Source organism: Bos taurus, chromosome 9 (assembly GCF_002263795.3).
Source record: "Bos taurus isolate L1 Dominette 01449 registration number 42190680 breed Hereford chromosome 9, ARS-UCD2.0, whole genome shotgun sequence".
In the NCBI taxonomy this organism is placed as follows: Eukaryota; Metazoa; Chordata; class Mammalia; order Artiodactyla; family Bovidae; genus Bos; species Bos taurus.
The window spans coordinates 50779888-50924066 of record NC_037336.1 but is presented as its reverse complement, the minus strand read 5'-3'; the positions used below and the strand labels follow the sequence as shown (position 1 = coordinate 50924066).

Genomic DNA, 144179 nt, shown 5'->3' with positions numbered 1-144179 from the left:
CCAAAGACCTCCGCTCCTCGTTAGTCATGATGAATTCTCCGGCCCGTTCCACTTTGCTGTCTAGATTAAGATGCTCGGAGGCCCCAAAGTGCTCCCCTTGAGCGTTGATTTGGCTTCCCTCACAAACTCACGATCGCCGGCAACGCCAGCACTAAAGGCAACGACGGAGGGTCGGAGGGCGGAGGGTGAGAGGTGGGGACGCAATTCACTTTCCCTGTGGTTGTGTTTTTACCCCCCCCCCCACCCACCCACGCCACCCCCTTCCAGGGCAGCAACTTCTGATTCGTTTTGCAGTATTCGCGCGGTACACTCGAGCGTGCGTGGTTGCTCCGCTGCTACAGCACCGGCCTGCGCCGGATCCTCCTACCCTTGCTAGCAGGCTCCGAAAGCGGCGGCAGGCACCTGCTCCGGGTGGCTGCGGCGCTGACGGCGCGACGCGCTCGTGCTGGGTAGAACCGTACTGCCGGTGCAGGGTCCCGCAGTCTCGCTCCGGAGTTCTCTGCTGAAGGCTAAGCAGACAGCTTCGCCAGTGAGCGCCTGGAAGCTGAGTTAGACCACCCCACCCGCTGGCGTCCGCCGAAGTTTAGGATTCGGAAGATTCCCCTAGTACAGCCCATTTTCCTTCACTCGCTCTTCCTCTCTTTCGAAGCAGCTAACGGAAAAAGTTGCATCCAAAAGCTCAAGGAACACGGAAAGCGCTCACGCAGTCGAAGCCGCCCTTGGTGCCTCCCTGCCCCTTACCCAGAGGCCGAACACCCCCTTGACAGCGCTCCTTGTCACAAAGAGAAGGTCTACTCGAGTAGGATCCTAGTTTTCCCTAAATCCAAACCTGTGCGCGCCCCCAGTGTTTGAATGTGTCAGAGACTTTTAGAGTTTTGTTTTGTTTTCAGTCCAGACCGCTGCGCTGTTAGAACAGGCAACTCCTCCGCTCCTGAACAAGTAGTCTCTTACAAAACCGAGGCGCCGGTGGAGCCTGCCTTTAATGGGGTCCTCACTCCGAGGTGCTGGAAGACCATCCGGTCTGGAACCTAAAAGGAGGAGATCTGGCGCTAGCGGGGTGGGGAGAGGCGAATAAAAGCACCTTTGGGGAGGCAAAAGTGTCACACCTGGAGCAAGAAGCACATGGGCACTGAAATTCTAATAGTTGGGGAAAGGAGACTTCAACGTGTGTGTGTGTGAGGGGGGGTGTAGCCTGACTTCTGGCTCTAGGTATGAGACGTTGGGGTGTATGTGTGTATGTGTGTCCCAAGGTGAATAAAAGTCGGACTCCCCCTGGATTGTGGGGACTCAGCCTTTCTCTTCCTCTTTCTTCACTCCTTCTCCCGCCCTATTGGGAGGAGAAGGTGGACCGACACCCCGCCCCCCCACCGCCACCCAAGTCTTGCAAGTGGCTGTGGTCGACAGAGGGCCGGGGCGCCCCCGCCCCCCGCCACTTCTCCGCCCGGACCGCCAGGCGCGTCTGCTTGGGAGACAGATGGGGGGCGGGCCCATCCTAGAGGGTCGGAGGAGGCCGGGGGTGGGGGAGAAGGGGAGGTGAGAACTCCGAGAATCTGAATGGGGCCGGGGTGGAGGGGGGTGGGGATCAGAGAACAGCTAAAAGGACTCCGCGCCCGGGGTGGGGGGGGGGGAGCGGAGGAGGGGGCATCTCTGCGCCAATCAGTGGCGCCGGCCTGGGAGGTTGCTAGCGGTATCCACGTAAATCAAAGGGCGCGGAGCCAATGGGAGGGGGTGGAGGGGGCGGGGCCCAGGCGCGTGCCGCTGCGAGCTGGCGCTGCCAAGAGAGCGGGAGAGAGCTGGAGAGAGCAGGGAGAGGGGGGAGCGCTGAGCTAGTCGGAGAGTGAGCGAGAGCAAGGAGGGAGAGGAGGAGAAAGAGAGCGAGGGCGGGCGGGCGGGAGGCGGCGGCGGCGGCAGTAATAGCAGGAGCAGCCACAGAAGGCGTCGGAGCGGGCGTCGGAGCTGCCTGCTGGCTGGGAGAGAGAGAGAGGAGAGAGACGGAAAGCGAGCGAGGAGAGGAGCCCGAGGCGAAAAAGTAACTGTCAAATGCGCGGCTCCTTTAACCGGAGCGCTCAGTCCGGCTCCGAGAGTCATGGCGACCGCAGCGTCTAACCACTACAGCCTGCTCACCTCCAGCGCCTCCATCGTGCACACCGAGCCGCCGGGCGGCATGCAGCAGGGCGCGGGGGGCTACCGCGAGGCGCAGAGCCTGGTGCAGGGCGACTACGGCGCGCTGCAGAGCAACGGGCACCCGCTCAGCCACGCTCACCAGTGGATCACCGCGCTGTCCCACGGCGGCGGCGGCGGGGGCGGTGGCGGCGGCGGCGGGGGCGGGGGTGGCGGCGGGGGCGGCGGCGACGGCTCCCCCTGGTCCACCAGCCCCCTGGGCCAGCCGGACATCAAGCCCTCGGTGGTGGTACAGCAGGGGGGCCGAGGCGACGAGCTGCACGGGCCGGGTACCCTGCAGCAGCAGCAGCAGCAGCAACAACAACAGCAGCAGCAGCAGCAGCAACAGCAGCAGCAGCGGCCACCGCATCTGGTGCACCACGCCGCCAACCACCACCCGGGGCCCGGGGCATGGCGGAGCGCAGCGGCTGCGGCGCACCTTCCGCCCTCCATGGGAGCGTCCAACGGCGGCTTGCTCTACTCGCAGCCCAGCTTCACCGTGAACGGCATGCTGGGCGCCGGCGGGCAGCCGGCGGGGCTGCACCACCACGGCCTGCGGGACGCGCACGACGAACCGCACCACGCGGACCACCACCCGCACCCGCACTCGCACGCGCACCAGCAGCCACCGCCCCCGCCGCCCCCTCAGGGCCCGCCTGGCCACCCGGGCGCGCACCACGACCCGCACTCGGATGAGGACACGCCGACCTCGGATGACCTGGAGCAGTTTGCCAAGCAGTTCAAGCAGCGGCGGATCAAACTGGGATTTACCCAAGCGGACGTGGGGCTGGCGCTGGGCACCCTGTACGGCAACGTGTTCTCGCAGACCACCATCTGCAGGTTTGAGGCCCTGCAGCTGAGCTTCAAGAACATGTGCAAGCTGAAGCCTTTGTTGAACAAGTGGTTGGAGGAGGCGGACTCGTCCTCGGGCAGCCCCACGAGCATAGACAAGATCGCAGCGCAGGGGCGCAAGAGGAAAAAGCGGACCTCCATCGAGGTGAGCGTCAAGGGGGCTCTGGAGAGCCATTTCCTCAAATGCCCCAAGCCCTCGGCCCAGGAGATCACCTCCCTCGCGGACAGCTTACAGCTGGAGAAGGAGGTGGTGAGAGTTTGGTTTTGTAACAGGAGACAGAAAGAGAAAAGGATGACCCCTCCCGGAGGGACTCTGCCGGGCGCCGAGGATGTGTACGGGGGGAGTAGGGACACGCCACCACACCATGGGGTGCAGACACCCGTCCAGTGAACTCGAGCGGGAGGGGGAGGGGCAGAGCGCGGGGCTCCCCCTCCCCTTTGGTCCGCGGCCCTTTCCCGACCCCCTTGTTCCCTCTCTAACTTCTGATTGTTATTTTCTTTTTAATTATTATTTCCCCGTCCCTTAAAAAGAAAAAAAAATAATAATAAGGAAAACAACTAAGGCACTGGACTATCCTTTAAACGGTAGCAGGTGTAATGATGTTTTGACCTTTACAGACTAGTACCCAGGCAATGGAGTGGAGTGTCTCCTAGAGAGAGTGAGCAGAGTATGTGTGTGTGTGTGTGTGTGTGTGTGTGTGTGTGTGTGTGTGTGAGAGAGAGAGAGAGAGAGAGAGAGAAAGAGAAAGAGAGAGATGGCGAACACTGAGTTAAATACCTGGCAAAACTAAATAAATTACCAAAAAGAAAAAATTCCACCAAACCGTAGTAAATACAAAACACAGCTCCTGATGCTCGGTGTTGGCACATGCTGCTGTGTTTATTCAATGTGGATCCCCATCAGGAAAGAGGGAAAAATACACACGTTCTTTGATGTAGGCAAAACTTAACCACATAAATTTGCACTGCAGGAAAATTGAAGTTTACATGAACAAAGTCACGAGCATGTTTTTTCTTTCTCCCACCGTTAATTTTGAAATTGCCGGGTTGGGTTTGGTTTGATTTCTGGGAGAGAGTTGAAGCCAGCTTTTGGCCACTCTCCATTTCTAATGCTCTTGTGTTGCCCCTCCTTATTCCTACTGTTTGTGAACTTTGGTTACCTTCAGATCCCATCTCCTTACATTAGGATAACGTTTATTTGCTCCTTTTACCAAAGCAAACCCGATCGTCTTCATACAAAATAAACAATTCTCTGCTTTCAGGAAATGGGCATGTTCTACCCGCTTTATCCAAGGCAAGAATCCTGTTTGGAATACAAAAATGAAAGTGAAGCATTGGTTTCGGTGACCAGCCACAAAGTAAACTTCATTTTCAGGCAGTGTTTCTGGGGGAGGTTGTGGAGGGGAGAAAAAGCGAAATCGATAGTGAGTGACTGATTGCTTCATTTTATCAGGCGGGGCCCATTGTGAAAGAGCTCAGAGGAAATGCCGAGGTTAAATATATTTTCAGAGTTGTCCAACAGAAGGAAAGTGGCACCTTGAAAGGAACAAGGGAAATATATATCTTCAGACACCACCGCTCAGTTGTTTGCCTTCAGTTTTAATAACTTAATTATGAGGAATTATTTGTGCTGACAGCAGCAGTTAAACTTTGTTCCTCTAATAGCTTTTTTTTTTTTTAACATAAAATAATCTGGGAACTTAATGGTGTATGCATAGACTATGATTCTTAGCACACAAAATACCCACATGCCTACAGAGAATATCTCCACTCTAGGCTGACTTTTGTCTTCACTAGCTCATTTGTTTATCAAATCATATATAAGGTCCCACACCCTATTCGTATGTAATTTATTACAGAACATACCAGTTTGACTTGGACAGCTTTCCCCCCTCTTTTACTAAAGAAGCCAAATGAAGTATAGGAAAACAATGTTATTTTCAATCCTTCCTACTCTCCCTTTGTTAACAGTTTTAAGTGCGTTTTTTTTTTTTTTTTTTTTTTTTGACCTTATCTTGATGGAAAACGGTTGACTCCCTTAACAAAAGACTCTACTGAGAAGTTTAAGTGGGGGGAAAAAAAAAAAAAAACTTGTAACTTTACTGAAAATAAATACCATTAAACTGTGATCAGTTAAAATATTAAATAATAATCAGCACAAAAGGGCGCTAAAAGGGAAAATACTTTGTATTCACCTTAAAAGTTTGGGGCTTTTTTTCCTGGTTAGGTCTTAGACAAATTTTTATTTTAAAAAATTAAATTCTCACTACCAGAAAATGATGGTTCAGCATCAAATTAGCATTGCAATTAGTAGTTAAGGTTTTAGGAACTATGCTTTATATTGTCTTTTCAAACACCTGTGATTGTTTCATTTTCAGTGTTTTTGCAAGATAAATGATGGCTTATAAATGGGCATATTTATTTGCCTGTATTTCATTTCCCCCAGTGAAGGTCTCAAGGAGATGGGCATGGAGCTCCTTGGGGGTGCATCATGCCGCCTGTTCCTGAGGTGTGGGAACTGGCCTTTAGAGAAGCAATCCAGAGCAGGGCATAGAGCCAATGGTAAAGGGAGGAAATGAATTTTCAAATTCTTATTACCAAGTGGGTAAGGTCAGAAGCTGGAGTTCAGGGGATGTGTCTGTAGCCTCTAACTCTCATAGGTTTACTAAGATGAAAGTTACCACTGAACCTTACCACTATGTATATATGTTTAATATCTGTCTTTTGAAATGCAGAAATAGTTTAAATGTTTCTTTGTCTATTTTCTTTTTTTTAAATGCTACCCAGGGAAATATTTTCATATCATTTTTAAGTGGCCTGCCTCAATGTATATTTATTTCTTTTAAAGCAAAAAGGTTCTGGAAACTGTTTTTCTGTAGCTTTAAATGAGTAGGTAAGCAAAATCTATATGGGATGTAATTTTTTTTTGTTCAGTCTCTTTAAAAATACTTTGTTTTGGTACATTTGGTTGTGCTTGTGGGGAAAATAAAAACGCAGAGATCCTTATATATTTATGTTAAAGTAATATTTTATTATCTACATAAAACAGAAATGCACAATACCTTCGTAGTTTGTTCTAATTATTGAAATATCTTTATTTTATTTTAAAAATAGTGCCAAGTTTTAAGGGGGGAAAACCCTAGACCTTATACTGACTGAGTTGAGTTGTGTGTAAACACTTCCCTTCCTTTATACTTCATAAAGTTTTGGAATAAATTTTATGCATATACTGCCAGATTTCATGTTTATAACTTTCAGGAGCTTTTTTTTTTTTTTAAGAGCAATTACTCTTCTGGTTCACTTTTCTTTGCAAAAACTATCGGTCCCAAACCTTGCAGTTACTATGCCTGTAGCATTTCATTGAAATGGTCCCTGGGTTTGAGCTTCAATTTGTTTCCATTTCATGGTCTGACAAAGAGATATTTGTCCTCTGATATATCTGCAGTGTCCCTGCATCTTCCTTCTAGGTTAGCTTTACCTTATCTGATTGTGCTTTTTTGGAGAGCATCCATGAAACTAGGTGAACTTTGATCTTTACCCACATGTCCTCACATAATTTGGGACCTACAGAAGAGCAAGGCTTAGTTAAGAGAGTTATTCTTTTTCATGATTAACAAATATCTTTCAACAAAGAATGCTTCTGGCAATATGCACTACGTGTGTTTGCCAGGTGATTAGAGGTGGGTGCTATATGTTTTTCCTTTCAGGCTTACAGAAAAAAAATGGGATTTGCAATGGTTTATACGGTAGTGTCTATTTCTCATCAGCCAAGCAAACAGGATCTGAAACAGGAAATAAAAGAAAAAGAAAAGAACATATGAAAGAGACTCAAGATTGGGATGTGAATAACATTGTTTCAGATAGTCTTAGAGGGAACATCACACTTAACCAAAATCAGTTTTAAGGTTAGTGAGAAATACAAGCAGTGTTGCATTAGTTTACAAGTTTGCTGATGTATTTAAAACCCTCCTTGGAACAGTGGTTTAAGTATATATGCCCATTTGAAAGGTAGTTTCTGGGCTTATTACATCTGATCATCCTTTCTAACTCCTAGTCAATAATACCCAGGTCCCAAACAGATTCAGCCAAATGACCTTATCAATAGTCTGAAAGAGAAGTGACAGAAAGAAGAAGTATTTTGTGACCGCAGTCATGCTGATGGGTAAAATGTTTAAGCTGGCTATAGATTTGAGTTCTGGGTCAATATCCCCCTCCATTGTAGGCAGAAAACAAGCAGCATGTGCCCTCTGCAGGGCATTTGAGTGGACCTTGAGAAGGTGTTTTTTGTTCTTAGCCACAGGGGCTACTGACTGGAAACCGTCACGTGTTAAACGGACACGCCATGGTTTTGACCCACGCCTGCCATTCCGACTCTAGAACTACTCTGGCAGTTTTTGATGCCCTTTTGGGGAGTGTATGGCATGCTAAGATGAAAAACTCCGTCATTGCCACTGAGAGAAATCTGTGGGGCAGTCATCCCTAAAATGCTGACTAGCCATGACCAACCCTTTCGTTTTCCTAAAGACAATAACGCAGAATACAGCCATCCTGAAAGAGTTCCTGTGTTTCCTTTTAAAATTTATGGTGTAAGATGGGGAAGAAACAATCCTGTGGGAGAGTTATGTGATGGTCAGCTGGAGGGAATGGCCATAAATAATATTATGCTTGGCACTTCTAAACATTCTCGGTTCCCACGAAGTTACCTCCTTTATATTTCAGATGCAACAACAATAGCAATATTCTCCTTCCCCTCCAGCTCCTACTGGGGGAGCCACACTGGTTGGCAAAATTTTCTGGTGAAATGGCTTTAATAAAGGCACTCATCTTTCTATCATTTTATTTCTCCAAAAGCAACTAATAAAGAGATGCAACAGCAACAATGGGGGTGGGGGGGGGCGGTATGTGAACGCACTGGTACCTGCCCTTGTGTGTCTATATGCTGCATTCATTTGCCTTTTATTTGCCTTACTGTGGAAGCAGCGACTTGGATAGTGCTGGATTGCAGGGTGAGAGAAATGATCTTTTTATCACTGGTCTCTGTGATTTGTCTTTGTTGATTTTTCAATCAGTTTATAGAACTCAGTTCTAGATTCTATTAAATTCCTAGACAAGGTAAAGAATGAGGGAAAGAACGGAGCTTATACAGAAAAAAGGAAGAAGGATGGTGAAGGGAAGGTCAAAGGTATAAGTGTTTTTTGGGGTCTGCTTGTATATCTCAGTGAGGCAAAAGGGACGGTGTTTATTTAAAATGAAAAGAAAAAGATGCATCTTGAAGTACTATGGACAAATCTTGACAACATGACTAAATGGGACCTACAGCTAAATTTTAAACAAATGTTTTCCCTGTTCAGGGAAGTTTACTTTTTCAATGATGCATAGTCTCTTAACAGGGGGCAGATGGTGGTAGGAGAGAACCAGGGTTCCTGGTACCTATCACCACTTGATTCAGGATGGGAAATAATGCACAAGTGGCAGGGGCTTGCCACTTAACTAGCAAATTATGGAATAAACTTGCTCACCTTTGTAGAACTTAAGCCAGACTTATTTCAATGCCCCTTATGTAGATGTGAGTACAGAGGGCCAGAAAATGGCTTTTTAGTTTTCTTTAAGGCTTTGCTTGGTTATGAAGATAAAGAAAAATCAAAATATTTTCACATTGTTCTTGTATTTGGTGGGAAGCTAGGAAATATGTTTCCTCCCCCCCTTTTTTTTAAGAAAAAAAGTTAATTAACTTTATCATGTAGTACTTTCCCTTTACCATAATAACAACTCTGCTTGGCTTAGCTATTAGAGATTTTAAATACAATATCATGTCGCATCAAAACAACCCTGGCCTCTCTCATTGTTCCCAGAATTCTGGTTGTTGATAACATGAAGATGTATTACTTTTTTTAATGTCTTAAATGTTATTTAATACATCAGTAAAAGTGCATCTATATCTTAAACTTCATTTCTTCCACGTCTTTTCTGAGTTTTTATAGCTCTTTGTCTGGGATTGGGGTGGGGGGGACTTCCTTAGGCGCCTCGCGTATGAGGAGCCTGGGCTCTGGGGTGGTGTGTAGCTGGCAGCAAACAGCTCTCTGCTCTCAGAATGGGGAGCTGTCATCTAGAGAAAAGAAGAAAATAAATGCCCCACAAAGACTCACTTGTCACTGATTTCAGAAAGACAGGGGAGCACTTGGACCCCATCTGAGTAATATGGAGGGGATTTTGATTGTTATAAATTGTATACGATTAACTCTCAGTGTGCAGAACGACGGTGATAGGAAACCTCGCGGTGGAGTAAATTTGAATCTGCATCCATTTTGATTTGGAGCATGTATTTTTCCTCCCACCAGTGTTTCCTCTGGGTTTGTTGTTCAAAAAGAAAGAAAGAAAAAAGCCACGCACAACTAAATATGGCCAAAGTTCGGCAGCAGAGTGGGAAAAAAAAAGTTTCTTGCGGGCTTGTAAAATCAGCCATTGTGAATTACTGGGCTCTACTGTTTGGGCAAATCCTTGTGCAAAGTGTTGGGAGTCCTCCGTCCTGCTCTTAAGAAATCTCATTCCGTCCGAGGAATTTTGTGTTCCACAGCACTGGATTCTGGAGAGAATGATTTGACATTAACAACTTTGTGTTTATTTGTTTGCTCTCCTAACAATATTCCTTCCAAGTTGTTACAACGACTGAGCCAGGCGGACTAGTGTCCTGCGCGCGGGTCTCGGCTTGGCGCCCGGGAGACACGGCAGCCCGGCTGCGCGCCCCCTACCTCGGAGAGCCCAGCTTGGAAAGGTAGACCTGGTTTGCTCCCCTCATCCCCCTCCGGCTGGCCGGTTGGGGGACAGAAGGGAGAGGAGCCCCGCTTTCTCCCGATTCCAGCCCTGGCCTTCGCTGAGGGATGCAGAACTACCTCTAAGTGTTTTCGCCAGACATGGAGATTCTCTGAGGCTCCAGAGGCGGACGCCCCAACCCTTTAGGGGGAGGTTGAACAGCCCAGACCTTCTGGGCCATTCCAGCACACTCCTTGTCCAGGCAGATCCTGGGAGGCCGAGAGAGGGTAGACGACAGGCAGATCTGGTTATCTGGCGAGAGGAGATCTGATGGTCAGGAGAACGAGGGCAGATGCCCAGGGTGCGACCGCCGCCCCCGGGGAAGTTGTAGTCGCGCTGAGTTGGCGAGGTCTCTCCGGGGGCGCGCTTGGCCCGGGCATAGATGCCATGGGGGCACAGAGGTGACTAAGGGTCGAGGGTCCAGGGGCAGTGAATCTCCTAGCTTTCTGCCTGCGCAGCTTTTCCGTTTGTCTCTGCAAAGTTGGGCCCAGGACACGGTTTTCTGCTTGATAGAGGCAATCGTGGAAGAAGGAGCCCCAAGAGAAGAGGGCAGAGGAGGCAACTGCAAGAAAACTGGGGAGGGAAAAAGGATAAGCTGCCTGTGAAGTAGATAATTGGGCCTTTTCCTGTTTGTCGCTTTTGGGGGAGAAGGGGTGGGGAAACGGGGAGGGCCAAGGAATGGAGCAGGGGAGCCGAGAGCTGATAAGCGATCTTGTGTAGCGTGTTGAGCCCACAGCCGTCAAACTTGTGGCTGCCAGTTACCTCAGCTCCCAAACGCTGAAACTGGGAGAAAAACGAATCTCTAAACCCCCGGACATTGATCTCTCCCTGCTGGGCCTAAAGTCACTTTTAGATCTATACAGGAGGAAACTCGGTTCCCCAGAGAAGGGAACCTGGGAGCCCCTCTGGACACCCCATCATCCCAAGTTAGAGCTGAAGGCAGCGAGCGGGGAGGGGCCGCGCCACACCACCCGAGGCCCGAGATTCTCCTCTGGGGTCTGGGTACCCAATGCCCAGGCGGATGGTCCCTTGGTCCCCCAAGGCTCCTGGGAAGCGTCGCTTGGTGGAAGGAAATAATTCTTAAAACCCCTGTCGACGGGCGCAGGGAGTTCTACCAAGGCCTTTCGCCTCCGGAGGAGGGGAAGCCCAGCGGGACACTGGGGTTCCTGGGGCCTGAGGTGCGCGACTGGGCCCCAAGGCGGGAAGCCGGCCTAGGAGGGGTGGGAAGGCGGCCAGGACAGAGGCAGGGGCTCCGGCGGGCGCAGGTCCGTGCTGGCGCCTGGCCCGGCCTCCGCCCCGCGCGCGGGCCTCCTGCTCGCTCCCGCCGCGCCCGCCCGCGGCCACTCACCCGGCCCCGGGGCCGGTCCGGGCGGGGACGCACGCAAACAAGGATGCTTCTATTTACTCGCCTCTGCCTGTGGATTTCTAAGACATTCAGCAGGCACAATCATTAAACTAATTTGTATTTGATTGTTTGGGCGGACGGAGGGTAGTTTTATTGCGCTAAGCATTCAAGCAGGCACGCATCGCTGATTACCAGTATACATTAAATAAAGTTGTTTGTACACATTGTCTTACCACATATAGGCAGAGGCTTATTATTCTAATTACTCTAATTAGTGCATTGAAATGTTTTCTACTTGATTTGAGGAGACAGTGATTAGTTCTATTACTTCTTTTAACTCGTATTTTATGGAAAACTGTTGGTGCATGTTCAAATTACTTTATTTGCCCCTGGAATATAACGCTGACCCAAACGCAGTGAACTGCATGGCCCTTGCGGGGCCCCAACTTTGATGTGAGCCTCGGCTTGGAAGAGGCGTCTGTTATGTATTATTTCCCTCCCACCCGCGCGGCCGCGTCTCGTAGAGCTGGGTCCGCCGCCCCCACCCCATCCTGAGTCCCAGATGCGCGCCCCGCACTGACCAAGTCCGAGCAGACGCGGGTCCGAAACCTGCTCGGACGCCGCTTCGCTGGCCCGCTGCCTCTTTAGTTGCCCAGGTGCGATTACTTTTAAGAGACGTCCTGAAGCATATTTCCCGTGAATCTGTTTCTTGAGCTTTAATGTTACTATTAATTGATAAGATCAGCTCATCAAACATACTATTTCGATAGGGAATTGTAATTAAAACCTTAATCCTGTTTGAGACTTTTTTTCCCTTTAAATTCCTTTTTCTTATGGAAGGGGTGCAAAGTTCACTATAAAAAGTATTATAACAGGGAGATTAATTCGTTATCTAAATAACAATCTTTGCTATTGATCCAACGCACTTTCCGCCACCTTTTGTTGGTCAGGGAGGCCCTTAAAAAGAAGAATATGACAAAGCAGAAGATTCGGAGCGAGCCCCACAGACTCCGATCCACTTGGCCAAGCGAGGGGGGGTCCGCGGCCCTCCCCACTTAACTACAATCCGAGGACGCTCCCGAGGTGAGTCTTGGGTGGCTCCCGTGATGCCACTGGGAAAAGCCCAGCCGGAGCCCCAGGCCTGAGACCGGGGCCTCCTGCGTGCTCCTCTCCCCTGGCAGAAGGAGATCTGCTCAGTTTCTAGGTAAATATTCCACCGGCTCTGCTTTTACTGTTAATATTTAAACTCGGATTATCCCATCTCCAAATGCGCGTTCCTAACCTTTGCCGGTGGCGGGGATGTAATAAACCCTGGCGGGGCTGGGGCGTTCAGTCTACCCGGGTTGCGGCGGCAGCCTCCCGCCTCCTGCCCTCACCCCGCCCCCGCCGGCCCCCGCCCTGCGCCCCCAGCCGCCTGCAGCGATAGCCGCGCGGGAATGAAATCAGCGCCTCCCGACAGCTGACGGCTGAGCATCCCGGGCGCTCGGGGGCTGGGGTGGCCGCCCTTTATCACCGCCAAGGAGTCCTCGGGGGGCTGCAGATGGAGTTGGGCAACCCCGCGGCGTCCGGGAGGAGAAAGGGACCGGCTTCTCCGAGGCGGCAGCCCCCAAATGGGGGGTGGGGGGCTGGGAGGAGGAGAGGTTGGGCGGAGTAGCTGGTGTGATAGTGGAGAGAGGAGCCTCTCCAAATCTATAGCCCCTCCTCGCACGTCCCCTTTAAAAGTGGTCGTGGCCTCTGTTTGAGAAGAAACCCAAGAAGTCCTGAAGCGAAGGGGTGCGTCGCTGCTCCTTGGTCAGCTCAGTGGTCCGAGATCTTTTCTAAGAGCTTCCCCCAACTCACACCCTCCTTCCTTCCTTCCTTCTAACAAAGTCTTTTTGCCTCCACGCACAGACTTGTTATGTAACAAAGTCTCCCAGGCGAGTTTAACTGGAGAATAAAGGACACCCCAGCCCCACCCCTCCTTTCCCTTCCCTCCTTCCTCCCCGCTTTCTTCCCCCGGTGCATCTGTTCTCCAGGACGTCTGTCCTCGCACCCAAGAAGACCGCAGGCCTTAGCCGAGTAGAACTTTGGCGCCCCACAGTGGCACCGGCTCAGAATTACTTTGAATTTTACAGCCTCCTAAATCTATTCAAATGTTTTGTTGAAGATCCAATTCTCCTTCCCTATCCTCCTCCTTTGCCTCCTCTGTCTATATTCCTTCCCTGAGTTCCTTCTAACCAAACACTTGTGAAGGTGACTCTATGCATCTGACTTACTCAAAAGTTTCTAAACATCCAGTTCTAGAAAGTAAGTACTGATAGTTTGTATACCACTTAGTTCCTAAGTAGGGGTTTGAAAAACTATCTGCAAAGACCATACATTCAACACCAGAAAAATTCCCAAAGAAAGATAAAAGACCAGGTCCCCCAGTCCTTGGTTCCTGCATGTTTGGACTGGGGTGGGCAAGTCTTCAGTCTCTCACAGAAGCCCCAGATTTTCAGGGCCATCAAAGACCAGAAAGCCAGGCTAAACAAAATGGTTAACAGCAGGAGAAAGGGAGCCCAGTGAATGCTATTTCAATTCAGGTTTCACTTGTGATTTCTTCCTGTCTAGTAAGTTTGTTCAGTTTTAGGGTTCCAAAGAGAGTTTCCATATTTAACTTGAATAGAGACCCATCCATGAAAGAACTTTCCAGAATAGGGAAAACATCTCCTCCTCCCCGAAACACCTAACCAGAGATACCAGTTCAGCATTTGGAGCTGAACTTTGCTTCCTTCAGAGCCCACAGTATTAGTTCCTCTCTGACTGTGTAGGCATGTTCATCATGGATGGTGATTTTCCCCTCTGCCTTCTCCCAAGTAACATGACAAGAGGAAATCAAGGCCTGGCGGCACTGATGGAGCTGGAACTGGGCCTGCAGTCAGAACACCTGCATTTGTGCACCAGCTGTGCACTTCTGTATGAGCAGCCTGAGGGGAGTCAGTGGACACTTCTGAATCTCAGTTTCTTCCTGTGCAGAATGTGGTTAATACCACTTCTTTCTTTCCAACAGGATTTAAGTAAGGCTCAAATGAAAGAATGTCCATGAATGCGTGTAAAAGTGCAACCCTAATGGAAAGGGCTACTGTTGCCAACTCCAGTGGAGCCTCTGGCTGTGACCATCCAACAAGAAAAGTTTTTCACTTAAAAATAACGATGCAGTCTTATGTCTACCAGTGTGGGGAAAGAGAAATTCATGGCCATCTCAGTTGCATTATCCAGAAAAGGCATCACCAATTCTGGTTAGCTTAAAACTGGGCTGCCGCTGCACTCGATTTTTTGTATTTAGGATATTCAGGCTCTTCGTGTTCAGTCACTCAATCGTGTCTGACTCTCCATGGTCCCATGGACTGTAGCCTGCCAGGCTCCTCTGTCCATGAAATTTTACAGGCAAGAATACTGGAGTGGATTGCCACTTCCTACTCCAGGGGATCTTCCCCACCAAGGGATGGAACCCATGTCTCCTGCATTGGCAGGCGGATTCTTGATCACCAAGCCACAGACCGTCCCTGGTAGCTATAACCCTCAAGAGGACCTCTGGCACCACATATTAGTAACCACAATAATTTTAGCCGCACCCTGATGGCAGGCCTAGCCCAGGACGCCTGCAAACTACTCAGTATCTTTAACATCTTACAACCTCTTCACATTTATTGCGTCCTTTTCTGGGTGTCATTTATAGCAGCCCGCATTAGTCAGGAAGGGAATAGTGGGACGGTACACTTAAAGCCAATGGCACACACACAAAGTAGCAGCAGGAACAACAGCACTAACCACCAGCAGCTCATCCTGAATCGATGCAGGCCTCCCACCTGTAGAGAGGTCCAAAGCTTGAGGGCCACATCCAGTCACTAGGCTTGCAAATAAAGACAGTTTGCATCCATCAGGAGCTCTGCGACATTCCGGAGTTGCCCGGAGAGGCTGTGTCGGAAGCCGATCTCCCACTCCGCCGTTCAGGGGGGTCCCATCCGACTCAGAGAGTCCTGCCACCACCCTCAGGTCCCTTCCACCACCTTAGGGAGTAGCCCGGCCAGTCCCTCCCTGTGCCAGCGCCAGAAGGCCCCCGTGGGGCGCGCAGCCGGGTAGGGACAGAGGTTCCCGGTGACGCCGGGCCTCACCAGAGCTGGAATCCCAGGTGAGGGTCGCACCCTGGCAAAGCGGAGTCCGCGCGCCTGTCCCGGCTGGAGACCCGAAGGCGCGGGCTGGGCCCGGCGCCTTAAGTGCAGGCGGGGCGAGGTTCGCCCGAGGCCGCTCAGAGCTGCCCTCCCTCTTCTTGTTGGCAAAGTGGGGCGGACGGGGCTGGGCCAGGGCCAAGTTTTACAAACACTGTCTCCCCAGGAGTTCAAGTGGGGGAGGCAAGAGGCGATCGGTTGGCGGCCCGAGCCGCCACGCGGAAGGGAGCAGCGGGGGGCCCAGCATCCTGCAGCCGGGGACCGGGAGAAGCCGCCCAGCTCAGACGAGGTGGTGTTCCCGCCGGGAAATGACCTGCGCGACCCGCGATCCGCTCCCGGGGGACCCCAGCCGCGCTCCAAGGTCTGTAGCCTAGATGGTTTCCTTCTGAACGCTTGGGGAGCCCTGGGGCTTCCCCGGCCCCGCCGCGCCGGGATGCGGGCGGAGGGTCTGCGGAAGTTGCTGAAAACCCCAGGGGCAGCGCGCCTTGCGGGCGAGGAAGAGAAGAGAAGGCGGAACGGGGAAGTCTCCGGGCGGGAACCAAGGACTGCACACTAGATGAGCCGTCACTGTTTGCAAGAAAAACCAAAACACTAGCCCCAAGCCCGCAAGCCTTCTACCAAACGCATGGAGTCCTGAACCAATGTGTGGGCGCTGCTCCCTGAAACAAGGCGTTGCTTATGCCTGGACGTGAAAACACACGCATTTCCAAAAGAACACACCCACGTTTCACCGATTAGGATCCTTAGTTGGAGTAATCAAAGTTGGGAGGGAAAGGTAATTTAGCACTCTTTCTGTTAAAAAAAACAGAGTGCTTTGGCAGATAAAAAGAAAAAAATGGTCCCTCTAGGTAGGAGGAGATTGGCCCAAGGAGAGGAGCGGAAGCAGGAAAAGGAAGTAGCTGGTTTGGTCGCTGGGCCAGAGCACAGGAGGCACCCGGCTTGAGATGGCCGCTAAGGGAGCCTCCTATGGAGTTAATTAGAAGAGGGTCTTGAAGAAGTTTTAATTAGATTCGAAAGGCAATTAAGAGCCATTGTAGAGGGGTGATCGGATGACAGTCACGCTTCAAGAAGGAAGAGAGGCGGGGCAATGCATTGGGTAGGTTGGGGAGAACAGAAAGCAAGGAGGTGAGCTGGGGGGCCTGCCGGAGTCCTGACTCCAAGTAGTCGAAGAAGTCTGCAAGAGACAGCAGCTGGTGGAAAGGAGAGAGAGAATGGCCAGGCCATGATTACAGGTGAGGGGGATTAGATGGACAAGGATTGAGAAATAGAAGCGAGGGGAGTTGTAGAAAAACTTTAGTTTCAGATGTGCTAATTTCACTAGTTTCTTCTCTCGCTGTCTCTCTCTTACACACACACATACACACACACACACACACACACACACACACACATCATGCCATCAGGATAGGTTTCTCAGCAACATTTCCCAATTTATTGAACCTTTCTCTAAGGCAGACCCTAGTAAAATCAACCTAATTTCAATTAGGAAATTTTCATTAAGCACCTACCGTATGTGAGGCTCTTTCCTAAATGGTGTTTCTGTAACTGAGCTGAAGAGAATAGGAAGGAAGAGAAAAGTAACATATATCAGAGGCCACACGTTTTTCATACGTAGTAGGTGGGATCCACAAACTGAGAAACCTTTACAAAAGGACCTCAGCCAGGCTTCCTGTAACTTGCCAGAAGCCTCTGTGAGCCATATCACTTCTTTTTTTCATGTATCTTCTACCATGTATTTCCATCCAAATCTTTATTTGTTTCCAAGGGAGTTAAAGAAAGGAGTCTATTTTAAAGAAACTTGGACATACATTAAACTTTCCTTATTTAACATGTCAAGTCATCTATAGCTAGAGGGGTTAGATTTGAGCATAATATTTGTATACATTTAATACTACTTTCCAATTAAGGTACAGAAACCCCTTTCTCAGATTTCCTAGCTGTCAAAAGATAGGAATGGTATACTGGATGGCTTTTTGTTAGGAGAAACACAGGCAATTTGAGTAGAGGCCAGTGGAATACAAGTGTGTCAACATTCTCGTGATTATAGTATAAAGGAACTGAGACTGCCTGGCTTAAACACCAGAGCACAAACTGCCTTCCACATCATTCATTTCTCTTTCTCTTTTACATGCCACAGATAGTCAACCTACAGTGTTTTTTGTTTGTTTTTTTTGCCACACCGCGGCTTCTGGGATGGTCTTAGTTTCTAGACCAGGCATTGAACCCCGGGGCCACAGCAGTGAAAGTGCCAAATTCAAACCACTGCAGCACCAGGGAATTCCCTCCTGGCTCTATTTCCTGTTTAAAACTAAGCTGAAAAGAGGACCTTTTTTAATTTTTTTTTCCTTAGGAGCTTCCTAAGTGGTATTCAGAAAAGAACTTTTCACCTGAAAATGTTTGTTAGAAATTAATATTTGGAGGATATTGGAAGAAAAATGGGAAACTATTTTCTGCAATAGTTGTCTGAATAAGATGTAGTCCCAATATATCAAGAGAATTAAAGTTTTTGGAGTCCTTTCAAAAGCACTTTTTTCCAGGTGTAGACATACTACTACAAGCCTGGCCCATCCTGTGCAATATTTTATAAAATATACCACATAATAAACCTCAGGTACAACGAAGTAAACTGGCCAGGCTGTTGGCTCTGAGTTGGAAGATGTATATATGCAATGGAGTCTGTCTGCTTGTCATCACATAATTAATTTGAAAAGAAGACAAAAGGGTTTTATGAAATGATAGTGCATGGGGGCTGCCTTAGCAGCATAATCTGTATAGGGAGGCAACATTTTAGAAACCAATTGTAAAAATACTTCTGAAAGAGTTTCAGGTAGCATAGATCTGAATGCTGTCTTAATCAGATGATGACTATAAAGATAACATTCTTTTTATAATTTTGCAGTGTTTCATATAGAAAGGTCTAGGGAAAATATAACAAATACCTGCACACCTACTACCCCATTTAAGAAATAAAACAATATGTTATTCACCCCTCAGTTATAGCTCCTTAATGGCCTTCTCCTCTCTTCCCTACCAGAGGAACTGCCATCCTGAATATAGTTTTGCCACTTGAATTTTAAAATATTTTTCTAGATATTTTTACACACATAAGTTTATTTTTCATGTTTTAAAACCTTATGTAACTGATATAAAACTTTTGAATAAACCACACTTTATAAAAAATATATTAAATATCTCAAATGCAAAAGGCATCTTAGAAATGCTGCTACACTTTTCAGGCTTACATAATGTAAGATATTGGTTCAAAGGCCTGTTTGCTCTTCCAAACCAGTTATATTTTCAAAAATTGAAGTTCTACAAAACAGTAAGAGGCAGAATTAGTGATTACAGTATGTTTTGCCTTTTTCAATAAGAGCAAAACCTATATATATTACAAACTATCTGCTTAGTTGTATATATAAGCCAAAAAAACACAAAATAGACTAGTAGGTATGTGTTATTTTAAATAACTGTACGTTCTAATACTTGCCCCTTCAGAAACACTTTCCAATAAAAATTACTACTTTTCATTTGGAGTACTTTTATGAATACAACAGGAAGGATTCTGCTGTATGTGTCAAGAGTATTAGGAAATAAAAAGTATCCTAGTTTCTTTCTCCATTATAAATAAAAACAAGAGTGAGGTAGACTGTTTCCAAAGATGGTCACACTAGAGGCCCTATGCAGCACCCCTTTCTGCAATGAGATTTTGCCACTCTTCCTCCTATCAAGTGATAGAGTTATTCTTCCACCACTGTTCCTACCTAAGCTGGGCTAGTCCTCACTTTTATTAAGAAGATGCAGCCATAGACCTGACTCTACATGGCTTACAGGCTAATCTTTAAAAGACCTTGTAACTTCTCTTTTTGCACTCTTGGAACCTCTGATGAGAGAGCAGAAGTGAGGTGCCTCAGCCAACAACCTGGCTGAATGCAAGCCCAGCCAATCAGCTAGCTGAAGGTGGCCGTAAGAATGCTCACGAAAGATCAGACCAACTGCCCAAACAATCCACAGAATCGGGAGAAACAATACATCATTATTCTTTTAAACCAGACATTCTCAGATGGTTACAATGCAGCAATAAACAACTGAAAGAAAGTAATATGAGAATGGGCTTGTACTGGTCAGGCAAATGGACAGGCACATTTGACAGTAAGCTGAAGTCATAAGAAAATGTTCACAAAGGGAAGTCTTACCAGTTCAATGTCACAGTACAATTAAATATTTTAAAATTCTTGGGGCATCATTCCTTCCCAACTCACAGTCCTCTGAGGGATGTCTATGAACTGAAACTACACTAGATGAAATTTTTCACACAACCAACTCATATGACACTGTACTTATTGCTAAGTATGTGTGGGAGCCCTGAACTCCTCTGTTATCAGTATTATTTATACTTACACAGGAGTTTATAATCCAAATACACAAATATATACCAATTTCCAGAACAATAGAAGCAGTAGGTATTATGTGTAAGCTGACTCAATTAAAAATCTTCGTTGGAGGAGAATCCAAAGCTAGGAAGTTTAAGGTAAGAAAATTATTTAGCAGTGTTTTAATAAAATGAGAGGCTTCTCAGGTGGCACAGTGGTAAAGAATCTGCTTGCAATGCAGGAGACACAAGAGACTCAGGTTTGATCTCTGGGTTGGAAAGATCCTGTGGAGTAGGAAATGACAACCCACTCCAGTATTCTTGCCTGGAAAATTCCATGGACAGAGGAGCCTGGCAATGGGATCTGGCAGGAAGTGGGATGGCACTCTATAGAGGGAACAAATGGAAAAGACAAAGAGAACTTGCCCTTTGTAGGAAATGGGTGGGAGGAAGAGTTGTCTATAAGAACATTCTTCAGCATAGTAGGATCTGATGGTTAGGATGCTTCCATTTGCAACTAAACCGAAATTCAATCAAACAGGCTTTTAAAACCCTCAAAATCAAAACAAAACCCGAAAACAAAATAGGGAATTTATTCAATCAGACAACATAACCCTTCTGCAATGACTCAGTCCTGGAGGACAAAAGGCATCAGCAGGACTGAGTCTGGCTCATTTCATCTCCTGGCAACTGAATGCATTCTGGTGACCAGAACTGCTGGTCAGAAGATGGTGTAAGTTTGTATTCAGTACAAAAAGGAGCCACAGCTTGAAGAGTTCCACCTGAGGCCCAGAATTAGTTTTATTGCCCATCATTTTAAACAATCTGTGTGTGTGTGTGTACAGGTGTGTGTAAGGAGGGTTGCAATGCTCTGGTCAGTCCTGAGTTCACACACTAACTTCTAAAACCAAAGAATCAGCTGCTTTCTAATCATATGTTCTAAGAGTCCGAGAGTCAAATTTTCCCAAAGAAAATCAGGGTGGTGGTTCAAGAATGGTTAAATTTGGCTTGAACAGGCAAAATAAATAAAATAAAAAATGTCTACTATAATCAATGTACTTTTAATACAGTAACACTTGCATTTTTATCATCTCTTGGTTATGACTTGGAGTAAGTATACTTGGAAAACTCTTTCTCTTCTATCCTGACTTAACAACTTGAAATAGGTTGTATCGATATTTAAGTGAGTTGCAAAAACAAAGGTTATTTATCTCTTAACCTACAGTTTCCCTATTTCTTACTGTAGAGGTAATAGACCTTTCTAGGAAACTACTCTTAGAAGATTAGAAGATTTCATCTAAAAAATGTACTTATTTGAAATTCCACAACATTCTTAACGAAAAAATATTATCTGCATAATTACATTAAATGGCTTCTGGAATACATTACCACTAATGATGCTAATAGAGCTAGCCCAGATGCAAACTATAAAAACATCCATTATCTTTTGTCCTTGAAGGAACTTCAAAAATTGCTTTTTTTCTTGTAGGAAGCCTACCAATGCTGTAGTCTAATTTCTTATATGTTGTTTTGTAACGTGTTCTACACAGCCCTGATAGCTCATAGAAGTTTCTGAAATGATTCTGAAAATATATCTCATAATTTCATATTTTTTTCTGTGGCCCAGTTTTATCTGTAATTGATTTAACATCTGTACTCACCAACATATTTAAATCTAATTTTTATTTCCCTTCCTATCTTGTATTCAGCCTATAGATATTGGCACTATACACAACAAAAACATTTTCTACTATTTTATAAGAAATAAATTGTTACCATTATTGGTAATACATAAAGTTTCAAATGTATTTCATTGTGCATCAGTGTTCTATTAATTTATAGAATTTACAAATATCTTTAGTGATAAAGAAATATATATGCTGGATCTCAAGTTTATAAAAGAACAAATGTCCTACAAAAATGATGTTCATTAAAAACGAAGTAAAGGTGTTGTAAAGTAGGCAAGAGCATGATGATACAAATTATATGTAATGGAAACTTCTGCTAGCTTTGAGTGGTTATATGACATGTCATTGATACTATACAATGTTTTGAATATAGTTATTAAAATGTCTTTATTTTCTTGTATATAGGTCATAACCTTTTTTTGGATTAGTCAGTGTTCTCTGGAGAAAGGATATATGTGTAGGTAGATACGTATGCATGTACATGGGCTTAACAGATGGCTCAGATGGTAAAGAATCCACCTGCAATGCAGAAGACTCAGGTTCTATCCCTGGGTCGGAAAGATCCCCTGGAGAAGGGCATGGCAACCCATTCCAGTATTCTTGCCTAGAGAATCCCATGGACAGAGGAGCCTTGCAGGCTACAGTTCATGGGTGGTGCAGTCGGACACGACTGAGCAACTAACACTTTCACTTGTACTTCATGCATGTACATATGTTTACACAGTATTATAAGGAATTGGGTCATGGATTATGGATGCTGGTGAGTCCAGAATCTGTAGGGTGGACTGGTAGACTGGATACTCATGAGAACCGGTGTTTTAGTTCAAGTCCAAAGGCAGTCTGCTAGAGAAAGAGGAAGAGCCAGTGCTGCTGATGAAGTCTGAGGCAGTATGCTTGAGAAATTCTCTCTTGCTTGGAAGAGGCTAAGCTTTTTGTTCTATTCAGACCTTTAGTTGATTGTATAAGGCCCACCTACATTAGAAAGGCATTATGCTTTACTTGAAATACATTGATTTAAATGTTAATCTCACCCAAACATGAAGAGTACATCCAGAATAATGTTTGACCCAAAAATCTGGGCATTCCATAGTGCCAAGTTGACATGTAAAATTAACCATCACAAATGCACTTTTGGTCAACTTGGTATCCATACATAACTCCTGAAACCATGAGTTGTGTCCGACTCTTGTGACCCCATGAACTGTAGCCCACTAGGCTCCTCTGTCCATGGGTTTTTCCAGGCAAGAATACTGGATTGGGTTGCCATTTCCTTCTCCAGAGGATCTTCCTGACCCAGGGATCAAACCCAGGTCTCCTGCATTGCAGGTGGATTCTTTATCACTTAGTCACCTGGGAAGCCCCTATTAAAGACAATAAGAAGGTCACAATTCTGCCTAACATGGTACAACTGTACCTTGTTGTATACAAGGTTGTCTGCGTACAACCAAAAATGCACTAGCCTTTTCCCCAGAAGAGGATACAGGGTCCTTAGATGTTTACTCTCCTTGATATCCTGTAACTTAAATACTATGGTGGAAAGTTAACAATACTTAAATATCCTGATATAAAGATAATATATCTTATACTGCCTGATAAGGAGATCGAATAAGAAACAACCAAGCTATTTGCTATACAAATACACACAGAGACATATTCATAGCAAAATAAGGAGGAAATACGGCAATCTTAGTCCTTGTTTCTGTAACTGGTCACGTGGTCCTGGCTGGTATTCATGACTGCTTCCTTCCACTACCCAGTCCGTGTTCTCTTTGCTTTTGGCAAGCATCTCTGCTGGTTCTGGTTCTCTACCTGGTGAGGTGACCCCAACCTTAATACCTGACAGTACACTAGCACATAGGGAATATCTAGGCACCAGACCAGGCAGTAAGCAACAAGCAGGAAAGTCAGGTGAGGACAGGGAAAATGCCCAAAGAAGCAGACTATTTTAATGTGTTTTAATCTTATTCTACTAAAAGTGCTGTAAACATTTCAACAACTACTTTTTTCCTTCAGTTTTCTAAGTGCTTTAGACCTATTGTCTGAATAATCCCATTTCTCTCCCAATCAGCGTATTTTTATGGTACAAAAACCTCTACCAGTATATGTGCTGGTTTTAGAGGCCATGTATCAGAGGATGCTGAGGAATAAATTATCCTCTTGTTTTTTAATCAAGAGGTTTTCTAGTTTTCAAAGGAAATCCTGAATGCTATTACCCATTCATGTACTATCGCATATATGTTTCATATGAAGGTAAGTGTGCGGTTTTATGGGAATGTAAATCTCATGCCTCTCACCAACACTGAATTCATAGTTGAAGTTTCATATTTCAATTAAGTAATTAAAACTTGTTGAAATGAAAAATCAACTTTAAATTGCCACCATTCAAAATAAAGTATCACGCATAATTAAACAATAGACTAGAAAAAGATGGAAAGTAGAGAGTTTGCAAAAGAGATGATAAATCTGAAAGTAATAAATTAAAATGACTCAAAATAGATGAGACATTAAGAGAAAATATAACTGCCTTTTAAAACATTGCCTATTTTATAAAACTTGGATCTTAATAGCTGTGCCTTTTACTAGAGACAGGCTAAGCTGTGGATCATCTCCAAAATTTTTTTCAACAAATATTTACTGAGTACCTACTATGTTTCAGGTATTATTCTAAACCCTGAAGACTGGGCTGTGAACAAAGCACTCTTTGTGCTTATCAAGCTAAAAATTGTAGGGGATAAATATAAATCAATCCACAGTTTGTCAAATAGTCATGATGGATGGAAGAGCCCATATTATTTTATTTTGGATTATCAATAAGGGTCTGATTTTTGTAGGCAATATTTGAGCAGAGATATAAGTAAAGTGAGAACTGGCATAGAGAAGATATATTGGGAAGAGCATTTCATCAAAGAGCAAGATGTTGAGGGCGGGGGGGGGGGGGGTGGGCATTGAGGAGCTAAGATCCGATAGAATACAGGCTTTGGCTGTTATTCTGGAGAATTTTAAGCAGAGAAATGACACGAGTACAAGTTACAAGAAGTATATGGATGTCGAGATTAGACTGAAAGGAAGCAAGGGAAGAACCAGAGGACTGGACGTAATAATCCAGCAGTAGTACTAATTTTGTAGTATTCAATATTTCATTTTGTGGTACTATTTATCCTGAGATGGATCTGCCCTGTATGCATTTAGACAAGGCTAATACTAATCAAAGCACTTTTACTTCAAAGGAATATTAAGATATTTTGTTTTCCACATCTCTAAAACTTATATATGAACATAATTGTACTACTTACAGAGGTCCCATACACTAAATGTGATAACAGAAAAACTAAATTCCCAAAGACAAAATACAAAAACCAAATAATGAATGTATAATTGAGAAGCGTGGTATTAACTAATCTTAAATTATTATGCTAAGTATATAGTATCCCAGTATGTGGGTTTGTAAAAAATTATTATTTCCAAAATAATTTATAGGATTTGTACTGCTTAGACTAGTTTGGACACCTGGGATGCTTTCTAAAAATATTGTTTTCTAGATTCTATCTAGTCTCAAAGTCTCCAGGGGTTTGAGGACTGGAAATTTACATTTTAAACAAGTTTCCAGATGATTCTTATATACAGTGATGTTTAAACCAGCAAATCTCAGAGTAACAGAAGAGTAGTAGTTTAAATATTAAGATAAAAGCAAGTAGGACTGTATTCTATTACTTTATTTCAAATCTGTTTTTTAATTGGGCACAAGATGAATAAAAGAAAATTAAAATCCCATTCAGTTCACTTCAGTCACTCAGTCGTGTCCGACTCTTTGCGACCCCATGAATCGCAGCACACCAGGCCTCCCTGTCCATCACCAACTCCTGGAGTTTACCCAAACTCATGTCCATCAAGTCAGTGATGCCATCCAGCCATCTCATCCTCTGTCGTCCCCTTCTTCTCATGCCCCCAATCCCTCCCAGCATCAGGGTCTTTTCCAATGAGTCAACTCTTCGCATCAGGTGGCCAAAGTATTGGAGTTTCAGCTTCAGCATCAGTCCTTCCAATGAACACCCAGGATTGACCTCCTTTAGGATGGACTGGTTGGCTCTCCTTGCAGTCCAAGAGACTCTCAAGAGTCTTCTCCAACACCATAGTTCAAAAGCATCAATTCTTCGGTACTCAGCTTTCTTCATTCCAACTCTCACATCCATACATGACCACTGGAAAAACCATAGCCTTGACTAGATGGACCTTTGTTGGCAAAGTAACGTCTCTGCTTTTTAATATGCTACCTAGGAGAAGGCAATGGCACCCCACTCCAGTACTCTTGCCTGGAAAATCCCATGGATGGAGGAGCCTGGTAGGCTGCAGTCCATGGGATCGCTAGGAGTCGGACATGACTGAGCGACTTCACTTTCACTTTTCACTTTCATGCATTGGAGAAGGAAATGGCAGCCCACTCCAGTGTTCTTGCCTGGAGAATCCCAGGGACGAGGGAGCCTAGTGGGCTGCCATCTATGGGGTCGCACAGAGTCAGACACGACTGAATCGACTTAGCAGCAGCAGCAGCAGGTTGGTCATAACTTTCCTTCCAAGGAGTAAGTGTCTTTTAATTTCATGGCTGCAATCACCATCTGCAGTGATTTTGGAGCCCCCCAAAATAAAGTCTGACACTGTTTCGCCATCTATTTCCCATGAAGTGATGGGACCAGATGCCATGATCCTAGTTTTCTGAATGTTGAGCTTTAAGCCAACTTTTTCACTCTCCACTTTCACTTTCATCAAGAGACTTTTTAGTTCCTCTTCACTTTCTGCCATAAGGGTGGTGTCATCTGTATATCTGAGGTTATTGATATTTCTCCCAGCAATCTTAATTCCAGCTTGTGCTTCCTCCAGCCCAGCGTTTCTCATGATGTACTCTGCATAGAAGTTAAATAAGCAGGGTGACAGTATACAGCCTTGACGTACTCCTTTTCCTATTTGGAACCAGTCTGTTGTTCCATGTCCAGTTCTAACTGTTGCTTCCTCACCTGCATATAGGTTTCTCAAGAAGCAGGTCAGGTGGTCTGGTATTCCCATCTCTTTCAGAATTTTCCACAGTTTATTGTGATCCACACAGTCAAAGGCTTTGGCATAGTCAATAAAGCAGACATAGATGTTTCTGGAATTCTCTTAATTCTAAGAAAAATGAGTTAAACTATAATAAAAAATTGTAGAAGGATATGCTTTGTTGATTAGATGACAATAAGAAACCATTAGAATGAGACATTTACAGTAAGAATGACCTTAGGAAACCTGTAGAACAACTTTCTTACAGATGAGAAAATTGAGACTCAGAAAAACTGAATTAATAGCCAAACAGTCCAGACTGGATACATGGCTCCCATTTTGCCTCTGCTGTTTCCATCACCAAACCATCACTTGTCTATAAATATTCCTGTGATTTTTTATCATATTTTTAATTTCATACAGGCTTAAGTGATAGTAATATTTGGGAATCTTTTTATTTTCCAAAAAATGAAATAGAAAAATACAAAGAGTGAGAATCCTTCCAAAAATCCTGAACCCAAACCAATGTAATCAGTAATCTATTTCTTCTTTAAAAACATTAACATGGTATTTTCTTTCACATTACTTTGACATACTTGGGCTACTCATAGTGACCACAAATATTTGTGGTAGGTAGACTGAGGCTTCCCTGGTGGCTCCGTGGTAAAGAATCTGCCTGCCAATGCAGGAGACGCAGGAGACCTGGGTTCAATCCCTGGGTTGTAAAGATCCCTTGGAGGAGGAAATGGCAACCCACTCCAGTATTCTTGCTTGGAAAATCCCATGGACAGAGGAGTCTGGCCCATGGGGTTGCAAAGAGTCCAACATGACTTAGCTACTGAGCACCCACGTGCATGCACATGGTATCAGTGTTCAGAATTACCTGTTCCCAACACTGCTGGTGATGACTCACCATGGTTCCAATAGGATGAGTAGCCTTCTTGCCCAATGACTGAGCTGGGTCACATGACTTTCTTTGACCAACACAATATGAAGACTTGATGAGCACTATACACACTTAAGGGACTTCCCAGGTGGCACTAGTAGTAAAGAACCCACCTGCCAATGCAGGAGACATAAAAAAATGTGGATCTGATCCCTGGATCTGGAAGATCCCCTGGAGGAGGGCATTGCAACCCACTTCAGTATTCTTGCCTGGAGAATCCATGGACAGAGGAGCCTAGTGGCTACAGTCCGTTGAGTCACAAAGAGTCGGACATGACCAAAACTATTTAGCACACACGCACACATACACACTTAAACACTTTGGGATGCATTTCTTGTTGCTGCCAATTCTCCTGCATCAGTGGCCCCTGCCACTGCAAGGGTATATCCCAAATGAGCCCTTCTCTTTCAGCCTGGGTCCTGGTGAGGCAGACCTGAGCCGGAACCACACCTTGAAGGACAGCCACAGCAACCAATCCAGAGAAGCCCACTTGCCACGAGTGAGAAATAGATGTTACTGAAAGCCACTGACATTTTGAGATTGTTATTCATTGTAACCTGATAAAGCTAGCACACAAATGCTTCCATATCCAGAGCAAAAATCTGGTAACTGAAGCAGAAAAATATCAAAAGTTTTGAGGTTCCCAAGCCCCAAATCTTTGTTATAAAAAATGTGTAAATATCTTATCAATGTGCCTGCATATATATTAGTGATAGAATGATCTTACATAGTTTAGCTGTCAGTATATGAATAGGTACATATTTCAGTTATGGTCATTTGTGTCTAGAAAATAGGTGTAATGAATCTACATGACAATTTCATAATATAAAATTGCACCAACATGCAGAGAGGAAATGTCACAATTTATCTGGGGATATAACTTTCAGAGTCCATGGAAATATAAGGAAATATTTTTTTAAAATTATAATCTCATGGCCAGTGTTGGTTTCACAGTAGAAGAAACAACTTGCTTCTCCTTATGAGTTTTTTTCAAAGTTTTTCTTCTTAATATTCTTCATTCTCCTACCGATTACTGAATATCAGCTCAGACAAAATATTTTTGAATTTTATTCTTTCAGTGTATTCAGTGGCAGGGAAAATTTTCATAGAGTTTGAAGGACCACTTGATTACAGATAATATTAATATCACCTCTGGGAAAAAGCTAGCAATAGGTGTATTTTGCCTATCAGTGTTTAATAATATCATCCGGTGGTGGTGTGAACTGAAGCCAGTTCACAGTGTGCGCATCTCATCCCAACTCAGCCTTGAAGGGCTTCACCTTGATAGCCTGAAATCAGTCACAGTGGGAGAGTTTAGAAGACAAAAATTGGAAAGCACTACAAATCAGGGCTTTTCCCCCCTCCACCAGAAAGTTGGTGTCTAAACACTTATCAGTGTACCAATAGGGTTATAAATTCAACTTCTTTAACATTTCATATTTTAACGTTCAAAGCATTAATAAAATAGACATTCTAATTTGATTTATGGGGTAAGGATTTGAAGCTACAGAATTACAATGGGAGCTAGTGGCTTTTTACAGTCTTCCCTGGCGGCCTCAGTGGTAAACAATCTGCCTGCCATTGCAGGAGATGTGGGCTCAATCCCAGGGTCAGGAAGACACCCTGGAGGAGGAAATGGCAACCCACTCCAGTATTCTTGCCTGGAGAATTTCATAGACAGAGGAGCATGGCTACAGTCCACAGGGTCACAGAGAGTCAGACATGACTTAGTGACTGAACAGCACCACCACCTGTGGCTTGGTACAGAGGTTGAGAAGAACAGAAGGCAGTGAGGAGAGAGCACCAGGAGAGCTGCTCCACTGACTCGAGACAGAAAACTGGTGCGCCCAGCATAAGACATGGGACCCTTGATTTTGACAAGGAGTGCCCACAGATGGGAAGTCAGAAGATACTCTGGAAGACAGAAGCTGAACAGTCGTTCAATAGTCTACAAGTTTTTCTACTTTCTGGGCAGATACACAGGGCCAGATACTGCTGACAAATAGTAAGAGTAACGTATGCTGCAAACACAGTTAAAGGTCTTTCAACTTTAGAAATATTTCTGATTATAAAAATGTATACCTATTTATTTTAGACTTTATTGGGTATGATTATCTTTAAGACTTTTAAACAAGTTAGCAGGGCTTCAACACTCTCAGTTCTTTATTTGAGGTGTGTGTCAGCAAAAAATCTCTCGAGTAAGAACAACTGTATGCCAGAATGTGTGTTAGTATTAACAGTTTTCTAGCTTTTGTTGTAATCTTAGCATCAATTTATAAATATTCTGTAGAACACATTGCTGAAATATAACTTCCCACTTTAAAAAGGTTTATAAGAGAAATTAAACACACATTTATTTGTGAGATTGAAATAAATACATGTATATATAGGTAACTAACATGTAATACTACTACTACTAAGTCACTTCAGTTGTGTCCAACTCTGGGCGCCCCCAGAGATGGCAGCCTACCAGGCTCCCCCGTCCCTGGGATTCTCCAGGCAAGAACACTGGAATGGGTTGCCATTTCCTTCTCCAATTCATGAATAGGGTTCATGTAAAAGTATCTATTAGGGAAGAAATGGTTCTCATAATAAATTACTACCTTCCTTTATTTGAAGACTTTAGCAAAACAGATGACAGTAGTAAATGCTCTTACTATACCTTTAAAAATATATTATATATAAATATTTTTAAAATAGTCACTGATAAAGTTAACCTAAAATTTCTAGTTTTTTCTGTTACTACACAGTTGATTATTAGAATAGTTTATGGGCTAGTATAACATACAAATTAACTTGACAGTGAAATTCTATTGCGATTCAATGTTATTAATACTGAAATAAATATTAAAAATAATCAGATGCTGCAGCAGTTCCTTTATGCATTTCCAATGGGTAGACCATGATTCATATTTCACAGAATTTTAGGATACCAATGGTAAACACATATTCTGAAAATCTAATATATGAATAAAAATTGAGTTAGAAATTATGGGCCAAAGTATAAAGTAATCATGCTCAGAATTTTTTTTTAATTTATATCATCAAAGTATTAGTCAACTTCCTAATCTTCTTAAATAAAAATTAAAAATATTTTTCATAGAAACAAATTATAATGCATAATCTTTAGCAAATAATTAAAAATTACTGTAGTGAATACTTTTGATACTATACTATATTATGCTGCTTAGCAGCATTTTCCAAACTGTGCTCTAAGAAATTAAAGTTTCCAAGAGATGTTTACAGGTATTCCCTGGAAAATTGGCAATCACTACAAATCTCCACTCTATCTCACCTTTATCATGTCCATTATATAGAAGAGGTTCTAAAGTTCAGCAGTAAAGAAACCTCACTTTGTTGAATTCATTGTATCCCATACTTATTCACCGTAAAATTTCTTCTTGGCACATAACCATTTTTGAAAATTACTTTGTTTTTATACACATTCTGCAAACCTGCCCCACCCCTAATCTTTGCCTAGCACACATATCAAAATAGTTTTGTTGTCAATATATACTGTTGACTAAATGGATGGATGAATGTGTTTTATCTCATGACATTTATTCCAGTCTAGCTCACTAGAAGTAGTTTGGGTGTGACTAAAGACTGTGGAACAGCTTAGGAGCTAACTATACATCCATGGAGTTCTCTAGGCCAGAATACTGGAGTGGGTAGCCTTTCCCTTCTTTAGGGGATCTTCCCAACCCAGGGATCAAACCCAGGTCTCCTGCATTGCAGGCAAATTCTTTACCAGTTAAGCCACAAGAGAAGCCCAAGAATACCGGAGTGAGTAGCCTATCCCTTCTCTAGCAGATCTTCCCGAGCCAGGAATTGAACCAGGGTCTCCTGCATTGCAGGTGAATTCTTTACCAACTGAGCTACCAGTGTCAATACATACCGTTGACTAAGTGGACGGATGAATGTGTTTTATCTTGACATTTATTCCAGTCTAGCTCACTAGAAGTAGTTTGGGTGTGACTAAAAACTGTGGAACAACTTAGGAGCTAACTGGTAGGGAAGTACTTGGCTTCTACAAAAAGCATGTCCCACAGTACACAATACTTTATAACTAAAAGTAGGAAAACACTATATTAAACTAATAACAATACCAAACAATACAAAACTAATAAATTAAACAAACTGCAAGTGAATAACTCTTATTTGGGGTAACTACTGAGAAAATATAAAGGAAAAGTAAATAACAGTGTGACTGCAGTTTACAGTTTAATTGCAGACTCATGTAATTTTACAGTTTACAATATGCACCCGAGCCAATGGCATTTCATAGCATAAGGATGGATTGCTACCGTTCAGCACATAGATGATAGCTTATCTTCCAGGCTTATTCTCGTCTAATTTCATAGAGACTGTGACACAAACCTATTTACCCAAACCTTCCATTATATTCAGCAGTGTCCTGAAATGATCAGTTTTGAAAGTGAGCTAATGAGATACTCAAGCTTATCTTATTATTCTAAAGTACAGAATAATATGAACAATAAAAATCACTAGGCATTGAACAGAATTTTTATACAAATAAAATTTTAAACATCTCAGTCAGTTGTCTGTACAGATTTCTCATTTGTAACAGAGCTTTTTTTTTTTTCCTTTGGTGTAATCTATATAACTTATCTGATCATATGACTGTTTTGCTTTAAAATTTTTCCTTAAAAATTTTACAGCTAAGACTGCACTAATCTACTTTACCAAATACATTGATAAAAATCTTCCTTCATCTGAAAATGTCTATTTTAACATAATAGCCTTTTTCCTTTCAAAATCAAATCAACCATTAATTGTATTCATATGCACAAAAATTTAAGCCAAAAATTTAGACTTATAAACAAAAATATTAAAGACACTCTGCTCTGCCAAAGGAAAAATCTTGGCCTCTATCCACATTCATAAAGCAATATATAAAATATACATAATAAATCATCTCTGATTAATTTATCTCTTCCCTTTTGACTTGTAGCTATAGGTGCCAATCACCTCATTTGCTTATTGACATTAATGTACTGCTAGAGAACTGGGCTACACGTATAAAACCAGAGCTGCTAGAATAGTGTTTTGGCAATAGATAACAATCTGTTAGGGGTCACTGACAAAATTTTTGGAGTAACTTAAAAAAAGAGTTATTCTGAAGTATCAATATTAAATGTGCTAAATGGAGAAGAACTAAGATGCAACACTGATAAATGGCTTTGAAAATTACTCTGTCAGTAATAGGCATCCTTTAATACCTTAAAGCAAAAAAGCATCCTTTAATACCTTAAAGTAAAAAATGAAAATCCAGAAAATTCACCAATAATATACATGGTACGTAATTTTTACTGACTTTCTTGGTTAGTATTTTTACACTTGCAAATTATGAGTTTTCAGTTTCTAAGTTAATTCCTAGGGAAACGCTAAAAAATAAAAACAATTCTGCCAAGAAATCAGTTTTGCTTTGCTACATATTGGCTCACAATTAATCACTCAAACGGAAAGGAAGAATTTTAACTGCCTAAACATTTTGCTGCATATTGTATATTTTTATACAAGCAATTTAAATTGAGAGGATCCTTTAATTATGCTCCCAGAGTCAGGGAGATATCTTTGTCTATTAAGAGCCACCAGGAAGGTCATTTGTCTTACCAAAATTCTAAGATAAATAATAATAAAAAATTTAAAAAGTCAGTTGACAATGCTAGCACTAATGGGTCATCAGGCTTTAAACTTTAATGGATAATCTACATATTCACTTTTATTAAGGGAACCCTTGTACACTGTTGGTAGGAATATAAATTGGTATGGCCTTTATGAAAACAATATGGCGGTTTCTCAAAAAAGTAAAAACAGAAATACCACAGCATCCAGCAATCCCATTTCTAAGAATCTGCATTTCCACATTCATTTCAGCATTATTCACACATTCACAGAAGCCAAGATAGGGAAGCAACCTAAATGTCTGTTAAGAGATGAATGAATAAAAAAATGTGGTGCATCTATGTGTAAAATAGAATATTATTCAGCCTTAAAAAAGAAATCCTGCTATCTACAACAAGGATGAAACTGGAGGACATTGTGCTAAGTGAAACAAGACAGAGAAAAAAATACATGATCTCACTTCTATGTGAAATCTAAAATAGTCAAATTCATAGAAACAGAGAATATAATAGTGATTACCAGGGACTTAGGAGGAAGAAATGGGGAGATGTTGGTGAAAAAGTACAAAGTTTCAGTTAAGCATAGTAAGTTCTGGAGTAATGTACAACAATGTGACTAGAGTTACCAATACTTCGCTGTATACTTAAAATTCGCTAATAGGGTGGATCTTATTGTCACCACCAAAAAAAAAGTGTTAACTATCTGAATAGGAGAATATATTAATTAGCTTGAATGTGGTGATTTTTTTCACAATGTATATCAAATTAACAAATTGTATACCTTAAAATATATACCATTCTTAATTGTCAAATATACCTCAACAAAAAATATCTCAATCAAAAGATCCAAAATTCTTGTCATGATAGAAGTTTTATTTTCTCTAAGTCAGCAAAATGGCTTTCCTGGTCTCTCAGCTGGTAAAGAATCTGCCTGCAACAAAGGAAACCCTGGTTTGATTCCTGGGTCAGGAAGATACCCTGGAGAAGGGAATGGCTACCCACCCCAGTATTCTGGCATGGAGAATTCCATGGACTGTATAGTCGATGGGGTCACAAAGAATCAGACACAACTGAGCTAATTTCACTTAGCTTAGTTTAGCTTAAGTTAGCAAAATACTGTTCTTAATTCTAAAATCTAAATGGTAAAATGTATGGGGAGGGAGGAGGGAGGAGGGTTCAGGATGGGGAACACATGTATAATTTTTTTTTAATTAAAAAAAAAAGAAAAAAAAAGAAAAGAAATGGTAAAATGAAAAAGATAAAAGCTGAGAACAGGTTTGATTCTGATTTATAAAATTAGGAATGGGCAAAGCTGCACTAACTGATTTCAGAATCTCCTCCTAAAGGGGTCAAAAATTAGGCCCACAAGCCAAATTCAGACTGCAACTTAAAAATGTTTTTTACCATTTCCATTAGAAAAAAGCTAATAATAAACATATCAAAAGAAGAATTATATTTTGTGACACATGAAAATTACATGAAATTCAACTTTAAGTGTCCAGAAATACAGTTTTATTGGAATGTTACTACACGTATTCACTTATCAATGGTGGCTTCCAGACTATAAAGGCAGAGTTGAGTAGCAGCGACAGAGACCTACCTGATGCTCTCATCATTTTGCACTGCTGCTTGGCACATTATAAATCGTAGTGATACAGTTATTACTACCAACATTCTGAAAGCCACACATATTGTCATTCCACAATATTTTAAAAGTTTTATTACTAGTGCATACCCATAAAGTTGGAACAACAAAAGAGAAAAGTAAATTCAAGTGTCATGTATTTAAGGCACGGAGGAGTATGGATTATTTTGTTACCAAATTAGAGGGCAAAGCATTGTGTTTAAAATGCAGTGACACTGTAGCCACTCTGGAAGACTATTACATACATGGGAATTACCATACTACGCACTCATCACAATAGTCTCAATTCATAGGAATGCAATGGCCAGAAAAATTAGAAAATTTAAAACAAGGTATCTTATCACAGCAGAATGTCTGCAATAATTAAAAAATGAAAATAAAGCTGCAAAGTAAGTTTCTAAGTGGCTCATTTGTTAGCCAAGCAAGGAAAGCCTTTTACCAATGGTGAGTTAATTAAATTGTTTTTGATTCATCAGCTGAAGAAATGTGTCCAAAGTAAACCTGCTTAAGACTAATAAATTAGCCTTTTGGACCAAAGAATTGAGAACACTGGGAACAACATCATTAGTCAATACAAAACCAAAGCAAATGATTCTGAGTGGTTCTCCTTGGCTCTTGACATGTCAACAGATGTTACTGATACTGCCAAGTTATCATTATTTATTTGATGAGTCAATGCCAAGGTTGAAGTGACTGAAGAGTTGGTTTCTATGAGTGGTCTGCATGGAACAATTACAGACAAGAATATTTTCTAGGAAGTTAAGAAAATATGAATTCAGTATAACCTAAAGTAGAATCAGAATAACCTAAAGCAGAAAACAAAAGGTTTAGTTGGTCAAATTTACAAAGCTTGTGAAAATGCAGTTTAAAACCTATAATTGTTTACTGTATTATTCATCAACAAGTACTTCATGAAATATATATGATTTAATATTGTGTTATTGTGCTACTGGAATAGCAATGTCAGTGGAAAACTTCATCTAACCATCATTAGTTCTGCTATTTTTCATCAGATAAAGAAGCTGAGTATCCTTATTTGTCCTCTCATACAACAGTTAGCTAAACAGTGGTAGTTTTATTGTGAGTTTTTGAGATCAGAGCTGATACTGAGATTTTTCTGAACTAGAAGAAATGCCCTCAACCACTATTACAGAATACTGAATGGCTTTGGAATTTAGCTTTTGTTGCAGGCTTGATAATGTTTTGTAAAGAATTCAACCAAAAATTCAAACAGTGCACAACAATATGACAATAGTTATTCCCACTATATTGGATTCACTGGGATTAAGGGAAAGATTCAGACTTAAGGAGAACTGTAGAGCAGTGTTTCTCAAAGCGTGGCTCTCAGAGCAGCAGGAGCTGCTGCTAAGTCGCTTCAGTCATGTCCGACTCTGTGTGACTCCATAGACGGCAGCCCACCAGGCTCTGCCGTCCCTGGGATTCTCCAGGCAAGAACACTGGAGTGGGTTGCCATTTCCTTCTCCAATGCGTGAAAGTGAAGTCTCTCAGTCATGTCCGACTCTTACTGACCCCATGGACTGCAGCCTACCAGGCTCTACCATCCATGGGATTTTCCAGGCAAGAGCAGCAAGAGCAGCAATGCGTAACTAGTATTATAAACGCAAATTCTACTGAATCAGAAGGCTTCCCAGGTGGCTCAGTGTTAAAGAATCTGCCAGACAACGCAGGAGATGTGGGTTTCATCCCTGGGTCAGGAAGATTTCCTGGAGAAGGAAATGGCAACACACTACAGTATTCTTGCCTGAGAAATCCCATGGGCAGAGAAGCCTTGCAGGCTACAGTCCGTGGGGTCACAAAGAGTCAGACACCACTTAGTGACTAAACAACAACAACTGAATCAGAAGCTCTGGAGGTGAAACCACCAAAAGAGTGCTTCTACATGAAACTTAATACAACAAAGTAATACTGATAACAACTAACACCGAATCCTAAAGTTAACACAGAGCTGCTTTATTACTTCCTGCGCTATGGAAAGGTAAGACAAATGACAGGAGCTCCATTCTCACATGAATTTGCAGCAGATGTATTTTCTGAGTTCCAACAGGAGGTCTGGCAGTGTTTTCTGGATCTCTGAATGTAAGTATAAAGAAAATACCTACTTGTCAAAATCTATTCAATTGTGCAATTGAGGAACTTCCACCTAAACTTCAATCAGGAAGTGAGTCGGGAAGTGAATAATCTGCAATGTAATATCCTGAAAGGAAAATATCAAGGGAAGAAAGAACCTAATGAAATTCTATTAATGCCTTCCAAGTGATAAATCTGCTCCATGAAAATCATATTCTCATGGATTAATGTATTTGGCAATCCTTATCTATATGAAAAGATATTTTCAAAGACAAAATATGTAAAATCTTACTGCAGATGAACATTAACAGATGAATATGTACAATCAATTTTTTTCTATTTTGATGACAGTAAATATTAACACTGACTCCAAATAAGTGAAACGTTACCCTCCTCCAAAGTATTTCTTTCAGTTAGTAGAACTACAATACAGAAAACTTCAATTATTTTTATGTTTTGAATTCTGTCAATAAAAATTTTGTGGAAATTCATTTTCTCTTTAGTTACATATGTACTTACAAAATAATCTCAAGTTTTTGCCTCTTAGCCCACAGTATTCAGTCTCCAAGTCTGCCTGAAATACTGCCTGAAATATTCAGTATCCAGGTCTTTACAGAAAATGTTTGTCAACCTCTGCCCTAGAACCAGATGCCTCACCTGGACACTTTTAAAGCACAGACTGACCATATAGTATCTAAGGCCAGATTGCTTGAGTGTGTATGCTTGGCTCTGCCAGTAGCAGCTATGGTCATGAGATAAGTTCTTTGATCTTTCTTTGTCTTAGTTTCCTCGCCTGTAAATGGGAGTAACCAATGATATCTATCATACAGGGTTATTATGAAGACTAAATGAGTTATAAATGCAATCCACAGGAAACAGTGCCTCACACGAAGTATTAATTCAATGATAGCTGTTAGCTTAACAGAAAAGCACTACTTCACCCAGTTGGTAGTCAAATTATAAATCCCATCCTCCACTGGAAAAGACATTTAAGATGCTTACATACATTCCTGAGTGAAAAGCAAGTGCTTGAAGATAGTAATGGAGAATAAGCAAGCCCTTTTCTTACTGCCCTTTGCTTCTGCCATCAAACAGAAGATGTGGGGCGTATCAAAAGGACAGCAACTCTCATACAATGGTTTCTTATGTGGAGGAGACTGGATTACTATTTTAATATTTTAAATGTCACATACTACATTCTTTATATTCTATAAAAGAATAGGCACAGTACTACTTGTAATTTATAATTTTAAAATTTGACATATGGCTGAATTCAATAATATATTCTTATTCATTCAACAACTATTTACTGAATGCCTACTATTTCCCACATGTATAAATTCACTAGCTTAAGAACTCTGGTAGGGGTAAAAATGCTTTCCTATACATACTATTGAGATTATCTTCAAAAATTTCCTAGAGATATATATTAACTATGCTAATTTTTAACCCAAATATGCTTCTTCTTAAATGACTACATCTTATAACAAGAAATTATAGAGTAGTGCTGTCCAACATGATAACCACTAGCCTCAGGGAACTACTGAACACTTGAAATGTGGCTAGTACAACCTAGGAATGGAATTTTTAATTAAATTCAAGTTAAATAAAACAGCCACATGTGGCTAGTGGCTGCTGTGTTGGACAGCAGAGTTCTATAGGATCACTCTAGGATGTGTGGATATTGGAAATTAACACTCTGCCCTGTGTGGGAAAATAAATTTTGTTACAGTAAACGTTTAATATTAGTTTGGTATTTGGAACAGCCCTGCTTTTTCATTCCACAAAATATTTTCTGTCTACTTTCTTAGCAGCAGAACTAAATCAATTTACAATTAACAAAACAATGTTTCTTTTCTTTGTTTCCTCCACTATAGCTGGTTTCTGATTATTTAAGGTGCTGGGGCACAGAAAAAACAAATAAATAAAACCCACATATAATTCAGATGACTTAAACCTTTCCCTCTGGCAAATTTTTAAGGCATCTGCTGAGCAGTTGTAAAATTATTTCATTTAGGACCTCTTGTTCTTATCTTTGCCCATCTTTTTATACTCTTACTATCCAACAGTAAAATAGATAAATATATCAGAAAAGTGGAGAAACTAAAAACTTTCAACTTGAATAATTAGTACATCAACTTAAAAAATAACCTTAACAGATGAAAAATAAGATTCTTCTTTCAAACAACTCTGACAATTTTGTACACACCAAACAGAATACTGGCCAGGTCATAAGACTCATTATTAATAAGGCATCCTTACATGGAGGTGTGAAAAATTAATTTTATTTTTGCATAAATATCATGATACTTTATTGTCCAAAGTGCTCCTTTCAAAATAAGTTAAAATGTTTCCATATTACTTTTATCAAACATGTAGTTACCGACTAAAGCATTATACCACTGATTAACCAAAGATAAAAATAATATGAGCCACTAAAATATTCTTGAAGGAAAGTGCTTACATTATTTTGTGAAAACATTTGTTTAAATCATTGATGCAGTGATTTAAGGGACAATTCCACATTTTTCTTTAAAATCCACAAATGTCTTAATGGGACATTAAGACATGCCCACCATTATAAAAACTAAACAAAACCAACCCCAAAACAAAATCCTACAAAAGCACATTCATTTTATTACAGGACATGTATGAAGTCACTGGGTAAAGCTCTTTTTTATGAACACTTTCGGAAAGCTCGCACTGAGTTCCAGCACAGCTCTATTATCAATCTGAGAACAGAAGGACACATCAAGTAAGGAGAGATCTTTGCAGGATTCCAGGAGTTTTCTTAAGGATGCCGGACTTACCATTCTTGTTCCTGTTTAAAAACAATACAAAACAAAACATTACACAACATTTATATAATATCCTGATGAAGAGTTCCTTTTGCTAATTATTTAAAATACATTTAAAATAGCCTTTTAAAAATTAAAAACATTTCTTAAAAGACTTAATATTGAAATTGTCCTGTAAAAAAATTTTTTCCAGCCAAGCTGGTCAATCTAGGACCTGAATTTCATCAATAACCTACCCATTTGATTTTCATTCCTACCTCCTACCCTTTCCAATCAGCTCCTCCAGACTTTCCTATTTCTGTTCACCCCAGTTCAAAACTGTTTGCACATCTCATTTTCCTGAACCTGTGGGTCAAATCAGGCCTCAATACTTACAATGATTCAACCTCTAATTCCATGCAGTGCAATTACTGAGCGACTACCCTATAGAAGCTTCTGTCTCAGGGCACTGGAGATACAAAGATGAGTAAGACACGTACCTGCCTTAAAGAACTCATTGACCAGAGTTGAAAGCAAATAAGTACAATACAACTTGGTAAGTTTTACAGTAAGTATAAAATGGCATGACTGGAAGACAAATGATGGCTGATGAGTACTATTTAGCTCATAATAAATTTGAAGTGATTATGGGGTATTCAGATGGAATATAAATCATATAAATCATGTAAAGCACCCGATACATGGCAGGTACTCAATATATACCAAATATGACTAGGCTCTAAGATGTCATGTGCAGTAACTACAGATTTTCTAGAGAGGGAAAAAAAAAAACCAACCCACAATGGTATTGCGTATACATTCGTGGGATGTGGATTAAAGTTTCTGAAACAGTAGTCTATGCCTTTTGCTCTGAGAAATCCTATCTCCTCCCCTCCCTGCCACAGACTCTAGAAGCTGTGACTATACTGCTATCCTGACTGTGACCAACCCTGTGACAAACCAATGCAGATCCTCCTGGGAATTCAGAATTGGGATTCGGTAAAGTCTCCAGTGCCCACTCAATCTCTTGAACTAAAGACATGGAAAACTGGGTCAGGATTGCTATATTTGGCCATGTGTACCCAGAGAAGTAGAGATGGCCAGCATGACAAAAGAAGAACAAAGCAAGACCAGAGGGAGATGCAGACACAGCGCCTAAGGCAGCAGAGGGAGGGCATGGGGGACGGGGGCCTCAGCAGGCAAGACAGGAGAAGGAAGGAAAAAGAGAAAAAGGTCCCTCGCCTTTTGATGGTTTTCGGTCCCTTCTGAGGTCTGACCACAGCCAGCTTCTACCCAAGGGATCTGAGATGGACACCTGTATCTTCATGATAATTGTCTTTTTCATATGCTTTAGTTGGTGGCTCAGACGGTAGAGAATCTGCCTGCGATGTGGGAGATTGGGTGGGGCAGATTCCCTGGAGAAGGGAATGGCTACTCACTCCAGTATTCATGCCTGGAGAATGCCATGGACAGAAGAGTCTGGTGGGCTACAGTCCAAGGGGTCACAAAGAGTCAGACACAACTGAGAGATTAACACTATACTGTAAGCTATCCTGATGGGGATTTCGTTATATAAGATCAGAAAACTTCACCGAAGCCTGTGAAGTTTTTCACCCAGGGTTGTGACCATTGTCTATTTGCCAGTCTTGGTCATTTGAATCTGAGTTTCCTGATAAACTGTTGTTGTTCAGTTGCTAAGTCATGTCCAACTCTTTTGTGACCCCATGGACTGTAGCCCGCCAGACTCCTCTGTCCATCAGATTCCCCAGGCAAGAATACTGGAGTGGGTTGCCATTTCCTCCTCCAAGGGATCTTCTGGACCCAGGGATCAAACCTGTGTTTCCTGCATTGCAGCTTGGATTCTTTACCACTGAGCCACTAGGGAAGACTTTCCTGATAAATTCAGAGCTCCTAAAGCCCAAGAGAATTTCAGGGAAGGAAGTCAGAGACTGAACGTTTAACTGGGCTGGTGTCCCCTGTCGTATTCTTCCAGGGCACTCTGTGCTGTTGTTCTGTTGTCTCCTTAGGACACAGTCCTGTTTTCAGGCAGCTTGCTCTTTCAGGGCACTGAGTATCTCCAGTGTTGAGAACAAGGCCAAACAGTATATGCTCAATAGGTGTGTACTCAACAAAAGGATGAAGGGGTGCTGGCTAATTTCCCAATGCCATCACCCTGGTGTAGACCCTCCTTAGATGGATTATTGCAGCCAATCTCTCTGATTTTGATCTCTTCCTTCTCCAAGTCACCTACTACTCACTTCCAGGTAAGGATTCCTAAAACATAGCTCTAAATACATCACTCATACCCCTAACTGAAGCCCAGTAAGAGCTCTTCCTTGTTTAATTTTGTGCAGATTCCTCATCCTGGTGTTCAAAACTCCCCATGTTACTCTCCATTATACCAACATTTTAGATCAAATAAGACTGCCTATTCTCTAAAGATAGTCTTGTGACTTCAACTCCTCTGCTTTTGCTTCATGCTATTCTTTCTGCCTAAAATGCCCTCCTCCCCCAATTTCCTGCTCATTTTTTAAGTCTATCTTTAAAATACCTATTAGCCTTTAAAAATTTTTTTATTTTATATATTTATTTATTTTGGGCTATGCTGGATCTTTGTTGCTAAGCACGGGTTTTCTCTAGTTGCAGCAAGTAGGGGCTACTCTCTAGTTGTAGCACGTGGGTTTCTCACTGCAATGGCTTCTCTTCTTGCAGAGCATGGGCTCTAAGACAACTGGGCTTCAGTAGTTGTGGCACATGGGCTCATCTGCCCCGCAGCCTGTGGGATCTTCCTGGACCAGGGATCGAACCAGTGTCCCCTGCATTGACAGACGGATTCTCAACCACTGGACCACCAGGGCAGTCCCTTATTAGCCTTTTGAATTAGCCTTTCCTTATTTCTCTGATCATCCATATTTCTCTGATTCCATGTCTCTGATATATATATAAATATATATATATTTCTCTTTGCTTTGAGCCTCATCAAGATGGACTTGCTTCTAGCTTGCATTACAGTTATTTATATGCCTGTTTTATTCCTTCTTGCTAGGTTATCAACTCTCTGAAGACAGGTACTCTATCTTATTCAGCTTTGTACTGATAGATAAGTACGTTTAGTATGAAGAAGTTATGCCACTTAACATTCATATGTGCTAATCACAAAATGACAAATAAAATAATGAATATCAGCATGGTTTAACTAAGAATCCCTTTTAAAAGAAAACAATAAGGAGTCTAACACTAAATGGTGAAAAGAAACCAAAAAACAATAAAAATACAGCACAGTGGTTAGAAGCAGAGACTCTGGTTCAAGTCCAGATTCCTTACTAGTCAGGAGCCCCGGACAAATCATTTAACCTGTTTCCACCTGTTTTCTCCTCTGTGGCTAATAAATCTATTAATACCTCATGAGGTTATGGTGATGATTAAATTGAACAGTATAAAGCATACAGTCACTTTGGTGTTAACATTATGAATTATTATTAGTGATATTCTTTTACTGTGCTCTTTATATTTGAAATAAGATGCTCCAATATATTTGCATGATGGTCATCTTCCATTGAAAATTATATACTTATACTCAGCAAAATAAATAATGATACTCCCTTGCTCATACAAGTCACAAATATTTCAAAAGAAGTCATGATACTTCTTACCTGTGTTTCTTTTATGTCTCCGTCAAGTAATTCATACATTCATAGACCAAACTTACACTACCTGACAACAGAACCCATGGTCCATAACAACTGTGCTTTGTTTTGGGATCAGTGTTACTTGTGTCTTTGTAGTTTGGTTGCATCTCTTTCAGATACTGGCTACTCTCCATCTCTAGTGTATGTTTCGGGGTTTATTTGAGGGTTTTTTTGGATGGGGAACTGTAAGATAGATTTTAAACAACACTGGCACCATCCTCTGAAGTGAAGCCTGATGGAATTCATGATTATTATTTTTTTTAATATAAATTTATTTATTTTAATTGGAGGCTAATTACTTTACAATATTGTATTGGTTTTACCATACATCAACGTGAATCCACCACAGCATGATTATTTTTACAGGCCTTTGGCTGCTTTTTCTCATTGTCCCTGTGACTGACTTTTTTTTGAAAATTCCAAAATATCTATCTTATACAAAAGTCTAGGCTAATTCAAGGGAGAACGTGAATAGGCAGGAAAAGAAACAAGCAAGTTAAGTGGGCGTGGTGTTTTGAAAAGACAGTACTGATCCTGGGGTCAAAATCCTTGTGCTTGACCCTTGCTCTGCTACATGTCAACTGCTGACTCCAGCACCCTCAACTATGAAAAGACAAATGATATCCAGCTTTCTGAGCTATGAAGATGAAGGAGAATATAACACAGACGAAGTATCTAGCCCAAAGTGTGTATATAATAAACAAGAAGTTTTTCCTAAATTTTTTTTAATCAACTGTTTTTTTACTGATTTTTAAAAATGTATTTACTTTTACTGAAGTATAGTTGATTTATAATATTGTATTAGTTTCAGGTATATGGTATAATGATTCAGTAATTTTTGAAGATTATATTCCATTATAAGTTATTATAAGATACTGGATATAATTCTAGCATATATATATCTTTGTTGCTTAGTTTGTAACTATTAATCCCATATGCTTAATTTTCCATTCCTAAGTTTTTAAGAAACAATTTCTGCCTATAAGTAACTTTGATAAGTAACATGTGACTATATAAGCAACATCTACAAAGGTACCATAAGCCTGGACTGTGGAGAGATTTTAAGTGAAACCAGAAACACCAGTGCTGAAAATCTTCAGGTTTCCCTTTGGTTAAATGTTGAATAAACAGGAAAAGATATAACTAGCACTTCAAGGACTACTCTATTAGTATTAATAGATTACCAGAAACACAGTGCAAGTGTTTTGGGTTCACAACTGTGTGGGCAATTATAACTGTAGGCATCCTAGCAATTCTGGCCAACATCAGAAGTAACAAAATATCACACAGTTTCTGGCTGTAAATTGCAATAAAGACACAAGGAATCCCAGAACTGGGAAGGATTTTCAATAGCTCTGCCTTAGGGTAGAACTACTCCTAAAAGCACAATCATCAGGGATAGAGACAGTATTCTTTAATCAAGAATTTAACATCAAGAAGCCGTGTGTGTGTCTTGAATTCATTACACAAACGGATTATTTTTTATCTGTCAATAAAAATGGAGAACACGGCTCATCCAAACTCTCATTCTTCTCACTAGACCAAGAACTAAGGATTATTCAGAGCTTTCTGGTAAGTTCACTGATAAAATTCTGTTATTGCCCTCCCTCTCCTACTTAAGGACAGTTATAATTATCAAGACAACATTTTGATTGCATCCAAGATTTTTTTTTTCTTTATAAAATGTCTGAGATTAGCTTTTATGTCAAGGCTTTAAAACAAAACTTACAGACTGCACCTTACCTAATATGTCCAGTTGGCGTAATCTGGTACAATTACTGGCCAGTTCTTCGATGTCTGTGTCACACACCGACCTGTTAGCCGTTAGAAAGAGTTTCTGCAAGTTTGGAAGCTGGTGTGCCAGTCTGGCAAAGCACCCGGTGCTGCTCTGCAGAGTAGGGCACCAGCCGAGGTCAAGTTCCTCCAGAAGCGGACATCCAGAAGCCAGTTCGGCTATCCCGCTCTCAGTGATGTTCTTACACCTCCACAGATCCAGAGTCCGGAGTTTTTTACACTTGGCTCCTATCATGCTAGCTGTCACGTCGTAGTCTTCAATCTGGAAATCAAGTAATTTCAGTCTTTCCCATACTATGCTCAGAAACAGAAACTGTCTGGAGCATGTTCAAACATCCTTAATCACCTCCTGTTGTTTGCTTCCATGTAAACATCCCCACATTGAGGTTAATACAGATCTGCTCGCTCATCTCCCAGAGCGGCCGCTGTTTGATAAAACAGCAAGAGTAATCACGTCCTTAAAAAGCCACTTAAAAGAATTCCAGACAGGATGTTAATGAATTAAATCCAAAGGCAGCCTGAAATCCTCAGGATTATTTCGTGTACGCCTCCCATTTTGACAGCGCTGTTGCCGCTTTGATAGGAATGTAAGATCTCCCTGAGAAAGGCCTGCACTTTGATAGGCTCTAAAATAGTAAGTGAATATGTTGATAGTACTAATAAGGATACTAGTTTTGGTTACATGAGGTCCTTGGAGACTGAAAATGCAACCTGAAAATAATTTAGATGGTGATACATTAGCTGTTGTCAGTTACCAGAGGTGTCCAGTGATTTAACTCATGATCATGAGATAAGCTTCTACTAATCAAGAATTAAACATTGTTCATGGACTTTGACTGTTTTAATGATGTTTCTTTAAACAGATTCTTTTAAGAGTTTTATTTGCTTTTGTTATAATCAGGTATTGGCATTATCACCAGACATCAAAAGGAAATGAAACAGCAAACATTTCCAATGATTACTTCCTTTTATTTCTTTATTCATAGTTTCATCTACAGTGTGCCAGCACTACTCCAGATATCAGCAACAACAGTGAACCAAAAAAAAAAAAAAAAAAATACCATGTTCACATTCCTTGGAAAGACATACAGACAGATAAGTGACCAAAATAAATTCAGAGAGTGATAAGTAAAATAATAAACAAGGTGCTGTGACAGTGAGTACAGTGGCAGGGGTTGAAGGAGGGAGTAGCGGCTGCCGGGGTCTCTGGGAATGAGTGGGACACGTTCATAGATGTGATATGGAAAAACAGGTTCAGTGTCAGGTAAAGCTAGAAAATCCTGGCTTAAGAAAAGGCAAACTGTCTATTGTAGGACATACTATTGAAAATGTCAGGACGAGGATATAGGAGCATTGTTTCCTAATTTTGACCCAGAATTCCTATCTGCCCTACTCTTTCCCATAGATACACAACTTTCTAAATTGAATATCTTTTAAGACTAACGTTCCATAGGTCAACTTTGGAAAATGTTGCCTGCTACTACACCTAATTCCAACTATAAACATACATAATTCCAACTCTAAAGTGCCTGTGATCAGAGGCCTGTTTTTCTAGAGAATGCTGCTCTACTTTATGGGGAGGTAATTAACAGGCAGAAACCTGTAGCCAAAGTTAAAACAGGGTCCTTACCAATCTAAAGAAGGCAGGCTAACAATAGGCAAAGATCCAAGTGACAGTAACTGGCTGGTGTGTTGTCACAGAAAGTGCCACGGAATGTCACTGAGCTCATGTAGAAGAGAAACTAGAAGGACCCAACAGAAGCCCATGAAATGGCTTCCTGCTGTTGTTGCTGCTGCTGCTAAGTCGCTTCGGTCGTGTCCGACTCTGTGCGACCCCATAGAGGGCAGCCTACCAGACTTCCCAGTCCCTGGGATTCTCCAGGCAAGAATACTGGAGTGGGTTGCCATTTCTTTCTCCAATGGATGAAAGTGAAAAGTGAAAGTGAAGTCACTCAGTCATGTCCAACTCTTAGAAACCCCATGGACTGCAGCCCACCAAGCTCCTCCATCCATGGGATTTTCCAGGCAAGAGTACTGGAGTGGGGTGCCATTACCTTCATCCTGCTTATTAAGGTCTTCCTAATAAGTGGATGAAAAACTGGAATGATTTAGGATTTCCTGAGTCTGCTTTGAGTGTGTGCGTGGTGGCGGGGGCAGGGGCAGGAAATAAAAATAAAAAGGAATAGGTTGCTCTACAGTTAGTTACACTGGGAGATGCATTTCCTTTGAGTGTGTATGCACACACACGTACACAGAACACACATACATACACACACCAAGGGCTCTGCTGTCCCTTAAGTGTCAGCACTATCTACTAACCATGCCATTTAGTTGAAAAACATTTAATTCATGCCATGAACTCTTTTAATGGCCTGTAAACTACAATTTTAAATCTCAAGATTATTTATTCCAAGAGTCCCTAGACTTTTGGATTTCATAGACCAGTGACGCTTCAAAAAATATGTGAGCATCAACATAGGCTTGTGGCCATCATTTTATCTTACTCAATAAGGGCACTAAAACAAACACAGGAGCAAACAAAATAAAATTATCTACTATCATCAACATTTCCAGGAAATAATCTCAGATCTCAAAAACTAAAATTAGCCTCGTGAAAAAGTTACCAAACTACTGGCATTTGGGTATGATTGATGCACTATTTTGTAAAGAAGCCCAGAGAGGTAAATAGCTTGTCTGAGATAACATATTACTTGAGGCAGAACCACCCACTTTACACCACACTATACTTCTCTCCTTGTTCTCACAGATAAGTAATGTCCATGTTTCAAAGACAAACTCTTCAATTTAAGAAAAATGTTTGAAAGTGGGGTGCACAGTTGTTAACCATAAATCTGAAAAGCTGCGGGTGGGTGTGGGGTGAGTCAGGATAAAATTCACCTATGGGAAGAAAAAATAATTTTCCAATACTTACCATGACACAACTACCCAAACTGAGGTGCTGAAGGTCTGAACAGAAGTTCAAAATGCTGAGCAGGGCTGTTTGCTGCCATTGGGACCCACATCAGACGCAAATAAGGAAAAAGAAAGAAAGTGAAACAAAGAGGTCAATTAGACATTAGGGGCTGTCACTGCTTTTCCTGAAACAGAGCTCAAAACCTCAGTTACAGACACCACAAATGCCATTTAATGAGTCCCCAGGTGTTCACACCATTGATTGGCTTGGAGTCAAGGTAATCATTACTCGTCTCCACATAAGTCGTCACTCTGTATATGATTTTGCATGTCCTAAAGACACTTATATTCCCTATGACCTCTCAGTGCATTTCCCAAAGGTAAGCAATTTGAAAGCCCGGTGAAGACGAAATAACAAGATAAGCCAAACCATCCCTCCTAAAACACACATACACACACACACACACACACCGAGAGCTGGTGACAGTGTAGAACAGCACAACTTTGACATTCACTGATCAGCTGCAGCCTGATGGAACTGCCAATAGCCACCCCAAATCAGGATGGAGCCAGTGACTTTAATGTCAAAGGATTCTCTTTGTTGACAAGGATCCCAACAACCATCGAGCACCTGTCACTAGCAACATGCTGACTGAAACGTATATAACGTGAGCTTTCTAGTCATGTTCCTGCCATTTCAGCCCATCCATCCTGGGCAGTGAAAACAGTCTCACCACTAAAGAAACCCAAAGGTGTGCGAGACTGCTACATAATCATGGTTCCTGAAACATCTCTAAACAATCAAAATCTCACTTGATTACATGCCCACTGTGACAAATTTTAAAACAATGCAAAACATTCAGATTACTAGTTTTTTCTTTTATAAACTAAAAAAAAACTACTACTCAAACGTGGCAAACTTTCTAAACATTTGAGCTAAATAAATAACATCTAACAAAATTAAAATGATAGTATTTAACTTCTGTTTAATCTATTTCAAGTGTTACAAAACCAAAAAAAAAAAAAAAAAAGCAGTGCTATATTTAAAATGGATTACCAACAAAGACCTACTGAATAGTAATGGAACTCTGCCTAATGTTATGTGGCAGCCTGGATGGGAGGGGTGTTTGGGGGAGAATGGATACATGTATATGTATGGCTGAGTTCCTTCACTGTTCACAGCTAATTCTACTTATTTAGGCAAATATTTTACAATAACTTACACAGTCTGCATATTAAATTGAGAATTAAAACTTCATTTAATTGTAGATAAAAATGATCATTTTTCATTCCTACCTTAAAAAAGGAACTAACATAGAACATAAGAGATTCATATTGAATGATACCACACATCTTTCCTAAATAAGAGATGAGAGATCAAATGCTGATACCAAGCTATGAGGGGATAAGAATGACCTTGGAAGAGATGCTGTGAGGAATGTAACAAGGAGTCAAATAGAGATAAATAAAACGGTTGACTGGTAGCACTGAGGTGAGCAAGCACAAGTTAACAGTTTCCTGACTTTCTCCAGCAGAGCTCATGATAAACCAGAGACTGTGGGAATACCCAGGTATCAGTTCAGGTCGGTCACTCAGTTGTGTCCGACCCTGCAACCCCATAGACTGTAGCACACCAGGCATCCCTGTCCATCACCAACTCCCAGAGCTTGCTCAAACTCATGTCCATCGAGTCAGTGATGCCATCCAACCATCTCATCCTCTGTTGTCCCCTTCTCCTCCTGCTTTCAATCTTTCCCAGGTATAGAGCACACCTCTATAGATCAGCCGGCAATCTCTCCAAATCCAGTTAACCAATCTAGAGTATCTTTAGTATCTTTTCTTTTCTCTATTCTATTAGTATTCAGAATGAAAGTACTACTATTGATGATAAAGCAAAAAGCAGAAACTGCCTCTTCACTTCCAGGCATAAAATGACCTGATTTTAGAGAGACCACAGACTCAATGATTTAGAGCAGGAGTCGATGAAACACGGCTCATTGGCCTATTGTCTGTTTTTATAAATAAAGTTTTGTTGAAACAAGGCACACCCATTTCTTTCTGTATTGTTTATAACTTTTCACTCTACAGCAGCAGGGCTGAGTAGTTAAGACAGAGACCATATGGCCTGCAAGGTCGAAAATATTTACTATCCTCAGAATGAACGGGCCCACCTCCAACTTAAGAAAACAATTCTACCTTAATGACTATTTGAAGCACTTCTACACTTCTAGAACACACAAACAGATGGATTAAAGCTACATTAAGGGTACTACAAAAAAGGTATTCAGAAATAAAAACTGAACAATTTTATGAACCTCTCATTTAAAAGATTTAAGATACCTTTAAGGTCCCCAAATTGACAAATTCTGCTGGTTAGTCCTGTAAAATTCAATATAAGCATAAGAGTAGCTCTATAAAATTAAAATACAATTTAAATAGTTAGTAGCTTTAATAATGCAAAGCAGCAGATTCATTTTCAAATGAGTTTGCAATTTTTAAACAAAGGTCAACGTTATTTAAATCACTGTGGAAGGGAGTTACTAAGAAATGACTGGATCCATGTTAATTCCTTCTACAGAATTTTCAAACCATACTCTAGGTCAGTAGTCCCCAGCCTTTTAGGCACCAGTGAGAGGTTTCCTGGAAGATAATTTTTCCATGGACCAGGGTTGGGGGGACCAGTTTGGGGATGATTAAAGTACACTATATTTATTGTGCACTTTATTTCTATTATTACATCAGCTCTACCTCAGATCATCAGGCATTAGATCCCAGAGGTCGGGGACCCCTGCTCTAGATGAATGCTGGCACCTGGTAAGTAGGATTTCCACTCATAAAGAAAGAATCCTTTTGCATTCTACCTGAAATCTACCTACTGGCCTTGATCAGCAGCTTCAAAATCCAATGGATAACTATAGGTTACAGGGAATTATTACTGCCTCTACTTGTTACAAGGAAATTTATTAAGAAATAAAGGAGGGATTCCCTGGTGGCTTGTGGGAAAGAAGCTGCCTGCCAGTGAAGGAGACACTGGTACATTGCCTGTCCAGGAAGATCCCACATGCCGTGGAGCAACTAAGCCCTTGCACCACAACTATTAAGCCTGTGCTCTAGAACCCAGGAGTCCCAAATACTGAGCCCACATGCCACAACTACTAAAGCCCTAGCACTCTGGAGCCTGATCTGCAGCAAGAGAAACCACTGCAATGAGAAGCCTGCACATCACCCTGAAGAAGAGCCTCTGCTCACTGAAACTAGACAGAGCCTCTGCAGCCATGGAGACCTAGCACAGCCAAAAATAAATAAATAAAAAGTTTTAAAAAGCATATGTAAAAGATGAAAGAAGATAGAAATTCAAATTTTCATTGATGGTTTTTTTAAGTGATGCTATCCATAAAGTAATCTCCTATCATAATCTCCTTTCTTCCAGACTTCTAAAGTGCTAAGCAAAAATACTTAATAAAATGATAACTGATGCTTATTATACTCACATATAAGTTTTAGATAGTCCAGATTTAGAGCTTAGTAGAATAACAATTATATATACATCATGCACATTTTATAATATAATGAGACCTTATATAATCTACATCTGCAATATTATGATCACTATTTTACATTAATATAGGTTTATAATTATTTTAACTAGTTAATACATCTTACAATTAAAATTTTTTACAGTTAAAAATTGTTGCTTATCTTTAATAACGAATACAACCCTTACTTACAACACTCTTAATATAGGATGGTAGAATTTTTTAAATCAGTATTTCCTACTCTAAAACATGATTCCTAGACAGCATATTAATGAAACAGATAACAAGTCTATATATCACAAACATACATTAACTAAAATAGACTAGTGACATCACCTTATCACAAATGTGCTTTCACTGATGATGTTTCAAACACATCAGAGCAGTAACTACAAGTAATGAGATGAGATGTTAGAAAAGTGTATTCACTAATGAATATTTATAAATTTACATAAGAAATACCACCAAAGAAATCCTAAGAACACAATAACTCAATTATTGAAATTTAAGATACACATACATGTATGAATTTCTCTTTCTCTAATTTAATTTTTGGAGGGCCCAGCATTCCAATATCAATAAATTTGGGTAAGGGAAATATAAACTAAAAGTTGAAGTATTTTAAGAACCATTTAAAGTACTTGAAACTAACTATATTTAGGATATTTAAATTCAATTACTTTATAGATGTTTGTATAAATCACCTACTATAAACTGTTTCTTTTATACTGTTTAAATATATAATATGATACAGTTTATATACTGATACATAACCACAACTTGAAAATAATATTGTCTTTAATAGGTTAAACCTGAAGATCAAAATTGTGGTAGAAAAGTTAGACTTGTGATTGAACTCTAAAAAGAGAATGTTCAAGATCATGTCATTATTCAGTCGCTCAGCGAGTCTGACTCTTTGCAACTTCATGGACACCAGGCTTCCCTGTCCCTCACCATCTCCCAGAGTTTGCCTAAGAAACTATCTTGGGCGAGTTAAATAAGCAGAGTGACAATATAGAGTCTTGTCATACTCCTTTCCAATTTTGAACCAGTTCATCGTTCCATGTCAGATTCTGTTTCTTCTTGAACTTCATACAGGTTTCTTAGGAGAGCTAAGGTGGTCTGGTATTCCCATCTCTTTAAGAATTTTCCAGTTTGTTGTGATCCACACAGTCAAAGGCTTTCACATAGTCAATGAAGCACATGTTTTTCTGGAATTCTCTTGCTTTCTGTATAATCCAGTGAATGCTGGCAATTTGATCTTTGGTTCCTCTGTATTTTCTAAATCCAGCTTGTACATCTGGAATTTCTCGGTTCACGTTCTGCTGAAGGTTAGCTTGAAGGATTTTGAGCATTACCTTGCTAGTATGAGTGCAATTGTGTGGTAGTTTTAACATTCTTTGGTACTGCCCTTCTTTAGGGTTGGAATGAAAACTGACCTTTTCCAGTGTCAAATTCTAAAAACCAATGTGTGTGAAACAACAAAACCTAAGACTAAATCACACACATTTGCCTTGCCCTAGAGCCAGACATCCTGGAATGTGAAGTCAAGTGGGCCTTAGAAAGCATCACTACGAACAACGCTAGTGGAGGTGATGGAATTCCAGTTGAGCTCTTCCAAATCCTGAAAGATGATGCTGTGAAAGTGCTGCACTCAATATGTCAGCAAATGTGGAAAACTAAGCAGTGGCCACAGGACTGGAAAAGGTCAGTTTTCATTTCAATCCCAAAGAAAGGCAATGCCAAAGAATGCTCAAACTACCGTACAATTGCACTCATCTCACACGCTAGTAAAGTAATGCTCAAAATTCTCCAAGCCAGGCTTCAGCAATACGTGAACCGTGAACTTCCAGATGTTCAAGCTGGTTTTAGAAAAGGCAGAGGAACCAGAGATCAAATTGCCAACATCCACTGGATCATGGAAAAAGCAAGACGGTTCCAGTAAAACATCTATCTGCTCTATCGACTATGCCAAAGCCTTTGACTGCGTGGATCACAATAAACTGTGGAAAATTCTGAAAGAGATGGGAATACCAGACCACCTGATCTGCCTCTTGAGAAATCTATGCAGGTCAGGAAGCAACAGTTAGAACTAGACATGGAACAACAGACTGGTTCCAAATAGGAAAAGGAGTACGTCAAGGCTGTATATTGTCACCCTGCTTATTTAACTTCTATGCAGAGTACATCATGAGAAACGCTGGGCTGGAAGAAGCACAAGCTGGAATCAAGATTGCCGGGAGAAATATCAATAACCTCAGATATGCAGATGACACCACCCTTATGGCAGAAAGTGAAGAGGAACTCAAAAGCCTCTTGATAAAAGTGAAAGTGGAGAATGAAAAAGTTGGCTTAAAGCTCAACATTCAGAAAACGAAGATCATGGCATCCAGTCCCATCACTTCATGGGAAATAGATGGGTAAACAGTGGAAAGAGTGTCAGACTTTATTTTTTTGGGCTCCAAAATCACTGCAGATGGTGCCTGTAGCCATGAAATTAAAAAACACTTACTCCTTGGAAGGAAAGTTATGACCAACCTAAATAGCATATTCAAAAGCAGAGACATTACTTTGCCAATAAAGGTCTGTCTAGTCAAGGCTATGGTTTTTCCTGTGGTCGTGTATGGATGTGAGAGTTGGACTGTGAAGAAGGCTGAGCACCGAAGAATTGATGCTTTTGAACTGTGGTGTTGGAGAAGACTCTTGAGAGTCCCTTGGATTGCAAGGAGATCCAACCAGTCCATTCTGAAGGAGATCCATTCCTTTCTTTGGAAGGAATGATGCTAAAGCTGAAACTCCAGTACTTTGGCCACACATGCGAAGAATTGACTCATTGGAAAAGACTCTGATGCTGGGAGGGATTGGGGGCAGGAGGAGAAGGGGACGACAGAGGATGAGATGGCTGGATGGCATCACTGACTCGATGGACATGAGTCTGAGTGAACTCCGGGAGTTGGTGATGGACAGGGAGGCCTGGTGTGCTGCGATTCATGGGGTCGCAAAGAGTCAGACACAACTGAGCGACTGAACTGGCGACTGAACTGAACTGAACTGATAGTCTCATTTCAGAGTTTATTTTTACCATGGTAGTGAATCTCTCCTATAATAATACAGTTGAACACATCTTTGGTCACAGATGACTAAACCAATCATTTTCCTTATCAACCCATGATGGATGATGGCAGAGATGTACAGTCAAAAAGTCATAGCACTTTGCATACCAGCTGAACTGGGCTGTAACCTTACTGCCTACATTAAGAGAAAGAATGCTTTGATCTGAGGGTTAAGGGTTGGATTATTTAGAGAGCACTGGAGACAAGTCTGAAGCACACTTGGTGAAGCACACAAGATGAACACTTGACATTGTTCATCTAAATGATGCTCAGGTGAAGAGGGTACACGTGTCCAAAGACTATCTTCTTCCAAAAGCATACCTTTCCTTCCTGTTAAGAGAAAGTTATCGATCTGCTTTGTGCTGAAGTCTTGAAGCATTTAAGTCACATAAGTAACACTCATGGTTCTCATTCTAAACTCACTATACAGGTCTCATAACTGTAATTTGGTTTCCCCTGTGATGTGCTAACAGTGAAAGAGTGTGTTAATCAGCCGTCTCTAACAAATGTGTCCTTACCAGGTAGACTGCTTATACCTGGTATATTGCTTACTGTAATGATTGTGGATGATAACGAATCTGACCCCCAAGAAGCCAAAAGGCTTCTCACTGTAGCTGAATCATAGCCAATCACACAGGTCACAAACACTCACCTCCACCAAAAGCCTCATATTTCCCCTGGCACTTCTATAAACCCATCCAAGATAGAAAAGAAGTATAGACAAATTCTTTCCTGGAGACCTATATTAAGGACTTTAAAAAGTTTGTTAGTTTTGGAATATAATATATGAGAAGTTATTTAAATCTTAATTCTTGATTCTGTTTAAAAACAAATAATTATTAATATCTTTTGTTTTCAGTTCAGTGCAGTTCAGTTGCTCAGTCGTGTCCAACTCTGCGACCCCATGAATCGCAGCACGCCAGGCCTCCCTGTCCATCACCAACTCCCAGAGTTCACCCAAACTCATGTCCATCAAGTCAGTGATGCCATCCAGCCATCTCATCCTCTGTCATCCCCTTCTCCTCCTGCCCCCAATCCCTCCCAGCATCAGGGTCTTTTCCAATGAGTCAACTCTTTGCATGAGGTGGCCAAAGTATTGGAGTTTCAGCTTTAGCGTCAGTCCTTCCAATGAACACCCAGGACTGATCTCCCTTAGGATGGACTGGTTGGATCTCCTTGCAGTCCAAGGGACTCTCAAGAGTCTTCTCCAACACCACAGTTCAAAAGCATCAATTCTTCACCGCTCAGCTTTCTTCACAGTCCAACTCTCACATCTGTACATGACCACTGGAAAAACCATAGCCTTGACTAGACAAACCTTTGTTGGCAAAGTAATGTCTCTGCTTTTGAATATGCTATCTAGGTTGGTCATAACATTCCTTCCAAGGAGTAAGCATCTTTTAATTTAATGGCTGCAATCACCATCTGCAGTGATTTTGGAGCCCCCAAAAATAAAGTCTGACACTGTTTCCAAGGTTTACATGTTATCTAGCTAAATGAAGCTGTTTAAAATGGACTGCATTTTAGATACAGCTAACAACAGCCTGTATTAGTCAACAGAAGTGACCAAAGTAGGTTCTTCCTACTTCAAGTGTTCCTCTTGATCTCAGTTAGTAATCAGCACTGGTTTTGGCAAGAGGCCATTCCTCCTCCTGAGTTTGTTAGCTGCACTCGCTCTACTAAAAGAAAGATCAGGGACTTTCCATGCCGTCCAGTGGTTAAGGCTCTGCACACTTCCACTGCAGGGGGTCTAGGTTCGATCCCTGGTCAGGCAGCTAAGATCCCACAGTCCTGTGACTTGGCCAAAAGCTTTTAAAAATAAATAAACAATATAAAGGCCATGTGTGCTCTACTTACCAATATACATAAATGTGTTCTTTAAATCAAGTAAGAATGCAGCCAGAAGAACATCATTATCTATGTGTCAGAAAGCAAATTCATGGCACTAAATCAAATCATACTATTTTCAAAAGACATGCATCTTCTGTAGGAAAGCCCAGGTGCTCTCATCAACAGATGGGAGTGGTACACATTTTACTTATATATAAACCAGGACAGAAAAAAGAAAACAGGAAGTGAGTTTTGATATTCAACAGAAGTAAAGATTAACTGCTTTTGTTTGTCCTCTAGTCCATGAAGATGAAGGCAGTGGGGCCCTTGAAACTGTTGTCCCAGCGCAGTGAGCCAGGTAAACAGTTGCTGTACCACACTTACAGGTCACTGTCATATACTAGTCCCCTACAAAACCTATAATCAGTTTTTTCACTTCTTCAAATTCTTTCAATTTATGCTCTATCATTCTTGAAGTGAGGCAATCAAAACTGGATGCAGGTGTTCCATTTATAACTCCAACTTTTAAAAAAACACTCTTGGTTCTCTTGTCTGCTGCTAAGCAACAGAATGACATTCTTACTGAGCAACCTGCACACCCCAACTCACCCCCAACTCCAGATATTTTTTCCCCCAAAACAAAGAAAAGGTAAACAGGTTGAAACTCCTAACACTAATCCAGATTGCTTTAGACAATGTGAAGGCCTTCTCTTGAAGTCACTTTTTGTGCAGTATGTTAAAAAGCTATCCTGTACAAGTTGTATTAGTTTGCTAGAACTGTCATGACAAAATGCTGTAGACTGGGTAACTTAAACAACAGAGATTAATTTTTTCACAATTCTGGAGGCTAGACGTCTGAGATCGAGGTGTTAGCAGGGCTAATTTCTTCTCAGGCCTCTCCTCTTGGCTTGAAACCTGCCATTTACTTTTGGTGCTTTCATATGGTCTCCCCTCTGTGTGTCTGTGACCTAATCTCTGCTCATAAGGAGACCACTCATATTGGATCAGGCCCCGCCCTAATGACCTCATTTAACTTAATCATCCCTTGAAAGACCCTATCTCCAAATACCGTCATATTATGAGGTACTAGGGGTCAGGACTTCAACATAATAAATTTTGGGGAGACACAATTCAGCCCATGGAACAAGTATTTAAGAATAGTTGCAGATATATGCCCCTTTAGGGGTAAAGGAGAGTTATATCTTTATTACTTTCAAATGGTTCAGAAAAAAATATGCATAAAGTAGAGCAATCTATTTTGTATGCAACTTTTCGTAAGTCTAAACTTATTTCAAAATAAAAGCTCTTTCTTTGTAAATATTTAAGAGTCTATTTCATGAGTTAAATTTCTACAGCTCTCTCTCACAAAAATATATCATCATGTATGGCTAAAGAAGGACTTGTAATTAATGTTTATCATAAGTAACAAGAATCCTGTGAATAGAGATAAAAAGAACAAAAAGAACTTAAAAGTCTTTCCAATCTTACATATCTCACTCTACTATCCTAACTTCCTTGTCATTAATGGTAGAAGAAACTACCTACAATTAAAGTCTTCTTCATGTTTGTCCCCATCTTTTGCCTTAAGTCTTGCCTATACAATCATCAAGGACCTACCAAATTCAGTAAAAAGAAAATTACTGCATTTAACCACTCGTTTCACTAGTTATTCTGAGATCACGCATTAAACAGGGTCTTAACTTCAGCATATGGGTCATTTCTGTTCTCCATCCCTTTGCACTATCTTTTCATCAGGCATACAATTACAGCCTTGCATCTACTGAAATTCAATCAATGTATATATACCCGTAACTCTGAAAAGAGATTATCTAATGATTTTTTTTCTCACTCTCTTTTTTTTTTTTTGATGTTTTAAAAAAACACTTGCCATCTCTGATGAAGTAATTTTTCATCACAATCCTAAACATATCTAAGGAAGGAAAAAGATCTGATAAAATAAACAAAACAAATAGAAATATATTTCACTATCTTTTTTTAGAGCTAAAAATTCTGAACAAATACAAGTTTAAAAAATTTTTTTACAAGTTTTCCAAGTTGTAGATCTCCCATCCATCTGCTTAGCTGATGTGGTTATTCTGTAGAAAGACAAACTTATCTGATGCTTATGAACTTATCGAACAAAGAAAAGAGAAATTGACAAGCAAGAGCTATCACTCATTCATTCAACACAGGTTTACCAAGTATCTACTATATATATTCACTATAGTGAATACCAGACAATGTTCTACATACTAGCTGTAAAGACATAAACAGTCAAACATGATCCCTCTCATTATGGAGTTTATAGTTAGGAATGTACTTTCCTTTTACCAGAAACAGATCAGAAGCATGAAAGCAGTAATTTAACCTAAGTCCCTCATAGCACATGCTGCTGCTGCTAAGTCACTTCAGTTGTGTCCGACTCTGTGCAACCCCATAGACGGCAGCCCACCAGGCTCCCCCATCCCTGGGATTCTCCAGGCAAGAGTACTGGAGTGGGTTGCCATTTTCTTCCCCAATGCATGAAAGCGAAAAGTGAAAGTGAAGTCCCTCAGTGGTGTCCGACTCTTAGCGACCTTATGGACTGCAGCCTACGAGGATCTTCCACCCATGGGATTTTCCAGGCAAGAGTACTGGAGTGGGGTGCCATTGCCTTCTCCCATAGCACATGATGGAAAAGATATTCCTATTTAGGAGGATCTATAAGAATACTTCACAAAGTTGGGAATAATTTGTAGGATTATGCTGAAAAAATCTATACTATCATTTTCACATGTACACAAGTCTATCTAATTTACAGTGTGATGTTATTTACAAGTACGATCTAATTTGGTCTTCTCAATAGCCTATGTGATAGGGTAAATTTTTTAACAGGTAAACTTTCAGCTTAGTATAAGTGACTTTCTCAAGCACATAAATCTTTAAAGTGGGAAAACCAAGAGAACTGTTTTATGATGTGGGTCTCTGATACAGACTAAAAAACAAATATCTTCCCAATTTTTACATTATAAAATAATGTCTGAATCAGATACCCAGAACTTGCTGCTGAGCAGTTTTAACCATAGTTAAAGTCTGCTAAAGATCTTACTGCTGTTTCTTCTCACAGTAGGGTACTGCTGCTGCTGCTGCTGCTGCTGCTAAGTCGCTTCAGTCGTGTCCGACTCTGTGCGACCCCATAGACGGCAGCCCACCAGGCTCCCCGTCCCTGGGATTCTCCAGGCAAGAACACTGGAGTGGGTTGCCATTTCCTCCTCCAATGCAAGAAAGTGAAAAGTGAAAGTGAAGTCGCTCAGTCGTGTCCGACTCTCCACGACCCCATGGACTGCAGCCCACCAGGCTCCTCTGTCCATGGGATTTTCCAGGCAAGAGTGGGTTGCCATTGCCTTCTCCACAGTAGGGTACTAGCTATGGTATAATCAAAAGCAGTGGAGCTGGGGAGAAAAATCTTAATGAACTAGGCCAGGGCATAAAAGGCTGGGTTTCAAAATGACACTTGGGGCTTGTTTTAAGGTTGCTTTCATTTTAATTGACTACCAAAGCAGCAATCAGACAGTACACACAAAATGCATTGTGATACAACCCCAGTTTCTAACAAGGTTATACATGAGGCTCAGTGGTCACTGCAGCAGGTCTTGTTGGTAAAATCTGTCAGGTAGAGAGAAGCGTAGTGCTCTGGACCCACTGTTTCACCACTGGCTCAGGGAGGTGCCACATCAGCATACCAGGCTCTACCTACCAGCATATAGGGCAATTCTGACCCTGCTGCTGCTAAGTCGTTTCAGTCGTGTCTGACTCTGTGTGACCCCATAGACGGCAGCCCACCAGGCTCCCCCATCCCTGGGATTCTCCAGGCATGAACACTGGATCGGGTTGCCATTTCCTTCTCCAATGCATGGAAGTGAAAAGTGAAAGTGAAGTCGGTCAGTCGTGTCCGACTCTTAGCAACACCATGGACTGCAGCCTACCAGGCTCCTCCGTCCACGGGATTTTCCAGGCAAGAGTACTGGAGTGGGGTGCCATTGTCCAACTGTGACCCCATGAGAATAGCCCACCAGGCTCCTCTCTCCATGGAATTCTCCAGACAAGAAAACTGGAGTGGGCTGCATTCCCTTCTCCAGGGGATTTTCCTGACCCAGGGATCAAACCCAAGTCTCCCAAATTGCAGGCAGATTCTTAACCATCTGAGCTACCAGGGAAGCCCATAATGTTTTGCTTAAGTAACAAGGGAGGTGCTTACAGATTGATACGATTACCAGTGTTGTCACTTTGGTTTGTTTTAAAAGAGACCAGTTGATTGTGTTGTCTTTTCCCTTTATTCCTCTGAGTCACTTAGTGCCTATAGGGGAGTCTGATGCAGATCCTGAGAATGACAAGATAACAGATGTAAATAAAGTATAGGCAGAGAGCACTGAATACAGAGCTGGGAAGCTGTTAAAAGTCAACACTGCCTGGGTAGGTTTTTCTCCATTTTGAATTTTGCCATTTGTATCACTAAAATGAGATTATTTTTTATTTTATTGTAAGTCCAATGCAGATCAATGAAAATCAATTTTATAATTTTTTCTATGTACTAAATGTCAGAAAAATCATCTAGAATAAATTTAAAAATGATTTTATGGTCTTTTGGCAGCTGGATTAATAAAAACAAACTTTAATAGGTAGTAACATATGGTACAAACCAAATTTTACTTAATGAAATCATACAGTGATTTCACATCTATGTTTAAGTGACTGGGGGAAGCAGAGTTGATGCTATTTAGACTTGGATACATATGTATAAGGTCTCCAGTCTTGAGCTATGAAATCTTCTCAATCTCTATAAAATCAAACTTTTTATAAAATATATAATCATATACTATCAGCTTCTGGAGGTAAATTGAAGAAAATTGTAGACTATTTAATGATTCCCTCACACTTAGATGATGTGAATTTGTAACATTTCAAAAGCATATCATGGGAAACGTTTTTACAAATCAACCCAGATGTAAGATGCCTAGCAAGTTATATAATTTATTAGTTTTTACCCTACTTTTCTTTCTGAAGGTTTACTTAATAATGAACTAAGCTACATTTCTTCTTAAAGTTAAATTTAATCTTACAAATTACAAATAGCTGTGAAAAGAAGAGAAGCAAAAGCAAAGGAGAAAAGGAAAGATATAAGCATCTGAATGCAGAGTTCCAAAGAATAGCAAGAAGAGATAAGAAAGCCTTCCATAGCAATCAATGCAAAGAAATAAGAGGAAAACAACAGAATGGGAAAGACTAGAGATTTCTTCAAGAAAATTAGAGATACCAAGGGAACGTTTCATGCAAAGATGGTCTCGATAAACGACAGAAATGGTATGGACATAACAGAAGCAGAAGATATTAAGAAGAGATGGCAAGAATACACAGAACTATACAAAAAAGATCTTCATGACCCAGATAATCACAATGGTGTGATCACTGACCTAGAGCCAGACATCCTGGAATGTGAAGTCAAGTGGGCCTTAGAAAGCATCACTACAAACAAAGTTAGTGGAGATGATGGAATTCCAGTTGAGCTATTTCAAATCCTGAAAGATGATGCTGTGAAAGTGCTGCACTCAATATGTCAGCAAATGTGGCAAACTCAGCAGTGGCCACAGGACTGGAAAAGGTCAGTTTTCATTCCAATCCCAAAGAAAGGCAATGCCAAAGAATGCTCAAACTACCGTACAATTGCACTCATCTCACACGCTAGTAAAGTAATGCTCAAAATTCTCCAAGCCAGGCTTCAGCAATACGTGAACCGTGAACTTCCAGATGTTCAAGCTGGTTTTAGAAAAGGCAGAGGAACCAGAGATCAAATTGCCAACATCTGCTGGATCATGGAAAAAGCAAGAGAGTTCCAGTAAAACATCTATTTCTGCTTTATTGACTATGCCAAAGCCTTTGACTGTGTGGATCACAGTAAACTGTGGAAAATTCTGAAAGAGATGGGAATACCAGACCACCTGATCTGCCTCTTGAGAAATCTGTATGCAGGTCAGGAAGCAACAGTTAGAACTGGACATGGAACAACAGACTGGTTCCAAATAGGAAAAGGAGTACGTCAAGGCTGTATATTGTCACCCTGCCTATTTAACTTATATGCAGAGTACATCATGAGAAACGCTGGGCTGGAAGAAGCACAAGCTGGAATCAAGATTGCCGGGAGAAATATCAATAACCTCAGATATGCAGATGACACCACCCTTATGGCAGAAAGTGAAGAGGAACTAAAAAGTCTCTTGATGAAAGTGAAAGTAGAGAGTGAAAAAGTTGGCTTAAAGCTCAACATTCAGAAAACGAAGATCATGGCATCTGGTCCCATCACTTCATGGGAAATAGATGGGGAAACAGTGGAAACAGTGTCAGACTTTATTTTTGGGGGGCTCCAGAATCACTGCAGATGGTGCCTGCAGCCATGAAATTAAAAGACGCTTACTCCTTGGAAGGAAAGTTATGACCAACCTAGATAGCATATTCAAAAGCAGAGACATTACTTTGCCAACAAAGGTCCATCTAGTCAAGGCTATGGTTTTTCCAGTGGTCATGTACGGATGTGAGAGTTGGACTGTGAAGAAAGCTGAGAGCCAAAGAATTGATGCTTTTGAACTGTGGTGCTAGAGAAGACTCTTGAGAGTCCCTTGGACTGCAAGGAGATCCAACCAGTCCATTGTGAAGGAGATCAGCCCTGGTATTTCTTTGGAAGGAATGATGCTAAAGCTGAAACTCCAGTACTTTGGCCACACATGCAAAGAGTTGACTCATTGGAAAAGACTCTGATGCTGGGAGGGATTGGGGGCAGGAGGAGAAGGGGACGACAGAGGATGAGATGGCTGGATGGCATCACTGACTCGATGGACTGAGTCTGAGTGAACTCCGGGAGTTGGTGATGGACAGGGAGGCCTGGTGTGCTGCGATTCATGGGGTCGCAGAGTCGGACATGACTGAGCAACTGAACTGAACTGAAGCTACATTTCTTCATAAAGTTAAATTTAATCAGAATATTTTTTAAATGAGGTGTTATCTTGCTCAGAGGGTATCAAACTTTACAGCACACAAGGCAATATAAAACAGTAAATATAGCAGTAAAACACAGGTGTTCATAATTTCAGAATGCAAAATCTACTCAAGAAAAGTTAGCTGACAATTTTACACCCTCATAAATAGTGAGTCACTTCACCATGGACTAATGAAAACATGGACTAACACTATCTTTAAACTGGCATTCAGGGACAAAAGTCTTCTCATTTTACAGATAAAGAATCCTGGAACTTGAAAGACTATGTGAAAGAGATCACCAAGAGATCACTAAGCTTGTTACTGGTAGGGCTAGAACTAGCATCAAAGTCTTCTTTCCACCAAATCACCAGTTAAACTCTAGCTAAAATTCTGTCCCAAGTCAGGAATACTATATTCACATTTCCGTGGATTAGTTTAAAAACTATGTCAAGCTAAAGATATCTACTCTGATCTACCAATAAAAAACCTATACACCCAGATAGTTTTATAGGTAAATTCTATCTAACAGATAATACTCATTTATTACAGTTATTCCACCACTCTAATTGCAGAAAGCAAAGGGAAACTATAGAGCCTCTTGAAAGGTGAAAGAGGAAAGTGAAAAAGCTGGCTTAAAACTCAAAATTCATAAAACTAAAATCATGGCATTCCAGTCCCATTACTTCATGGCTAATAGATGGGGAAAAAGTGGAACAGTGGCAGATTTTATTTTCTTGGACTCCAAAATCACTGCAGATGGTAACTGCAGCCATGAAACTGAAAGATGCTTACTGCCTGAAGAAAAGCTGTAACAAACCTAGAAAGTGTATTAAAAAGCAGAGACACCACTTTGCCGACAAAGTCAAAGCTATGGTTTTCTCAGTAGTCATATATGGATGTGAGAGTTACTATAAAGAAGGTGCCGAAGAATTGATGCTTCAAACTGTGGTATTGGAGAAGACTCTTGAGAGTCCCTTGTACAGCAAGGAGATCAAATCAATAAACCCTAAAGGAAATCAACACTGAATATTCATGAAGGACTGATGCTGAAGGTGAAGCTCCAATACTCTGGCCACCTGATGCGAAGAGTTGACTCACTGGAATGAGAAAGATTGAGGGCAGGAGAAGGGGGCAACAGAGGATGAGACGATTGGATGGCATTACCGACTCAAAGGATGTGAGTTTGAGCAAACTCCAAAAGATAGTGAAAGACAAGGAAGCCTGGCATGTTGCAGTCCCTGGGGTTGCATAGAGTCAGACACAACTTAGCAACTGAATAACAAATATCAAAAAAGAAGATGTCAATGTCACAAATCCTTTTTGACAAGATGTTACACTCCAAGCTCCAAACATGATAAAATGGCGTGAAAAGGAAAAACACAGCTCAATTTCATTTAAGAAAGTAGATGTAAAAAGTATTGATAAATAAGTCTTAACTCTTAAAGAATGTTTACTGTGAAACAGGTACTGTTGTAAACTCTTCATGTATATTAAATCATGTTTATTCTCACAACAACCATTTGAAAGGTATATTATCATTATATCCACTTATATAGAAGGAAACAGGGCATCAAGAAATTTCCTCAAGGTAATATAATTAGTAAGTGATATCCAAAGTAGAATCCAAATCCAGGCAATTTGGCTCAAAAATATTAGGAAAATAGCCTAGCTATGTATTAAGCTAAAACATGTAGGAATTATCCCAGGAATATAAGGACTGTCCAGCATAAGTCATTATATTAACAAATAAAAGAAGAAAAAAGATCAGGGTGGTAATGGAGGCTTTAAAAAATTTTAATATAATACACATTTTTGATAAAAATAGTCTTACTCAAATGATATTTATCACAAATAACATCAAACAATAGATAAAACTAGTAAGTTACATGAGGAGTTGTCTAGTTCATTAATGAAGTCTCAGTGCCTACACCAGTACCTGCCACATATTTGTCATATAAATATTTAAAAAAGAAAAAATTCCCTCCATATTAGAAATAAGATTGGTATACCTATTGTGACTCTATTATCCTACATTATTTATGAAGTTCTACTTAGTGTAGCAATACTTTAAACATTGGAACAGAAAGAAAAGGTATATTAATTTCCAGATTATACAATTACATCATTAGGAAACTCAAAAGATATAAGTTATTAGAACAATTATAAGCATTCAGATTTCTTTGGAAGGAATGATGTTAAAGCTGAAACTCCAGTACTTTGGCCACCTCATGAGAAGAGTTGACTCATTGGAAAAGACTCTGATGCTGGGAGGGATTGGGGGTAGGAGGAGAAGGGGACGACAGAGGATGAGATGGCTGGATGGCATCACTGACTCGATGGACTGAGTCTGAGTGAACTCCAGGAGTTGGTGATGGACAGGGAGGCCTGGCATGTTGCGATTCATGGGGTCGCAAAGAGTCGGACACGACTGAGTGACTGAACTGAACTGAACTGAACTGTAGGGGAGCAGATACAAGATAAATATACAAAACTCAATTTTTCTTTATATGAAAAATAACCAATTAAAATGAAAGAAAATAGTGTCTGAGACTATGAAAGACAAGGGATAAATTTAACCAGAAGGATATAAAATCTAAATGAAGAAAACTATAACATGCTCTTGAATGTAAAACAAGACATATATGAACAGATATGAAATCTTATTAAAGAGCAAAATGAAATATAGTAAAGGCACTCCCAACAAAATCTTTGCTGAAAGATATAGCTGGAAGAATAATAATATACAAGGATTTCTTTTAAGTTTAAAAAGAATAGAGAGAGAAGACCTTCCCTACCACACAGCAAAACATATACAGAATTGCCATAATAATGATTATTACTCTTACTACTGTTTTAGCAGATAATATTTATTGAGAGTTTATTATGTATTTGGCATCCTCTAAGTACATTTCATGTAAATGATTCTCAAAATATTTGGCCAAGGCAACATTCAAAGCAGGCAAGGGTTCACTAGAGTGGAGAGGCAACTGGTACATCATTTTGGAAAAGTAATTTGTCTATCTTATTCATTTCTTTAAATATTTACGGAATGGCCAATCTTTACCAGGTACTATACTAGATATCAGGAACATGGCAATGAAAAAGATAGACCACTGAATGAAACATATATCCTAGTCTAAGGAGACAGATGATCATAAGAACATATATCCTACTGTCATGAAACATATATCCTAGTATAAGGAGACAGATGATCATAAGAAAACCAACATGATGGTCTAAAGTTGTTAGAAAATACACTAGGTGATATAATATGACAGGAGCCAACCAGAAGAGGGTGGGGAGGCTACCTTTTATCAATGCCTAAGAAACCATCTCTGAAAAAAAAAATATTTAAGTAGGACACTGAATTGAGAAGAGGACAGCCATATAACAAGCTGGAAGAATATTCCAGACAGGCATAGGACAAAAAGCCATGAGCTGGGACTGGATCAGAATGTTCAAGGGACAGAAAGAAGGCCAACAAGACTGGAATAGAGGAAACAGGTGTACAGCAGTAAGTGGATGTTTACATTCTGACCAGCAGTACCACTTACAGAACTCTATCCTATAGCAACAATAGCCAGTATATAGAAAACTGTGCAAAATAATGCTAATGCTAGATGGTTTGTAAAAGAAAAACAGCTGGGAAAACTGAAATGTTGACCATTTGGGGAACAACTAACTGAGTTGATCATGGTAAAACATAAACTACACAGTTAATGAAAAGAGTCAGGTGGTAATATATATAATGGTCTGGTAAGATGTCCTAGAGCTAAGTGGAAAAAAAGCAAGGAGATCAATAAATATTACGTGACTCCACTCTTCTTTAATGAGACTCCCAAACTATGTATTAGGAATTTTAACTGTGAAGTTCGCTCCTGGATGAATTCCACTTTGCTTCCTCTCACTCCAAGCAAACGTCCTCCTACACACTTTCCTCCCAGCACTTTCACGAATTAATTCCCTGCCAGCATTTCAGCTCACCTCAGCCTATTGCTTGCTTCTTTACCTAGAAACATGAACAGCATTACAAAAATTTTAAGAGCACAGAGGGTAACATTTTCCTAAATTGAAAAACAAAGAAACAACAAAAAAAATACTATAGACTAATTATGAAATGACTGAATCAGCTCTAATTGTTTTAGGATAGTCAGGTGGTGTCATAAACTTAATTTATTTAAAAATCATAAATCATATTATTATGAGCAATTACAGGCAACTGATCATTCCGTTGGTCATTATATTACTAAAAGTATAAATCTTACCTCTACTTTTGTTCGATAGAGAACGAGTCGTTTCAGGCCGCACAACTTGGCGATGTGGCTGAAAGCTTGAGGTGGTAGTTTATCACAGGAGGAGAGATTTAAGTCCTGTAGATTTGGGCACATCTCAGAAATAATCTCCAAGCAAGTTTCATTAAGGAAGTGGCTGCAGGATAATTCAAGGCGCACTAATTCAGATCCACAGACCTTCAGAAACCTGTAAACACAATGCTCCGTGTGAATTTCATAAAACTAAAACATATTTTTTGCAAGCACTTTGGAATTATATCAACTCTAAGCAGACACCCTCAGAATAGATTTCTATCAGGGAAAATAAAAAAAACTTGTTTCACTTAAATTCTCATTTACTGCCTGCCGAAACAGGCATGGTTAGGCTACAATAAATCAACCTGAGAAGATAAAATGGATTCATATCACATAAAAAGTCAGCTACTGTTAAGTGGGAAATTAAGAAAGCAAGAGGGTGTATTTCTTCTACTTACCTGTAATTCACACCCGAGCTGGTAGAGCCAACAAACAAAATATAACAAAACTCTCAACTTCTGGAAGATATTTCTTTCTAAACAGTACCCTAAACAGTACTGGATAATTTATTTTGAACAAGGCACACAAAGTGACCGCTCTAACTAAATGACCTCAAAACAGATCAGACTAGCCTCCTCTCAACTCAGAAAACTTCTGGGTTGCGTCAGTCGTGTCCAACTGTGCGACCCCACAGACGGCAGCCCACCAGGCTTGCCGTCCAAGGGATTCTCCATAGACAGAAAAGTTTGGTGGATTCCTCTGTTCATGTGGTCGCAGAGGCGGATGTGACTAAGGGTGTGTGCACATGTGCGCGCATTTGTGCACACACCCACCCGCACACACACAGCACTCCCTCAGCAGTAGAAGGCAGACTAGAAACATGTAACAGCACTCACCACACTGCTTGTGGTTTTGAACATTCTACAATAACGTGAAAGAAGTCTGTAAAGGCCAGAGTACCCCACAAATATTAACAATGAAATCTTAGCCAACACACAAACAATAAAAAATGTAATCGCTACACATTTATTTTAAATATTGCATATAAGTCAGTAGCCCACACAGCTTATTTACACCCAAACATCCAAGAACATCTGCTTATTCTTAATCCATTGCAGTCTATGTTCTGCTTTCCCTAAATTCATCCTTTCCTTTTAAATGCCAAATCAAAGGGCCTTTTTTTCCAGCCCTTGTATTACTTGATTTATTGGGGCATCTCACACCATTTCACACGCCCTCCCCTTCCTTCAAACTCTCGGGCACTCTTCAAGCTGTCCCCTCACCTTGATCTCCTCCCACGTGTTTCACTACTGTTCTCTGCTACTGTACTGGCTAAAAGGACAGTTTACATCAAGCACCTTCAGGGATTCACTCAACAAATATTAACTGAGCTCCTACTATGACCCTGCATTACTCTAGACACTGGGAAGTTGGCAGTGGGCAAAGTCTCTGCTCTCATGGAGCTTACTTACATTTCAGTAGGAGAGGCAGACCATGAACAAATAAATGAGTAAAATTAATAGTATATTAGAGAGTGAAGAGTGCCAAGAAGAAAAGAAAAGCAGAGAAGGACAACAGAAAGTGTGAAGAGTAGACAGGGAAGCCTCACTGAGGTGAGTCAAGAGAAGAGAGAGGGGGAGCAAAGCAGTTCCCCAGAGAAGTGGCAAGCCGGCAGCAGCAAGGATGACAGCTCAGAGGCAGGGCACCTCAGACAATGCCTAGAGTTGGGAACTGCAAGCAGGCACAAAGTGAGAGGCAGATGGGAGCAGATCGGAGTGGTAAGGGGCAGGTCATACAGTGTGTATCCTATAAAGACTCAGGCTTTTATTTTGAGGGAGACAGGATTCTCAGACATCAGAGGGTTTTTGAGCAGAGGTGTGGCACCACTTGCTTGTGTTTTAACAGGATCACTCTGGTTTCTGTGTGGAGAATAAGCTGAAGGGGAACAGGGGTGAAAACTGGGAGATCATCAGGACACCATAACCATATTCAGGGAAGAGGGGATGGTGCACTGGATGGAGGTGGTGGCGCTGATTGTGGTGCTCAATATTCAGACTGGGGATCTATTTCAAAGGGAAGCAATGGGTACTAAATTAACAACGTATCTTCTACACGCTGAACTGAATGAACTCAGCTCCTCTATTTCTCAACCAAAATTCATTCTTCTGTTAACCGTAATTGCCTTATTTACTGATTTATTTACATTGAGTCTATCTGTGGTATACTTAGTACTTAGCATGATGTCAGATGCATAAAAACACTTGATGAATTTGCTGAATAACTCTTCCAATCATGAAAATGCATTTGAGGAATTTAAATTTCCTCTACTCTGGAGCAGACTAGGTTCTGTGGACTCAGTATTTTTCCTTTAAGAGGGTCAAACTAGGACATATAACAAAATGAACATTTTTACCTTACTTTGAATATACATTATAGTTATGGCTAGTTCATCATCATTTAGAAGCTAGCAATCTAGAAATGAATGTAGGGCACCAGAGATCTAGAGTATCCTATTTGGATTTGATCCTTCTAAAATTATTTGCAGATTATAAAAGTTAAATGAGTATATTAACTCTTAAAATCTTTAGGCATCTTATCTATTGAAGGTCTTCATTATTTGGCAAAGCACTTTGTTCTACAGTTCTTTTCAGTATTAGACTTGGAATGCTTTGACACCCCTTGTCTCTTTTCTCTCATTAATGAACTCTTCCCTTCTAAAGATAGCAAGCCAATCATCAGAAAGCTGTTAATAGACTAGAAAACTTCCCAAATTGATTTAATGAATGATAGAATTTGGAAGCACAATAATGACAATGATCATGCTTATATCACCTTTATGACTCTCTCCCTTTTTCTATATCCTATATTTTTATTATTTAGTCAATATCCCCATAGTCAACTCTTCCTTAACTTATGAGATCTACACCACCGGCTTTTTCATATTTCCACTACAAGAAGGCAGAAATAGCAGAATCAATTAATTAGCTGAACACAACTCATTTCCTTCCTTAATGTTCCTCATAAAGTTTTAACACATAATTACAGATCTTAGTCATCTATTTATTCATCTCAGTTGTAATACTGGTCACCTGAAAAGAGAACTATAGCTTGTTTATTTCCTGAAGCCTGTTCATTTCATCTTATGAATTCTCATCAAGTATTTCTTGATATTGAGGATATTATGAGAAAACCTAAGTTCAGATAAACAATCCCAAACTAGGTCTCCTGCTATGAGAAAAGGAGTCTCTGGAGAGAGAAATAAATTGCCTATCCTTATAAGGTGAATTAATTTGTCCAGAGTGATACAGGTACGTAAGAAGTAATTTACTAAATGGTAATTTGTACCCTAAAATAATTAACATTACGTGAATAAATGATTTAATCTGAGTTTATTCATCACAAAATAAAAGGCACCAAACCTTACAACCTGCCTCAAGTTTCAAGGTAAAGAGGAGAATTAGGTATAAATATCCATGGCTCTGAATCCTAATCTCATGTTTTGTAGCTGGCCCTCACTGAGTTTTATAAAACAGTATATTTAAGATATTTTTAATTCCAAATACCTGGAGCATTATTTACTATATCAGATCCAAAATAAAGTTATTAAAAACAAAACTTCTTGCTTAACTGTGTACGGCACCATCCAGCAATGGTAGAAGGACATGAAAAGAAACTGTCGTAAATGGTCTTTAATCTCTAGAAGTTGACCATCAAAAAGATACAACAGTGTAAAACATTGGCAGGCAACTGAATAAACAAATATATGAATACGCAAAAAGCTCTCTATTCCATAAAACTGTAGTTTTGTGTCAAAACATCAAGTCCTTAAACCTAAAAAGCATCCAACAATGTTTTCTGAAGGGAACAAGTAGATGGGCTAGGGGTAGAAATCTCTACATAACTGAGGTGGCGCTCAAGGTGATTAGTTTGAGCAACTATCTGAAGAAAAACTATAGCATAAAAAAATGAGTCTAAGGCTTTTTGAACATCAAAATGGTATAATTAAGCCTCAGAGCACAAACAAACAGGGTGGCAAAGGAATATCCAAGACTTTAGGGAGTGTATTGCAAGAGGAAAGTGTAATTACAATAGATGTGACTTTAATGAATAATGATATACATGAGCAGGACTTGAAGTTACAAGTCACAAATCTGTAGATAGAATAGGATTTTAATAACTGATTAAAAGTTTTAAGTTCTCATTATTCCACTTCCCCTGCTATTTTGAATAAAATAAATTTCTAACTTCTTTAAAATGCAGTGAAACAGTTTCAGTTTGTGAGGATAAGGTTTTTAGGCAACAAAAATTACCTATATCAAACTTTTCCCAAAGACTTGCTCAAAAGGCAACTCATCATCATCGGTTTCTAGTTCAAAAATGTACTTTTTTTCCCTTTAAAGTATTATAAATAAACCTTCTTCACAGTAACGAGCATAAATAGACCACACTTACTCATAGATTATTCATTAATAATCAAGCCATGAATATTTATTGTTTATTCTGGGAATGCTGCCTACAAGCCATAATGACTATCAATTCAGCAGTCAAGTCAAGGGGGCCAACAGTAATCAGTAGGCAAAGCTCCAGTATCTCCCATCCCCAAAAAGACTCTCTCTCTGTTATTTCAACTTTTTCTTTTCTTAATGGGAACAATGACTATGCTCAAAGGAATGCTATCAAGATACATGGTTTTACAGGCTGAAATACTCCTGTGAAATATGGAAAACTTAAATTTATGTATGTACTTTTGTGATTATTCAAACAACTCCACAGCAACTAAAGGGGCAAATTGAAAATGGAAGAGAAATTGCTGGTGAGAAAGTAGATTGGAGCTTTAAACTTATAAAAGAAGATCTTTATCCACTGCACGTCTAAAATTCTTAAAATAGCATTGTGAAGTTTTCTTCTAACAACTTATGTTTCTGCTAATGCACCAGAAGAAGCTACAAAAAGAGAATTTCTAAAAACTGATTTAATATTATCTTTGTATTTTACTCATTATACTATGGGTATATGCCACATTTTGCCTAGGAAGTTGGACTTGGTCATTCATTACCGAAGTTTTCTTTAATGTCTTTACTCATTAGCTGCCTCCCTGCTATTTTATTTATAAAAATATAGGAATGATATGTTTAAATGTTTATCTTTATATCTGTATTGTTTTTGTAGTAGGAACTATATCATCTACCTCTTCACGTGGTCTACAATACTCACCATAATGCCTTACACACTACACACCAACAGTGAAAACACACACATAAGAAGTCCCAAATAGTGGGAAACATTTAAGAAAGAGCTATGAGGGGAATTAAAATACCCCGAAGTCCTTATAAGGTAAAATACTGCTTACTGATACCAATGGTTCTATCTGCTCTCGGTTAGTCTTGGTTTATGATCCATAGTGTACTCTCTGAATACCCACAGTCATCATTAGCTTCAGTTCTTCTTGGTCCCATTAGCAGTGAGGACAGTTTGCCAATGAAGGGTGTGTTTGCAGAAAGGGAAACAGAAAGGACTAAGCTGTGTTCCAATGGAGAGCTGTCAAAAATCCAGCAATTTTCAAAATGTGGATTCTATCAAAATTCACCAAAATTACACTGCCAAAAAGAAACAACTCATTTTCTTACATATATATAATACCTACTATTATATATATATATATATATCCCCTCTTAAGCAGATTTACATAATAAAAAATAATTTTGTATACACAGCATGTTACAGAATCTTTAGATTCTGACCCTCAAATCCCAGAATGCTTTATCTAAGAACCCCTTCCTCTAGTTCTGTTTCTGGCAGAAAAGAAAGAAACCCAGTGCATCCATGGTTTCAACATGTGCTGTAAGCCATTATTGCCTGTGTTTTTTTAATTTGATGCACAAACTATTAATATTAGCATTTTGAACACATTGGTGCTATTTCAAACATGATTTCATCTGAATCTAAGGTATCAAATATTTATTTCTGGAACTGCATCTTTAATTTTATACTCTAAGTCAAGGAGAAACAAAGCTCAAAATACAAATTTCTAATTCATAAGCCACTGGAATGCATCCACTTGGGGATGTGTGTAGGGAAAGCTGTAGTTCATTCTAACTTCTAAAAACACGATAGGCGATTATTCGTTAATCAAAAATAACAGGTAATTTCCCCAAAGTGTCTATTTCTTCATTATTTAACTTAATGAAATGGATTATACTGTAACTTACAATGAGAATAACCATCATCAAGGTTAAGAGAAAAACACCTGTTTGTATCACAAGAAAAAATGACTATGGCGTTGCTAAATGAATATGCACGCGTGCAGGCTTTCAAATGTTTAACAGGTGACATTTAATAGTAAGGAAACTAAATGCTTAAATAGAAAGGAGCAGAAACACCTGGGCAGGTCTGCAAGTGTGGTCGCCTATTTAACATGCAATTGCATTTTCAACATAATTAGTTTAAATGAGCTTCTAAATTTGGGTGATGTATTGCACATGTAATTAAGATTTAATTAAAAATGTTCTATAATAAATTGTTTTCCATTTCTGACAAATCACATTAGAGAGGTAGATTTTGATTTGGAAATAGTTCTTAAAATGTGTTAATCATCTGTGCTGAAAATACGAGAAAGAAAAAAAAAGGAGCTCTGTTGAAAGTTACTTGGGATTTTGAACAATTTGAGGTAAAGGACATAATTTCCCCTTCATCTTATGAAGCTGAGATGTAAGAGGATGGCGAAATGAACTCATCCACTTTTGTAAGCAGAAGCATTCTGAACAAGATACACAAATGTATTTCTCCTGATTTCTATAAAATACATGGTACACAATTTCAAACTTTTATTATGTTAACTACTATATAGTAAGTACAATCTGCTGGTAAAATAACCTCAACGAGGTTTGGCACTAACCTGCTAAATCCCGCAACAGAGATGAATCCCCTATTGCCAGTCCAAGATAAATTAAGCCACTGCACAAGAGTGCAGCGAGCCTGCAGAAATTCTAGAGAGGTGTCATTCAGTTTTGCCCAGTACGGTTGCAGATTGAGGTGGATGTACTGCAGAGGATCACAGCAATGTTGGTTCAGTAGTTTGCAAGTCTGTGCTAATCTACACAGGTCTGGTAGTGTAAGATGATTCAGAATCAGTTGAATGAGCTACATAAAACAGAGAAACCAAGTTCACCCAGACTGAAAAAAACAGTATCACTTTATGAAGCATATGATATGATCTAATAAAGAACAGTATCATACATTTTATAACAGTATTTTCACATACTAAATAAATCAATATTCAACAGAATTATCCACATCAGTAGTACCCATACATACATAAGGCTATATATATTACATTTCAAGAGCGTTCACTGTATACTCAATTCATGTTAATTACTCTTTTTTTTTAACAGTGCAAAAAGTATATATTGGTAATCTATTGAATAATACAATTTTTCACAGACTTAACCTTTACTGAACATCGATTACACATCTATCACTGGTGATAGAAGAGCTCCCCCTCTCAGGGTTTTCAGAGTTCAGTGGGATGTTGATAAGGACAATGACTGTTTTAATAACTTTGCTAGGAGCACAGACTGCCACTAGAGCCTGACACAAGATACAAGCTTAACCGCAGTAAAAGTAGACTTAGACCACGAAGGCTCCACTTTTAAAGACTGAGGCAAAACTGCAGAGAGGAAAGACTAGTTAGTGGTGGATTAGGTCAGAGAGCCTCACAGAGGAGACTGGATTTACACAAAAAGCAATGAGGAGTCTCTAAGGGATTTGAGCTGCAGAGTGATAGAGTCAGATTTGTGTTTTAGCATTGCAGGGAGCACTCCTGGAGGCAGGAAGGGAAACCAGCCAGGGGGCAACTGCAGAATTCCAGGGAAGAGGAATCAGGAGCCTGCTTAAAGCCACTGGCAATGATGATGGGGTAGCTAACAAATACCAAAAAAAGTATTAAGGAGGAGGGAACAAAAAGATATTTATCTCTAATTCTAATAGTTTCTTTGAACTGTTAGTAGTTCAAGATTTGTTTTTTTCTTAATGGTGAACAGTTGGGGGCTTCTAAACTAATTTGCAAAGAATCATAGCTAAGTAGCCTATTCTGAACCAAGAAACACAAAGAAAAAAATCGAGTATTTGCTGAATGGTAAAAAAAGAAACCTCTAGATGAGAGAGAAGGATGACTTTTTCACTTAATGCAGTGCATTTATCTAGCTATACTTTTTGATTTGTGATTATGCCCTTTAACCTAAATGTTCTTCATCAATTTATTTAACTATGTAAGCCCGGTGTTATTTTCAGGTCAGAGTAACCCTGTTTGAGGCCAAAGTACAAAAAAGAGTGACAACAATATATTTAAAATAAGCTTAAAAAGTACATATAAAAATGCACACTGATTATACACATATTAAGTATAAGAAGGCTTGGGGTGTTTTGTTATTTATTTTTAACATGTGAACTTGACTTTTGAAAATAACATTAAGGGGTGTGGGTGTTTGTGTTATAAAAACAGGGAAATACAGGGAAATTAAAAATTAGTCTAAACTCTCACCATCCAGATGACATGCAAACTGTCGACACGCAAAATATTAAACAAATAACAAGAGAAAATTCAGGTAAAATATTAGAAAACCCAAACACTGCAGGCAGGTATAAAATGATAAGTTCTTCCCTCTCTACCCTCAAATCTAGTAATCCCTCAACCCCTTGGTAAACACTGCTAACAGTTTTTCTGCTCTTTTCCAGATAAATATGCATGAAATTCTATTCCTGGATTTGCACCAAAAGAATGATACTTTATACACTGTTCTTCACCTTGCTTTTCTCATTGAATGATGTATCTTGCAGATATTTCTACATTTGCACACACAAATCCACCCCATGCCACTTTGTAGATATGACACACTAATTCAACTAATTTCTCATTGATGTATTTCCTGGTTTGTTCCCTACTGTAAATAACACTGCAATATCATTGTGTGTATGTATGCATATCTTGATAAATTTTGCAAATATATCATAGGGTAAATTTCATGCACTTAAAAGTTTTGATATAAACACAAAATTGCCCTTCAGAATGTTTGCATCAATTTACACAAACAGTGTATAAAAGTACCCATTCACTCATAACCTATCCAGACTAGTATCAATACTTTTAATGTTGCCATCCTGAAAGGCAGGAAAAGGAAAAACATTAAAAAATAATAATAATAACAAAAAAACAGCACAAAAATAGTAGGGCACTGTCATCTTAGAGTTTTGTTTGTTTTGCTTTTAACTACAGAAATATAACTCTTGCCAAGGGAGTTCCCAACGTTTCCTTCTTTCTTGTTGGTGTCTATTCTCTTCCATTTATTTCTCCCATAGCAATAGCCCACTGGGTCAAATAAGTAAGTTCTGTTCTGTCTTTTTAAAAGTTTACATGTGGCATGAAAAGATGCTCAACATCACTCATTATCAGAGAAATGCAAATCAAAACCACAATGAGGTACCATCTCACGCCAGTCAGAATGGCTGCCATCAAAAAGTCTACAAACAATAAATGCTGGAGAGGGTGTGGAGAAAAGGGAACCCTCTTACTTTGTTGGTGGGAATGCAAACTAGTACAGTCATTATGGAGAAAAGTGTGGGGATTCCTTAAAAAACTGGAAATAGAACTGCCATATGACCCAGCAATCCCACTGCTGGGCATATATACTGAGAAAACCAGAATTGAAAGAGGCACGTGTTCCCCAATGTTCACTGCAGCACTGTTCACAATAGCCAGGACGTGGAAGCAACCTAGATGTCCATCAGCAGACGAATGGATAAACAAGTTGTGGTACATATACATAATGGAAAATTATTCAGCTATAAGAAAGAACACATTTGAGTCAGTTCTAATGAGGTGGATGAAACTGGAGCCTATTATACAGAGTGAAGTAAGTCAGAAAGAAAAACACCAACACAGTATATTAATGCATACATATGGAATTTAGAAAGATGGTAACGATGACCCTATATGCAAGACAGCAAAAGAGACATAGTGTAAAGAACAGACTTTTGGACGCTATGGGAGAAGGCAAGCGTGGGATGATTTGCTAGAATAGCATTGAAACATGTATATTACCATATGTGAAACAGATCGCCAGTCCAAGTTCAAAGCATGAAACAGTGCACTCAAAGCTGGTGCACTGGGACACCCAGAGGGATGGGGTGGGGAGGGAGGTGGGAGGGGGGTTCGGGACGAGGGGACACATGTACACCCGTGGCTGATTCATGGAGGTGTATGGCAAACACCGCCACAATATTGTAATTAGCCTCCAATTAAAATAAATATATTAAAAAAAAGTTTATGTGAGAATCTACCTTCATTGTTCACCCACAAATATCAGTACTATGGCTTCATAATATATTTTATTCTCTGGTGGGACTAGGGCTCCCTCCATCACTCTTCTTTTCCAAAATTTTCCTGAGTATTTTCATAGTGTTTAGGTGAACTTTTATATTAAAAAATAAACAAATTATGTTTGCATTTTACCTGGAACCTCATTGAACACATAGCTTTTATTAAAGAAAACTGATCTCTTTGTTGTGTCTTCCTACTCAAGAGCATGACATAATTTATCATTTAACTATCTTTTTTGATCCTAGAGTTCTTAAATCTATTGATTTTTTTTATCTATTAATTTTGTAACCTGCCAACTTACTTATTGTTCTGAATAGTTTTTGGTCTATTCTCCTGAGTGTTCTAATACATAATCATATTGTCTGCAAATGACAATAATTTTACAGCTTTCTTTTCAAAAATCACGCCTCTTATTTATTTCTCCTATCTTCCAGCACTGGATAGTATATCCGGAACAATGTTAAGTAAAATTGTTGTCTTGTTCCTGACTCTAATTTGTATGTGAGCCAAAAATGTGAGGCACATATGTAATTTAAAATTTTTTTAGTAACTACAAGTTGTTAGAAGTCAAAAGACTCTAGTTAATAATATAGTACTGTATACTTGAAAGTTGCTTAGAGTAGATCTTAAGCATTCTCACCACAAACACTCACACAAAAGGGTTAAAAACAGGAGGTGATATATGTGTCAGTTATCTTGATCTTGGTAATCACTGCTGCTGCTGCTAATAAGTCACTTTGGTCATGTCAGACTCTGTGCGACCCCATAGACAGCAGCCCACCAGGCTCCGCCATCCCTGGGATTCTCCAGGCAAGAACACTGGAGTGGGTTGCTATACACAATGTATATCAAGCCATGTTGTACACTTTAAATACAAATAATTATATTTGTCAATTATTCCTCAATGAAATTAAAAAATAAAGTAAATTTAAAAATAGGTGATACTAATTTTAATGTATTTTATTTGATGAGATATTTAAAATGATCATCTCAACATGTGCTCAACCTAAAAATTATTACGGAGAAACTAAATCTTTTTTTGTCATATTAAGTCTTTGAAATCTTACGTGTATATTTTCAGCTTATTTTACTTAAGATTAGACATAAAGTACTCAATAGTACATGTGCTAGTGACTACCATACTGAACATTTCTAGTGTTTGATAATTAAATATGATGTTAGCTCTTGGTTACTAATACCTGGTAGTAGACAATTCTTCAGATCAGATCAGATCAGTCGCTCAGTCGTTTCTAACTCTTTGCGACCCCATGAATCGCAGCACACCAGGCCTCCCTGTCCATCACCAACTCCCGGAGTTCACTCAGACTCACGTCCATCGAATCAGTGATGCCATCCAGCCATCTCATCCTCTGTCGTCCCCTTCTCCTCCTGCCCCCAATCCCTCCCAGCATCAGGGTTTTTTCCAATGAGTCAACTCTTCTCATGAGGTGGCCAAAGTACTGGAGTTTCAGCTTCAGCATCATTCCTTCCAAAGAAATACCAGGGCTGATCTCCTTCACAATGGACTGGTTGGATCTCCTTGCAGTCCAAGGGACTCTCAAGAGTCTTCTTCAACACCACAGTTCAAAAGCATCAATTCTTCGGCGCTCAGCCTTCTTCACAGTCCAGCTCTCACATCCATACATGACCACGGGAAAAACCATAGCCTTGACTAGACGAACCTTTGTTGGCAAAGTAATGTCTCTGCTTTTCAATGTGCTATCTAGGTTGGTCATAACTTTCCTTCCAAGGAATAAGCGTCTTTTAATTTCATGACTGCAGTCACCATCTGCAGTGATTCTGGAGCCCAGAAAAATAAAGTCTGACACTGTTTCCACTGTTTGCCCATCTATTTCCCATGAAGTGGTGGGACCAGATGCCATGATCTTCGTTTTCTGAATGTTGAGCTTTAAGCCAACTTTTTCATTCTCCACTTTCACTTTCATCAAGAGGCTTTTGAGTTCCTCTTCACTTTCTGCCATAAGGGTGGTGTCATCTGTATATCTGAGGTTATTGATATTTCTCCCAGAAATCTTGATTCCAGCTTGTGTTTCTTCCAGTCCAACGTTTCTCATGATGTACTCTGCATATAAGTTAAATAAACAGGGTGACAATATACAGCCTTGACGAACTCCTTTTCCTATTTGGAACCAGTCTGTTGTTCCATGTCCAGTTCTAACTGTTGCTTCCTCACCTGCATACAAATTTCTCAAGAGGCAGGTCAGGTGGTCTGGTATTCCCATCTCTTTCAGAATTTTCCACAGTTTATTGTGATCCACGCAGTCAAAGGTTTTGGCATAGTCAATAAAGCAGAAATAGATGTTTTTCTGGAACTCTCTTGCTTTTTCCATGATCCAGCAGATGTTGGCAATTTGATCTCTTGTTCCTCTGCCTTTTCTAAAACCAGCTTGAACATCAGGAAGTTCACGTTTCACATATTGCTGAAGCCTGGCTTGGAGAATTTTGAGCATTACTTTACTAGCGTGTGAGATGAGTGCAATTGTGCGGTAGTTTGAGCATTCTTTGGCATTGCCTTTCTTTGGGATTAGAATGAAAACTGACCTTTTCCAGTCCTGTGGCCACTGCTGAGTTTTCCACATTTGCTGACATATTGAGTGCAGCACTTTCACAGCATCATCTTTCAGGATTTGGAATAGCTCAACTGGAATTCCATCACCTCCACTAGCTTTGTTCGTAGTGATGCTTTCTAAGGCCCACTTGACTTTACATTCCAGGATGTCTGGCTCTAGGTCAGTGATCACACCATTGTGATTATCCGGGTCGTGAAGATCTTTTTTGTACAGTTCTTCTGTGTATTCTTGCCATCTCTTCTTAATATCTTCTGCTTCTGTTAGGTCCATACCATTTCTGTCCTTTATCGAGCTCATCTTTGCATGAAATGTTCATAGCTAGCTTAATATTTACTTTTAAACTGACACTGGTAAAAATTTGGATTTCTATCCAGCTGCAATTTGTCAACCAATTTTGCACATCTACTGAGATGACCGTAGAATTTTTCTCCTTTGACTATGTTACCATTTTATAGTACTGTATATTATCATATATATTATCTAATACCTAAATACCCTTAATTCCAGGACTACATCCTGAATGATTTTTTTATTTTTAGGTAATTCTATTCACTATATTTTGATGCATAAGTAAAATTAGTCTGTAAGTTTATTTTTATGTGCTATACTATTGTATCAGCTTCATTAAGAAGTTAAAAACTTTCCTTTTTCTTTATTCCATGAAAAAGTTTAAATAATACAGAAAGTGATCACTTCTTAAATGTCTGAAGGAACCTATGATCCATCCAGGCTTGGCAAAAGTAGGACCTTAAATATTTGTTGTTTTAACTGCAATATTAAAAGTTATTTCAGTAAAATTTTAAAGCAGTTAGTACAAAGAAGCATTAAAAGTTAAATGTATCCCTGTACCAGAGGATAAATAATTGATTTTTTTCCAGATGATTTGTAATTTAAATAACTCCCAGCAATTGCTGGCATCATTCCAAACAAAAGTCATATTAAAAGATGTATACTGTGTGAAAACATTTCCTGATCCTTAATATTCTCCAGGCAACAATACTAGAGTGAGTAGCCATTCCCTTCTCTAAGGGATCTTACCAACCCAGGGGTTAAACCTGGGACTCCCACATTGCAGGTAGATTCTTCACCATCTGGGATACCATGGAAGCCCCCTAATGTTATATTTTAAGCAAATATCAAAATAAAAAAAGAACAGTGAAATTACTGAGACCATGACATTGGCATGTGAAAAAGCACTTTTGGATTTTGATTAAGTGAAAAATAACAGGCTTTAGGCCCACAATACCCTTTAATCATTACTCATCCAATAGCTAGTGTCTGTCAACCGTGTTTTTATATGGGAGTATCCTAGCCTAAGAGACTTTTCAGGTGACTCAGTGGTAAAGAATCCATCTGCCAATGCAGGAGACGTGGGTTCAATCCTTGGGTCAGGAAGATCTCCTGGAGAAGGAAATGCAACCCACTTCAGTAATTCTTGTCTAGGATATCCCATGGACAGAGGAGCCTGGTGGGCTACAGTCCATGGGGTCACAAAAGAGTCAGACACGACTTAGCAACTAAACAACAAAAACATTCTAGTCTAAAGTACCATTTGACACCATGCAATGTAGGAAAGGACTCTCAAAAAAGTTGACCTGCCCTCAAAATTCATTTTACTCATAATACAATTATTTTCAACTATGGAAAGATGATATCACTTGGCTTATTATTTCAATGTGGGTTTTTCCCCCCTTAAAATAACTTGAAGTACCTATAATTTGGGTAACTTTAGAAAACAGTTTCTCCTTTTACTCACTGTGAAATCACTTGGTGTTTTGGAACATTAATTCTCTATATATTGCACTGCTTCCATCATGGCTATTTAATGTCCTTTAAGACGACTGATTCCATCTCCCAGTTCTTCCACATGACTTTGTTGTATTGACTAAACCCCCTGCATGTACTAGAAGCTTTAACTCTCTACAGTCTCCTTCCCTACAGCATAAAACATGCTGAAATCTCTCCCAACCTGTGTTACAAACAGCAACCTTCCTACTCTGTTGCATCTTCTGCCACCCATCTTTTCTCCTTTTAAGTGACAAATTAGAGCAAATAATATCTATAAAAATGTCATACTCTCCCTCATTTTGATATGCTCTTCTCTGAATATGACATGAAGGACTGGAGTATTAGTCAGGATGCCAAGTATTATTCATTATTGGTGAACAGTCTTATCCATGTTATAGCCCATAATTAGAGTATATTAACAGAAGGGTTTTTTCTGCTTATGCTCAGACAGCAAATATTTTTGTCTCTGCTTCTTCCCCACCCCTTGATGCCTTAACCAGATATGGTAAATTTTTCCCATCTCCCACCTATGGTCATAGTTCCACTGAACTGATAATGGTAAAGGATTACCAAAGCTCTCGCAATGACCAACAGCAGGGGCCACCGTCACTGAGCTCTGCAGTAGTGTGGCTGACCACACCCATTTTATGTTCTCTATGCCTCTTTAGCTTCCTATCGCTGCTTTTAAGACACTCTCATCTTTGTCCCAAGTGCCTTTTCTGACTTGTCCGCCTGTATTTGACTCTTAGATGGTAGTAATTCCAGAATTCTGTTCTTGATCCTTTATTCAGACCCTCAGAGTATGAATATCCTCAGAGATTTCCTGGTCAGTTTCATCTACATGATAGCCCTCTCCATGGTAGTTTGAGTTTAGAAAATTTTCTTTAAAAGATCTGATTATATTATTAATATTTTAAACCACACACAGCTCTTCTCAGCAGGGGCCAGAAATGCCTGGCCCCACCCCCATTCCAGGAGATGTGCCAGTGGCACTGGATGCCTGGGAGCCAGGAGTGCTAAATATACCCCAGAAACAACCCTGCAGAGACACACTGAAAACCTCCCTGAACCTGCCTAGACCAAAAATTATAGCTAGTTAGAAGAACATAGGATAGAGTTAGTAGAGAAGAATAAGTTACACTTGGAGACACTGTGCACTATTAAACAGCATGAGGATTCCTCTCACAATTGTATTAATACTATTTTCACAACGAATCATCTTTAAAATAACTGGCATCACATTAAACACATATTGCCCATGCTTACGCTGTGGAAGTGTGAATTAAAGTAGAGTGTAATTTATTACTGCTTTATGTATTTTGGTTATTATTAATCAGTGATAAAACAACATATATCTAAGAATTTGTCCAAAATCACTGAAGTCAATCCAAAACAAAACTGGTGAAGTTACTGAACACAATTTTGTCTGGTTTTTCCAAAGTCAAAACACACAATACATCAGATTATGTATACTTCACTAATGCTCCAATTTCTCTGACATTCAGCAAAATAAACAATATCTAAATATTTTTAAATGATAGTATGTCCAATATTGCTACTGAATATCTTTGGCTTACCTCATAGGGTAGTTTATCAAAATATCCATTACTTGGCCCTTCTCTGAGAGCAGTACTGCTAAACTTTTTGTTCAGATTGTCGATTTCACAATCATCCTTTTCTTCATAGTCATCTTCATCTAGATCATTCATGTCAATAAGTGAAGTCTTGAGAGAAAGCATGGGCTTGTCCTTCATACCGTGTAATACAACTGCATCTAATTCAGTGTAGTAATCCAGAAGAGAACTATTTATTTCCAGGCGTATAAGATTTGTAGGAAAATTTATCTGCTTAATACAAGGTTTAAACTGGCGAGCTTGAGAAGCATTCACCTTTGTAGGTTTCTCTGACCAAAGAGTCTCCCATCTGCCAAAGAAAGAAATTTCTCTATAATACCATTTAGAATGACATTTCTGTTACTATAAAGTTAGGGCCCCATGCCAAATATGTTCCACTATGAAGCAAAACCATTAAATAAAGCAGATAGATACAATCGAACCAATAATTATTACCAGGACATGAAAAAAATTTAAATCTAAATGCCATAGACCTTATACTTAAAATATTTTTACTACTTAAATTATTTTTAAAACTCCTTAGAAAGTAATTTTAGGCATATTTCACAGTTAGTTAAAAATTGGAATCACTAGTCAGAGGTACCGGAGAAGGCAATGGCACCCCACTCCAGTACTCTTGCCTGGAAACTCCCATGGATGGAGGAGCCTGGTAGGCTGCAGTCCATGGGGTCGCTGAGGGTCGGACACGACTGAGCGACTTCACTTTGACTTTTCACTTTCATGCATTGGCGAAGGAAATGGCAACCCACTCCAGTGTTCTTGCCTGGAGAATCCCAGAGACAGGAGAGCCTGGTGGGCTGCCGTCTATGGGGTCACACAGAATCCGACACGACTGAAGTGACTTAGCAGCAGCAGCAGCAGTCAGAGGTACATAAACAACATTCAGTTTTACAGAAAAAGTAAACTCCAAGTATTAAAGCACATGAAAGAAAGCACTCCTGGACTTCCCTGACAGTGCAGTGGATAAGATTCTGCCTGCCAATGCAGCGGACACAGGTTCAGTCCCTGGTCTGGGAAGATCCCACATGCCACGAAGCAACTAAGCCCATGTGCTACAACTGCCTAGCCCACATGCCTAGAGCCTGTGATCCGCAACAAGAGAAGGCACCACCATAAGAAACCCGAGCACTGCAACAAAGGGAAGCCCCCACTTGCCGCAACTAGAGAAAGCCAGTGGAGCAATGAAGACCCACTGCAGCCATAAATAAATTAATTAACCTAAAAAAAAAGAAAGCAAGCACTCCTGTGTGTGTGCCCTAAACCAACTGTGGAAACTAAACTGACCACCTTGCCTTATAAAGGTCTCCTTTCCCATTTCTATTACTGGCATCATACAAATTAAAAAAATTTCATTATTCTTGATTTTCTTTTACCCAGTCATTAAGTTTTATCAAAGTTTTCATGAAACTGTCTCATATATGCCCTTCTCCTAAATTTCCATTATTGTCATCTTTGAGTCATCCTTGTATCCTCCATACCTAGCAACTAGCTAACACGTTAACAGGTAAGTAACATTTCCTCCTATTTCTTCAAAATGAACTTTTACTATTCAGCCTGGTTATTCATTACTTTCCAGATAATAAATTTATTTTCACAGAAAGGTATCTGCTCATGTTGCCTCTCCTCTCAATGAAATGCCTAAATTACAATCATCAGCTCATCTTTTCTTCAAGGACTAACTTATATTCCATGTCTTTACATAGATATTCTTATAAAATTATTTTCCAAAATTATTTAAAGATTCTTCATAACAAAGCATCATTAAATATATATACTCTCACATATACGGCATAAATAACCTTTTTTCTAATACATTTTTCTAATCTATCAGAGAAAATTAAAAACATGGACAGAAATACTTCAATAAATACTTCTTTTGCTGTTTAAATTTACTTTAGCTGGCATAACTTTTAAATAAAGATTTTATGTCAAGGTCTAAGTACACTTTTAAGTCTCCCAATAAATACTGCAAACTATTTTCAAAGGAGCTTAGGCCAACAGTATATAAGAATAACCACTGAAAGCATCCTCTATTTTTATTATATATTTATTTATTTGGCTGTGCCAAGTCTCAGTTACAGCATTCAGGATCTTTGGTTGTGGTATGTGAGATCTAATTCCCCAACCAGGGATTGAACCCAGGCGCCCTTCCTTGGGAGCCTGGAGTTTTAACCACTGGACCACCAGAGAGTTCCCAGTATTCTCTGTTTAAAAAAAAATAATCTCTAAATTCATAGTGACCCATATCTCTGTGACATAATTTATAGTTCACTATTAATAATACTTAAAATGTTTTCATATGCCTATTGATCATATCAAACTTTCTTCCTTCCAGTATATTGTCAGTTCATTTCCTTGCCCCAATGACTTACTGATACCTATGTAAAAACTGACTACAGCAAAGCATTTAGGAAACTGAAATATACAAAAGACTGTGAAACTCAGGGAAGAAATCTGAGCCAAGACTATACAAGTCATCGACATACAAGTACCATAATGGTCTTTAGGCCAAGATGGGGCATGCATACAGCACCAATTTCAGGAGAAGGGAATTTTGGTAATTTCTACCTTTAGGAATAAAAGCATAAGGCACAAACTCAATGGGGATTCCAGTAAACATATCACTGACAATAACAGTAGGAACTTTTACAGTTAACAGAACCCTTATAATCACCCCATATTTGTGAGATTTGCTACTTCTCTCCTGAACACTAGGAATAAAACCCATCAAACATATAAAGAGACTCTGAGTATGTGTATTTAGAGACAAACTGAAAGTAGGAATAGAGAGACTGGCCCCGCTGTATAACCAGCCTTGGGAGGCAGGGGAAGAGTTCAAGGAACACAGCAGGTTGCGGCAGATTTAAGGAGCAAACGAAAGCAGGATGAGCATTCTCACTTTCTGTGACAGGCAGAACAGCAAATTAGAAATGCCAGCCTAGATTAAGAAGTGCTCCTAAAGTCTAAATGCAAAAATCTTGAGGGTTTCTAACAATGGTATTGATCTGAACACTCTACTGAAGATCCAGGCAGTTCAACAGAGCTAGCCGTACAGGAACAGAAGTATGAAATATTTAAAACCATGTTCGTAGGGAAATGCATTCCTAACTTTGGACAGATTGTTTCCAAGAATCCTGGGGTACGTGGCAGAAGGTATGAGAAAACTCAGACTTCGGTTCTGCTCATCCTTTTGTTGCTGCTGGAAAATGACATCAAGTGATGTTGGAAGTTTTTCTCATGTCGAAGAAGCAAGGACCACTCAGGACCCTGTGAAATAACTGCCTGTGCTGGTTCACAGCACATGTGGACAAAACCAGCCTCGTTTATTGTTTAGCGTCAATGAGAAGTTTTTATGAAGCTTAACAGAAACACTGAAAATGTAAAACAGAAATCACCTCTGCCAGGTCCTTTGCAATAAATAAAGACACAGACAAAACATGTTCTTTATGCAGAGCTGGACCTGTATTATAATGCAAATTACATTATAAAATTACAAATATAAGCTTGAAAACAAGCATTGATTAGAGCAGAAATATTCTATTGAAATAATGTATTAATCTACTAAAGTCTCCCCTCTCTCTCTCTCTACTTTGCAAAATGGACAAGGTTAAGATGATACTTTAAAACAACTTCCTTAACATTTCTAGCATGTTTAAACATATAAGGGTTAATGCTATTTTAGTATCACTTTTGCTTCTGACTTTAGATAGTATAAATATTATATATTTAGTTATACATAAATCATAAGTTTAACTATGATAGAAGTAGAATAATATCAAATCATCAGTTTTTAGAAATATTTTTAAATGTCTAAACATAAAAAAAATTCAGGTATCATTACTTATATTTTATTTTGATTTTTCTTGATAACCTAAAAAGTAACTAAGAAAAGTGCTAAAAAGATGAAAAATTATTTTATAGGTCTGTGGCCATTTAAATTAACATTAACTATGAGACCAATACAATTGATTTAGGAGTATCTGCACTAAAGTGAATTTTTGTTTAAAATTCTACCAGAACTAGACTATATTATTTTAAAGTTAGAAAAATATCTACCCAACAAGAGAATATATCAATATCTTTTTAAAATTATACTATAGTTGATTTATAACATTAGTTTCAGGTGTACAACACAATGATTCAATATTTTCATAGGTTATAAAATGTTATTATATTACAAAATAATGACTATTTTAAAATATTGGTTGTATTTCCTATGCCAAAATCTTTCTGTTTAGAAAACTAAAGCCTGAACTTTAAAAACTAGTGAGTGAAAGCAAGCACGCAGATACAAATAAATGCACACATGCATGCCTGTGTACACATAATACACACAAACATGCACACTTGCACATAATTTTCCATGAGACAGCCCTGACTCTCTTAATCCTTTAGACCCAGAGCTGCGCTGATGAGATTAAACTGCTCCAAGTCATGGCTTCTGTAGTCTGCACATTTACATGCTAACTTTATCTGCCCATACAGTACATTCTTCTACTGGACAAATCTGACAAACAATTGTTTTAAATCTACAGTCGCATGTAAAGAATTTAGTGTGGAATCCCCATCAGACTGTGCTTCGTCTGCACTTGAAGCACTTAATTCCGGGGTGGTATCAGCGTTCTCTTCACCAGTCCACTTATTTTTCCTTCTCTTGATTGTACTGAATGCCCACTATGTGTCCAGTGCTTGGACACTAGACACTCTGTCTCTAAATGTTGACCTGCTGTTACCCACTGAGAAAGTCTCTCTAGGGCTCCCAGGAAGCAGCAGGTGGACAAGACAGGAAGAGAGATGTTTATCAATAGAAACTGGATAAAGCAAGTTTTCTAACATATTCAGGTTGGAAGCCAGGCACATGGATGCAAATTACTTCCCTGTAACCAAAATTTTTCCTGGTTACTAAGCACATCTAGTAGTCAGCACAAAGAAAGATCTCTTGCCAACACTTCCATTTTACCAGCTGAAAGTGAAAGGAGAGAATAGGAAAACAAGAATAAAATTAAAGTATTCTAAGAGGTATACTTAACTCACTCTGTGTTTCTCAGCCCCTGCTAATGGGCACTATAACAAACTGGCATCTGCTTTAAAAAGAACCAGTAAAGGGTCTGATTATTTCTGACTTAAATCACAAAATCATGCTTCACAAAGTCAAGGGGACCAGATCATGACCAATTCGTGAAATCACTGCTTAAGCAACTTCCTCTGGCAGCAAATCCTGTGACAGCCATTTTCTTTCTCATTGCTTTCTTAACTTCAATACTATATAGTGAAAATGCTTTCAACACTCAAGAGTACCACTAAATTTTAACCCCAAATAGCTTTATTCCAATCAGTTTATTTAATATGACCTCAATTTCTCTTCTCTTTTCCCTGTCTCTCTCTCTTCCAATGTGTAACCCTGCACTTGCCTTTTTTCTGACTCTTACATAAGCATCTATTAAGATCTTATCCTCAGGACCAGGACACTCTATACGATTTTCTTTTCTCTTGGTAGAACACTAGGCAAGAAGTCAAAAGACTTTGAGATCTTACAGGACTACTTGTAACTTTCCCATTTCACTCACCAAATATAAGAAATGTAATCAGACAAAATGGGGAAAGATTGCTTTTCAATTTTCTGGGACACATTCATTTCCCATTAACAAATTCTTGAACTACTCCAACACACGCGATTACTTGCTAAGCCTTAAGGTGGAAATAAGGGCTTCCCAGGTGTCTCAGTGGTTAAGAAACCGCCTGCAATGTAGGAGACTCAGATTTGATCCCTGGGTCGCGAAGATCCCCTAGAGAAGGAAATGGCAATCTGCTCCAGTAATCCTGCCAGGAAAATCCCATGAACAGAGGAGCCTAGTGGGCTACAGTCCACAGGGTCACAAAGAGTCATAATCAGACACGACTGAGAGACTGAGCACACACATACACGCACACATATACATGTAAAGTTGCCAACTGCTCTTTATTTGAGATTCTGAGCATGCTAATTTCTCCGTATAAACTGGGGTTTCTTTTACGAAATGACAGTGATGAAAATGACATTGGTAGCAAAGTAAATAATCTGACAACTCTGTACCAGTTCTCTTTTATTATCAATATATTGTGTCTACCAGTGTATTAGAGCTGACTTTCTCTACCTATGCTCAGCTTATTTCCTGGTAGTTCCATGCTCATACCCCAGATCTGCAGCCTTGCTCCTTAGGGCTCCCAATTGCAGCCTTCTACAGGGAACTACATGGGCTCCCAGAGCCTCTTCATCAGAGAGTGGCAGGTCTCTGGAAGACTTCCATCCCCGTCCCACTCCCCCAGCTCACAGCCCAAGACAGACCAGCAGGGGTGTCTGAGTCCAGCTCCCTGGCAACTCAGCCTCCAGGCTGACTGGGCCTTCACAGACACTGCATCCTTGCCTTCTTCCCTCCCTTACAGCACTTTCCCTGCCCCCTTACTGGTTTCTCCAGGAGCACTTTTCTAACAAACCCTTGGTGGAGGAACAGTCTTCTCAGGTCTGCTTCTGGGAAACTGGATCCAAGAGCTCTACGAATTCCCACAGCTTGTGACTCCTTGACAGCTTGTTCTCTCCACTTTGGGACTTGTCTCACTTCTTGGAACACCAGGATTTCACCTTATGATTCCACTTTTGCACGTGCTGTTCTCACTTCACCTTTCCTATCCAAATTAAAGCCTTACTCAACCCTCAGTCCCAAGTAAGTCACTTCCTCTGGGAGGACTTCTCTGAGCCCCACAGGCTTTCCTCTGTCAGCACAGGCACCCAGCAGTACCCCAGCCCTTTTCCAGGCTGGCCTGTAAAACTCAAAGAACAAGACTCACATCAGTCCAGTCCTCTGTTTTGTTCCCAGCAGTGAGTGGGCAGAGAAGGTGTTCAATCAATGTTTCTGACTGCCGACAGAGTCACCAGAATGCTACCATTTACTAAATCTGCGCAGAAGAATTGTGGGGTTTTTTATACAAATTGTGGGGTATTTTCTAACAAGTTTTTTACACAATGAAACTGATTTCATAATCAGTAAAAATTTTAGGTCCTTTTTCTATCCTGCAGTAATATATATTAGTTAGATTCTTTTCCTCAAAAGCTAATGGTGTTTTCTGTGGAATAAGGCTAAAAATCAGTTAAGCAAAGTAGACTTACATCTGTAAATATAAAGTTGTCATTTTCATCACAATCACACACTACAACTCTCAGCTAGGAACCCAAGAGCATGATTTATAGTCACAATCAGTTATGCAGAAATTAAGTTTTATATCTTATCCAGATACTGATTCATCTTTTTAAGGAAAAACTAGATAGCTTTGTGGGAAAGAGGCAGAGAATGATAGACTCCAACAAAACAATTTTCACATAAGCAAGCATCCTATTCAAAGAAATTCAAAGCATCCCCTTTCAGAAAAAAAGAAAAAATATAATAAAGGATATGTATAAGAAAGGATACCGGTTTTCTGTGCTTTAAAAAACTGATTCATTAATAACATTGTTAACAATGAATTATCAAACTTGTTCTTATAATAATGAATAAAGATTATACCAGGGGTGTCCAGCTTGAGCTGAGCTGTATTCTGCATTTGCTTCCTGGTAGCCTGGGAGGTGTTCCTTGGAGCTGAGCAGACAAGGACCTCTTCTCAACTCAAAGGGAGGAGAGTGTTAAGCCACACCAGATCTGTGCTTACTCCTCCTCCATGGGCAGTTGAGCTCCTACAGTTTAACAAGTGCCCATAAACTGCTCTTGGCCTAGAATAAGCTCATAAGGGCAGAGATTTTTGTCTATTTTGTTCATTGTTCATTAATGTACCTCAACACAGAGAACAATGCTTAGTACATGGTAGACACTCAAATATTTAATGAATGAATAGATGAAGCAATATAAAGATCTTAAACTGGTAAGATCAACAAGTAATAGAACATGGACAAATTAATAACATGATAGTTCAAGGAAAAGGAAATATAAATGGCTCTTAAACATGAGAAAACATTCAACCTCAGAGATGATAAAATAATTTTAACTTAAAGTTAACATGAGATAACATTTTTCACCTACCAAATTAACAAAAATGCTAAAATTTCTTAAAATACTCTACAGGTGAGGCTTTGGTAAAACACACATGCATGTACACTGCTGGTGGGAATATAAATAGGTAGAGCCTCCTTGAAGGGAAATCTGGCACATGTTAACACTACAAATACACAGACCCTTGGCCCCGCAAAATTTCTCGCAAGTTACCCACATGCATGCTTGTACACATGCGAAGTGACTCAATAGCAAGGTTATTCATTGTATTAACACTAATAATAGCAAAGCATGGAAACAACTAAGAAGCCATCAATAGGGAAGTGGTTAATAAGTTGGCGTATACATATACTGTACATTACTTGCAACTGTAGAAAAGAATAAGGAAGCTCTCTTTGCATTTATATGAAAAGATCCAATAAATACCACTAAGTGAAACAAATAAGGTGTAGAACAATGTAAATGGTGTGCTTATTTTTGTGTATAAAGAAAAGTAAAATGAATATATTTGTATTTGTTTATATCTGCACAACAAAACTCTGGAACAATGCAAAGGAAGTGGATGAAAGTGGTTATTTTGAGTGTAGGGTGGATCCTAGGCACATGGAGAACAGGGTATAAGAATGCATTATGTACTTTTTAGATTACTGAATATAATTACCTAATCAAATAATTAGATTCTAAAAAATCAGAAGGTTGAACTACAGAAACAAGACAGGAAGAGAAAGGCGCCATGATGCAAATCAATGATGTAAATAAATAGGTTTTTAGGGAGAATGCATGAACACTTAAGGCAGCATTTATTTTTAAATGAATATACTTGTTACAAAAACATCCATTTAACATTAAAGCTAATCCCCTAAGGACCTCCTCTAAAGTATTACTCTGTAGGCTGACTTTGAGTTAACCAAAGTGTTTAAAAGCAATAACATGATGCCTGTTTGAAAATATGTTAGAAATCATACTTCTAACTAACTTCTCAGATTGGCTCATGTTCCAGTTAGTTCAAATCATGCTTTTCATTTACAGTAAACTCACACAAAAATCTCACAATCCATGATTATTATGGAGTGAGGTATTATAGGTATAAAGAATGCATTAAATTTATCTGATCCTTCTTTCCCTATCAGAAAAGTAAGGGAAATTTTAAAAAATTGAATTTGTTTAAATTACCTAAGAGAATGCTTTCAATGAAAAAAGACCTCCAGTATTGAAACCACCACCATCTTTCAGCAGTAAAATGTAGTCATTAAAAAAAAAATGAGTCTTACCTGACTTCAGCCGGTGGACCTGGGGAATAGGGATTTGCAGAACAAGCTAGAATTCTAATGACTGCTCCAGGATGATAGGTTTCCAGAACGTGAACAGCTGTAGGATACACCTGTTGTTCAAAAGCAAGTTCCACATAGTCTTGGCTCTGGAAATTTGCCGGTGTCCTCTTGAATGGCACAGGAGCACTGGGACACTGATCCCACCATGTTCCGTAAGTTCGAAACACAGCTGTCTGAGTAAAGTCACCGGAACTTGGAAATACATTGGGGACACCTGCTAAGTTCCACATGGTATAGGACATGCTATTCTCACTCCCATAGTGGGAGCTGAAATCCACTACCTCTTTGGCATACTGGACCACCTCTGCATTCAGAGGGGAGGTCCGGCTGTTTGATTCTACAGTTCTATGGCTGTTCATTATTTCTCCTCTTGTAGCCGTCCTGGCTCGGCGCCGAAGGCACATATAATAAAACATAGTCAGAACTGTTAACATGGGAAAGACCGGTGACATCTAGGTGTGAATTATGAAGCTTCAAAAGGTCAGGTGTCCTCAGTAAGACGCATGAACTCTTTGAAGGATGTTCTAAAAAAATGAATGGCTTGGTGAAATAAAATAATTTAAATAAGTAGAAAAATACATGGATAAGGTAACAAACAGGCTTTTTACCCAATGTAATTTCCCAGAGTGAAACAAACAAAAAATGCACTATAAATGTGAATCTCTAAATAATCTAATGTACTTTTAAGAAACCTGAATATTGAAAATGTATACACTTTTATGATATATGGGAAGCAAACTGATATTATAAGGCAATGGAAGACGTACAACCCAAAAAAACCCATTTTGTACAAAATTATAACTATCCTTCAAGAAATACTAAGTCCTTGAACTTTTAAAATTAAAATTATTTAAAATATATGGCAAACCACTAAAATACTGCTGTAAATCCAAAAGGATCTTAGGCATTTTATAACTTCACATTTTAACAAATGATTCCCTATTGTTAATTATGACTCACTTCTGAACATGCTAAGTACAGATTTCACATTATGGGAATATAGTTTTCTAGAGCTGACAGTTAATCCAGACCAACTAAATTAACTGCCTTACACATCACAGATCACCAGACAGTGTTTAATTTATTCTAACTCCCAGCATTATTTGTGAGGGCAGTCCATGGCTGGCTGGCATCTGGTTGGTTGCCAGCTCCTCTTAGAAATCACTCACCCCAGACAGATCGGTCACAGGATACACACCGGAAATGCAAAGATTGGCACTCATCCATGTGGCCTAACAGTTACACCCTGATTTCAGGTGCAAATATTGAAATATGACATTCTTTTACCTGTAAGACAAGAGTTTTAGAAAATATTTTTATTTCTAACTTAGGAAGCCAAATATCCCAACAAGATTATTATCATAGAGAAACAGCTACTTATTAGATACAGAACACTCAAATAGAACAGTCACGTTTTTCTGAACTGCATGGACAATTTTGAATAATATATTTTTTTAATTTTATGATAGAATGTAACAAAATTATTATAAATGAACCCTTTCTACATGAAGGTTACAAACCCACAGCTTATGGTCAAACCACACCAGCAGATATACTCATGTTAAGTGCTTAGTTGCTCAGTCATGTCTGACTCTTTGTGACCCCATGGACTATAGCCCACCAGGCTCCTCTGTCCATGGGACTTCCCAGGCAAGACTACTGGAGTGAGTTGTCATTTCCTTCCCCAGGGCATCTTCCCAACCTAGGGACTGAACCTGAATCTCCTGCACTGCAGGCAGATTCTTTACCATCTGAGCCACCAGGGAAGCCCAAGGGTAAGACGTGTCCCTGGGTGGATATACTTTAATAGGACCAAATAGTGATTTGTAAAGTTGAAGAAGTTTGTAACTTTTAATAGTCAAAAAGACCCCGTGAGAAGAGGCCTGGGCTTCCCTGGTGGCCACTCCTGTTCTCAGCCAGCTCTCCTAGTTCACGACAGACCTGGCCCCTGTCTGGACTGACTAGCTAACCTCTTGGCTACACAAACAAGGCAATCAAGCATACTCATTTTTCTACCTACGAAGCCTTGAGTTTAACCTCTCCTAAGTAAAAGAAGGAAAATACAGCAATTTTTCTTTAGTAGAGCAATGTGCCAGCCTTTCAAAACAGTATACAAAGATTATAAAATATTAGACATCTCTCCTATCCAAAACCTCTCACAGCTTTTTGTTCTTACATACCAGATACAATCTAAACCTCTTGGTTTGACATTTCAAGGCTCTCCTCAAGCTAGACAGACCCATTTCTTTACATCTAATGCAGTAAACTCTGTCACCTTCTAAACATCCTTCATATTTTACTTTAATCTCCCTGACTACCATTTCTTTTCCAGCCCCTTTATTCCACAAATAGGCTTATTATCTGGCACCACCTTTGTATCACGTACGTACTCTTGTTTCCACAAGGGCCTACATTAGGACCAAGTTTCTTGGAGGAAGGAATATAGCCAAAGACTTCACTTATCAAAGTACTCAGTATATGAAATATGACACATGTTGACAGGAAGATGATGAGAAAAAAAAACTATAAAAATCTAAAATAAGTTAAAACTAGATAACAGCATCTTCACAGGTGATGCTAGCGGTAAATAACCGACTGCAATGCAGGAGATGCAGGAGACAGGTTGGATCCCTGGGTCGGGAAGATCCCCTGGAGGAAGAAATGGCAACCCACTCCAGTATTCCTGCCTGAAAGAATCCCATGGACAGAGGAGTCTGGTAGGCTGCAGTCCATAGGGTCACAAGGAGTCAGTCATGACTGAAGCGACTTAGCACAGCACATACAATGGCATCTTCTGCCTCTCAGTCCTGGCCAGATCCAAACACACCGAAATGCTTGACAAAATATAACCAGTAAAACAGGAAATAGAGGGCTGAGTTAGAAACAAATGAGGAAAACCTACGGTTGTGAGAAACAAAGAGGAAAATCAAAAAGCAGACAACAGTAACTGAAGCTATGGCTCAAGGAACTCATTATAGGTCTCAGTGGTTGTAATAAGAGGACTTTCAACACATCCATGCAGAGAGGTGATTTCAAGCCACAGGTCCCATTTGGAAGAATCTTCCTAAAGCCAAAATTCAGGAGAAATCACCCTATCTGTGAAACCAGGAACATGAAAGCTTAGCTCACTGGCCAGGAAGCCAAAGGATACTTGACATCAACGTGGGCAGTGGGGAGAAAGTCAGCGGAGGGAAGTCAGAACCCTGTTAGGCAAGTACCACGCAGAGTATGGGCCTAGATTCACACTGCCTTCATGGCTGAGAATCGCTATACCATCCCCAAGCCAAAAGATCTAAAAAGAAACAGTGGTCCTGAACTGGTAGAGGCAGATGGGAACCTCTCTGCAGGGATGCTTCCACACACAGGACTGACTAAACCCTTAAAGAGATGCATCACAGCACAAACTTACAGACCACAGCAGAAAATGAGCCACTATGACACAGTCGGTAGGCAGACTCACTAAATGGAAGAACCTACATCCTAAGAACAAGAAACAATAGAACACTCTGGACAAGAATTTTTTTGGGAAAGAGTAGCAAAAACACGTATTGAAATAAATAAGGTACTTTTGCAACACGTTACATGTTCTCGTCCTGATAAACCATGAATCAATGAATCAGATTCATCTCAGGACAGACAACACGGAGTGCTGAAGTATAGGACAGGTTGTAAAGGTGGGGAAAATAATGATTTAGAATATCACCTCTTTATTCAAACATTCCACCCACCACAAGGATAAATCTGTCAAAGAAAAAAATTTACCAATGCACAAATATCAATCTAATCTTTAACACCAAAACCTGAAAAGACATAGCTCTTTCTTTTACCACTTATACTTTACTTCAAAATAGACCCCCAGGTAAATTAAGAAGCATAATTTCCCAAAGAAGTTACTTGGTCCCCCTCTTTCTTGAAAGAAAAAGAATTAATGAAATAAAATTAAACTGCAAAAGTGAAATTCAGAAAATCCCACTCAATTGACATCTCAGCTAATTTGGGAAGATTGTGGGTGTTTTATTCCTGGAAATCTTCAAGGGAAGGACAGAAACCTATTTGTCAAGGTGGATGGATGGGTTTGACTCTATAATCTTTAGATATCACTTCTCCCTCCACAGTCTATAAATTGCTGCAATGGAGCTCCTTTTACTTTCTTTATAAAACTGCATTTATCAGAAAGTAATAGTTTTATAAAACCAAAGAAACATCTGCAAAATAAGATATCATCATTCATGTGATCTTGCACAATCATTCTTGGCAAAAAGATTGAGACAAATTCTATTTGACCTACTGAACCACAAACTTTATAACTGTTTCCCAGCTAGCTTTTACCATCAGATTATGGGATAATATCAAAAGCAGCAAGACTATCATGTGGGCAGTATCATTTTTAAGCTGGTGTTAAGTAAAATTTTGCATTGCAGCAACATACATAAAGGTGAGTTATAAATATACATATTATATGTGAGAGTTATGAATACATGTGTTATATATATGCTATAAATATACATATGTTCAACGAACTTTGGTGTAGAAAAGATGCTTTATTTTTTTCAACTATGGATAACAATAATCTACAGGGTTAATTTTCTATGAGATAAAGCTATACTGACAAAAAGAAGGAAAGGCACTGGAAAACCTAATATTCTTTTACCAGCCATAATATTTAGAAAAATATAATGCAGCTAACACCTGTTTTTTTTTTAATAAACATGGCATAGAAATAAAAAAGGAAAATGTACAAGTCCATTGTTAACATCCTTCATTAATTCTAAACTCCTTCCCAGTCAACTAAGATGACACATAACAGTGTCTGGGGGTGAGGACGAACATATGGAGAAGAAAGGATAGCTCACTCTACTTTTCCCTGGGAAATGAAGCTGAAAAGGGGAATAGAGCCGCAGTTTCAGGACTCATGTGGGCAGCAACGACCAATACACAAGTTCAAATTGTCCATGTACTGTCTGGACTTCTGCCAAGGCATTGAGGCAATTTGTGATAACCAATGAATATCCCAATGGGCAATGAACCAAATGTGAAAGATACAGTAACTCCCCTTTAGGAGGAGAATGGAATTCAAAGACAAAATGATTTTCCCCCCAGATGCAAGTAAACAAACATTAGTCTGGTACACTAAATTTGTCCAAGAGGGTGACTAGAATATATACCTTTGGGGAGACATTTTCTTTCCCAGTTCATTCAAAAAACTACATTACTATTAAACACAACATGTAAAAACATGATTTTCCATTTAACAAAAATGTCTGAATTAGAAATACAATGATCTTTATTCATTTAATCCAATAACTTGTCAACAATGATTACAAAGTAAGAAATTCCCCACAACACACTGAACACTTATACTAGCACAATCAAGGAATACAAAACAACAGCCATTTCAATTGTATCAGGAGACTTGAATACTCCTTGGGAAACAACTTGCTTTATGCGACATCATTTTATTATAATACAACTTTATTTTCAACCTCATCTTTCATATTATAAAATGTTTAACAAAGTTAAATAATACAATTACAGAGAAGGCAATAACAGTGGAAAAGAGAAATTAAGAGGTATAGACAAGGGAGAACATATGTTTACTACTGAGATTTGAAGTGAGATGGGGAGTCGATGAGGCGGAGAGAAACAGGATGGCAGGAACTGCAGAGAAGAGGGCAGAGGAACCAGGAGGAAGGAAAAGGGGGCTTTTCATGAAATCAACAAAAGGAGGTAACTGCGATGAACGTGAAAGCTTAGGTTCATGGTATAGTGGAAGAACCTGGAGAACAAGTTTAAAACTCCAGAGGATTCTCAACTTATTTTAAAGTGAAAAGATATGGGAAAAGATAAAAAAGCTAGGCAAAAAGGCACAGTCCTACACTGAAGGCAAGTCATAACAATACGTACTTGCAAAATAGCCCACAGAGACATGTCAGCGAAGTGACAGAAAAAAACTGAGAGTTTCGGCAGCCTTGCAGGATGTTACCGAAATGTCATGGAGGGTGGAATGTGGTAACAAATCCAGAAAAAAAGCTGAACTTTAAATGCTGTCATTTCTGAATCCTGCTGAAACTGATCAAGAGACACTCCTTTGAGGAAAGGACTTTTCAGGTTGAGTCCAGAAATCCAGACATAGCGGAATGGGGGAAAATATCAGTCAAGAAAAGAAAGGGGTTATATTTGAACTTGGTATAGCAGCTGACACTCCCAACCAGCCCTCTTCCCCTGGCCTGCCCTCTGTAGGCTTCCACGCAATCACATGCTCTCCTATCTCCTCCTGCCTTTCTGGTAACTTCTGTGTCCTCCCTCAGACTGCTCTCTCCTCATTCTCCTAAAATATTTAGAGGTTCCATTAAAGGAAAGCTGTCTTTTTAATAACTTCCCACTTACCTTGGACTAGTCTTCTCCCTGTGTCTTCCACTTCACACACCCCACCCTTCCTACAGACCCAGAACACCTACCAGGGCTCAGCTGCACCAGTACTTTCACACCTCAGCATCTCCAGGTCTCGCACTGAGGCTCTGTGGCTCTGAAATTCCCTTACTCTTCCTCTGTTTGACACCCTCTTACTCACCTTTAAGGTTCAGACCTTAACCACTACTCACTTTTTCCTTGCTCTTACCTTTCGTGTTCATTTCTTACGTGTGTGTGTGCTCATTCACGTCCAACTCCTTATGGCCCCCTGGACTGTATATAGCCTGCCAGGCTCCTCTGCCCATGGCATTTTCCACACAAAAATATGGGAGTTGGTTGCCACCTCCTATTCCTTGCGGGGTGGCGGGGGGGGGGGGTCCTAACCCCTAGGGATCGAGCCCGTATCTCTTGCATTTCCTGCACTGACAAATGGATTGTTTACCACTGCGCCACCTGGGAAGCCCACCATTTCTTACATGCTGAGATATTTTTTTCTACTATAATAGACTACAAAGTCCTCAAGTTAAAAGAATGTTTCTTAATGAGAAGTATATCCTTATGGCTTAGCACATGCCAATATATGTTCAGTAAACATTTATTCATTTTTTTGAGATCAGCAGAGTAGATGGCAGAAGAGAATTAAAATAAATAAGTTTAAAACAGACACAAAAATAAACCAGTGACCCTTCTAAGATAAGGCACATGTAGAACCCCCTCCCAAAAAAGAAGCAAAAAACAATGTTCCACATCTTGATACAGAGAAAAAGAGAAAAATGGACAACAAAAACAGAAACACAATAGGTAAGAATCAAATATATGACCTTCCTTGAAGCCATCCAATAAGGAATGGTATATATATATACTGAAATTTTACTATTTGAAGAGAATGTAAAAAAGTGGTAACTTCTGTTAATACAAAAGCAGCCTTGAATACATAAAAGAGACCTAACCTTGGCCACAAAGAAACTCTGATTGAAATTAAAGAAAGATTCATGAAAGACATGATTGGAGAGGTAAAAGAAGCTATTTTCTCAAATATGATGATTTTTTTTAACACTCCAAATCTATGTTAAGACCATATGGTGATTATGGAGGACTGGAAAAAACTGTGGATGAAAAAGTTCTTTAAAAAGCGAGAGAGAGAGATAACTTCAGAGTAAGAGAGAAGAGATAGGCCAAAAAGGGCAGTAAATAAGAATAAGGGTAAAAAAGACAGGTTAGTATTTTTCTGCTATTAGATACACAAGGGAGGACCAAAGGTCGAGTCTTACAAAAGCATCCCTCTTCCTCCATCATTATTCACAAGGCACTACATTGAAAACACACGAAGTGTCAGTAAGGAGACTACTGTGGGCGGAATATTATGACATTAAGTGCCTCTCTCTTCCTCTATGTAAATTCTTCTCCAGTTGCAACATTTTTATTATGACTACAGGTTTTAATCAACAAGGTCCCAATACAGAATAAACAGGTAGAGTTTAACCGAACCATGTGGATGAACAAAGAAAAAGACCAGCTTCATGGCTATTTGAAAACCCAGGCAAATAGAGTAAAAGGAGAAGCAACCAGGAAGAAAAACCTGAAGGCCAGGGAAAATACTTCAAAACCAAAGAGGTAAACAAAAATCTTCCAGAAATCAAGGTAGGCCTTGAAAATACAAAAAGTATGGAACACAATGGGCTCTTCAGAATTTCTGCTGAGTTAACACCCAAATGGTGAGAATGAAGCAGGAAATGTCTAACAAGTGAAACTAGGAATAAGCTTGTCAGAAACAAAGGATGAGGTTTAGAACCAACTTAAACTAGGAACTGACAATGGTTAGTTCTGTACAATGCTTTATTTCTTCTCTTTCTTTCCTATACTTTAACAAGCAAATCTAAATTTATGAAATATTTCACAAGCAATCTTAGTAGCAAGAAAAAGGAATTTAGGAGTCAATGTTAAAAAAAAAAAAAGCCACATAACGGTAGGATAAGTGAATTGTAATTTTCTGACACAATAGACATGGAAACCCTCTTTCTACCAAAGATACTATTTCACAAGTGACAAATAAGGAAGTTTCTAGTCACACAGGCATGATACTATAAAGTACCTTACTTACAAATGCCACTAATGCTATCTGTTTTACATTTTTCTTAATTATTTATGATGAGTAGGAATAAATCATGAGTTGGAAGAACTATAAATTAGAATAACCCGAAACCTTTAACAGATACATGATGTATATTTAACTAAAACCTACAGTATTAAAACTTAAGAATATCTGGTTGCAGATAATTTTAAATGGATGCACTGAAGAAAGGAAAAAAAACCTCTCTAGCTCTTAAAACCACAAGGTAAATGTAAATTTATTTTAGCCAAATAGTAGTGATACATTCGGAGAAGGCAATGGCACCCTACTCCAGTACTCATGCCTGGAAAATCCCATGGACAGAGGGGCCTGGTGGGCTGCAGTCCATGGGGTCGCTAAGAGTCAGACACGACTGAGCGACTTCACTTTATTTTTTCACTTTCATGCACTGGAGAATGAAATGGCAACCCACTCCAGTGTTCTTGCCTGGAGTATCCCAGGGACGGGGGAGCCTGGTGGGCTGCCGTCTATGGGGTCACACAGAGTCGGACACGACTGAAGCAACTTAGCAGCAGTAGCAGTGATACATTTGTACATTAAAATAAAAAGTATTTTACCTAATAAAAAAATAACTGAATTTAGTTAGCCTTCCTAACAAAAATCCAAGTACAAAATCATAGGTATGTCACTCACTGCTAGCCATTCAAGCTAAAGAGCAATTAATTAAAATGGCATAATACTTTTAAATTAACTCTGGAGTATAATTTACATTCTAAAACATGTACTCCATTTTAAGTGTACAGTTCAATGAGGTTTGACAAAGACATATAACAATGCAAACCACCACCAGGACCAAGATATAATGGTTGGCCAAAAAGCTAGTTTGGGTCTTCCCATAAGATGTTACAGAAAAACCCAAATTTTTTTACCAACCCAATAAAAAATTTCTCTTCTCCCAATCACCCATCTGGGCTGGAGGAAGCACAAGCTGGAATCAAGATTTCGGGGAGAAGTATCAATAACCTCAGATATGCAAATAACACCACCCTTACGGCAGAAAGTGAAAAAGAACTAAAGAGCCTCTTGATGAAAGTGAAAGCTTAAAGCTCAACATTCAGAAAACTAAGATCATGGCATCCGGTCCATCACTTCATGGTAAATAGACAGGGAAACTGGAAACAGTGGCTGACTTTATTTTTCTGGGCTCCAAAATCACTGCAGATGGTGACTGCAGCCATGAAATTAAAAGACACTTACTCCTTAGAAGGAAATTTATGACCAACCTAGATAGCATATTAAAAAGCAGAGACATTACTTTGCCAACAAAGGTCCATCTAGTCAAGGCTATGGCTTTTCCAGTGGTCATGTATGGATGTGACAGTTGAACTATAAAGAAAGCTGAGCACAGAAGAATTGATCCTTTTGAACTGTGGTGTTAGAGAAGACTCTTGAGAGTCCCTTGGACTGCAAGGAGATCCAACCAGTCCATCCTAAAGGAGATCAGTTCTGGGTGTTCATTGGAAGGACTGATGTTGAAGCTGCAACTCCAATCCTTTGGCCACCTGATGCAAAGAGCTGACTCACTGGAAAAGACCCTGATGCTAGGAAAGATTGAGGGCAGGAGAAGGGGATGGCATCACCGACTCAATGGACATAGGTTTGGGTGGACTCCAGGAGTTGGTGATGGGCAGGGAGGCCTGGCGTGCTGTGGTTCATGGGGTCGCAAAGAGTCGGACATGACTGAGTGACTGAACTAAACTGAATCACCCATCCATTCCCTGTGCCAGGGAAAAAAAAGACATACTGCTGTTGTCACTATAAATTAGACTACCTTTTATTCTAGTTACATAAAGTGAAATATGTCTGTACTTTTATGTCTATTTTGCTCAGCATAACTGAGATTTATCCCTCTTGTTATGTTTATCAGTCATTTGTTCCTTTATTGCTGAATCATCTCTATTAAGCAGACCTATTCATTCCCCTGCTGATAGACATTTGGGTTGTTTTGAGAACCAAAATGTTTACAAAATGAGTGTAACATTTTACATTCCCACCAACAATGTATGAGAGTTCTAGTTGCTCCAAATCTTCACCAACAGTTATTATTGTCGATCTTTAGCCATTCCAGTGGGTGGGTCATGACACCTTGTGGTTTTAGTCTGCATTTCTCAATTGACTAGTAATGATGTGTCCTATTTTCATGTCTTTATTTGCCACATGTATCTTCTTTAGTGAAATGGGTATTTTTCCCATTTTTTTAATTGTCTTTATATTAATCATTTTTTTTGTTTTCTTATTGAGTTGTAAGAGTTCTTTATACATTCTAGATACAATCTTTTCTAGATATATGTTTTGCAAATGGCTTCTTTCAGTCTCTCCCTATTTGTGCTTGCCTTTTCATCTACTTGATAACAGATTTATCTTTAGAAAATAGCTTCTCTTTAGAAAAGTTTTTAATTTTTAAGTCCAATTTATCATTTATTTTTCTTTTATGACATACTTTTGTGTATCCTGGCAAATGTTTTACTTAGGAGCAGTTTCAAAAGATTAAACCCTAAGACAGATAGTGTTTAATATCTTAAATCTGAGAACAGTTAAATACAGATTAATCAATTCTAAGATGATATCAAACTGGATGCTACAAACATTTGTGGTGGGAATACAAAATGGTACAGTCACTCTGGGTAAGTCTGAAAGTTTATAAAGTTATATACCCTTACCAAACCATCTAGCATTCCACTCCTAGGATATTTACTCAAATGTATTAAAACCTATATTCAAACAAAAACCTGTACACAAATGTTTAGAGCAGATTTATTCATTCTCATTCCAATCTGGAGATGTCCAAGATGTCCTTCAACAGGCAAATGGATAAACAGTGTTACACCTATTCGGTGAAATACTATTCAGTAATAACAAAGAATGAGTTACTAACTCAGGTAACAGCAAAGATGACTTAAAATGCATTTTGTAAGTGAAAGAAGACACACACAAAGGCTACACAATTGTTTAATTTCATGTATATGATACTCTGGAAAAGGTAAAATTATAGGGAAGGAAAGCAGATCAGTGTTTACTGGGGAGTTAGGGAAGAAGACAGGATTGAGTCTGATGACTACAAAGGGGCCACACAAAGGAATTCTTATGGCAATGAAACGGTTCTGTATGCTTTTATTTTCAGTCTTCACTGTGGACCAAGACAGGTTAGAGATCTGGTATCCCAGAATTGGGTTGTTCATGGGCATCCTAGCTTATTAGTCAGTTTTTGACCAGCACACCCTGATAAATATCTACTAGTTGACATGTTCTGCTCATTCATTATGCTCAGGGCAAAGCCTGATCTCAGAGCCCCGGCCAACTCACCTGGCCTTAGACATCCATCCTAAAGACCTAAAAGCAACTTGGGCAATTAGAGCAACTGGTCTCCAACAAAAGTTAACACAAAAAATAGAAGAAGTGTTTTAAAATAATAACTATTATCTTTAGTGTGAATTAACATGGCATAGGCTCCATAAAACAAGTATAAGCTAATTAAAAATTTTTAATTTTTAGAAATTAAAATCATAGTAGTCGAAATAAATTGAAAATTTAAATGAAAAAATAGGAACACAGATGCAAGAAACCCAACATCTATATAAAGTGAATTCAAGATGAGGCTGATGAAAGCTCAAAAAAATGCTAAAAGATAATGGAACATTTTAGAAATTACAAAGGAAAAAGAACTGACTCAAAGTTTTATTCACATAGAAAAACAAGCCAGAAACTATTTCTGGACATGCAAGTATTCCTCCCATAACTCTTCTTAAAAACATTACTCAAGAAAGTATTCCAGTCAAAAAACAAATGAATTAAAGTAAATAAACTTTAAAAGAGGAAGACACAATATTCAAGTGACCAGTGACCTTATAGTTAAATCTAAATCATTACAGATGCAGTACTAGTAAAGTTGAAAAGGATGGTTAGGGGAAAACAGAAGTGATATGAAAGGAAATCAAATCAATAGAACCAAGAATGTGGGGAAGGCAAAGAGTCAAGGTCTTGTCTCATTAAATGGAGGAATAACAGCAAAAGAAAGTCAGTTCTACATCATTTTAGAATTTCCAAACTTTCAGGGGAGAAAAGAAGTAAATACGAATAGGTTAAATTTTCCTGTGAAAAAGTAAGTCCCTTTGCACAAGGGATCCTTGTAATGGAGTGAGTCTACATTTTGACTATGGTGGTGGTGACAAGATCTACATAAAATGTCAGAGAACACACACACAAAGGTATGAAAACTGAGGAAACCTGAGTAAAGCGTGTAGACTGGGTCAATGTCAATTCTCCAGGTGTACTATAGTGTTACAGTCATGCAAGATGTTACCACAGGAAGAAACTGGGCGAAGTACACTTAAGATATTCCTTTATTCCTTCTTTAAATTGCATGTGAACCTATAATTGTCTTTTATAAAAAGTTCTTTAACAAAGCAAAATAAATAATAAACACAAACTTTCAGGTTGGGAGAGCAAAGGTTGGAAGGAAAAATAAAAGTCTGACTAAATGATGCTTGATATTTATAAGAGAGTAAAGCAAAATGATGTAAGTAACTGAAAGAAACATATGAGCAATAAAAATCTATCCAGTACACACAAAACTGACAGAGATGGCAACAGTAATATCAGAAATCATCAAACAGAGCAAAAAATATTTTATATTTTGTAAGATTGAAATCCACTAAGAACAAACATCTATAAAGATGAATCCAATCAAATTCATAGTCACGGTAAGAGACTAATATATTCTGCTTACTGATTTATCAGTTTTGAGAAAACAGTAAATAGTGATATGGTACAAGGAATGTGTCAAGCCAAAAAACAGGGAGATGACAGCTTATCAAAAATATTTTGGGAGAATGTCTACACACTTAGAAAACTAAATTTAGAGTACAGTTGATCCTTGAACAATGCAGGGGTTAGGAGCACCAGCCTTCTGTGCAGCTAAAAACCCATGTATAACTTACAACTGGCCATGCATATACACAGTTCCTCCTTATCCACAGTTTTGTATCCCTAGGTTCATCCAACAGTGAATTGTTTAGTACTGAGCATTTACTACTGAAAAAAATCCATATGTATATGGATTCCTGCAAGTCAAACCCATGTTATTCAAGGGTCAACTGTATTATCCAAGCAACTATTTTTTAAAATTTAAATAAGTAACACAAAATATCCAGTAAGAGAGTATGTACAAAGAGCATTTTAATAACCTTGGGATGGAAACTCAGGATGTCATAAAGGAAGAGAATACAGAACTGACAACATACATATTAAAACTTTCTAGATGATTAGATAGCATCACCAACTAACTCTGGGAGGTAGAGAAGGACAGAGGAACCTGGTGTCTGCAGTCCATGTGGTCGCAGAGTCAGGCAAGACTTAGTGACTGAACAACAAAAACAATATGGCAAAAGCTCCCAGAAAAAGCATTTAAAGAATAAACTATGAAAAAATACTAGCAATGGTGTACCAAGTCACTGATAGCCATGACATATAAAGAGCTATTACAAAGTAACGTGAAAAAGAGGAACATCAACAGAAAATTAAGCAAAGAATATGAACAGGCAAGTAGATATTCAACTCCATCAATAAGCAAACAAATGCAAAATTAAAACAGTAAAAGCACCTGTCATCCACAAAATCATAAAATGTAAAAAATGATAATTTTAGCAGTGATCGTTTCAGAACAATTCTTCACAGGTCTCTCACATTTCTGCACATCTCATAAGCAGGGACACTGATAATCTCTGTTCCAGACTATCCTATCAAAGGTCTTTATACAGCGAACATTGTTGGCAGATAGAGAAGTCTCCCTCTGCAGTAGAGGGCAGATCTTTTTTTTACTATCCAGCATAATAAAGATAATGTCTCTCTCTAGGGTAAAGGTTAGGCAGACTTGCTTGCAGCCTATTATGAACAGTCAGGTTCCCTAAACTCAGGGTTTCACTCCTATAATGTAATCTACTGCATATGCTTGAACTACCTGGCCCTCATCACATCACCCTGTGGAAATCAGGGTTTGAGGAAGTGACAGAAGAAAAGAATGGGAGAAGGACATGTGCTCACCTCCTCCTGGGAAAGCACTGGAACCCCAACTAACTGCTGAACAACTAGCAACAGAAAGATGCTGAAACTGACACAAAAGATACTCCACGTTAAAAGACAAAGAAGAGTCAATGAGACGGCTGAAGGGGTGCAATTAGGATAAGATCAAATCCCATACCTGCCAGGTGGCTGACCCACAAACTGGAGAACAATTAAACCACACAAGTTCTCCCACTACTGTGAAGGTTCTGAGCCCCACATCAGGATTCCCAGCCTGCAGGTCCAGCAAAGCGACTAGGAATCCCCAAGGAATCTGACTTTGAAGGCCAGTGGGATTTGACTGCTGGACTTCCATGGAACTGGGGGAAACAGAGACTCCACTCTTAGAGGGTACACACAAAATCTTGGGCACAGCAGGATGCAGGGGGAAGGAGCTGTGTGTGACCCCACAGGAAACTGAACCAAGCCTACCTATGGTGTTGGAGGGTCTCCTGCAGAGGTGTGGGGTGGCAGTGGTTCACCTCAAGGACAAGGGGACTGGCAGCAGCAGTTCTAGGAAGTACCAACTGATGTGAGCTCTCTTGGAGGCCACCGTAAGCGGGACCATAGGGTCTGTAGGCTCCAGGGCTAGGTCCTTAGGCCAAACTAAGAGAGAGGGATCACAGCCCCACCCAGCAGCAGACAAGCAGATTAAAGTTTTACTGAGCAAGGCCCTAACCACCAGAGCAAGAACCAGTTCTTCACACTGCCAGTCCCTCCCATCAGGAAGCTTGCATTTTAGATAGCCTCTTGAGGCTTAGTATCATCAAAACAGACAACCCAATCAAAAAATGGGCAAAAGATCTAAACAGACATTTCTCCAAAGAAGACAGGTGGCCTAAAAGCACATGAAAAAATATTCAGCATCACTAATTATTAGAGAAATGCAAATCAAAACTGCATTGAGTTATCACCTCACACCAGTCAAAATGGTCATCATCAAAAAAATCCATAAACAATAAATGCTGGAGAGGGTGTGGAGAAAAGAGGACCCTCCTACACTGCTGGTGGGAATGTAAATTGGTACTGCCACTAAGGAGAACAGTATGCTTCTGCTGCTGCTAAGTCACTTCAGTCGTGTCCGACTCTGTATGACCCCATAGACGGCAGCCAACCAGGCTCCATCCCTGGGATTCTCCAGGCAAGAACACTGGAGCAGGGTGCCATTTCCTTCTCCAATGCATGAAAGTGAAAAGTCAAAGTGAAGTCGCTCAGTCGTGTCTGACTCTTAGCGACCCCATGGACTGCAGCCTACCAGGCTCCTCCGTCCATGGGATGTTCCAGGCAAGAGTACTGGAGTGGGGTGCCATTGCCTTCTCCAGGAGAACAGTATGGAGGTTCCTCAAAAATCTAAAAATAAAGCTACTATATCACCCCAGAATCCCACTCCTGGGCACATGAAAGTGAAGTGAAAGTGTTGGTCACTTCAGTCATGTCCAACTCTTTGTGATCCCATGGACTGAAGCCCACCAGATTCCTCTCTCCATGGGATTCTCCAGGCAAGAATACTGGAATGGGTTGCCATTCCCTTCTCCAAGGGATCTTCCCAACCCAGGCATAGCACCCAGGTCTCCCGCACTGCAGGCAGACTCTACCATCTGAGCCACCAGGGAAATTATATATCCAGAGAAAAACATGGTCTGAAAGGATACACGCACCTCAACGTTCACTGAAGTACTGTGTACAATAGCCAAGACATGGAAGGAAGCTAAATGTCCATCGACAGAGGAATGGATACAGAAGATGTGGTAAATACATACAGTGGAATATTACTCAGCCATTAAAAATACAGAAATAATGCCATTTGCAGCATCATGGATGGACCTAGAGATTGTGAAGTCAGACAGAGAAGGAGAAATATCATAGGACATTTTTTATATGCAAAATATAAAAAGAAATATTTGTTGTTGTTTGGTCACTAAGTTGTGTCCAACTCTTTTGAAACCCTATGGACTGGGACCCCATGGACTGTAGCCCTCCAGGCTCCTCTGTCCACGGGATTTCCCAGAATCCTGGAGTGGGCTGCCACTTCCTTCTCCAGGGGATCTTCTGTACCCAGGGATCAAACCCACATCTCCTACATTGCAGGCAGATTCTTTACCACTGAGCCACCAGGGAAGCCTCAAAAAATACACAAATGAACTTATTTACAAAACAGATACAGATTCACAGACTTAGAGAATGAATTTATGGTTGCTGGGGGAAGGGATAGTTAGGGAGTTTGGGCCTGACATGTACATACTGCTATATTTAAAATGGATAACCAAGAAAGGCTTTACCAACTAAAAAACAACAAGAACTGCATAGCACAGGAAATTCTCTCAATGTTATGTGGCAGCCTGGATGGAAGGGGAGTTTAGGGGAGAATGGATTCATGTATATATATGAATGAGTTCCTTTGCTGTCTACCTGAAACTACAACAAAATTGTTAATCTGCTGTACTCCAATATAAAATAAAAAGTTTAAATAATTATCTAAACTTTCTAAAGTTTAGATAATTTTATCTAATTATCTAATTAGATAAAATTATCTAAACTTATCTAATTTAAATAATTATTAGTTTAAATAATTATCTCTGGCTACTGTTATTGCTGGCTCCTGTCTTCTACCAGCATCCGTGAAACTGTGAGCTTGCAAATAGGGTAAAACTCAATCTTGACAATTCCCGGCAATGATACAGCAACAGCAGGCAACATTTTCAGAAACTGTATAAACTGACTCTGACAACAACCTTTTGAAGAGAAATATGGAACGATCTATCATAATTTAAAACATATGTAACTTTTTATTTTTTTAAAAAGGTATATAACTTTTGACCCAGCAATACCATGTCTAAGCATTCACACTAAGGAACTAAATAAATGTGCAAATATATACACACAGTAGGAATCCGTGAGGCTTTGTTTCTAATAGAAAAAAATTCAGAATAGCCTAAATATCACCAGGGGATTGGTTAAATTTTAGGTTATTCCTACAATGAAATATCAAAAAGACTTTTAAAAGATAGTTATACGCATCAACATAGAAAGATGTTCATCAATTATTACTAACTGGAAGTTACTTAACATTATATATAGTATACTGCTAGTTATGAAACGCACATAGACTTACACACATGTATTTTTAATGTCTGGAAGGAAAAGAGAACAAATGATTAAAAGTGACGATCTCTGGGGAATGGGGTTACTAGAGAGATGGACACACAACATTTTTACTTTATCCTTTGGCTAGTTCTGTATTGCTTCTCTAAAAGAATGTATGCATTTATTTTATGATCTAATAACATTTCTAAGTATCTATTATAACAACACTTGAAAATTCATTATATTTAAGTTGTTCAATCATTTAAAAAAAAAAATGGACATGGGGCAGTCTCAGGGATCACGTCTACAGGCATTTATCCCTCGTGAGTGAGTGAAAGTCGCTGGGTTACATCCAACTCTTTGGGACTCTATAGTCCATGGAATTCTCCAGACCAAAATACTGGAGATGGTAGCCTTTCCCTTCTCCAGGGAATCTTCGGATCTTCCCAACCCAGGGATTGAACCCATGTCTCCCGCATTACAGGCACATTCTTTACCAGCTAAGCCACAAGAGAAGCCCCAAAATACTGAAGTGGGTAGCCTATCCCTTCTCCAGTGGATCTTTCTGACCCAGGAATTGAACTGGGGTCTCCTGCATTGCAGGCGGATTCTTTACCAACTGAGCTATCAATTTCCAGCATTGCAGGTGGATTTTTTACCAACAGAGCTATCCGGGAAACCCAATTTACCCTTTAGAGCTACTGAAACCAGCTACAGAACATCCTGAGTCCTAACTGAAGAGGAGAGACACACTCACTAGTACACAACGCAAAGTCAAAAGACACCCAGATTTTGAATCAAGGTTTTCTAGGTATAATTCTGAGGAGCAACTCTAACAGGGCAAGTTCTAACTTAACAAGAGAAGGGATTTATTTAACAATGGTTAATAATTCAACTGACCATGAGAAAGGCAAGCTAAAAAATAATTTCAAGAGGCAAGACACTTTAAGGAAGGGGTGGGGTAGAGAGGAAGGGGTAAAAAGGGAGTCAAGTTACTCTCTCTAAATGGGTTCATTTCAAAACTATTTAGAGATGTCTACAAATGCCAGGCACTGTTCGAAGCACTAGACATTAAAACACATTATAAAACTAAAGTAATAAGAGCAGCATGGTATCAGCACAGGAAGCCAGAGATTGCTAAACATTAATCAGTAAAAGTTTCAAGAATATACTAGAATTAGGGCCTCAGATAAAAACAGTATTTGCTATCAGTAGGGGAAAATGGAATTCTACAATTGCTGATGGGGACAATGACTAACAACTACGAGAGAAAAAGGGGTGCTTTATTTCCTTGCTTATATTAAATATAATTGAGGTAAAGACTTAAATATGAAGAATGCTTGGTTGCTAAGTCATGTCCAACTCTTTGCAACCCCATGGATTAGCCCACCAGGCTTCTCTTTCCATGAGATTTTCCAGGCAAGAATACTGGAGTGGGTTGCCATTTCCTTCTCCAGGGGATCCTCCCGCCCCAGGGATCAAACCTGCATCTCTGGTATCTCCTGCATTGGCAGGCAGATACTTTACCACTGAGCCACCTGGGAAGCCCAAATATGAAGAATAAGACTATTAAAAGTACTAGAAGAAAATAAAGGAGTATATTCATATACAATTCATGTGGCGAAACACCATTCTTAAGAGGATACCAGAGGTAGACCCATGAAGTTAAAACTGATTACGTTCACCACAGCAAAAGTTAAAGAGGATGCGGCAATGAAACTAACACAGTTAAGAAATAAGAGGGAGTTTTCCCTTTACTGGCCATGGTTAGAAGTAAAAGATAAATAGCAACATTTTAAGATGCCTCATATACAGGCCTATAATTGCATTACTGGATCATGGGTGCTGGTAAAAAGGATATAACTATCTTATACTGATTTGACCTCTCTGATTTTTACCTCCATAATAAAAGGGAAGAGTATGAAAATGCAGGGCCCAAAATCTGCTTTTGGGGGATTTTGGGGGTAGTAGTAAAAAGGGAGTAAGAGGGAAGAAAAGAAATTGTACTCTGAAAGGAAGTGCGGAAAGAAGGATCCAATTCAATGAACAAGTCGAGTGTCTACTATGGGGTGATGCACAGTACCACTGCTGCTGCTGCTGCTGCTAAGTCGCTTCAGTCGTGTCCGACTCTGTATGACCCCATAGACGGCAGCCCACCAGGCTCCTCCGTCCCTGGGATTCTTCAGGCAAGAACACTGGAGTGGGTTGCCATTTCCTTCTCCAATGCATGAAAGTGAAAGGTGAAAGTGAAGTCGCTCAGTCGCGTCTGACTCTTAGCGACCCCATGGACTGCAGCCTACCAGGCTCCTCGGTCCATGGGATTTTCCAAGCAAGAGTACTGGAGTGGGGTGCCATTGCCTTCTCCGCACAGTACCACTAGAAAGAGTAAATATAACTGTCCCTTTACCCCAAGAGCTTAGTATCTAATAAAGGACTAGAGAAGCCTTGGTGTCTCAGGAAAATCTCCCTCTACTCAGCCAACAGGTACAATATGTAATACAGGACAACACAAGCATGAAGTGACCTTTAGGGGGGGAAATGTACTTATATTCTGAACTTAAGACACCAGAGAGTGCATGCCAAGAAGCAGTAAAGGCAGACTGTGTCCTCTAATACATCAAAGCAAACAAGATCCCCGCACTTTGTGAGTCCTCCAAGGCATAAAGCCAGACGCCCCCTCAACTACCTGATCACAGGTTTATAGCATCTTGACTTTCTAATTACTTGTATATTTTAACTAGTGACTAAATGAGAGGCTTTGTGGCAACGAGTATTTGGGAAACCATGAAGGAAATCCAAAACCGCTCCCACTGCAAACAGGCTGACAAGGAGGCCAAGTGAATGCTCACCATCTCACTGCATTCTAATGATAGCTCTAAACACAGAAACAGGGCTGCTGCCGGGCATCTCGTGGCAGTCCTGAATTAAGACACTGGCCTGACTAGGCGAAAACCATCGGGTGCCAAAGAGAAATCAAAGTAGCACGCGCAGGAGCAACAAGTATACAGGCGGGAGGGTGGCCAACTCGGGGTTGCAGGGTCAGCGCTACCTGCCAACCCCGCAGCGTAAACAACCCTGCGCCGCCCGCATTGGGCGACGCCTCACGCCTAGCAGCCGTGCAGAGAAGCGGCGCCAGAGGCAAGTTAGATGCTTGCAGGGTCCTCAGCAAGCCCAGCAAACGCAAGCTGGCGGCGGGGGGCGGAAAGCCGGAGCGGGGACCTCTGCCGGGCGCCCGGGCTCCCCAAAGAGCGCCTCCGCCCGGGCCCGGCCCAGCCCCAGCGCCGAAAGAAGACGGAGACACCCAGGAGGGAGAAGTAAAGGAAGGGCCGTACCCTGTAGGGTCCGGGAGAGGCGCACGCCGTGGGCTTCACCAGCGACCAGACGGCGCGGGAAGGCCGGGGCGCGGGGGCGGATCCCAGGCTCCCGCGCTGCGGCGAAACCGCGGCGAGCCCGGCCCAGGGCTACCCGGAAGGAAGACGCTCGGGCCGCGCTGAGGGGCGGAGCCAGGGGCGGGGCGGGGCCACGTCGGCGTCTGGACCGCCCCCTCCCAGGCCGAGGGGAGGAACTTCCTACTGCGGTCCTGGCCCGAGTGGTACCCTACGAATTGCCAGTTACTCCTCAAGGGGCAGTGGTTGCACATGTGCTGTGGAAAGAATTTCTTCCTCTAATCGGCCTTCCATCAGTAATGTAGCAGAGCTAGGGCTTCTTCAGTCTAGAGTTGTTGGGTCAAAGGATGCACAAGGATTATGGGTGTTAATGTTCTCAGAAGAAAAGGGGAACAAAAGTAATAGGTGTTCTAAAGGGATACTTCACCAAGTTTGCAAAACTCTTCTGTCCCAGACAAATCCTTTCTGCAGGCTCATCTCCCTCCCAACATTACGAAGCCCATGATTATTACCTCTGTTGAAGAAGATGATCTCATGGTCTCCCTTAGTCATTTTAATGTATTTTCAATAGATACAATATTACCCTTTTTTTAGTTTGCATATTTATCTTGCATATTGCACGGTTTCCATTAAGATGAAAAAATATTTAATAATGAATAAAACTACACATTACTTGCTATCTAATTACTCCTAAAGAGGCAAAATAATAAGTATATTTATTCTTAAATTATATACCTGAACAGAACTAATATATGATGTACAGTATAAATTGTATACAAAACTGGAAATTTTTTAAATAAATTGAAGTTTAATCCCCATTCTACCCTCAACTCTCCTTGAGTGTAGCCAGCACCTGGTGACTTGCTTCCAAAGAATATAGAAAGGAGAGAAAAGTAGCTATACTGTGGAGAAAGCTGGGTAACACAATCTTGGTCAGATGGAAGTTAACACCATTAGTGATAAGCCAAGTTGATAGCATATATCTTGACATGGTGTGATGAAAAGGGTACTTCATCTCTGTGATAGTCTTCCTCAAAACCCATAAACCCTGTCTGACCTTGAGAAAGCATCAGGAAGTCCAGGTATCCTAATAAAATACCTGAACAAAATGCCAAATTTTTTTCATGGGAAAAAAAACTGAGAAATCTTCACAGACCAGAGCTCTCTGCCTTAGGAAACAGGGCCACTACATGTAACATGGTATTTTTGATCCTGGAACATGGAAAGAACATTAGTGGGAAAACTAATTGTAGTAGAGTAATGAATGAATTTTAGTTTAGTTAATAGTGATATACCAGTGTTAGTTTCTTAGTTGTAACAAACATACTATTTAACATACAATACTAACAATAAAGGGAAAATGGATGAGTGGTATAAGGGAACTCTCTGTACCATCACTGGAACTTTTCTGTAAATCTAGATCTATTCTAAAATAAAGAGTGGATTGCAAATAATAAATTAATTACAAGTAAATGAAACTGACCCTTTTATGGTTGCCAGCGAGACTTGAGTTGATGTCCATGAAGTACTCAGACTCAGTCTTCCTAAAACAGGTTCTCATTTAATTTCTAAATAAACTTTTCATTGAAGTATTAAAATATATTCAGAAAAGGCACAAAATATAAGTGAAGAGTTTAATAAAAAGTGAGCATACACATATATTCACCACTCAGATAAAAAAATTAATTACTAGCACTCAGAACCCTATCACTACTGTTTATACTTCCTCAAAGGTAACTATTCTCCTGACTCCTAATACCAGAGAGGCATTTTGCTAACTTTTGCCTTTATATAGTTAGGTTCATACATGATACACTCTTCTGAATCTGACTTCTTTCTCTCAACATTAGATTTGGGAGAGTTATTTATGTTGTTAAGTGTGGTAGTTTATTGAGTTTCTGTTGCCCAAATATGCCTTAATTTATTTATCTATTCTACCTGTGATCAACATTGAGTTGTTTTTAGTTTTGATTATTAGAAGTGATGATACCATGAAATTCTTACTCATATCTTTCAGTGCCTATCTTCTGCATGCCCTCCCATACCTTTCTCTTTTTTTGGTGAGTAAGAAATGTAGTAGTTGGTGCTGTTGTTTCATGCAGTATTTTGGTTTAGTTTTGTTTCTAAAGGCATTTGAAGTCCTGCTTGGGGTGTATATAAGGTTATATTCAAAGAAAGGAAAAGACTAGGGCAAAGTTCCATTTCTGTGAGTAAATGGAATTTTGATCATCATTGTTCAATCTGTTCTCCCTCCAACCTTCTCATCTCATGGGCCATGCCGTTGTATGCTTTGTTTGCTGGGCAGAAGAGCCAAGTGAGGCCAAGGCAAAGGGTGATACTTATCAGTTCGTGATGGCACTGATTTGATAGATGAACTAATGCCTGGTTATTAAATGGACTGTTGTTTGCAACTGAATAGCATCCCACGCCATAACAGTGCTATTACAAATAAATAAAGTCCCAACAAAGCTTAATTGTGCTTAAAGTCACCAGCTCAGCAAGCTGGTTATGATCTATTCTATGTTAGCTTCAAAAGTTACAGTGTTCTACTCAGATGGGAAGGCGGGCAAAGAAGCAGCAGGTTCAAAACTCTTCTTTGTCTCTAACTCTTGAAGCACTCACCATCATAACCTCTATTTTCAAGCGATTTTTCTTCATCTTAGAAAGAAATGTCTACCAGTTGTAATAAGCTTTCATGGCAAGGAGTAAGCGTGGCAATGAGACAATATACCAGAGAGGCAGAGATCTCATTCATCATTCTTCCCAAGGGACCCAAAATGTCTTCACAGGCAGATGAAGAGAAAACCCTTAGGTTTTCTGTTACTGGTTCCTAAACAAGCTCTTCTGTCAAGACCTCTCAGAAAATGCAGTCCTATACATTTCTTACATAACTCAGCCAAAATAATTTACCCCTCTGTGAAATTTTAAGTTAACTAGTTTGTTGGAAAATGACTTTCACTCAGTAATATTAGTCCAAGGTTTTTAATATGCAGCTGGTGAAAGAGCATGAATAATCAGCAGTAGATGTGGTCTCTCTGTGTACTTTTTTTAACTTCTTACAATCTAGTAAAAAGCTTCAATTTAGCATTAATGTGTCACAAAATTAGTCTAGATATAGCCACAGCCATTAAAAAGAAAATACGAATTTTAAGCAAGAAGCCCCAAAGTCATGTCCAAATCCCTTTTTTACAGATAAGGAAACTGGGACTCAGAGAGGTTAGGTGACTTCCCCAAATCAAAGTGTCAGAACTGTCTGTGAAACCTACTTCTGTGATTTTAAATCCAGAGTCTTTTTTGTTTAATGATACCACGTTATTATTTTATGATTTAACAAAACCTTTACTAATCATGCTTCTATCTTACTATCATAACCTTGAAGGAGCTGAATACAATAGAAAGAAAATTGAACTTGGGAGTAGGAAGACCTGACTATCCTGCTCCTCTATGTAAGTAACTCTGTGATCTTGGGTAGGCTACAACTTATCTGAGCTTGTCCTCGGGTCTATGAAATATGCCTAACTCACAGGCAGTGGAGAGGTTTAAAAGAAATCATACATGTGAAAGCACTTTGTGAATTATAAAGTAGTATGCAAATATATGAATATTATTAATATTTAGTAAAATGTATTGAAGATCAGAAATTGAGTCTGAATAGAACCTTCAAATTCACAAAATGTCAGAATAGAACCTTCAAATTCACTCTAGTCCAACCCTTCCCATTGTCATCAGAAGAGAGAAAAGCCTAGAAAAAGTGAATAATTGATTCAAAGGCTTATGGTAAATTTCTGGCAAAGCCAGGACTAGAATATAAGTCTCCTAACTTATATGCATTGGAGAAGGAAATGGAAACCCACTCCAGGGTTCTTGCCTGGAGAATCCCAGGGATGGGAGAGCCTGGTTGGCTTCCATCTATGGGATCGCACAGAGTCAGACACGACTGAAGCAACTTAGCAGCAGCAGCAGCAGCAGCAACTTACAACTGCTAATGTCTTTGATAGTGAAGTGAAAGCTGCTCAGTCGTGTCCAACTCTTTGTGACCCCATGGACTGTAGCCTGCCAGGCCCCTCTGTCCATGAAATTCTCCAGATGAGAATACTGGAGTGGGTAGCCATTCCCTTCTCCAGGGGATCTTCCCAACCCAGGGACCGAATCCAGGTCTCCCACATCACAGGCAGATTCTTTACCCTCTGAGCAACAAGGGAAGCCCAATAATAAGTGAATACTAATTACAAACCAGTAACATGCCTTAAAATAACCAGATAAACCTTTAGACAATTTACATAGGCCTAGAAGAGATATCTTGAAATACTTAAAAAAAATATTTTAGGGGACTTCCCTAAGGTCTAGTGACATGCAACATGGCATCTAAGCCTGCACACCACAGCTAGAGAAAGTCACAGCAAAGACTCAATGCAGCCCCCCCAAAAAATTTTTAATGTTTTCACGTGTACTGTTCTTTCTTCTGTAGCTTGGATCATTTACTTAAAATTTTAAGCGTTAATAAAAGATTGTCAGTGGTGGAGAATAAAAGAGAAACTCCACCTGGAAGCAGTGGACAAAATAGATCTCTTCCTAAGGTAACTTCACATGTATGGTTCTGTGATAGATGGAACACACAGCTTGAAAATGAAGATTGTGGTCAGGACCTCCACTGAGCCCAAACGAAGCTACAATCTCTCTCCTTCCAACTTACTCCTGTTTTAAGTGGAGGTGCTTTTGAAAGAGTCCATGTGTGTCTGCATTAGGCAGATCCCTGTGGTCTATACATAGGGTGAAATAGTAATCAATAGAAAAAGATCAGTTTCTCTGCCATACTGATAAAGCAAAAGTAACATGTGACTTTCTGAAGTTTCAGTATTAATGTTCCATATAATTCAAAGTTTTTAATCCTCACTAGAAGACTTGTCCTCAGTAGAAGACTTGGGGGGACTGAACTATCCAGATAAACACTCAGTATTCATTCATTTATTCATGCCCTGGCACAAGTGTGAATATCCTGGCCCCCCTGTAACTTAATGTGTGTATTTATTTAAAAGAAAAATATGAAAAAAAACTTTTCTAGGTTATATCCATTGGCACATAAAGAAGTATATCCTATTTTTACCAATGATTCCTAAATATTTTCCTCATCAAGTTAATATAAATAATGTCATCTATATAGTGAGTACACATGCCCCAAGAATAATTTATTCTGCATAATTTAAAATGAAATATTTATAATTGATGAATCTTTATTATAAAGCTTCTCTCAAACTCAGTACCCTTTGACGATGCATTTCTTTCATCCAGCGGTATCTCTCACCTCTCTGCTCTGCTTAGTTGCTCAGTCATGTCCAACTCTTTGCAACCCTACTGTCTGTAGACCCCAGGCTCCTCTGCCCATGGGGATTCGCCAGGCAAGAATGATGGAATACTTTGCAATGGCCTCCTCCAGGGGATCTTCCCAACCCAGAGATCGAACCCAGGTCTCCTGCATTGCAGGCAGATTCTTTACCATCTGAGCCAGCTAGGAAGCCCATTTGTCTATGATGTAATAAAATAGAGGCAACAGATTATGTTTCTTTTTTGGATAGTGTGTAAAGGGACAAACATCGTCTGACAAGGAGCTCCCTAAAAGTGCATTTTTAAGTATCCTTCTTTATGATGCTATAACTGTTTGGGATTTTGTAACTAGAATCCTCAGTACCTTACGGGGAAAAATTCCTCCATGTCAAAGAAATATAGGAGAACAAATTTAAAAAATAGCTTTCCTTCTTTCTCTTTCTTCTGATTATAAATTGTAGAAGTTTTCCAAGTTTTGAGGAGAAATTGACTTTCCTCTTTAAAGGGTTTCTCAAAATGTTACCAAGGATAAAGTTCCCTATTATACACTATCCTTTTGCTATTTTTTTTTTTTTTTTGCTTGTTTATCATTTCACCCTTTAATGGTGAGCGATCTGATTGCTTTAGAGTAGGGGGTCTTTCCTCCAAATCAAATAACTCACAAAGCAAGTCATTAAAAGAAGAGGTGAAAAGCCAGGATGATCTGCTGGCAGCGGTCCCCCTTCCACCTGCCTCTTGGCCTCCTGCCCCCTGAGAATGCCTGCGGCTGCCTGGACAGCACAAACATCTTGGAGATGGGCCAAGCAAGATTTAACAATGGTCAGCAGGATCGATCTGTTATGGAACCAAGCACTTTATTTACTATTTCCTAAGTAGATTGCTATTCATATAGTGTTGGACTATTTTGTAGGATGAGAGGTCTTGAGCTAATTTCATATTTGGATGTCCTCTTTCCCTAATAATGAATATTTTTTCATAGTCTTTAGTGCAGCAAGAAAACAAACTTAATGCAATCATTCAAAAGTACCTCCTTAGGGAAACAACACAAGTATTTGAAATTCAAAAGAGTGGGTTTTTAAGCTACTTTTTGTGAAGGTCATATTTTGAGGATGGGAGGGGCCATTTGAGGGGAAGGACAATATCAGTATTTATTGTCTCACTAATAAGCATTTATGTTCATTTAGACTGAGAGTTGGACCTCACATAGAAATTGTGTTTGGTGGTTTATTCTATTTCAGTTCTGTCTGTGCCTCTTACTGTAAGTAGGAATCTAAGTAGGCATTCTTTTCAGGGAATGCTTGACAAATACCATTTGTAGTAAAAATAGTAAAAGTCATATATGCCAGTACTTCCCAAACTTTACTGAGCATTTGAATCTCCTGGAAATCATATTAAAGTATAGATTCTGATTTTGGGTGGATCCTGAGTTCTGAACTTGTAACAAGCTCCCAGGCAATGTAGATGCTACTGAGGCTTAACTTACACTTTGAAGAGAACGCTCTAGGCCATTTCACTTGAGAATATTGTATCTGAATGATGAGGATTTGGCAAGACCAAGTACCAATATTACAGAGCAGTATCTCAACTTTGACTGAAGTCTTAAACAAGGTATTGAATGGATAGAATCTTGTTAAACATGTGTGTGACTCCTTTAGATGGTTTTAAATTTCTTTGGGAATAGGCCAAGTAGTGGTGGCTCGGTGTTAAAGAATCTGCCTGCAGTGCAGGGGCTGCAGGTTCAGTCACTAGGTCAGGAAGATCCCCTGAAGAAGGAGATGTCAACCCTCTCCAGTATTCTTGCCTGGAGAATCCCATGGACAGAGGAGCCTGGTGGGCTACAGTCCATGGGGTCACAAAAGAATCGAGACATGACTTAACAACTAAATAATAACAACCAAGTCCAGATTCTATTTTCATTTTACTGAAAGAGTCAATGCAAGAGAAAAATCTATAAGTGATGCCACAAGTGGGCATCCCTACAGTCTCAGAACACTGTCACTGATCCATCTTGCAAGATAACTGAGGAAGCCAGCAGCCAGTATTAGCAGAGTTTTGTAGATACAATTCTGGCATGGGCCAAGACTGAATGAACTGGAGGAGTTTAGCTTTCTATGTGTCAAAGTTCTCAACCAGTAATGTCAGTCTCTAGGAGCTGTTCTGCTCTGGCCTGCTTTTGTTTTTACCAAGTCCAAGTGCAGCACAGAAATGAGAGCAGAAGAAAAAGATTTGTTATTCACAGCAACAGCTCGAAGCCCAGAAAGCTTCAGGGTAAATCTGAGCAAGGTCTTGCTGTGACTTTGTGACCAAAGACTTACTGGTCTCATATCATTAATGGGCTCTGGCATTTTATCAAACCTGTGATATTGACCAACTACCAGTAATTGCTGATTTATGGGCAAAGTTTTCCCTGCCTTATTTCCTTCAGGATTCTAATATACCTTCATCTTCTGGAAATGGGTTGAATCAAGTCAGTTCACGTTCTCTGTGAGCTTTGCTGTTGACATATCTAAACAGAGCACATCTTGCTGTTTTACCTGTTGCTGTTGAGATGACCTTATAGCACTTTATGTGCCTTAAGCTATCCCTTTAAGAGAACCACCACACTTTCACGCATTCAGGGAGGGCAGTTAACAGACTAGAGCATTGGGGAAATAAATTTTCTTGTTCTATAATTGTCAAAACCTCTTTATTTAAGCAGGATACAATAATGATAGAACTAGAAGGATTTATAAAGAGCATCTAATCCAGGGTGACAAACGAGTTTCCCTTCCAGTGTCACAGGACAGAGGAGTGAGGGCAGATATGCCTTTTATTTTCCAATCCAGATCTAATATCAACCCTAACTTCTTTCTTTAAATTTATTTTTAATTGGAGGCTAATTGCTTTACAATGTTGTATTGGTTTCTCCCATACAACAGTGTGACCCTAACTTTTGAGTTTTTCTATTTTTTCCTTCCTTCTTTCTTTTTTTTTAATTTTTTTTTATTTCTCTTTCCAGATACAAATACTAATCAGGCCTCAAAGTAACATCTGAGGAAGGATTGGAGACATACTGCGAGCCTGGGACAACTCTGCAATTTCATCTCCCCTTCACACTTTCTCTACCCTTTATTGCATGACTGACCAGCATCCGGGGCTCCCCGGAACCACATACATGGCAACCTTCATCCTCCAGCATTTTTAAAGGGGTCTGTATTATAACTGGGTGCTTTGTGCCTGATTCCATGATCACAAATGTTCATGTTACAGCAGTCCTTGAATCATACTATGGAATGTTTATGACCAAGTCACAGCTCACAGTAGTTGGATACATAGATACATCTCTGGTTTCCATTTATATCCTTTTCCAGAATCAAGGCTTCAAAACTGCTTTCAGGTGCCCCCTTCCCTTTTCACACTTCCTCATTCGTTGCCTATGGCACTGGGAGGGAGGCAGAGGTTGGTGACAGCACCATTTGAGACCGTATAATATCCTGGAAGCATCCACGTGTAGAAATATATTTTGTCCTGTTTACTTCTGACTTCAGGAGAGTGTTAATTGAAGCCAAGACGTCTAGAGCTGATTTAGATCTCTCTCTGGCATTATGACCTTGGCTAAGTTACTTCACCTTTTTGATATTTTGTCAAGTGTGGATAATGGCATCTGCTCTTAAATGTGGTTAATCAAAGATATGCAAAAGAACTTCACTCTCTCCACAGGAAAGTTTCTAGTCTATATAAACACAAGGAATTATTAAGATACTGATATTTTCAGGCTGAGTTAAGTGTGATTGAATTTTGCACCATTAAATGTGCATGTTCAGTGATTTTGTTATTGGTGGGCTGATTCTTGGTATGTTAATGAGGACCTATGTATAGTTTTCTTGATTAACTCATGGCTCAGGACTTGTTAGTTCAAGCACCAAACAAGATTCAGTTTTTTGAGACATTGCATCCAATATCTCAATTATTCATCTTAGGGATTAGTATAAAATTAGCACAGATCCCTGTTCATATGGAAATAGATGGGTATGTTAATTGAAATGCTGTAGCTGGAAAAAATTTTGCATAATGAAAGGATTGATATTAATATCTTTGAATGGAAGATGTATATCATATTGTTAGTAAGGAACAATTCATTCATGTGTACTTGTTCTAAGCAATTATTTTATGTAGTTTATCTCACTTCCAAAATAGAAGCTATTCAATATATCTAGCAAATATTTTGAAATAGAAATATGCTAATAACACTTTTTAACTTAAAGTTAAATTATGTTAAAACACAGAAAATTTTTTCTTGCTTCTTCTTATCATATTTTCTATCACTTTCCATGTTCAAATTTTCACATTTAGCTGCTGTAAGTGTTTATTAATTCTTGATCAGAACCAAATAATTAGAGTACACTTTTACCAACTATCCAAACTAAACACCAGGTGTGTGTAATAATTTGCCATCACTAAAATTCCTTGTTTCTCCCAGGTAAGTCCTTTGAATTCATTTCTGAAATTAAATCCAAAGTTAAGCCCCAATAGTAAGAACAATAATTTACAGAAATGTGAAGGAAATGAGACACTGATTTATATCATATATAAATATAAATATATATATATATATATATATTTATACTTATGTACACATACACATATATACCAAACTCAAGTTAAGGACAGATCCTTGACTTGAGTTTGGTATATATGTGTATGACAGATAAGTTTTAAATTTCTGAAGCTTACTATAAAATATAAGAAATATATGCATATCATATAAACTTTATTACAATATGATAACCTTATATTATTTCACTGTTCCTTGTCATTTAGAAATTTAACTCAGAAATTTAATTCAACAAGCTTGTATTGAGGATCTCTTATGCAAAAGGCATTCTGCTAAATGCAAAGGAAATAAACACTAACGGAGACTCACTTTCCAGTCAAGGACATAATCCATGTGTACAGATATCTTAATCACAAGAAGAAGATTTTAAAGTATTATACTTTTTTTTTTAACAAAATTCTGAGCATAAAGTTGGATAAAATGAAACCAAGCATGGCTACTTGAGCTGGTCAGCTTCCCAGGTGGCTCAGCAGTAAAGAAATGGTCTGCAAAGCAGGAGCTGTGGGTTCAGGCCCTGGGTCAGGAGAATCCCCTGGAGAAGGAAATGGCTCCCTGTTCCAGTATTCTTGCCTGGAGAATTCCATGAACAGAGGAGTCTTGTGAAGTCCGTGAGGTCACAAAAGAGTTGGACATGACTTAGTGAATAAACAACAAGTTTTTAACTGAGATAAAAAGATAGGTACAATTCTGGGGCTTCCCTAATAGCTCAGCTGGTAAAGAATCCACCTGCAATGCGGGAGACCTGGGTTCGATCCCTGGGTTGGGAAGATCTGCTGGAGAAGGGAAAGGCTACCCACTCCAGTATTCTGGCCTGGAGAATTCCATGGACTGTATAGTCTATAGGGTCGCAAAGAGTTGGACATGACTGAGCGACTTTCACTCATTCACTCACTCACAATTCTGGGGATTTCCAGGCAAAGGCAAGGACATGAAGAAAAGCCTGCAGAGGAATAAAGAGGCAGGAAGCATTTTGGCACTGGTGATGGGAGAGAGCTGCCAAGAGAAGCAAAATGTCTCCAATCCTTTTTTTGCCTTTTTGTTTACAGCATATTGTGATCATTTTACCTCCTTTTTATCCATGATGTGAAAACGTTTTTGAACGCAGATTAGTATGTGAAGAAATTCCAAAGCAGGAATAATTTTCTAGAAAGCACATACACAATAATTTCAGAGCTTCAAATGGCCCAAGATGACTGAGGTTGGCATTAACTGACATTGTCAGCGTTGACTGGGAGCCTAAGGAGTGCCCAAGAGGGAAGAAGAATCATCTGGCAATACTGAGCTGGCAGCCAGCTGACAAGCTTAGAGCACAGGGAAGATGGCAAGGGGGTCACAGGAGGGCCCTGGGGTGATGGGCTGTCAACTGAGACTGCCAGTCCTGGCCCAGGTACCACTTCATAGTCCAGTGCAACCCGGTAGTAAATGAGAGTAGGAGCTGGGGATAAGAGCATTGAGCAAGTAGTCCTCAAATGAAGGGATTTCTTCAACCATTTCTAAGTTAAAATTCTGAGACAAGGATCCCTAAACATACTATTTACTTATTTGTACAAAGGGCCTATTTCAGTTACTGTGATTATACAACAAATTACTTCAATATTTGATGGAGAAAAACAACAGTTAATCATGCTCACAGATTCTGTGGGTTGGGCTTTTGGACAGAGTATAGTGTAGTCAGCTTGCCTGTGTCCTATACTTTCTGGGTCTCAGCTGAAAGACTTCAAAGCTGAGGGCTGAAATCTTTTGGAGGCTCATTTGCTCACATGTCATGCAGTTAACACTGTCAACTGGGGCTGGAGTTCCTCTCCACTTGGGCTTCTCCATGTGGTCTCTTAGCCAAAAAAAGCTAGTCTGACTTCATTACAATATGGTGGCAGAGTTCAAAGGGCAAGCATCCTATGGGAAAGAGTCAAATGGAGATTATATCCTTTCTATTTCCTGGTTTTGGAAGTTATATGGCATCAGTTTTATCATATACTATTTGCAGAGGTAGTTAATAAGTTCCTGCCCAAAATCATGACCAGAAAACAGAGATCCTACCTCTTGGAGGGAAGAATGGCAAAGTTCTGAAGGGCATATGTGAACCAGAAATTTTACCATAGTCATATCAGGAAGATCTGCCCCTAAGCCTTGGAGAGATCATAGAACCAACCTATCCTGCATGCTTTGTTTCTGCCTTTCTCTGACCCTTTCCTACACCCCTTATAGCTATTGCAGTTTCTAGAATATACAGAGGGGCAGAGGACTTAATAGAAACCTGGAGTCTGCTTGCGTGGTATGTGCTCAGTCGCAACAGTGGTGTTCTATTCTTTGCGATCCAATGGGCCATAGCCCTCCAGGCTCCTCTGTCCGTGGGATTCTCCAGGCAAGAATACTGGAATGGGTTGTCATGCCCTCCTTCAAGGGATCTTCCCAACCCAGGGATCAAATCTGCATCTCCTGCATTGCAGGTGGATTCTTTACCACTGAGCCACTGGGGAAGCCCTGACTCTGCTTAAGGGAATTATTAATAAAATTGATTATGAGTTTTCAAAATCCAAGCTCAATATAGGTTAGTATTTCTGGCGCATGGAAGAGGAAAATGTATTTAGAGAGATGGTTTGGGATAAATCACTGAGGATTTTAAATGCCATGCTGAGTATTTAGGTTTTCTGATGGACTCAGGACTTTGTTTCATGGCATTGGAGAAATGGCTGCATATTTTTGATCGAGAAAGCAACATAACCATTCAGAAAAATGACTCAGAATGAAAGCCCTGAGCAGAACGGATCAGAATGGCAAGAGACTGGAAATTGAGAAAAAGTAGAAGTTCTCTTAACTGACCCCTGTTAACTGAAACACCTCATTAAGCCTGCTGTCAATGCTGTTTCTCAAATCTCTGGATGCTGAGGCCAGGAAGACATATTCTAACATGCCCTTGTATTCTTCCTCCTCCTTCCAGATAAGTTGCCTGCTGACCAAGAGTCAGGATGTTTGCTACTAAATGTGTGTGAACTTTAATTGCTATTGCATTATTTAATTAAATACTTTAAGACAAAGTTAACCGAGTGCAAAATGAAAGAGAGTGGTTGTTTCTGTGAAAACAAAACTACCTGCTTTGGGAAAGATCACTGCAGATGGTGATTGCAGCCATGAAATTAAAATACACTTACTCCTTGGAAGGAAAGTTATGACCTACCTAGATAACATATTCAAAAGCAGAGACATTACTTTGCCAACAAAGGTCCGTCTAGTCAAGGCTATGATTTTTCCAGTGGTCATGTATGGATGTGAGAGTTGGACTGTGAACAAAGCTGAGCACCAAAGAATTGATGCTTCTGAACTGTGGTGTTGGAGAAGACTCTTGAGAGTCCCTTGGACTGCAAGGAGATCCAACCAGTCCATTCTGAAGGAGATCAGCCCTGGGATGTCTTTGGAAGGAATGATGCTAAAGCTGAAACTCCAATACTTTGGCCATCTGATGCAAAGAGTTGACTCATTGGAAAAGATTCTGATGCTGGGAGGGATTGGGGGCAGGAGGAGAAGGGGACAACAGAGGATAAGATGGCTGGATGGCATCACTGACTCGATGGACATGAGTTTGAGTGAACTCGGCGAGTTGGTGATGGACAGGGAGGCCTGGCATGCTGCGATTCATGGGGTCGCAAAGAGTTGGACACGACTGAGCGACTGAACTGAACTGAAGAGTGTAATAAACACTGTAGGATTAAGGGTGGCTGAGACAGGTAAAAGACTGGGCAGGGACCAGTGGAAATGAACATCAAGAAAGATTCTATAGTCAAGTTACTTTGTAAGAGTTTTCCACTTTCGGAATACAGCACAGTAATCAAGCACCTACAGAGCTAAACTTAGTAAATCCAATTCCAATTCTACCATTTGTCGTCTATGACTTTGGGTAATTTGCATAAACCTTTATGTGCCTCAGTTTCCTTATCTGTAAAATAGGGTTATAATAGTACCTACCTCATAGACTGCAGTAAGGATTGAGTTAAAAGGGTATAAAAAGATTCTGCTACATTGAAAGTGTTACAAAAAAGACTTATTATTACTGTTATTAGTATTCACTATGAATATGGCTTCAAGAGGATAATAAAGAACAGCAATAAATGGATCAACAGTCAGGAAAATATCATGGCTACATCAAAAGATGAATGAGTGTAAATTTATAGGTTCTTAAGGTATATGAATGTTTGTATTTTTATAATTCCTTAAACAGACTTAAAAACAACATTGACAAGCCATTGACCCAAACGATCTCAGGTAAAAGAGCTTTTGATATCTGGAGGGCTCTTGCCAGGTGGCTGATGCTAGGGCCCTAGGGAAGGGGCCGAGAGAATGGAGAGTTAGGGACAGAGAGGAGACACTTAATGAGAGGGGACTCAAGAGGAGAGTAGGGGGTATGACTCAAAATTTTGAGCCCCAGAATTTGAAAATATATTCATCAGAAGAGAGGACCTAATGTGGGAAGGGAGTGGAGAAATATTATATTTAAATATAACTGTTTTTAAATTTGGTATTTCCCAGGATTTGGTCCTGGGCCCTCTTCATTCTTCCACAAAACAGTCTTTAGGCAAACTCATCTCATACCTTTGGTTAGTGTATTCTGATCGTGCCAAAATTCATGATCCAACTCAAACCTCTCTGCTGAATTTTAGACTAGTTTTTACAGCTGGCTCCCACACATAGCTCTTCTTGAAGGTTCCGTAGAACATTCACTGAACATTCAATATGTGCAAAGTGATTTATTATCTTCCCACTAACATCTGTTCCTTTTCCAAATTACCTTAACAAATGATGCCATCATTTACCCAATCACTCAGGCCATGGGTGATCTGGAAACCCATCTAAAAATATCATCTTTTACTCTACTTTTCACATTCAATTGGTCTTTAAGACTTGCCATTTCATCTTTTAAATATTGTTTGCATCTATCCCTTCTGCCTTCTAACTTACTTCATAACTCATATCTCTGCCTTCATGTTTTCTTCCTTCTAATCCATGTCTCACATTAACAGAGTTATATTTATAAAATGCAATATGATCATTTACACTAATGGTTAAAACTTTTCAATGGCTCTCCATTGCCTATAAGGATCTAGCCCCAAATTTTTGTAGATGGTACATAACGTACAGGATACATCATAATAAGCTCTCTGCCTCTCTCTCCAGATTCATCTCTACCCCTTGTACCCTATGATCAGTCATATAGAATTATCATGAAAATAACTCTACTGTCCAGAATTTCCTGTTCAAAAACTCTGCACAATGGAATTCTCAAGGCAGAAGATCTTACTCTGATCAACAAAAAGCACCTGTATTTTGATTCAAGGAAATTTTCAAGAAACAGAGAAAAGCAATCTCAATCCAAACTTTCTGAATTCATTTTAAGAACACTTAACTAGTATAATTCCACAGAGAAAAATTCTCAAAAAGAGATATATGCAATATATATTTTATTCTAAATATTTGTTTTATGGAGTTATAAATATTTGCTTCTAATTACCTATATTTTGTAATTTCCTTGCCTTTACTTTTATGATGAACATTGTATAGTACGATTAGAGCCAGAGCTCTAATTCTTAACACTGTTCTCTACAGGACTTTATCTAAAGAATTTATCTAAAAATGACTTGACTCGTAACAATCATACAAGAAGCAATTATGCTGCCAGAAATGCCCCTACACAAAGATAGAAATGAAAAAGAGAACAGAAAGGATATTAAAAGAACTCCAAGAAAATGCTTTGCACATCTCTATAATAATAAAATCAGAAAGAAATGAACAGTAGTCTAAGAAAATATAAATTACCAAAATTGGCCCTTGACGAGGTAGAAAATCTAAATAAATCAATTTTCATGAAAAAAATAAAGTTGTCACAGAACTACTCCTCAAAAATGTGCAGGACGCAGATGGTTTTACAGATGAATTATTTCAAACTTTCCAGGAACAAATTTTTTCCATGTTATATAAACTGGTCCAGAACATAGATAAAGAAAGAAACTGTTTCTCTCCCTCATATGAAGTTAGCATCCATTCTAACAAGGAGAATACAAACTTCAAACCAACTGCCCTTAAAAGAACTGACACAAAACTCTTAAGTAAAAGATAAGCCCGTTTACTTTAATATTTTTAAATGTTACAGAATGACCTAGCAAAGTTAATTTTAAAAATGCAAGGATAGTTCAATAGTAAAAAATGTATTAATAGATCAAAAGAGGAAAATCATATTATAGTCCTGTAATGAAAAAAGAGCATTTATTTTGATACACTTAAACTAGGAAAATGCAGACAATCCATTTTTAGTGTAACTATCACCTACTCTTAAAATGGGTATGAAATGGTTAAACAATAAACCCCTGAGATGCCACAAGGTATCATAAACGCCATACATTTTGTGCAGAGCCTGTTTCAGTCCAATTCTGGCTACTCCCTCCCCCGAGAAATGTAGCATGAGATGTAAAGTGCTTCCCACGTAACTGCCCTGAACCAGAGTAGGAATAGACAGACCACAGGGAGGCAAGGCAGGGAGCAGAGAGCACTGCACAGGTATGAAAGCCCCACTCCTGGAAAAGCAGGCAGCCACAGCAGGCATTTCAAGAAATGATGTCAGGAAAAAATATAATTGATGAAGCAACTGCTAATGCGAAGTCTATTCATTCTCTGGAACTGGCATCACAGATCTGGTGTAGAGAAGTGCTCATTTAACATAGATGACTGAAGACCTGATCAGTGGGGGAGAGAGGAAAAAAAAATTCAGTGATCCAGCTCAATATAAAAAGAGCATCCAAACTGGGGCAGGACAGAAATATGTTACCTTCATCATACCTGGAACCACACTGGGGATGTGCTATAGTCTGGGATATTTATTTATAGCTGAGTTCATCATACAATTCGTAGGATGAAGGAAGAGGGAGGTACTTACTGATCATGCTACACAAGCCCATGAAGACTGCGGGGTCTACAGTGTACTTTGCCCGCTTCTAAAAAAAAAGTCTCCTGAACTGCTTTGTTTTGCTTTGTTTTTTTCTCCCTTTAAAAGCTGGGATGAGATGTGCTTCAACTTCATGTGAAAACAAACTTTCACTGTGGCCACTGCTAATTGGGGAAAAGACTGTATGTGAAGCAAAGACAGCCTTTGAGGGGGACCCATGAACCAGGCATTAAACTATAAGAGGTGATGAAAATTGTTTACATATGCAATAAATTTAAATGAAAAGATGATGCTTGAACTAAACATATGATTCAGTTCAGTTCAGTCATTCAGTCGTGTCTGACTCTTTGAGACCCCATGGACTGCAGGGCTTCCCTGCAGGACAACAGGCTTCCCTGTCCATTACCAACTCCTGGAGCTTACTCAAATTCATGTCCATTGAGTAGGTAATGCCATCCAACCATCTCATCCTCTGTCGTCCCCTTCTCCTCCAGTCTTCAATCTTTCCCAGCATCAGGGTCTTTTCAAATGAGTCAGTTCTTTGCATCAGGTGGCCAAAGTATTGGAGTTTCAGCTTCAGCATCAGTCCTTCCAGTGAATATTCAGGACTGATTTCCTTTAGGATGGACTGGTTGGATCTCCTGGCAGTCCAAGGGACTCTCAAAAGTCTTCTCCAACACAGTTCAAAAGCATCAATTCTTTGGCACTCAGCTTTCTTTATAGTCCAACTCTCACATCCATACATGACTACTGGAAAAACGAAAGCTTTGACTAGACAGACCTTTGTTGGCAAAGGTGTCTGTCTTTGCTTTTTAATATGCTGTCTAGGTTGGTCATAACTTTTCTTCCAAGGAGCAAGCGTCTTTTAATTTCATGGCTGCAGTCACCATCTGCAGTGATTTTGGAGCCCAGAAAAATAAAGTCTGTTTCCATTGTTTCCCCATCTATTTTCCATGAAGTGATAGGACCCAATGCCATGATTTAAGTTTTCTGAATGTTGAGTTTTAAGCCAACTTTTTCACTCTCCTCTTTCACTTTCATTAAGAGGCTCTTTAGTTCTTTGCTTTCTGCCATAAGGGTGGTGTCATCTGCATATCTAAGGTTATTGATATTTGTCCCGGAAATCTTGATTTCAGCTTGTGCTTCATCCAGTCCAGCATTTCTCATGATGTACTCTGCATTGGAGAAGGCAATGGCAACCCACTCCAGTGTTCTTGCCTGGAGAATCCCATGGACAGGAGCCTGGTGGGCTGCTGTCTATGGGGTCGCACAGAGTTGGACACGACTGAAGCGACTTAGCAGCAGCAGCAACTCTGCATATAAGTTAAATAAGCAGGGTAACAATATACATGTGATTACTTTTTAAAAATACCCTTTGGTGGTTTCTATGCCTAGGCAGCCATGTCACAAGTTCCAAGACTACTGTCAGGGTGAATGTCTTGCTGAAAGGTCTCAAGAAAGCGTTGTACTCATGCTTATGATTTATTACACAGAAAATATAAAGAAGACAAGAAAAGGGTAAAGGTGCATAGGGTGAAGTCCAGGAAACACCAGGCACAATTTTCTAAATGTCTCATTCCAGTGGAATTGCACAAGGACACACTTAACTTTCCCAGCAATGATATTTGACAACACATACAAAATGTTTCCCAAAAAAGCATGTCTACTGAATCTTGGTGTTTAGGGTTTATACTGGACACCAGTCATACAGGTTGACTTAAAAAAAAAAAAAGAACATGTTCTGCACCCAATTAGCATGAGAAGAGTGTAAACACTGCGATTTTCATCCAGACATCCTTAAGTAACAGGCGATGCCCACTGGCTCTGCTCAGAAGGGGCATTTTCATCGTTCCTGGGATGATGCTACTTCAATCTCTTTTCTCACCATCACCTCTAGCTAGTACGGCATCTTGCCTGGAGACATGAAAAATAAAACCCTCTACTGTTCTCTGGGCTGAAAATGCAGCCCCTCCCTACTCATGGGGTCTGAGGGAGGCTGGAAAGAAGCACTGAAACTTGTCTGAGTTTGCTCTGGCATTGGTGAGGTGCAGTTCTTAGAGAATCCATTTGGTTAGAGGAAAAGAACCTGCTCTCAGTTCCTACTCTGGAATTCAGTAAAATATTAATCTTATAACTAGACTACTTTAGAAAAGTGACAGTTCTTTGTAAGGCCAGGATGTGATGCTATAGAAGGAAGCATGTGCTCTGGGCTAGCAATGCTCCATCTCTCTCTTAGCCAGAATGTTTGGGTCTGGGACACAGAGAGGAGATGAGAATGATGCCCCTCATAAAAACACCTAAGGACCCACTCTCAACATATCAACTTTAGACAAGGCCAAAGCAAGAAACATAATGCATGCATGTTAAGAAGGCTGGATTTATCCTGGAGTTAATGGGAAGCTATTGAAGAAATTTACAAGGGCCATGGCAGACTAATATTTATATTTTTAAAATATTGCTCTGCACACAATGAGGATTGAGGGAAACAAGAATGCATGCCAATTTAGGAGATTAGTGCATTAATTAAGGCAAAACTGAATGGATTAAGATAGTATCAGTGGGGATGGAAAGGATTTGGGGTAAGAGATATTCAGACAAAACTGACATGTGCTGGAAAGAAGCTGACAAGATGCCCATATTCCAGGCTGAATGAGAGAAGGATGGAGAATCCACTAGTCCGAAATTCGCTAGTAGGAAATACAAAGAAGTAACACCTAGCATGGTGGACTACACTTAGAAGGGGCTAACACATCTTTATTAAGTTGAATGTTGGAATAGGAATTTTAAGAAGATTATTCTGAAAGCCACAAGTCACAGGCCCTGGTTAAACAAGAAACAAAAGCCAGAGACCCCAGTTAGAGTGTAGCCGTGATAAAAGGAAAGGAAAGAAAAATCACTAACTTGAAACCATAACAACTCCTAGAAGAAAACATGGGCTGTTTTCAAACATTCCTGTCGCTCCTGTTGTTTAGTCGCTCGGTCATATCTGACTTTCTACAACCCCATGGACTATAGTCCACCAGGCTCCTATGTCCATGGAGATTCTCCAGGCAAGAATACTGAAGTGGGTAGCCATTCCCTTCTCCAGGGGATCTTCCCAACCCAGGGATTGAACCTATGTCTACTGCTTGGCAGGCAGATTCCTTACCACTGAGCCCCCTGTGAAACCCTGCCCAACATCACTAGGCATCAGGAAATACAAATCAAAAGGACAATGAGATATTGCCTATGCAATTGTCTCCTCTGTCCTCCACTATCTCCCAGGGTTTGCTCAAATTCATGTTCATTGAGTCCACGCTGTTATCTAACAATCTCATGCTCTGTCGCCCCCTTCTCTTTGAATATTATCAAAAATTCTACAAAGAACAAATGTTGGGGAGAATATGGAGAAAAGAGAACTCTGGAACACTGTAGATGGAAGTGTAAATTGGTGCAGCCACTATGGAAAACAGTATGGAGATTCCTCAAAAATTAAAAATAGAACTACCATGTCATCCAGCAACTCCACTTCTGGGTATCTATCTGAAGTAAAGAAAACACTAACTTGAAAAAATATGTGCATCCTCATGTTATTGCAACATTATTTACAATAGCCAAGGCATGGAAGTAACCTAAGTGTTCATTATCTATGAATGAATGGAGAGAGAAAAAGTGATTTTACATATATATATATATACATATACATATACATATAGTGAATGTCCTCAGTCATGTCTGACTCTTTGTGACCACATGGACTGTAGCCAGCCAGACTCCTCTGTCCATGGGATTCTCCAGGAAAGAATACTGGAATAGGTTGCCATGTCCTTCCCAAGGGGATCTTTCCAACCCAGGGATCAAACCCACATCTCTTGTATCTCCTGCATTGGCAGGCAGACCCTTTACCACTAAGCCACCAGGAAAGTTTATACACATACATACACACACATATAATCATTATATTGTATAGTATAATGTATATATACATATATTGTTGATAATATAATGTATCAGTTCAGTTCAGTCACTCAGTCATGTTCGACTCTTTGTGACCCCATGAACCGTAGCACGCCAGGCCTCCCTGTCCATCATTAACTCCCGGAGTCTACCCAAACCCATGTCCATCAAATTGGTAATGCCATCCAACCATCTCATCCTCTGTCCTCCCCTTCTCCTCACACCTTCAATCTTTTCCCAGCATCAGGGTCTTTTCAAATGAGTCAGCTCTTCGCATCAGGTGGCCAAAGTATTGGAGTTTCAGCTTCAACATCAGTCCTTCTAATTGAACACCCAGGGCTGATCTCCTTTAGGATGGACTGGTTGGATCTCCTTGCAGTCCAAGGGACTCTCAAGAGTCTTCTCCAACACCACAGTTCAAAAGCATCAATTCTTTGGCACTCAGCTTTCTTTATAGTCCAACTCTCACATCCATACATGACCACTGGAAAAACCATAGCCTTGCATATAAATATATTGTTGTTACTGTCGCTTGGTCACTAAGTCGTGTCCGACTTTTTGTGACCCCATGGACTGTAGCACACCAGGCACCTCTGTCCTCCACTATCTCTCAGAGTTTGCTCAAATTCATGTCCATTGAGTCCATGATGTTATCTAACCATCTTATCCTCTGTTACCCCCTTCTCCTTTTGCTTTCAATCTTTCCCAGCATAAGGATGTTTTCTAATGAATCAGTTCTTCACATCAGGTGGCCAAAGTATTGGAGCTTCAGCTTCAGCAACAGTCCTTCCAATGAATATTCAGGCTGATTTCTTTTAGGATTGACTGATTTTATCTCCTTGCAGTCCAAGAGACTCTCAAGAGTCTTCTCCAGCACCATATTTTGACAGCATCAATTCTTTGGTGCTCAGCCTTCTTTACACTCTAACTCTCACATCCATACATGACTACCAGAAAAACCATAGCTTTGACTACACGGACCTTTCTTGGTAAAGTGATGTCCCTGCTTTTTAATACTCTTTCTAGGTTTGTCATAGCTTTCCTTCCAAGGAGCAAGCAGTCACCATCAAAATTGAGCACTAAAAAAGAATGAAATATTGCCATTTGCAACAACATGAGTGGACCTTGAGGGCATCGTGCTAAATGAAATAAGTCAGACAGAAGAGAAACACTGTGTGATCTCACTTATATGTGGAATCTAAAATAAAAGAAAACTTACGAAGTCTGTTGATTGGTTAATAGAATACAATGTATGATGGGGGAAGATGGGGAAGAGCTAAGATGACTCCTGTCTTCCAACTTTAATTCCTGGGTAAAGTACCAGTGTCATATGACAGGAATAAATAGTATTATTAATTTTAATAAGAAACTTCAATTTGAATTTTCATTGTATGACTAAATTATTTTTCCATTTGGCACAAAAGTCTCATTATACTTACAACAACCATTATCATTGGGAAAATAAGTTTTCTTGTCCAGAATTGAGCTGACTGCCAAATTGCCATTTGTGCCAACAAGGTTTAAGTGCCATAGTTTTGTTTCTTCATTACTCTTGCTCCCTGATGAATGGTGATTTAGTTTGTATAACTGTTCAACGCACCAAGTTCCGATTGTAACTTATTGTTCGAGAAGTTTGACCTTTTATCCACATTTAAATATCTGAAAAACATTTGGAAACTTCATCTGGGAGATCAAAAACTTCTGTCAGTTTCCTGACCTTTCTGCGTTCCTGAGGAAAGGAATTAAGACTCCAGGCTTTCTTAATACATTCTTGAAACAAAGTTCACTGATGCAGTTTCCTGTTCTGCATCAACTAATGCAGTGTGAAGTCTCGGGCTCTTCACCCAGCATTGTTTAGTTGCTAAGTCATGTCCGACTCTTTGCGACCCCATGGATTGTAGCCCACCAAGCTCATCTGTCCATGGGATTTCCCAGGCGAGAATATTGCAGTAGGTACCTATTTCCTTCTTCAGGGGATCTTCCCAACCCAGGGATTGAACCCTCGTCTCCTACAGTGGCAGGCAGATCCTTTACCGCTGAGCCACCATTACCTTCCATTACCTTCTGTTTTTACCCTTACCTCTATAGAGTTCAAGTGACTTTCAGTAAATACTGAAATTCTGTTTAGGTTTGAGAATGTATTACCAAAGTGGTCAGAATACTAAACTGGGAAGCTAAAACATCAATATTCCTAACATTGGTTGGCAAAGGATTTACTTCAATTTGAATCCTCAATCTTGTTTTCATTGTAGTAAAATTGGATATTTTCCACTTCTTCATTTATTCATTCAGTGAGTCCTTATTGAGGGGATACTGTGTGCCAGACACTTGGCCTACATCTGTGAACAAAACAAAGACCTTTTACTCATAAAGTTTACCCTTGAGTAAGGATATAAAACAATAAGCATAATAAATAAATTAATCTATGGTATGTGAGGAGATGATTAGAGCTTTGAGAATAAGAAAGTGCAGAGGAGGCTCTGGAGGATTTAGGAAAAGAAGCAGGGTGGAGGAGTTGCTGTATTAAATATGGAGATCAAGGTGGGCCTCATGGAGGTGGTGACACAGCATAAACCTGAAGGATGTGAGGGAAACAGCCAAAAAGATGTCTGGGGAAAGAATATTTCAGGCAGAGGAAACAACAAAAGCAAAGGCCTTAATACAGGATGGTGCTTAGAATGTTCAAGAAACAGCAAGCATTGGGGTGTAGGGGGTTTAGCAGAGTCTGTAGGCTGTTGCAACCATAGGTATGGATAGGTACTCAGAAATACACCTGTTGACAAACTGAAGGCCCCATGTGATCTGGCTATAACTATGCAATCTTTTTTTTCAGTCCCTAATGGCTAGTCTGCTTGTTAATATCACATTTCACCATTCCTCCAAGACATTTTGTCTCTTTTTACCTCTATGCATGCGCATTTGCTCTTGCATTACATTTTGCACCTTTCTTTTAGTAGTAAAATCCTCTTCTTTGCACACCAACATGGATGAACTTAGAGGGCATTATGCCCTCAGAGAAAGACAACCACTGTATGATATCATTTATATGTGGAATATAAAAAATACAACAAACTAGTGACTATAACAAAACATAAGCAGATCAGAGCACAAACTACTGGCTATCAGTGGGGAGAGGGTAGCAAGGAGGGGCCAGATAAGGGTGGCGGACTGAGAGGTACAAAGTACTAGGTATAAAATAAGCTACAAGGACATATACAACATAGGGAATACAGCTAATATTTTATAATAACTATAAATGCAGTGTAACCTTTAAAACTGTGAATCACTATATTGTACCCCTGTAACATATAATTTTGTACAACAATTGTACTTCATTTTTTTAAGAAATTGGCCCCACAATTCCTCTTCTTTGCCAAGATCTACCTCATGGTTCATTCATTCTCAATTATGTGTTCCCTAACTTCACTTTTTTTTTTTTAATGTACTCAGTGCCACACATTTTATCCCTTAAGTATTTGTTATCTTGTCTCATTCTTTTAGTCATTCAATCATGCATGTTACTCTTTGTATATATACATATATATACATATATAAAGAGGTTTATATATATATATATATATATATATATATATATATATATATATATATATATATATATATAAAGGTTACTTTCTCTCTCTAAGTGATCTGGGACTTCAGGAAGCATATATATATGCTTCCTGAAGTCCCAGATCACACATCACACATTCACCTGTATTTGACTAGCCCTTGACTAGCAGAGTGTTTGTATCACATCAGGCACTGGTTGTACAGAGATGATGAGTAAGACTCCATGCTTATCTTAGAGGAGTACAATCCAGAAAGGATGACTGGCAAGTCAATAAAGATGATACTATACGATCAATGTACAGCTATGATTCTGAGAGTGACAGCACTATGAACAGAAAGGAAAAAAGAAACCAATATGGATCAGATGCCACACGTTATCTCATTTAATTCTTACGATAGACTGGCAGATGGAGGTTAGAAACCTCATTTCAGAAGATGAGGAAATTGAGGTCCAGAGAGGTGAAGTTTCTTGACCATGGTTACTCAGGTAGACAAGATCAGTCCTGGGACAGGAACTGGGCCTTTGGTTTTCATTTAAGTACACAATTCTTCCACTTACCTATTATCCTTTCCCAGTGCAAAGAACACAGCAACTAAGAAATATGCTTCATACCAGCCAAATAAAATAGCGATTTCTTTCATTTGCCTTACGTTGTCTTTCAAATATCAAAGGATGCTCCTGGTAAACATACTTCTCTTTATTTTATAAACTTCAATCTTGTCTCTCCTCGGATTTTGATTTAAAAAAAAAAATTAAATCTAGTTCTAGCTATATTTTTCTCTTACAATCCCTATTATATGTTTGTTTAAAGATAAGTTGTGAAACGAAAATGTCAAGTTCGAATTCTTAGTCTGCCTTTTAGTTATTATAGGTTACTCAATTTAGCAGTTTTAAATTGTTCCATTTATAAAATAGAGATGCCAAGATGAAGACCCTGATAGAAGTAATAAATATTTTTTAAATAACTGATACTATGCAGCTAATAAATGTTAAGTGGGCAGCATTACAGTTTTCCTTGCGTGCTTAACAAACACTAAAGGATACATGCATTCATTAATTGTGTGACGTCTCAGATAACTGTTGTGGGGAAAAACTAAGACCATTCAAATGAGCACAGAGGATAATTATGCAAAAACTTGTTATATACCAAGAGAGTCAGCCACCATTATTTACATTCTGGCAGAGAGGCAAAGGCAGGCAGAGGAGTGGGAAAACTTTATAGCACAAAAGGAAAGAACTTTCAGGTATGCCTTGACTGAAGACTGTTGGCATGGGAAACCTCAGGGGGCTTCAAAATCCTGTGAGATTGGTTAAGAGTATATATTTCTCTGGTTGATCTTCATTTGAGAGTAGGGACAACAATTGGGGAAGCTATTGGGGAAGTCAGTTATTAATCACGCCCCAGCCATTTCATTACAGAGGTTAGCGTTTGGCTTTCTGGGTTGGTTACTGGAGATAGTGGTCTGAGTACAAGCCTAACTTACAGTGGGCTGGTTTCATAGACTAGTTACTGCAGATAATGTATTGGTTTCCTGCTCTGGTTGCTGCAGATTTTGGGGTCTGAGTTTTATTTGTATTTATAACCTGGCCATTATCTTTTTGGATAGTCAGTCTCTCTCTTACTATGGGTCTATCAATAGTTGATTTAGCAGGTGTCTATGATTTACAGAACTTTATATGTGTTTTAATAAATTGTTACTTTTTAATTTAGTCCCAGAGTCATCTAGAATACATACACCACATTTTCTAAGCATTAATCTCATTAAATTTAATATAGTAATAATTTAAGTATTTCCTTCTCTTGTCAAAAATTTTAGCTAAATATTCCAAATGTGACATAAAATTTCTATCATAATTTATTGGACAATATAAGTAAGGTGGGACCTGTATGGCATGGGGAACTCTACTCAGTGCTCTGTGGTGGTCTAAATGAGAAGGAAATACAAGGAAGAGGAGGTATATGTATACATTTGCCTGATTCATTTTGCTGTACAGCATAAACCAACACAACACTGAAAAGCAACCACACTCCAACAAAAATATAAGTATGATGGAGAAATCATTGCTGTAGTCTAAAGAGTTTACTACCATTGATAATTACCATTTTTATCATTGTTATTTAGCCCTCCAAAGATAAGTTAGGCTGATCATATATGTATTCATATACTTCAAAGGCTAAAAGGAAATAAACTGTAGTGAACTCAAGGGTGCTCTATGCTAAACAATATGAAATTTATGGAAAATTAAATCATTTTCAAAAGTCTCCATGATGAAAATCTATGTAGCCAACACAAGAAAGGTGTTTCAGATATTTGCTGAGAGAGTCCTAAGACTACTATCAACATTGTGACTTTAGTAACTCTTCTTTTGGTCACTTCCCATGGAGATGGCCAGAAAGACAGAGTGGACATTTGTTGTTACCCTGCCTGGATAATTTTTAATTAGTGATGCACCCCTTCTCCACACTTAGCTCTCACTGTCACGGGTTAGAGAAGACCCCTAAGGGGTAGACCCAGGTGTAATCCAATCAAAATGGCAAACTTCATAATCACTGTGATTGGTTCAAAGGCAAGCTCATAATATAAACTGGTCTAATCAAAATAAATGTCAGGAGTTTAAAGGACAGCATTGGAAAAAATACTCCCACACTTTCCGGAGTAGGCATGAGCCAGAAATCTTGTAGCCAAGGGCATTTGGCAACCATCTTGCACTGACAAGAAGAGTCACAAGTTTGAAAGTAAAATCAACAGAGATAAAAATATATGGTACAGATGAATTTAGTTCCAGGGAGTAGTAGAGAGGCAAATGTAAAGAACGAACATGTGGATGCAGTGGGGTAAGGAGAGGGTAAGATGAATGGGGAGATCAGGTTTCACATAAATCCACTACCATGCATAAAATAGATAGCAGGTGGGAACCTGCTGTACAGCACAGGGAGCTCAGCTCAGCTCAGTTCTGTGATGACTTAAGATAGGTAGAATGCAGGTGAGGGAGTCCGAGAGGAAAGGGATATGTGTATACATATAGCTGCTTCACTTCATTGTACAACAGAAACTAACACAACATTGTATAGAAATTATACCTCTCTCTCTCTCTTTCCTAGTTCAGTAGCAAAAAAAGGGAAACCAGAAAGCAACTGATGAGATCATTTGAATCTGCATATTTTCTATGTGTACATTTACAGTCTTTTCCTGATTATAAAACAAACATGGCAAAGCATAAAGACAACATAAACAAGGCTGCCATAGCCTTATCATGAAGAGATGACCAGGCTAACATTTCAGGAGGCAGAATTTCAAAAGGCAGAATCAACTGGATGAAGACAAACTTGTAGTTGGAAAATGAGGGTGGGATTTGGGGAGCAAACTAGAACAGCAACATCATATAACACATAGCATCAAGCAATCAGCAGTGATTGTCAGACAAGATGAAACCATTTCTTTGCTGAAAGCTCTGTGGCAAAGATTATAATTATTCCTTGCAAACAAGAAATTGCTATGATAGCTCCAAACCAAAAGGCAGGGTTTGACTAACCCAGGTTTGATTAGACAAATTCACACATGTAAATCTCTGTGTCAAAGAAGAACTGCAGCCATTAACGGAAGCCAAGCAAAAATCATAGCTTGAAAAGGGGCATCTGTTTAAATGTCCCTGTCCTCAGGAAGCTTCCCAGTCAGAAAGAAGAAAAGGGAAATCACAGCCATGACTTAGTGTGACTTCAGGAGTAGCCTTCATTTGAAGAGAAAAGTGCCTTCACTCTGGGTCTTTTATAGGCACTCCCACCTGAGCCCCAAACTCCCACCCCCAGAGACATTCCTGGGCATTAGAGAACAAAGGCTAATGCATTAGTCCTAAAGAGGTATTTTTTACCTCTGTGTGCTGTGTGCCTAGTCGCTCAGTCATGTCCGACTCTTTGCGATCCCATGGACTGCAGCCCACCAAGTTCCTCTGTCCGTGGGGATTCTCCAGGTAAGAACACTGGAGTGGGTTGCCATGCCCTTCTCCAGGGGATCTTCCCAACCCAGGAATCGAACCCAGGTCTCCACTAATGGAGTCAGAGTTATGTCAATGAGCAAGATATAGCCCCTACTCATTCACCTAAAATGGCCCCAAAGTTATGACTTCACTGCAGACTCAGACCATCAGCCAGCCGGCGCCAAACTCAAATTCTCACACATCCAGTTGCTTTAAATAGAGTCCACATAACTGTATTTTTAGCCATTTGGAGCCTACCTACTTTACACACCCCACAAAACTGCACCCAGTATCTGCTAACCATGAATAAGACAAAGCCTGTAACTATAAAAGACTTCACACCACTGTTGCCCTTCATAGCTCCCAGACTCAGAAACTCCCCGCCTGGAAGCTGAGGAGCATCACTAGACACCAAGCGCCCCTCCGGTTTCCCCTCTGGCCCTCGTGCCCTGTAGGTGGTGGACTCTCTGTGCTGCTATCTTGGGAAGTTTCCTGCTGGGAGGGGCTTCCCTGTCTCACCATCCTGTCCAAGCACCCCTCAGTAAAGTTTCCTGTGGGCCTCTCGTGTTCCTGTCTTTTCTTTGTTCAACCCCAGCCTCTCTGAACAGTCAGCTGAATTCCAAGCTTTCCTAACGCATTTGTACACTTGCATTGAGAAGAAATATGTTCCCCCAATCTTATTAATGTAATGGCCTTTATTGCACTTTAGTATTAACATATTTCCCCTCCTCCCTCCAGTTCCAAACTGATTAAGAAAAAAAGAAGTCAGGGGAAGGTGATAACATTTCTGATAAAACTACTGAAGGCAACAACATTCATGTATGAACTCAACAGTGGGCTTCCTCATGCTACAGCCTGAATTATGAGGAAGATTTACTCAATCTCAGGAGGGGCTGGAGATCCAACCCACCCACTCTAGGGGCACGTCAGAGCTCATGCACTCTCCAGGCAGCCCAGGAAAATGCACCCCAGGAGATTCACCCCCAAAGCAATAAGCAGAGAAAGAAACTCAGTTTTTTCCCAAGTGCATCACCCAGAGAGACCCCTAAGTGATGGGGATGATAGAGGCCAAGAGCTTCCCAAATGGCTCAGCGGTAAAGAATTTGACTGCAATGCAGGAGACGCAGGAGATGTGGGCTCCATCTCCAAGTCAGGAAGATCCCCTGGAGAAGGGAATGGCAACCCACTTCAGTATTCTTGCCTGGAGAATCCCGTGGACAGAGAAGTCTGGCGGGCTACAGTCCATAGGTTAGCAAAGAGTTGGACATGACTAAGCACACACGCCACATAGAAGGAAACAGCAGCTTTGGG

The 144179-nt window shown here is 39.8% G+C and overlaps 2 protein-coding genes across 4 annotated transcripts; one reads left to right on the top strand and one right to left on the bottom strand.

The window, feature by feature from the left end:
* The first annotated feature begins 1943 nt into the window (after nucleotides 1-1943).
* POU3F2 (POU class 3 homeobox 2) lies at nucleotides 1944-3552 on the top strand. The gene is given in 1 exon segment (NM_001080348.1): nucleotides 1944-3552. A coding segment is annotated over 1 exon segment (1317 nt). The 5' UTR covers nucleotides 1944-2086; the 3' UTR covers nucleotides 3404-3552.
* Nucleotides 3553-39032: 35480 nt separating this feature from the next.
* On the bottom strand, nucleotides 39033-114623 carry FBXL4 (F-box and leucine rich repeat protein 4). 3 transcript variants are annotated; one of them, XM_059889779.1, is made up of 9 exons: nucleotides 114489-114623; nucleotides 94643-94760; nucleotides 93414-94013; nucleotides 84068-84413; nucleotides 74632-74876; nucleotides 67695-67908; nucleotides 47962-48033; nucleotides 44979-45291; nucleotides 39033-39590 (listed from the first exon to the last, which is right to left on the bottom strand). In XM_059889779.1, the coding sequence occupies exons 3-9, from the start codon at nucleotides 93923-93925 to the stop codon at nucleotides 39427-39429; spliced, it is 1866 nt and encodes a 621-aa protein (XP_059745762.1). In that variant the 5' UTR covers nucleotides 93926-94013; nucleotides 94643-94760; nucleotides 114489-114623; the 3' UTR covers nucleotides 39033-39426.
* Between the last annotated feature and the right edge of the window lie 29556 nt (nucleotides 114624-144179).

Bases quoted from the DNA above. Each gene is read 5' to 3' on its own strand.
- FBXL4 (XM_059889779.1), bottom strand. From the start codon at position 93,925: ATGTCACCGGTCTTTCCCATGTTAACAGTTCTGACTATGTTTTATTAT. The intron at 67,909-74,631 runs GTTAGTGCCAAA...TTGTGTTTACAG, and splicing joins TCTGTTGCGGGATTTAGCAG to GTTTCTGAAGGTCTGTGGAT. The intron at 48,034-67,694 runs GTAAGATTTATA...TCCCAATGGCAG, and splicing joins TCTATCGAACAAAAGTAGAG to CAAACAGCCCTGCTCAGCAT.